The sequence below is a fragment of the Telmatherina bonti genome (assembly GCF_933228915.1).
Source record: "Telmatherina bonti genome assembly, chromosome: 5".
NCBI classification, from domain to species: Eukaryota; Metazoa; Chordata; class Actinopteri; order Atheriniformes; family Telmatherinidae; genus Telmatherina; species Telmatherina bonti.
The window spans coordinates 11,053,820-11,197,998 of record NC_136623.1 but is presented as its reverse complement, the minus strand read 5'-3'; the positions used below and the strand labels follow the sequence as shown (position 1 = coordinate 11,197,998).

Genomic DNA, 144,179 nt, shown 5'->3' with positions numbered 1-144,179 from the left:
AAAACAAGAGGAATTCTCTGGCATAAAACTAAGAATTATCTTACCTTTAAAAAAAATCAGCATATGTGTATTAAATTTAAGATTTTTAATCTTACTTAGATTTCAGTTTTAGCAGTGAAGACTTTATATAAAAGATAGAAGTGAATGTGATATGTAGTATTTAGTGCTTTGGATGGTAAAGTTGACTAGAAAAGCACTGTGCATTTACCAGCTTTCATGCAAATACCTTAGGTTCAGTGTTCTGAACTGACTCAGTACGTTTTAGGCAGTGGTGTAGTGGTCCCTCGAGAAGTGGGCATACTCCAAATTTTTTGCCCTTTATTAAAAAAAAAACCAAAAAAAAAACCCAGAATAAAAGTAGCCCAGAAAACGCGGTTTCAGAAACAGTGACATGTAGGACTAGGACTACTCTAGGACTACATGTAGGACTAAATCCATCAATATTTCTGCTCATCATCACATCATTTCTGCACTTCTGTTTCAGGGAGGAAGAGTTATGGAATAATTAAACCAGTACTGGCACACAGACTGGAGAGAGACAGGCTCATAGACATATCTGTATTATGTCTATGTTCAGGCTGTAAGTAACGCAGCTGATGGCTAACTGCACCAGCGTACTGGTAACCTTATCTGAGCTGCTGGGTGATGTAGGTACATATGTAGGGATGTTTGTAATTGTGAAAGTAGCATCACAGGGGGAATTAGAAGTGGGTATACTCAATTCTGACTGAAAAAGAAGTGTGTATAGTCCGTGTAACCGCGTATACTCTGGACTACACCACTGGTTTTAGGCATGTTGAACATTTGTCAACACCAGTTTGATCTTTGGAGCTTTCCATTTTGCCTTTTCCAATCATTTAGTGCAGGAAATTAACCGTGTCGTTTTACTGGAATGACAGATTCTAGTTTCCATGTGTTTTACATAATGAGGATGTAGCATCTATTTGAGAGTAAGAATCAGTTTCCATGAATCCCGACTGTCAAAGTCAAACACTGAAGCAAATCTTTAACTTCCTGCAGAGAAGACAGCAGCTGAAAACCAGAGATTCTGACAACAAATCCGGTTTGTGACAAAACAAGAGTCGGCAAAAATCCGGTAAGTCTCTCCAGCAGTTTAAATATGAATTTTATAAACTATTTATCCTAAATTTTGCTTCTCTTCAGAGACAAACTGCAGTGAACACAGTAGACAGAAAAACAAATATGCTCTATCTATTACTTAGCTGAAAATATGTATTTCTTCATCTTTTTTTTTAATGGAAAACTATAAATCTACAAAACAAGAATGAAAAAAATGAGTGCAATGACTTATAAATCACATAAACTATTAAAAAAGTTACATTTCAAGTGTTAAAAGGCAAAAGATTTTACCATTTCATGACTTAGCTGAGATCTATGTTTACCACTATGTTGTGAAAAGAAGAGATGGTGTTACTGGCTGTAGACATCTGGGAACAGAAGAGACCAGTTGCTGGACCACTGGGAGAGAAACGCTCTCCTGTTTTGGCTCAGTAGATGTGGGTCTTCTGCTGTTTAGTTCCAGTTGGTGAAAGATTTATTCATTGTTTCTAAAATAGGGGCACACAGACCTCTTAGGCTATTTAAAGATAGGTTACACAAGTTTATAATTAAAACAAGCAAAAGTAGTAAACATGTGAAACTTGTAATAATCCTGTAAGACTGATCACATATATGCATATCTGATATTTTGAGTTTACATGAAGGATTTCAAGCTTTCGGCTTTCAATCCAAATATTAATGTTCATGTAAACATGGTTCATGTTCAACAAGTTGTGGAAAACTTTAAGAATCAGTTTCAATTCATTTGGATGAATTTACAGATGTGAGTGAAAATCCACAACTTGTTTTTATTGGATAATATTTACAAACACGTCCCTGTTCTGCATCAAGAGAGAACTTTTTTCTTTTATGTTCTTGAGGAAAAAAGCCTGAATTTTATGTGACAAGAAAATATTTGTCATGAAAGACATTCTGGATTTAACATGTTCAAAATATGTCTTTTGAAAAACAAACAAAAAAGTGTTTCTTTAGTTACAAACTTTCATAAACCGAGCACTGATGGTCATTCGCCACAGTTTACAACCAGACAGCTTTGCATTGATGAGCTCAAAACACTCAGCATGTTATTATTTTTGGGTGCATGAAGATGAAATTTTACGTGCATTTATATTTATACTTTATATTTATTTTATATTTATATTTATACTCACGTACAGCAGCGCGGTCAAAAGGATGGTTACAACCAAAAACATTGTGCTATGCAGCTGATAAGTGGTTGTTGTTTAATTGGCTCACAGCGCACAATAAGCAAACAATACTTCTGTTATACAGCGCTAAAGCAAACATAACAAATCAAACAAAACATTTTATTATGAAAAATCACAATGTTAACAGAGTAATGCTATTTGTCTTAAGAAACACCAAGAGCCTGTTATTGTATTATTATTGTATTATAAATGACAGATAACCTAAAAGTAGACTCATTTTAAAGTTCCTCTGAGGCGAGCTCATGCTTTGCAGAGGAGCAGAGCTCCCTTTGGCTCCTCCTTTTTATGAACCATGGGTACATAATGAAAGAAAGGGAAAAATTAAAAAAATAAAAACAAAAATACACTTTTTTTTTCTCCTTTCTTTTTTCACTTCTTGGAAATCACTGTGTACTCACAGCAAGAAGGTTCCTTGTTTCAGCCTCAGCCCACCCAAAGTTACTCCTTTTTTCAATTTCTAGGAAATCCTTTACAGCCATGATAAGCATCATGAATCTCATGCTGCTTTCAGGTTAGTTTTCCTTCAAACACACATCCAATATGTGTCACGTTCATTCGTTTGAAAAGCATCACTTTGAGAATAAAGAGGATGAGATGTAGTTTTATTCATGTGCATTTCTGACTTTTCTCTAACAGGACTGTGTTTCCTGTCTGTGTGTACCTCTCAGCATCAGTACGTCTTATTCCAAACTCCAAAAACCTGGAGAGAGGCACAGGGCTTCTGCAGGGACAAATGTGACGACCTGGCTACCATGGAAGACATGAACGACATAGAGAAATCTCTTCAAGCGGTTGAAGGCAAATATAGTGAAGCTGTGTGGATCGGTTTGAACAAAGGGGAAACTCTAAGCTGGCACTGGTCTTTAGCACAGAAAGGGTTTTATAAGGAAGGAGAAAGCAATTATTTCAAATGGGGCTCAGAAAGTGGCAATAATTGTGTAGTTTTCAAAGATGGGAAACTAAACACGGGCTATTGCACAGTGGAAAGGCTTTCAGTTTGCTTTGATGGTGAGACATTTTTCATCGGCGTTTCATATAGCTATGCAAATTCTGTTTAAGCATGTAGGACTTAAACATATGTTTATGTGGTGAAGGATTTGTTTGCATAAAATGAACATTGGTCAGAAATTCGACCAGCCTTGGTAAAAACTGTCCAACTTTCCTTTTTCAGGGTCAAAACAAGGAGCAGAACAGTACATCGTCACGCCACAGGCAATGACTTGGACGGATGCTCGGGATTACTGCAGGGAGCATCACACAGACCTGACCAGCTTGAGAAATGATGCAGAGTACCAGATAGTTCAGGAAGTAACCAGTGGGAGTGGAGTGTACGTTGGCCTCTTCAGAGACCCCTGGGAGTGGTCAGACCAAACCGACTCCTCGGTGCGTCACTGGAATGCAAACCAGACAGTTTACGCTGTAAACTCTGAAAACTGTGTCGCTTTACTGAAGGAGGAATCTGGCAGATGGGGAAGCAGAGACTGCACAGAGGCACACCCATTCCTCTGTACATGTGGTGAGTCTAATCATCACATATAATCAATGTCAGTGTTGAAGGTCGCATTCACACCAGACCTTCTGATTTGAACTCTAGTGTAGCAAAGCAGTTTTAAACAAATCATTGAGTATTCAATGATGACTTTCTGACTCGGGAACCTTGATTCTTTTTTCCCACTGACTCATTCTTTGACTCATCCTGAATTGAACTGAAGAGACCAAACAATGGATCACTATTGTGCAACTGTTAGTTTAAAACTAGCAGAAATATATCAAGGTAATTATTTTAATTGTGGGAAAAGCAACAGCTCATTTTCATAACTTAGGTCTCCATTTCCCTGACGGACCATCACTATTTCCCTCCCTGCTACAAAGTGTGAACAAAGGAAAAACACTCAGTACAAAGCTTGCAGTAGCCCAGCCTCGCTAACAACACAAGAAAATTACTCAATAGCTCAAAAAGAAGGCCTACAGTTTGGTTCATGAGGCGTTAAATGTTCCAGACATGGCAGGATATTATCATATTCCTGCAGTACTGAGGTGCTCACTGAAAACTGATTTTCAGACCCATTGTCCCCCAAAACATGGCGAGATCAGTCCCAAATATGATATTTAACTAAAAATGAAAACATCTAAAGTATCAATACTCAAAACTTTTGTCTGTTCCCTTAATGAATCAAAACAAACCAACAATATGGAAACAATAACTGAAGTGCTGTGGCATCGCTCGAGGGATTGAGGAAGAACCTGGTAAAATCTGACAGAAATATGATCAAAACAAGGATTTGTTGCAGCTCCATGTTTTGCTTTTAAGTGGTGGAAACAGATGTTGTCCTGCATTCACCAGTTTTTCTTTTTCAGTGTGTGTCTCATCATCTTTATTTATTTATGGTGAGGGGCTGCTTTTGGCACAAAGTGGAATAAGTTTTGTTAAAAGGTCAGATTAGTTGATGTCAGGGGCATCCTGGTCTGGTCGATAAGATTTACCACCCTGCAACATTTAGAAGCATTCCTTCTCCAACACATCTGAATCAAACAGATGAATCCCTCATCTGCAAGTCATCCAGCCCTGCAGAGGCCTGGTGACGAGACCTTTATTTGATTCTGGTGTGTTGGGCAAGGGCTGCATCTAAAAGTAGCAGAATAGTAGATCTTGCAGACTGGATTTGACCCCCTTGCTTTAAATATTGCATTGTGAAAGTAAAGCTGACTATCCTGGTGTGAATCCTGCCTGTGATGCCAGCAGCGTTGCTTTACACAAAGAGACACAAACACACAGATCATGCATTTACTTCCTTTTATAGCTGTGAAAAAGCTGCAGTTCTTCAGAGTGGGGATCAGCCTGCAGCCCTCCACGCTGGATCTGGATGACCCTTTGGTACAGCAAAGCATTTTGGAGCAGGTAAATCTGGAGATAACTGTGCATCATGTTTAGTTAAGAGTAAATGTTGATTTTTCCAGAGTAAGTTACAGAGTATGAGATGACAGGCAGGCTGACAACATCTATTTGTACTGATAAATGGTTATATAAATGTTTTCTTTCCACCAGCTGAAGCAGAGGCTGAGCAGCAATGCAACAGGTGACTTCCATCTGCACCTGAGAGCCATCAAGGAGAATGGAAAAAAATGACAAAGAAACCTTCCTATGAGGGAAAGGTTTGAGCAAGAGTTGAAAAATATAATAGAAATCCTGATCTTTATGTAGAAGTGCAAAACTGGTAGACTTAAAATAGTTTAATTAAAATAACAAAGCCCTGCGATGGACTGGTGAGCTGTCCAGGGTGTACCCTGCCTTTCACCCAAATACTACTGGGATAGGCTCCAGCTTCCCCACAACCCTTCATCAGACTAAGCGGTTAGGATGATGAATGAATAAATAAAACAATAAATGATAGATTTAGCATGAATAGGTCATACAAATTCTCATTAACATTCAGATGAATGTTGATAACATGAGAATTTTTTTTATTCAGGGCTAAACTGCCGTTGACTTATTCAGCTGCACATGCCTGGTGTTTCTGTGCTTTCCTTGTTTTACATGTTTCCTGAGACATGTATTTTAGAGTGTCCTTAGCCTAAGAGTCGCATCTTCCATGTGATTTAAATCAGCAATAATGAACAGAAAATCCTTCCAAAATGAAACTTAAACAATGTCATTATGCTCCAGCGATCATAGTCCGTGATGATGTTTAATTTGTGATGTGCAAGAAGATAAAACTTAGATGGTAGCTTTTCTAATTTGAAAATTCCTCACGCAATTAAACAAATTCTCTCCAGGGAGCCAATTTTTGTCATTCAGTCAGGCTCAAAAACAAAAACAAAAACAAAAAGAGAATTTTATCATTATTAGAATAATTGGTATTTACTTCCTGTTTCCCTTGATTCACACAGACAATGGCAACATGGGGCATTGTTTTCTATACAGCTTTTTGCAAGCACTTTTGCTGTGAGTGCTGTCATGACCCTGCAACCCTTCTATGGTACCGCTACTAATAATCACTAAAACAGAAAACAAAACAAACAAAAAACAAAACAGGAAAAAATTGAGGATCTTTAGTTTTTATGTATGAATATAGCACTAGAACATAGTGGAAATCACAACATGGGTACAAATAATCTTCATACCTTCATCTCTAGTAGAACACTGCTAGAGCTTTGGGGCAATGAGATCTGAACACATCACACCAGTTTAAAATCTTTACACTGGCTGTCAGTCAGTCATAGATGAGATTTTAACCCTCTAAAACCTTTTTTTTTTTTTTTTTTTTTTTGTATTTTTACTATTTAATTACCATAAGATGTGTCAAATTTATTGTAGTGTGATCTTCTGCTTCTTGGCTTCCATGGCGGGGCAGAAGAAAAGAATCAAATTGTGTTTAACAGGATTTTGAGCAAAGTTTCTACCAAAAAGCGATGCAAAATGTCTCAAAAACTGTATCAGATATGATACATTTGGCTTTATAGGATTAAAACCCACGGATGGTTTACAAATCCCAGTACATTTTAGGTCCAGAATATGGCTGTGACATATTGAGGGAGAATATAAATCAAACAGAGCTCTTGGATCTAAACACTCAGACCAACTAGTCCACACCAGAATCCAGACCAGAATCCAGATTAAACATGTAGAAGCAGCATTTCACTGTTATGCTGCAAACATGTGGAACACACTGTGAGTGGAGATTAAACTTTCACCACACGTGCACACTTTTTATTCCAGATTAAAACATTTTTCTAATGCGCCTGCAGGAAATCTGCATAACGTATCTAGCTTTTAATTATTTTAATTTAATTTATATTGTGATTTTTGCTTTTTTTAAGCTACATTTTATGCTTCTTTACACTGTGAGCAATGCTTTTAATATTTTATACTAATCACTTTGAATTGTCTTGTACATTAAATGGGCTGTACGAATAAACTTGCCTTGCTTGACAGAGCTCTGCAGTCTCCAAGTGCATTTCTAGTTTTCATGCGTTTTGCATACTTAGGAAGTGACAACTATCAAAAAGAGAGAATAAATTTCCATTAGTCCCGGCTGTCAAAGTTAAACGCACGTTTAGGGAGAGGACAGCAACTGAAAACCAGAGATTTTAACAACAAACTGGTGACAAAACAAGACTCAACAATCTGGTAAGTCTCTTCTCCAATATTATTTAGATTTGTTTTTTTTCCAAACATACCACTCTGTAGAGACAGTATACTAGCATGGTAAAAAGGTTACACAGCACAGACTTTACAAAATAATTCTGCTCTAGTAATTTGTTTTCAGCAAATATATCGAGCAAAAAACATTTTAATATTTGTGACCTATCAGTAACTGCAGTCATCATACGCACACACACTGTTTGCACCTCTGTTTGAAACAGCTTGAAAATAGGCACAGTTTCTAAAAGCAAAACTGCTTTCAACTTTGATAGATTTAGAACTTTGTAAGTGCCAAGTTTTACATACTTACATTTTGTCCTCACAACACAGGCAAAATGGGGTACGAAAATTGCATGTTAATTGCAACTGCAGATGTAGATGGAAGCAAAAGCACTATTTTGCATCTATTAATGACACGACCAGAGTTTTATTTATTTTTTATTAACACATGCATGGGCTGCATGGTGGGGTATAGTTAGCACTGTGTACTCACGGCAAGAAGGTTCCTTGTTTCAGCCTCAGCCCACCCAAAGTTACTCCTTTTTTCAATTTCTAGGAAATCCTTTACAGCCATAAGCATCATGAATCTCATGCTGCTTTCAGGTTAGTTTTCCCTCAAACACACATCCAATATGTGTCACGTTCATTCGTTTGAAAAGCATCACTTTGAGAATAAAGAGGATGAGATGTAGTTTTATTCATGTGTATTTCTGACTTTTCTCTAACAGGACTGTGTTTCCTGTCTGTGTGTACCTCTCAGCATGAGTACGTCTTATTCCAAACTCCAAAAACCTGGAGAGAGGCACAGGGCTTCTGCAGGGACAAATGTGACGACCTGGCTACCATGGAAGACATGAACGATATAGAGAAATCTCTTCAAGCGGTTGAAAGCAAATATAGTGAAGCTGTGTGGATCGGTTTGAACAAAGGGGAAACTCTAAGCTGGCACTGGTCTTTAGCACAGAAAGGGTTTTATAAGGAAGGAGAAAGCAATTATTTCAAATGGGGCTCAAAAAGTGGCGATAATTGTGTAGTTTTCAAAGATGGGAAACTAAACACGGGCTATTGCACAGTGGAAAGGCTTTCAGTTTGCTTTGATGGTGAGACATTTTTCATCGGCATTTCATATAGCTATGCAAATTCTGTTTAAGCATGTAGGACTTAAACATGTTTATGTGGTGAGGAATTTGTTTGCATGTTGCGGCTGAACAGCAAAACTCTACAAACAGAGGTCTGAAGACGTCAATAAAAACACCTAAAGCTGTTATTCTGGTTAAATGCAAATCAATGCAAGTCCCTCATCTGAAACAGTCACATCTGTTTGTTCCTGTGTAGCACGTACAAAAAGGGGAAGAGGGGCTGTGTCCCCCTTAAGCTTCCCCTATAAGGACACCCCTGGTCAGAGCACCTCAGCAGGCCAAGCAAGACAGGATAAATAGATTAGAAAGGTTTATTGTCTCCTGTGTATTACAAAATGTAGTCCATAGCTGCCACCTCCAGTGGTTCTGGGCTTTAATCCCAGACTGGTAAAAACACAAAACAACGCTAATAGCAAAGAAAGTGAAACACTAAAACCACATGCTATAAAACCATTAAAATATAATCCAATCTAAAATTATACCCGACCACCAGGCAGGTGGAGCAACTCTGTACGACAGGAGACCACTAAAAAGGGAACAGATAAAAACAGTTAAAAATGCAAAAATCACTAAAAACAAATGTACAATAAAACAGACCTCCCCAAGAGCAGCCAGGGTGAGTGGCTCTTGTTTAATGGTCTTATCAAGGACCCAAAGTAAATGTCAATATTACAATGACCAATAAAACATTATACGTTACCACTCTTTGTCACTTCCACCCTGCTTGCTCTCAGGTCAGCCCTTCCAGGTAAGCAGGACTGTCTTTGATAGTGTCACTGGTCCTGATCACCAGTTGGCCACAGCTGTGACCAGGCTCCGCAGAGAGGCAGAGCAGCTCAGCCCAGGTGTATTTACATCTGTAAATACAACCTGAAATGGTGTCGAGTGACATGTTGCTCCTACAATAGACAGCTTACTGTTAAGTGCAGGACTGTTAATCTTAAACCTCTGGTTAATTTTAGATAAAAACCAGCACTCAGTCAGGTAATAAAACCACAATTACTATTAAACTTTTCCCACTTACTGATAGTTTCTTACAACATAACAATGCTCTACATGACTACATTTCTTTCTGACCACTAGAGGTTGAATGGTCTTTGCTAATGACTAGATTGTCCTGTCCTGCATACAAACATGCCACGTTGGTACGAGGTTGTATGGATCATAAATTTGAAAGCAATAGAATAATTAAATCGATTTAATGAATAATATTCCAAATTTTTGCCAATCCCATAAATTGCAAATGGAGCCTCCATGAGCCTTTGATGCCTCATGGAGCCTGAGCAGGGTTGTGGGGAAGCTGGAGCCTATCCCAGCTGGCTTTGGGCAACAGGCAGGGTACACCCTGGACAGCTTGCCAGTCCATCGCAGGGCCACACACAGAGACAAACAACCACTCATGCTCACACTCACTCCTAGGGGCAATTTAGAGTGACCAATTAACCTAACATGCATGTCTTTGGATGGTGGGAGGAAGCCGGAATACCCGGAGAGAACCCACGCATACATGGGGAGAACATGCAAACTCCACACAGAAAGGCCACTGAGCCAAGGATCGAACCAGCGACCTTCTTGCTGTGAGGCCACAGTGCTAACCACTGCGCCACCGTGCAGCCCTCCATGAGGCATATAAAAGAAAAACATTTCTATCTCTTCATAAAAAGCCAATGTGTTTGTATTTTGAGAAATGAAGTTTCCATCCATCCATCCACCTTCTTCCACTTGTCCCGGGTCAGGTCGCAGGGGCAGCAGCCTAAGCAGGGAAACCCAGACTTCCCTCTCCCCAGCCACATTTGCCAACTCTGCATGAGTGATCCCAAGGTGTTCCCAGGCCAGCCAAGAGATATAATCCCTCCAGCATGTCCTGGGTCTTCCCCGGCGTCCCCTCCCAGAGGGACGTGCCCGGAACACCTCAGCAGGGAGGCGTCCAGGAAGCATCCTGACCAGATGCCTGAACCACCTCAACTGTTTCCTTTCAATGCGGAGGAGCTCTGAGCCCTTCCCAGATGACCGAGCTCCTCACCCTATCTCTAAGGGAGAGCCCGGCCACCCTGCGGAGGAAAGTCATTTCAGCCGCCTGTAGATGAGATCTCGTTCTTTCGGTCACGACCCACAGCTCATGACCATAGGTGAGGGTAGGAACGTAGATCGACTGGTAAATTGAGAGCTTTGCCTTCTGGCTCAGCTTCTTCTTCACCACAACAGACCGGCGCAGAGTCCGTATTACTGCAGACACCGCACCAATCTGTCGATCTCACACTCCATCCTTCCCTCACTCATGAATAAGACCCCGAGATATTTAAACTCCCCCACTTGAGGCAGGACCTGACTCCCAACCCGGAGAGGACAATCCTCCCTATTCCGGCTGAGGACCATGGTCTCAGATTTGGAGGTGCTGATTCTCATCCTAGCTGCTTCACACTCGGCCGCAAATTGCTCAAGCGAGAGCTGGAGATCACGACCAGATGAAGCCAACAGGACCACGTCATCTGCAAAAAGCAGGGACCCAATCCTGAGGCTACCAAGTTGGATCCCTTCAACCCCTCGCCTGCTCCTAGAAATTCTGTCCATATAAGTTATGAACAGAATCGGTGATCAAGGGGAGCCTTGGTGGAGTCCAACCCTCACCGGAAACTAATCCGACTTATACCGGCAATGCGAACCAAGCTCTGACACTTGTCATACAGGGACCGGATTGCTCATACAGGGGGGTCCGGTACCCCATACTCCCAGAGTACCTCCCACAGGAGCCCCCAGGGGATACGGTCAAATGCCTTTTCTATGTCCACAAAGCACATGTAGACTGGTTGGGCAAACTCCCATGCCCCCTCCAGGACCTCAAAGAGGGTATAGAGCTGGTCCACTGTTCCGCAACCAGGACGAAAACCACACTGCTCCTCCTCAAGCCGAGATTCAACTACCTGATGAACCCTATGCTCCAGGACCCCCAAACACACCTTACCGGAGAGGCTGTGGTGTGTGATTCCCCTGCAATTGGAACACACCATCAGGTCCCCCTTCCTAAGATCTTACTGATCTGGTGATCAGGTGTGTGATGGAGGTCTGATGATATGACTACAAAATCGATCATCGGACTGCAGCCCAGGGAGTTCTGATGCCAGGTGTACATATGGACACTCTTATGTTCGAACATGTTGGTTGTTATGGACAATCCATGACGAGCACAGAAGTTCAATAACAAAATGCCATTTTCAGAGGAGGGGAGGGATGCCTCCCAATCACTCCCCTCCAGGCCTCACTGTCAAACTACCCTTTCATCCACCAGGGTAAACCCCAATGTGCAGGCACCAAGCTGGGGGCTTATTAGAATGCCCACACCTGCTCGGCACCTCCAACCATGAGCAACTCCAGAGTGGAAGAAGGTTCAGCCACTCTCGAGTGTACTGATTCCAGAGCCCAAGCCGTGCGTCGAGGTGAGTCCAACTATATCTAGCCGGAACCACTCAACTTCGCGCACAAGCTCAGGCTACTTCCCCACCATAGAGGTGACATTCCACGTCCCTAGAGCCCTTTTCTACACCTGGGATCAAACCGCCAGGGTCCCCGCCTTTTGCTGCCGCCCAGCTAACATTGCACCCGACCCCTGCAACTCCTCCCGCAGATGGTGAGCCCACGGGAGGTGGGGCCCATGTAGCCCTTTAGGGCTGAGCCCTACCGGGGCCCACGGGCAAAGGCCTGGCCACCAGACGCTCATTCTCATGCCCCACCTCCAGGCCTGGCTCCAGAGGGGGGCCCCAGTGATCAGCGTCTGGGCAAGGGAACATTTATGCCAATAGTTGCAGTCATCATAGAGGTCTCTGAGCCGCACTTAGTCCCTCCCCTAAAAACCTGTTTGCCATGGGTGACCTTACCAAGGGCATAAAGCCCCCGAAAATATAGCTGCTAGGTTCTTCAGGACACACAAACCCCTCCACCCCTTCACATCAATAGTTTTTATTCTACAATAAGATATGATAAAATAGAAAAGTTCTTCTTTTTGTGCCTTTGCTGTTGTTGATAAGGCCAAATTGGGGCAGGGGTCTTCCTATGCCCCCTCTTCGTGGGGAGCACTCAGGGTATGGGGGGCGGGCCTGGTGCTGGCCTGGGGGTTGGGGACGGGGCCCTCTGTTCTGGGCGATGCCTGGGCCGCATGAGGGGGCCGGCAGGGTCTCTGGTTGGCTGCATAAGTGTGTGTGTGTGGGTGTGTGAATGTGGAGAGTTCAGGTCTGGGGCTTGCAGTCCTCCGGCTCCGGCTGTCGCTGGGGGGAGGATTGGGAGGGAGAGGGAGGATTGAATGAGAGTAGGTGTGTGGGAGGGAGGGAGGGGGTGTGTGGAATGGGAGGGAGGGGTGGGGGGGTGGGTGGGGTGGGTTGGGAGGAAGGGGGGGGTGGGAGTGTTGGGGACAGTAGGGCTTGGGATGGAGAGGGATGGGGAGGGTGCTGGTGAGGGGGGGATAGGAAGCAGCGGGAGGGTTGTGGGGAGGGGTTGTTGGGGGGATGGTCTATGGACGTGTCCTTGTCCTTGGGGATCCCGCCCCTGGTGTCGTGGTGGCGCGGCCCGCTATGATTTTGCTCTGGGCGGGTGGGGCCTGCTGGGTCTTGGCCGGGGCTCTGCCGGAGGGAACGGGCGGTCCTGGGGCCTGTGGGCTGCCGGCTCTCTGTGCGGCCCGCGCTTCGGCACCCGGCGCCCGCCAGGCCGGCTTGCCGTCACCCTGTGCTACCCGGTGCCCCTGCCTTGTCGCGCCGGGTGGCACCTGCCTGGAGGCTTCCACTGTTCTGGGCTCGGTTGCACACTCACAAGTGCACGCCCACAAAGCGCTCATCTTCCCATCTGCTTCCTACTAAATGTTGCTGATGACTCTCTGTAGGTGTGTTTGATAACGGTTGGTATTGTAATTGTTATTTTATTAATTCATTTACTTTTTTTACTTTTATTTTTCATTTTTTTTGTCTGTTTTTGAATATTGTCACTATCCTACTTTTGTCATAAAAAAAATAGAAAATTTAGATTCTGCAAGTGCAAAGGTAGTAAGTTGGGATTTAAAAGATTTAAAAGTAGCACCCTGACTTGGCTTCTCCCCCTCTGATTTTGCTCCTTGCGTGATCCGAGGCTTTTTTATTCGCAGCTTTTTCCACCAACTATTTTCTCTTTCTCGACTGTTTAGCAGGAGGAGGCAAAAAACCGAGTTGAGTCGGGGAAATCCTTCCTGCATTTTCTCAGCCATGTTTGCCTTCCGAGTTTCTTCTTCACTACTTTGTGTTTTCATCCTAACACGCTATTTATATGCAGGGTGTGGCTGTCAGGTATGCGCTGCAGGAGGGGGAGGAGGGGAACCAGGAGAGGGAAGCTTATGAAATATAAGAAACTTCATTTTGACCAGAATGTTTAGATTAGTCAGTTTTTACAGATTTACAGTAAACTGAGGGGTCTAACTATATTTCTTATTGTTCATAATCACACTACAACACTACAATAATTTGACATATCACATGTTCATAAATAGTAAAAACAAAACAAACAAAAAAATAAAACCTTGTTACTTTTTTCAAATTCAGTTGAAGGGCCAAATAAAGATTTTTTTTTATTTTAAAAATGGGACTTTTCACCCCAGTTTTTCTTAGGTTTGGCTTTAGAGGGTGAAAATAGTTTAAATAAAACATTAAATGATAGATTTAACTTGAATGGGAACATCCAATGTAAGGCCATGGAAACTATTTTCTTTTACATGAAATTAAATGTTGATCATTTGTGAGGAGATGAAAATACCATTGACTTATTCAGCAACACATGCCTTGTGATTTTCTTGTTTCCCATGTTTCCTGACGCACGTTTTTTTAGCATGTCATGCAGCCTAAGAGTCTCTTCTTCCATTTGATTTATATCAACAACGGATAATGAACACAGAAAAATTCCTGCAACAGTGTCTTTGAGATGCTCCACAGTTTGCTTACATGGCAACTTTTCTAAGCTGAAAATCCTTCATGCAATTAATAACATTTTCTCCAGGGAACCATTTTCTGTTTGATTTCTGTCGTAAAAAGGCTTCAGGCTTAAAAAAAAAAAAAAAATCAAATCAGTTTTCTTTTGTTTTGTAAAAGAAAATTACTTCCTGTTTACACTGATTCCTATTCATTGTCTATATTGTGAATTAGCTTTTTATATCATGCACGTTTGTTGTGAGTGCGGTTGTCGTAAACCTGCAACTGACCTGCAACACTGCTAGCAATAACCACTAAGGCAGAAAATCTACCTGTGTAGTTCTTTGTCATTCTTAATCATTACAAAGCTGGAAATGTTTCTGCCGTCTATTAGACTTAAATTCCATCAACAAATGAGCTGATGGCTTTCTTTTCATAATTTCTTTTGTCTTTAATCTCACATTTGATCCATTCTGTTGCTGTGTCTGAAAAAAATGTATGCAAAATGGCATCTAATAAAGAGAAAATATACATGTAGCTGCATTCACATGAAAACTGGATGCAATCCAGCTGATAATTGTTGACTATCAAATATGAACGGCACTCTGGTGAGAGGTGTTGCTGGTAATGTGGTTGTATGTATAGCTGTGTTTTATGTCTTCGGTATAAGGAGTATATGTCTGTCGCTTGTTTCCATAAGCTTTACATACTCAGGAAGGATCTCCTGCTTATGCAAAGGTTTGTGACTAAATCAGCATTTATTGTTTTCACATCCACTCAAGGACAGCTGGCTTACACACCAACACAGCCAATGACAATTTTTCCATATTGTATTTTAAACTGAGAACTAATGAAGTCTTTGACACTGTAGAAACACCCCCAGAGTGAGAAAAGAAGGGAACAACTTTACAAATCTAAACAACAGCAAACTATTGTAGAAATTACAGCTCTAACTAGTGGTAAGTCTATTATATTTTTTACTTTCTCTTTTATTATGGTGATGTAGGTCAGGTCAATCCTAATCCTGGAGGGCCGGAGTTCTGAAAATTAAAATTAAATTTCCAAAAACTTTTTACAAGCCTGTTAACGACCCAATAATTAACTAGATGTGTGAAAGAAAACACTTACAACGAGCAGTACAAAGAGAACCAGGTTTAATGATCCCTGGTGTAAATTCTCAAACATCCAGGTGATGGAGCTAGAAAAAAAAAAAAAAAAAAAAAAAAAAAAAGAAGCTGTTTGGGCTTTCTCTAGGCTGAGGTAAAGCTTTCGCATCAGCAACAGTGAAGCAAGATTCTGCTTTGTACTTTGTTTGTTTTATAGGTTTTTTTGTTTGTTTTTTTTATTATTAATATTATGGATATTGTCATTTTCTTCAATAGTCTTTATATGTATATAAATGTGTGTGTGTGTGTGTGTGTGTGTGTACATATGTATGTATAGGTATGTGTATATTTTTTCTTTCTTTCCATTGTTCGTACTAATTTGGGGTATTTTTGGTGTGGTTTTTTTTTTATATCGTGTGTGTTCAGTCTGACATCATTGTGCATTGACCCTCTAGTGCTTCTTTCAGCCAGTTAGACGGTCTTGGAAGTTTATTGATCTCACCTAAAAACTAAAGGAGAATAAGCCTTTTCAGTGTGCGGTCTGCAAACAGTCTTTCCACCTGGAAATCTTTGCGTGTTGACCTTCACCTGAGACTAAGTACAGGCGCCACATTGAGGTTGTATTATGCTGTACATTTGTTTGGTATCTTTGCGTTTTCCTACTTTATTAGTTTGTGGAAAGCAATTTGGAGGCTTTGGCTAAATGTGCTACATTAATAAACTTGACATTTTTGTTTGTCAGATGAGGCCAAATCTGAAAAGAAGCATGATTGATGATGGGCAGTCACATTGGAAAACGCAGCCTTATGGGAGGTTTTTTTGTCCTGAAATGGCCAGAAGCGCTGGCTTTAGGAGAAAAAAACATGAACTTGCACTTACAAATCATACCTCATTGTAAAGTTGACTACTCAGGCTTTCCAACTATGTAAAATACAACATCAACTGCTTTTAGTAAATAGGATACTGAACATTCTTATACTTACTTTTTGTGCTAAGTTTATATATGTGTGGTGTTTCTTTAGAAAGTTATAAATATCATTTTAATACTTGGCAAAGGAAATTAAACTGGTTAAATAAGAGCAAAATGTCTAAAAATGTGTCAAATTCAGACCAACAGCTGTCAGATGTTTCAAACGAGATAAAGATCACAATTTTCTGTGTGTACATTTAGCTATGTTACAGCTTTTTACTTTTTTTTTTTTCAAATATTTTCTAATTTTTTGTTTTTCAAAGCTTTTAAGCAATTCTGCAATAAAGCCCCCATCTCACTAAACTTTACATTTTTGCCTGGTTCAAGGTAGAGCTTTACTATTTCTATATTGCAGTGAACCATTTCTATAATGGATGCATCGTTTGGTAATGTCATGGTGCTTTGACCCACATGCATATTAAGCAAGAACTGGAGAATAGAGAAAAGGTTTTATTAGAGAAATGAGGGGTGTGGTGTCCAGGAAATCTAGAGGCTTGTAACTATAGGTTCACTGCAATGAGCAGAGGTACAATTTGGAGATTTCTTTAAAAGTGTCAAATTTGTAGACTGTCTGGGTGATGTCGGGAGATCCGGGAGGGAGAGCACCAGTGATGGTGAATCGTTGGAGGGCGGACAGGACAGGCTGCACAGTGCTGTTTGTTTCCAGATCCGGAAGGCTGCCAGTAGGAGAGGATTACCAAGTGAGTTGTTATAGGGATGATTTTTGGAGATGACGACCGCTGGAAAAACACGGGGCGCTCAAGGGAATCCAGTTGGTTTGTTTCTGGAAAACACAGAGACTCTGTAAAGTTGCACAAGGGTATTCAAAGAAAACACAGGAGAGCTCGGGTTTTATCACTGGGCTCAACGCCCAAGCCAAGGATCCCCAAACCTGGTCCTCAAGGCCCAGTGTCCCGCAGGTTTTCCAAGTGTTCCTGCTGGAACACGTGACTCAGACTCAGACAAGCTCTGCACATGTCTGCTAAATACTCATTGATTTGCATCAGGTGTGTTGCAGAGGGGACATTTGGAAAACCTGCAGGACACCGGTCCCCGAGGACCAGAATTGGAGACCCCTGGCTCAAGCAACAAAGGACTGGCAGCCAGCTCCAGAACTAGCGCAGGGGAATGATCACTATACCTCCAACAGGTGTGTAGGACAGCACACCTGTGGAAATCACCCTCCAGGAAAAGATCCACTGGCACCCTCTGGTGGAACCTGAAAAACACTACTCCCACAGAGATGACCCAGATCCCTGACAGGTGACATGAACATAATGAACATTAACGGATGCATTTGGCAGTTTTCAAATAAAGTTAAATATTCATGTACATCTACTTTAGTGTTATCAGACTTTATGAGTTTCTTTTAGGTGGATTGTATTAGATTTCTTTCTTAAATGTTGTATTTTCCTTTGATACGGAAAACTTGACATAGAACTTGGAACATGTTCGTTTAAATGAAGCAAAAACCAAAACTTTTTTAACTGATTGGAAAAATTCAGGAAAAATGAGTTTTAAACATCCAGTAGAAACATAATTTCTTTTGTCCTCTCTGCAAGAACTAAATGAGTGACTGCAGAAGTTGCTCAGTCAGGGTTTGCTCTGCAGGTGTAGAAACAGAGAAGTGCAAAACATAATTCATTTGTAGATATTTATTTCTCAATGTATGAAAATACAAAGGTGAAAAAATAATTGTTCTTATCTATGTGATGCTTCATGAATCATGTCTAATAAATACTGAAACCTAAACAAAGCGATTTTGTGAACACAGTAAAATATAAACCATACTAAATTATTATGGATTTGTAAGTTTAACAATGTATGAATATATCTCAGCTCAACATATTTTCCAATGTAGCTTCTCATTCAAAGGCATTAATATTTATGTCTAAATTTCAAAATAATGAATGCATTACGTGCTGAAGTTTCGAAGAGACAGTGCTCTCCCTGCTGGACAGACAATACAGTGCTTTAATGTGATGTGGATGGGAAATTTCAGTGTACATATTTACTGGATACATGTAAATCATACAAATAAACATGTATTGTAGGAATAATGGTATGTCACTGTTACTTTCCAGCTAATTATTTGGTCCAACTAGTGTCTGACAGTGGTGTCAAACTCTAGTCCTCAACTCAACTCAACTCAACTCATCTTTATTTATGAAGCCTTTTAAAACAACCAGATTTGAAACAAAATGCTGTGCACGATCATCCAAAATAACAACAGAATAAAACAGTTAAAAGGCAAATAAATAACACAATAAAACAACAGGTCATACAATGAATGAGGAATTAAAACAATTTAAAAAAAGAATGAAAAGTAAATAAAACCAATAACCAAAAGAAAAAAAAAACCATAGCACACTGACCAGAAGCAGCCTCATGCTGGGGGGAAGGTCAAGGAATAAAAAAGGGTTTTAAGATAAGTATTAAAAGTGGACAGTGAGGAAGATTGTCTAACATGGAGGACGAGCTCATTCCACAGGTTTGGACCTGCAACTAAAAAAGCTTGAGAGACGGTATCTGCCAGGTTTTTGTTGTTTCCCTCCACCGTGTGGAGGTTTTTGTGTAGTCTTTAGTTCTGGTTTTTTGCCCTATTTTGTCGTATTTATTTACCCAACACTGAAATATGTTGTTGCAAAGCTGAGCTGTATCTAGACATAAAAAACCTGCACTTGTAACTAAAGATTCGAGCAAAGTCAGGCTGACACAAATCAGATAAACTTCAAAGAAAGCTCTTTCTGTGTCCACGCCAAGCGGCAACCTCCGGAGGTCAAAAGTGAAGCCTATGCGGAAGTGCATAAAACTGCAGTTCCCCCTTCATCTGCTAGGGGCTGCAAAACAGAGCAAATCGCCATAGACCCCATAGAGGGTGGGCGAGACTTTATCAGGGGAACCTACAAATCAGATGTTCCTCTCTAACACTTGCAGACACTGCTTGGAAAAACAAAACACCATTAGTAATCTGGACCACCCAGTGGAAATATTTGCAACAAGTGATTCCTTTTTCTCTTATTTATGCACCATGATAAAAGCTTCATCAACCCAATGGCACTAAGTGTAAAAGTTGTGCTCTGCCAATGGTGGTGTGGTGGATGGCGCGGGTACCTCACTATGAGAAGGTTCCTGGTTTGAACCTTGGGCTGTCTGGGTGGAGACTGCATGTTGAATGTGGGAGTGTACATTATTGTGTCTCTTTTTGAATGGATGAAACACAGATTTTCAACTAAAGCACGAGCCTTGTGTCATGTAAACTTACAAGTGTGAATCAGATATATTAAGTTGGACAAACTTGAGACTGCTTTTTATATATATTCACAGAATTAAGTGAGTTAAAATCTCTTCTAATTTAGTTAAATTTAAGATTTTACTCTGAGCTATCCTTTAAGTTTAGCTTTACACATTACCAGAAACTGTTAGTTGAGTTTACTCTGAAAAGTTTTGCAGCTGGTTGCCAATTTTTTTTAAGTTAATTCATTTTTCACAGTGTAGGGTGGGGACACACTACTAAAAGCTAACAATCTTCTTTTTATAACTTTAATAAGCTTCTTGTTGTGAGACTAACCTGTCCTCGGTCTGCCTCCAATATCCTCACACCCTTGTTTACTCTGTTTACTTTTTCCACCTGGTTATTGTTTTAACATGTGCTGCATTTGGGTTCTTGTTTGACTGAAACATAGCACCGTGAACTGAATTAGCATAGTTTAAACTGGTCATAGTTTCCATTTCTTTGATCTGCTGAGGAGGACGCATCAGCATGGAAAAGTAGGCCTAAATGTGGAAAAACAACAAATCTACATTGATCTTGTCAAGATATTTGCTTTGAATTCAACCTCAGTCAATCATAGTACAACTTTGTGTGAGTGTTAATTATGTCTAATGAACAAACTTCTTAGAAATTGTCATGGCAACGGTAAAATTGGCACAGAGAAAAGAAAAACTTTGCTAAAACTTGAAGATGAAGACACATACTCAATAGTTGAAAATACAAAAGAAAAAAATCAAGATTCAGCAAATATCCATGAAGTTAGCATTTATCTGCAACCTCTTTAGGACGTTTTTTTTTTTTCCCAAATAGTGTTTTATTCATCTTATACAGCTTATACAATAAAAATGTTACACTGGCTTTTAAAGAAAATTTCCAATTAAGTTTTTTTTTTCAAAAAATACATTATAGATGAAGAATTATTGTCTTTCTATTAAAAAGTCCAGAATGACTTATGTATTATTTTATTATATCAGTCAAATGTCAGTGTCCTGTGCTTTTTGATGAACTTGAGCAATCTTTAAGGGTCAATAACAGTATTTATATCTGAGTTCATTCACAACGAGAATACGTGATGAAAACAAATAATGGCTGATCATTGGGCGGTCATTGTTTATTAAATGTATGCAAACAAATTATTCTACAAGTGACATTAACAGTAGTTTAAAGAACTGATAAGCAAAGTTAACAACACAAGTTTTGAAGGCAAATAATGACATCAGACAGCCTCATAGGAGAGAAAAGATTAAACCAAACAACAACCAGCTCTACAGGCGGGTTAAATAGACCGAATCACCAGGACCTGCTGAAATTTCATCATCTAGTAAATGCAGAGTTATGACACCGATAATCCCACTGAACTTTGCTTTCAAATATTATAGATATAAATTTCCTGAAAACCTTTATAACCTGTACTTTTTTTTTAAACTAACATACACACACTCTCTTTCTCACTCACATACGAGGAAGTAAAAACCAAATACGCTTTAAATTTACTGCTTCGTGCTTCAGCTGGAGTTTCTAAACTGCTACATTTAGAAGTGTGACAAACATCAATGTTGACTGTTACAATTCTGGCAGATTGTTTAATTTTATTTAATTTTTTTTTTTTACATCTTCAAGCTCAGCACAGGCTACAAGTCAGAATCACTTTTCAGGGAGTCTCCTGAAGAAAAACTGTTCCATCTGACTGTTTTCTCCATCGTGGCTTCTTAACACTTCCACTTATGTTCAGCTTCAGCATCATCTGGTAAACAGACAAACAAGAAAGGAAAATAGGAATTAAAACAAGGTGGAAACAGTAGGTTATATACCGGAGGGTGTTGTTATTTATCTTTGTAATTTTGCATAAAATTTAAGTAGTGCAGAATCTCATAATCTACTGATAAATATATATATCTAAAATGTTCAGGATGTTGCCAAAAGTGTTGCGTGTCAATATTGCCTGTAGGTTACTCACAGCTTGTAAAGCCTGCATATTACTGCACAACCGTTGCACTGTGGCTCATCATGTTTATATTTATTATACCTTTTACTTTCTGCCTGTGTTGTTTTTTTAAATTGGTGTTAAATGATTGCGCACAGCCTCAGCATGTGTGACTGCATTTCACCTTTCATGCGCACATGACAAATAAACAGCTTAAAACTTGAAACAAAGGTGAAAAACCAGCAGTTGTGATCATTCATTTTCTACTCCTGACTCTTTAAGTTGATTTTGTGATTAAAAACGACACAAGATTTTTTTCATTGAGGAAAAAGTCATGAAAGTTACATTTAAGCGTGTCACAAATGTCATTAATGGTTACTCTGGCATATGCAATACCTACTGTCACCTATAGGGGTGCTAGTTTAGAGGAGTTGACAACCTTAAGACAACCTATAGATTTTATCCTTTGTTCTGAAGTGCTAATGAAACAGACTAAAGTTCAGGCAGGAATGAGTTGAAATGTGTTATTTTAAAAAGCGGGTCATGTGTACTGCTAAATAATTTGCTTTTTTAATAAATATTTTCATGTTTTTATGTTCAATCACACCTAAACCCCCCCCCAAAAAAACTACATCTAAAACTTAAAACTGAACATTTACTTGCTCCAAGATGCTGTCTTGCATCGCAGGACTGTTTAGATCCAGTGTGGAGTCCTGTGGACTGATCCTCACTTTTATCAGCATTTGTTTGGTTTCTGTTATGAAAAGAAGCACACACACATATTTTTCCTGATATTATAACAACTGTTTACAAAATAGATCATTTGATCTGAATGAAGAACCTGGGGCCTTGCAGGAACAGACAAATGGGTGTTTTTCAGAACAGTTACGGCCTCCCCATCTACCAGACTCAGCACTTAGAAAAGCCCCACAGTTGTTGTCGTCTTCACTCCAAACATTCTGGTCTGGTGGCCAGAACCTCAGGGAGGAGTCGGTCTGGTCTGACCACTCCCAGGGATCTCTGAAGTAACCAACCCACACCTGCAGATTAGCAGCAAGTGTCTGGATGATGCTGAGCTCTGCAGCGTTCCTCACACTGGTCAGGTCTGTGTGGTTGGTTCTGCAGTTGTTCAGAGCCTCGGTCCAGCCCATTGGTGTTTGAATGAGAATGTGTTCATCTTCACCTTCTTTTGTGTCTAAGAACAAGAGAAAGTCATTTTACAGTAAATTATAGAATATGATATAATCTGCTTTATAGTTTAACGCTGACAATCCTGCTTTTTTGTTTTTCATTTTGCTTGTTAGTTTCTATTACTGTCAAACTTTTATTTAACATGAAAACATTGATGGTTTTTCAATAGTTTGTTGTTGTCACATTCTGTTTCAATAAACATTTTATTCCAACATTTCATATTTGCAACATTAAAAAACAGTTTTTTAAATAATCTTTCACAAAAGCAATGCAGAAAAAAACTTGTATTGATTTAGTGAATTCAAACAAAGTTGTTTTTTATTTGTTTGCTTCTTTTTCTTTCTCTGAAATTATGATGTATGAATGTATGAATAACTGGCACAAACATTTTTAAGGGACAATGTGTCTTTTAGTGAAGCTCTTTATATTTTGTTAAGCTATATATGTATATATATATATATATATGTGTATATATATATATATATATATATATATATATATATATATATATATATATGTTTGTGCATGAATAAGAAGGTATTATATTATATTATATTATATTATATTATATTATATTATATTATATTATATTATATTATATTATATTATATTATATTATAATTATATTATATTATATTCCATTAATTTAACATATTTTAGTGCACACCAATTCTACGCTTTATTTTAATATACATAAATGTAGCTTTTCCATGCTGTTAGATAAAAATATTTATTAAAAAAAAAAACAAAAAAAAAAAACAAACAAAAACCTAAAGCTCCAAACCAAACATCCAACTAATCTGCCATGCTTTCATTCCCACAATTTCCACTTCCATGACACAATTTACTGGACTGTCAAAAGTTTGTGTAAAGATAAAGTACCACTGTAACCCCACAAGGTTATTTTTTATAGAGTTGAACTGATGAAATTATGAATAAGCACATCTACAGCTCTCATTCAGATCAACAAGCAAAAGTTGGGTCCAGAATCCAACTACATGCAGTGAAAACATGGCTTGCATGTGACTGAAGTGAAACATGAAGTCATAAAAACATCCTTGGCAGATTATGCTTTCCATGTGTGCAGGTGCAGTTGCATGTGTACAGAATAGTATTAGGGCCATTGAAGGGGGAAAAAAATTATATTCAGATTCTGAAAAATTAAAAAGTCAGAATTCTGAGATTAAAGACAGAATTCTGACTTTTTTCTCAGAATTAAATTTTTTTTTTCATTGGCCCTAATACTGTTTCGTACATGTGCACCGCTTACAGGTGTAAAGGTTGTAAATTGATGCTGTGGAATTGCTGTAAAAATCTGCATCACATTTAGCTTTAAAGCACTTGTGTGTCAGTATTCCATTTAAACATTCAACACTTACCGCCAAAGCAGATTGAAGGTAGGGTGTGATGACAAGGAAGTGCATACAAGTGTCCTTTTTTGTAAGTCCCACAGTGATAAGTTGGACTGACACCCCAGTCCAAATAATCTTTTTCTCCATCCTTGTAGAATTGTTTGCCAGTCAAGGACCAGTGCCATCTCCTGGTCTCGCCTTTCATAAGCCCAAACCACACCGCATCATCATATTTGCCCTCAACTAATTGTAGAATATCCTTCAACTCATCCATGTCGTGGGTGGTGGCCAGGTCAATGCACTCCTCTCTGCAGTAGGTCTGAGCCTCGGTCCAGGTTTTTGGAGTTTGGAAAGAAGAAAATTGGTATTGGGAAGTGCTCAAAGAGAGAAAGCACAGTCCTGAAAAAGACAAGATGTAAATATAAGGTGTGATGAATTCCCATTTCTGTTGTTTATTTAGACACTGAGACAACAGAAGACAAGAAAATAGAGTGGTAGCAAGTCCTGTAACATGAAGATATGACCTGCTTTTATTGATCTGTCAGTGGAAACGGTCAAGTTAAAGAGCTCGAAGATATATTTGCAACAACACTGACCTGCAAGTGTTAATAAATTCACCACCCTTCCCATAACAGCAGTATGGTTCATCAAGAAGATGAAAGAAAAAAAGTAGAGATTTATTTATCCTGAAAGAGAAAAAAAATGAAATGTGAATTTAAACATATATATATATAAATTCTTTGCTCTTTCTGTTCTGTTGTAAATATGAATATTTACATAATTTTGCTTAGGTTTACATTACAACTTTTTACTCCTTTTAATTTTCATTCAAACTCACAAGTTTTCACAAAAATATTAGATAAAGTTAGCAAATCTTAATTTCCAATGTGTAGTACAATACAAGATACATTAAAGTTTGTTTGCAGAAGAAAAGAAAACCTTTGACTTACCCAGTGTTTGATCGGTCCTTTTATTTCAGCTTTGTAAATGTTATCTCTCTGCACACTCTGCAGGTCACTACAAACCTGGGTGTACATGGCTGATTCAAGGAAGGTTCATCTAGGTTTAATTAACATTATTTGTCACATTTACATGCATTATGCACAATCACCTTCCTCAATATGGAAAACACAGGTAATACCTGTATTGAGTTCAATGCAAATGACTCCAAACCACGAGAAGAGTGACCTAAAATCAAAGTCTTTGGGTAAGTGAAAGGGACTGATGCAGAGTTGGTGTAGTATCATCATCAACATAAAGTAACAGAGGCTTCTTTAAAATTTTGGTTTTGAGGTATGAAAATAAAAGTTATAAAACATTTAAATTTGCATGCATGTTCATTTTTGACTTAAACATGACTTACATTTTTTTAACCGAAAAATAAATGAAGACCGGTGTGGCAAAAATACTGATAATGATAGAAGGAGGATCTGTCTGTGGTCATTTTTGTCCCTCTTATTTATTTTATTTACATATACAGGAATTACTGGCATGTAATAAAACAATTTGTTATGTTTACATAACCCTAACTAATTACATGAAATCAGGAGCAGTATAAACAAACTATGCAGAGCAGTTGATAGTAGCAGAAGATATATATTCATCTGCATTGCTCTCATGTGTCACTGGCCTCCCTTAAAACATGTAGTATGTAGTATGCTCCTCCAAGTGTAATTATGTTTAAAGATGTATATATATATATATATATATATATATATATATATATATATATATATATATATATATATATATATATGTATACATACAACAATATTCAAGGAATATGGAGTCTTTGGTGGTCATTGGTTAGAAGCCATCAAGCAGGTATTCAGAAGTTGGGATCTGCTGACATTGCAGCTGAAGCAGAGAACAAATGATGAGATGTCACAGTGTGCCCTGTGAAGGTGGGTTGTTAGTTTTATGCTAGTTTTATCAGTTTTATGCTAGTTTTATCACAATGCTGCTGAAGGAGATGGGATTTACAATGCAAACCCAACATAACGCCATCAACAAGCTCGCCAGTGTCGCCGAGAGGAGCAGTCGCTGGCTGTGGCTGAAACTGAAGGAGACAGTACGGGCAGCCAAATGATCACATGGAGCCAACATGCAACACCCAGGTCTGATCATAATGTGGTGGGCCAGCCTCTCCAAGTGCGTCTTGTGATGAAGGCCGAAACATGAGATGACTGGACGCACAACTGATGATGTGTTGTACTGTTAGCGCCATGTAATCCCAATCCAACCCCACCCAAACTGACATCTGTAACCTCACTCAAGACAACTTCTTCAACCAAGGCAAGGTTCTGATATGTTGGGGAATATAAAAACCAGTTTTATTATTGCTACCAAACATATAACAAAGTTTAAAGAACATAGCCTTGTCTCCAGCACGCTTCACCTCTCCATCCATCCACGTAACCTCTCTCTGTTTTAATTCCATTCTGGAGATAAAACCATTTTAACAGCTGCCATGTTTGCTGTTTATTTGGTTTAATTTTTCCTTTTTTTCTGTGGTTTGGTCATACACTTTATTATTTTGTCTGCAGTGGATATAAACCTGGTTCATCTGAAGCAGTGGTTGGTGTTAATTTGGGTTGTTTGAAGAACTGTTTGGTGAAGGACTGCATTCCTCCTGCCAGCCGTTAGACTGAAGACTTTTATTTCGCTGGGACTCCTTTTTATTGCTTTTAATAAACTGTACATGTTTTATTTTCCAAAACTCGGGTTGTTGACTGTCAGCTGCTCCTCATTGAAATTAGGTTATCACTACAATCCATGTTGCACTCTGTTAGATATGGGGTCTCTGTTGGTCATACTGTGTGCTAATGTTAAAAATACCATTCATGAATTTGGTGGTCATGTTGGAAAAATAACGTATTTCACTTCTAACCATAACCATGTCTTAACTTGAACTAGTGACTGCCAAAAGGCAACAACAAGTCTTGTTCTCATCAAAATTGCTGGGTATTTCTACTTATTAATTAAAAGGATCTTCTCTGGCTCTAAAACGGCAAATAATTTTACACCTTTGCCACCTTTTCATCACATAAAGAAAGGTCGACATGCAAATCGGCCCCACCTCACTCACTCTTTCTGCATATGCAAAGAAGCCCTGCAGTTCAACTATCCTTCACAGTGGAAGCGTTCAGTCATGGTACAAAAAAAAAAAGTACAAAAGACATCATATGGTCATGACAAGGTCTAAGTTGTACAGAGACAAGATTGAAGAAAGGCTACCATGCTTTCAATTAAACTTTTTTTATTCTATTCTACGGTCATTTAGCAGACGCTTTTATCCAAAGCGACTTACATATGAGTGAGAACAACACAAGCACGAAATCAAACATTCATTCATTCATTCATTTTCCGAACCGCTTATTCCAATTCAGGGTCGCGGGGAAGCTGGAGCCTATCCCAGCCGGCTTTGGGCGACAGGCAGGGTACACCCTGGACAGCTCGCCAGTCCATCGCAGGGCACGAAATCAAACAGTAGAGGACATTGTAGGAAGATGCTAGTGGACTGTCCACTTGGATGCAGACCCTTCAATGAAGTGCTACAGGCTTTTTTTTTTTATTGTTTGTTTGTTTTTTTTGTTTTTTGTTTATTCTCTTCCCACCCCATAATATCACCCATGTTATAATACAAAGAATTAATATCATAAAGTTGTTGCAAAGAACTGGGCTAAGTTCTCCAACTTTCCAATAAATACAGCTGTACTAAGTGTTGAAGTGCTCCTTGAAGAGCTGAGTCTTCAGCTTGCTCTTAAAAGTAGACAGGGACTCTGCAGAGCGGATAGAGTTTGGGAGATCATTCCACCATCATGGCACAACAGAGGAAAAGAGTCTAGCTAGTGATTTAGTCCCACATTGTGGTGGTAACACGAGGCGTCTTTCACTGGTGGAACGTAGCTGTCAAGAGGGAGTGTAGGTCTGGGTTAGGGAGTGAAGGTAGACGGGAGCCGTTTGAGTTATTGTTTTGTAAGCCAGAAGCAAGGCTTTGAATTTGATGCGTGCTGCGACCGGAAGCCAGTGAAGAGCGTTTAGCAGCGGAGTGACATAAGCTCATCTGGGTTGGTATTTATATTGCGTCAAATCATGGCAATGCCATCTCAAGATGCCTTACAGACAGGAAAAAAACATAATGAAAGCCAATTCACATTAGCCTATATAAGGAAACCAACAGATTGAGTTGGAAGCTCCATCTCAATCTGTTGGTGAATAAGAGAGAGAGATAAAGAGAGAGAAAGAAGCTCAGTGTACCAGGAAATGTCCCTCAGCAGTCTAAACCTATAGCAGCATAACTAAGGGATGCTACCGATCCCCTATAGGACTTATCATAAAAGATAAGTCTTCAGTCTACTCTAGTCTTTGGTAAGAGAAAGTCCATCATTTCAATGCAGGAAGGACAGACAAACCAGGTCTGCCTCCATTAATCTCCACAGTCTCACTTTGAATGTGCAACTCTCTTGTTTCATCAAGTTACTGATACATACTCAACTTGCATTTCAGAAATATATCCATATGTTTTTATCTTACATCAAGTGATGTTTGTGTCTTCAAACATTTAATCGGTTTCTCTTAAAATATTGTTAACTGTATATTTACATCACTTGTGAATATTTTTATGCCGTTGTTGTATAAAGTTAGTGCTACCTTGAGTTTCCACATTGTTGGTGTCTCTTTTACTCCAGGTGGGACGGTAACATCCTTCTGTTGATTATCCTGAAAGTGGTGTCTTTTTGTAATTCCTGCTTTCTATTTGTGATTGTGTTCTGTAAGTTCAGTATCTTTGTCATTTTTGTCAGTCTTTTTCCAATCATCAGCTTGCCACTAACTTGTCCTTTTACACCTAATATACTCAGTTAACCTAGTTTTCTCAGTTTAAGGCTCATAAATTAGATATCACCGTAACTTAACCACTAAAATGCTGTTTACAAACTCATGCAAATTTCACCTGCCTGCCTCTCAGCTGCCTAGAGCCCTAATTCAAATGAGTAAAATCACATGGAAGCAAAATGCAGGTCACTGAGATACTTTGCAAGGTCTGAGCCCTGAAATTTGGCACAAATGCTGCTGTATTTTATGCAGCTATTTCCCTCTGAGTATACATGATCTCGTTTTCATATTATCGCTTGCCAACATGCAATGATCTGCCTGAAGGGCATTTATGCACGGCCTATAATCTCTTATCTTGTGGTACAACCCTGCTTCTCATTTGATACCCAAAGATCTTATATTGTCAATTTTTTCAACAATTTCATGCCTACAAACTACCATGAAATGCTGGTATATAGTTTGATAGTTCTTTAATCCCCCATTCGGTCAGTGAAAATGTCATAAATAATGAGATATCCATGATAAAAGGAAAGTATGTGTTTGGTGTTTTTATGTATTGTGATCATTTTAAAGATACTTGTTCACTTTGCATAGTTGTTGCATTTGAATGTTATATTTATTTAGTAAGTCAAAATTAATGTTAAATAAACTCTGTTGATGCTTTTATTTACTCCCCAGTTCCTTATAAAAGCAGACATATCCAAGGTTCCCTGTGTATTGCATATTATAAAGAATAACTCAATTTAAAATAGGTATTTACAGGCAAAGTGCTTAAACAATGCAAAAAGTGCTATATATTTATAAATCTGATTGTGTAATTACATCTCCAGTATTCAAATAGAAAACCTTGTGGATCTCATACAGATATTGATTTACTTATCTATTTGTCTATTTTAATTGATCTATTGATTGATTAATTGAATTTCCCTTTTGGGATTAATAAAGTATTTTTCATTTCATTTCATTTTATTCATTTAATTTAATTTCATTCATTTTCTATTCTGACTGAACCATTTTCTAGTTTTGATTTAACTTATTTACTTCTTGTTTTATCTACTATTTTAGATTAAATTTCGTATCTTCTCACGTGCACCTCCAAAGCGTTTATGAATGAACTTTCTAGATTTCCTTGGATCTGATCATTTTCACAAAAGAATAGTTGGTCGATTGTTTCGATTAATTTAATATTTTGACCGTTTTTTACATAAACCATGACATGTCTTCGCAATTTTAATTTGTAACAGACAATCTTTTTTGAAAGACCAATTTTATTTACTCGAGTACAGGTTTATTCTTTAAATTTAATTTTTTGCTGTGACCGATCTTCCCCCTCTTGGGAAATGCTAGTGGTACATTCCAAATGACGCCGCCTCCTTAGCTACCATTCATGCCTGATTAACACACTGTCAGAATCACGGAAACATCTTTTTTATATTTAAAAACGTAGCGTAATATTTCCATCATTGCATCTTTGATTGACATTTTGAGCCACCAACATGTCTGGGCCTAAGAAGGGAGACTTGTCTTCAAGCGAAAAGGAGTTATTTGGAGTTATAAGTGCAGGTAAGCCTCTGCGGCTAACGCTAATCCCTGGTTAGCTTGCAGGATAAGATGCATGTTAAACTAAAGGATTAATGTTAGAGTTGATTTTTTTTTTTTTTTTTTACTGCTTCCCAACAATATGACTTAAATCGTTACAATATGTTCAGTTTGCCCCGCGACCCTGAATTGGAATAAGCGGTTCGGAAAATGAATGAATGAATGTTCAGTTTGCTTGTGTGTTTTGTTAGCAGTCATCTTCATATAAAAACTAGAACCTGGGTTTACTTTGGGCAGCATGTTGTCTTAAATGTTGTCATTATGATCTTAAACTTGATGCTATAAAGGAAAGGCTGGAAAAGCTGCTTGGAAAGCTTTTATTTATGGTTTTTGTTGTTGTTGTTGTTGCATTTTAGGCCAGGCAAGCTTGTTTGTATAGCATCTTTCATGTACAAGACCATTCAAAGTGCTTTACATGAAACATTAAAAGCATTACAGAAAAAAAAAGAAAAGAAAATACGAATAGCAAAATCACAATAAAATCATAAATTATATTTAAGTAATTACAAGCAGAATTAATTAAAAGTCACTGTGCAGATGTCACGCATAGGCGCATGAGAAAAGAAATGTTTTTAACCTGGATTTAAAAGTTTCTGCATTTGGTGAAAGTTTAATCTCCACTTGCAGATTATTCCACTTGTTTGCAGCTAAATGCTGCTTCTCCATGTTTTAGTCTTTGTTGTTTATTGTTTATTTCGAACAGTAATTAGTACTCAAACATGAATATAAAACAGCAAAGCAAACAAAATTAAGAGGTCACACGTGACGCAAAGAAAAAAAAAACCCATATATATATATATATATATATATTATACAAGGGAACAATCTATATGTTCAAATCATAGCCCTTTTTCTAATTGTCAAGGTTGCTCATCATATAATCACACACAGCATAAATCCACATGTAAATACAGAATTACAGCTTCAGACATCAGACCATGCATTTTAGCTGAGCCCCCATTATAGGACATACAAGATCTTAACTCACACATAATCACCCCAGACTACATTATCCATGATCATGCAATCCAAAACACAGCAACGAACAGTACATTATATTTGTTACGATTAACAATCATCTGTGCCTAAATGCTACAACATAAGAGTCTGGACTCTGGTCTGGACTAGTTGACCCGAGTCTTTGGATCGAAGAGCTCTGCTTAGTTTATATTCTCTGAACATATCACAGATGTATTCTGGTCCTAAACCATTCTGGGATTTGTAAACAATCAGCAGGGTTTTGATATCTATCCTGTGATTGACTGGAAGCCTGTGTAGAGATGTTAAAACTGGTGTGATGTGTTCAGACCTCTTAGTTCTAGTTAAAGCAGCAGCAGCATCTGGATGAGCTGCAGATGTTTAATGCTCTTTTTAGGAAGTCCTGTTAAAAGACCGTTACAGTAATCCAGTCTGCTGGAGATGAATGCATGGATGAGTTTCTCCTGATCTTTCTGGGAGACTAAACTTTTAATTCTGTTGATGTTTCTCAGTTGGTAGAAAGCTGTCTTAGTGACAGTTTATATGTTTTATTAAGATCTTTTTGTTTTTAGGAAATGTCCAAGAAGCTTCCAGGCTGCTGGGCTGTAAGGATGTTCGAGTCAACTGTTTGGATGAGGTAACAAGGCATTTCTGACAACTTTTCTACTAACCTCTATTGAATTGAAAACGATGGTTTTTCTTCTTTAATTACCTAAAATATATTTCTAGTGTCAGCTGTCAGCCCTACTTCTACTAGCTGATTTTTTCCCCCTCTGGATTTATTCACATATAAATCTGATTTAGTATGTGGGCATTTATAAAGATAGATCTCTCTACAGTTTGTACTTATTGATCAGCTAAATAATGTACGTTTTTGCCAAATCCACAGTATGGGATGACTCCTCTCATGCATGCGGCTTACAAGGGAAAAGCAGACATGTGCAGATTGCTTCTACAACACGGCGCAGATGTGAATTGTAATGAACATGAGCACGGATACACAGCACTCATGTTTGCTGGTCTTTCAGGTGAGTTTGAATTTAACATGTTTGTGTTGCTAATCAAAATAATTCAAATAAAATGATTGCTTTTAACCTATATGGGAATTTTGTGCCTGCAGGGAAGACTGATATCACTCGGATGATGTTGGATGCAGGAGCAGAAACAGATGTGACCAACTCTGTTGGACGGACTGCTGCGCAGATGGCAGCCTTTGTCGGTGTGTTAAGATGAAATGTGTCCTTACTCTTATTGTATTTTTCATTGATGCTGGGTTGTGAATGCAAGGACTGGTTCTTGTATCAGATAGAATATAATTTATAGGCAGATCATTTGAGAGATGCTTTCACTTGCCTTAATCCATTGACAAAGACTGACATTCGGACAAAAGCTGGTCATCAAATTTATATTAAAGTTCATTTTAGATTTTAGTTTTTTCTTAATAAGCTTAAATAACAAAACAAAAGTCAATTTTTGTATTTTTATATTGTATTTTATATTAGATATTATATATTAATTATATTATATATTTAATATAATATATATTATATATTTTTATTATATTATATATTTATATTTTATATTGTATTTTTGTACATTTTTGTACCTTATATACTCTACTGTGGTGCTTAACTATCTTGAGCCAGCCTTCATTTCTTCATTCTCTGAACTTCCACTTTCAAGCCTTTCTGAAGTTCTTTAAAACTTTTCCTTTGGTTTCTGGCTGATTTTTAACTCACTTTACTTCCAGTCCTAGTACCTGGCAATTCTCAGACTAATGTGTTGTCAGATGTAAATATTCCCAAAGATCAATTTGAATAAAATGTTTCACATGAAAGGTTAGTTTTAATGTAAAATGTGGCCCTTTGGGGAATAATAGAAGAAATGTTATATGTTTGTAGTGCTTCTGCATGAAAGTAAAGCTCCTCCTTTATCCCTCTTTAGGGCAACACGACTGTGTGACGGTGATCAACAACTTCTTTTCCCGTGCCAGACTGGACTACTACACCAGGCCTCAGGGTTTGGAGAAAGAACCCAAGCTGCCACCCAAGCTGGCTGGACCTCTGCACAAGGTCATCATGAGCACCAACCTGAACCCCGTTAAGGTAGCTTGCAGATTTCATACTGGATTCAGTGTATTTGTTGCTTTTTTATAGTTTGTCTTTAAATTCAGATGACATATTCTCCATACTTCAGAGCTGCAGCAGCCTTTTGCATGCATCAGTTTGCACATTGAAGCTTATCTTATAAATAAAATTTACAGAACAAGCTGTAGGTGCAGACATTAATTTTTGCTGTTGAGTAGGGATGCACCGATCGACTTTTTGGGAATTCCGATACAGATATCTGAAATTTGAATATCTGCCGATACCAAATCTGTTTATGTGAACATTATTGTGACTATGATTATTATTGCTGTTATAACTGTGTAAGATGTTATTAGGTTGGGATAAATGACCCATCCTTTCTGAAGTTACCTCACCAAAACAAATATAATAACATTACGGATCTAACAATTTCAACAAGTTTTATTTTGATTTGGCACATTTTACCCAAATACAACTATAAATGTGTGGTTTTGAAACAAAGATATCACTTTAGTGGAACAAAAAATGTCGCATTTTAAAATTCAAGACTTTTATTTCCCTTAAAACACGTCCGAGGCATGTCATCAAACACATCTGCGCTGGCTTGACGAGTGTGGTATTGGGTATCGGTCCACTTTTAATAACAAGCACGTACAAGTATACACGCTTGGTATTGAACCAGTGTCCTACATGAAATGCAGCATTACTCAACAGTAAGGATGCACAGATACCGATATCAGCATTGGTATCTGTGCATCCTTACTGTTAAACAGTTTTTTTTTTCTTGTTCTTTTTTTTAATCACAATCTTGCATAGAAAACTTGGAGCTTTCAGTTTTTATAAAACACATCATAAATACAGCTTTGTTTTCAGAAATGCAGACTACAGTCACAATAACAAAGCAGTAAATGATAGAAAGTATTGTTGAAGGATCTACAAAGTTTGACTTATGTTCTTAAATATAAATGCCTTCACACTTGCAAATGTTCCAAACAGTACCGACCGAGGGAGCTGCATCTTTTCTGCAAAGTACTCTGAGTATTCAGTGATAAGAATTGACTAAGAGGGATTATTTTAGGATGAATATTATTTTTGTTTGTTTTTTTTAAAATCAATGTTCTGTCATTGTATTCCCTTCAGGTGACTAACAGATAAAAAAAACAATGGGAAGACCTGATGCTTTATGGGTATTATATCTTGTGTTTTCCAGTTAGTGATGCTTGTGAAGGAAAACCCGCTGCTTGCAGAGGTGGAAGCTCTGGATAAATGCCGGCGAGTGATGGAGCTCATCTGTGAGAAGTGCATCAAGCAGCAGGACATGAACGAAGTTCTGGCCATGAAGATGCATTATATCAGCTGTGTGCTGGGAAAGTGTGCATCGTTCCTCAAGGATCGAGAAGACAAGCTGGACGGCCTGATTAAAAGGTGGGACCATCTATTACAGCTGCACAATCTATCATTTGGCAATAATCATTAGTAAGTGTGTACAAAAATCACATCGTGCCTCCTGCAATGTAGGAGGCGAATGAATTTGATGTTCTCACACACAGGTTTGTTTATTTCCAATGGCAGTAAGCAAACCTTCATAGGAAAACACAATTCACGTTTGCAGGTTATAGAACGAAACATGTATTCAGGACCTAGCAGAACAAAAGCAAGTGTTAAAACATAACCAGAAAAACTCAAATGCAGAGAAAAACCATGCTTGTAACATTCACAAAAAGAGGTCAGATCAGTGCAGGTTAACTGTCAACAAGACGGCAGGACTGATGCATAATTTAAAGTTCTATTCAAGTAGAATAGAACTACTAAAGACAAATTTTCATTTGTCTTTCTTTTCTCTCTCGCTTCCTCCGAGCGAGTGCCGCATTTGTTTTAAGACAATATTAACTAAACAGGGCAATACAATAAGCTTCCATCTTCACTTAAAACCCAATCATCAGCTGTGTTTTTCCCAGCTGGGAATAAAAAAAAGACATTAACAATCTGCTTGGATGAGCAGACATGTTACAAACGGCAAATCCACAACTTTACAATGACATGAAAAATGACATACTCAAAGACCTTCAGTTTTACCTTTCTAACATTGAAGTCCAAACATGTCCCCGAATATGAGCTTGACCACCTGTTACATGGTGTTCAGAGACCCTATGTTCCAGATAACCACGTTGCCAAAACCCCCAGGAGAAATCCTGATCTGTTTTAGCAGACTGGGGACTGCATGAGCATAAACTAGTCTGCACATCAAGCTAAATATTTATAAGCATGCTGATCTTTGAAAGGGTGTACTTGCATTATGAAATGAAATGAAACATACTTTATTAATCCCCAAAGGGAAATTCAATAAAATTAATGCCATATTAATGTAATGCCTTATTATTTTGGCATTATTGTTATTTTAGTTAGAAATGGTCTTAAAATGACAAGAATAATCACTTAGTGCAATATTATCGTTTATCGCAATAATTTCTGAGACAATTAATCGCGGGGCAAAATTTGTTATCGTGACGGGCAAATATTCAAGTCATCTGTTGAAAATTCCCGTAAATTTCTTTTATCGCGGGGTTTAAAAAAAAAAAATCACAATATCGCTACTATTGCAATTTAGGTTAGATGGTGTTAAGAAAAGACGAACAAACGTTAAATGATTGAATCTGAAATTTGTTTTAACTTTCTTTGTAGTTGAGTTTTAATTAGATGTTAAACCATGTTTTTTTATCAGTTAGTTGGTAAGTAATGCGCTTCTGTTCTGCAGTTTGCTGAAGGGTCAGGACAACGACGGCTTCCCTGTGTACCAGGAGAAGTTCATTAGAGAGTGCATCCGAAAGTTCCCGTACTGTGACGCCACGCTGCTGCAGCAGCTGGTGCGGAGTATTGCTCCTGTGGAGATTGTGAGTATTTGTTCATTTTGTCACCAAAACGATCCCTAAAATGTGTTTCCTTCCTGTGATGAAGGTTGTTTTTGCGGCTTCTTGAATCTGATTGAGTTACTGTTGCTTGTCATAAAGTGACTGAGTTTTCTTTTCCTCTTCACTTCGCTGCAGAGTCACGACCCCACGGCTCTGTCTGTGCTGACTCAGGCCATCACGGGTCAGGTTGGCTTCATGGATGTGGAGTTCTGCACCACCTGCGGGGAGAAAGGAGCTGAGAAGAGATGCTCCATCTGTAAAATGGTGAGCAGTAAAAAGTTGAGATAAGCCCTGTTCAGCTGGACCAGCTCCGTCTTTGAAAGACAATCGTTTTGAGTTGAAATCATTGCTTTTGTCTTAATCAGGTGATCTACTGTGATCAAGCTTGCCAGAAAATGCACTGGTTTACCCACAAGAAGGTTTGTAAGAAGCTTCAAGAGCAGCGAGAGAAGCATGAGGCAGAAGCAGCCAAATTGAGGATGCAGCAGAATAGAGGTATCCCTCACGGTGCAGGAAAGCAGCTCAAAGCTCCCATCACAGTTAAAACCACAAGAAAACGGCAACAACTTGAAGAAAGCTTCATATAAATGTGTACTTGCAAACAAATAAGCATAAGGGTGATGGGAACAAACGCGGAAGAAGGGCACAAGCCAGCCATGCAGTGGCAGCTCGTGTTCAGGTTTCTCCTTTAACCTCAAAACCTATAAATGCTGGAGACGGCACCAATAAAAACTCCCAACTCAACTATAAATAACCACAAAGCAAAGACTAATGAAACAACACGGTCTTGCTGGAACTGGTGGTGGAAACCAGGACCACCTTCTCTGGCTTTTTAGAGACCCATAAGACTGTGAGCCGCCAGTAACTGAAGGCGGGAAGACGAGGTAGTTGACACAGATGCATATAAGATGCCCCGTGAAAAGGAATTGTTTTAAAAAAGCAGATCAGGTTAAAGATGCTGAAACTCTGGTTACAGTGTTGTCATGTGGGCATCAGGTTATGTACCATCACCACCACCTTGGTTTTACATCACATTATGTGCCCATCCCTTCTGTTGCCGTGGTAATGCCAATTCTTCTTCCTTGTTACCAAGATTTTGTAGATAGATATTTTTACCATAATTCTAATGACAACTGGCGTGCATTATTTTCCTATATACGCACACGTAGTTCGGCGAGTTAAATCACTGAAGTATTGCTCCGCTACGGGCATCACCATGGCAATGAGTTAATGAACTGATTCAGATCAGCTGCTTTTTGACAGGCGAATGATTGTAACGCGCTGTGGAATAAATTTTGAGGTGAATTTCAATAATTTTGGCCAAAATAAAACATTTGATGGATGGGAAGAGGAGTGGTGAGCGCCCCTCCGTTACAGGGTGTCACCATAGCAACGCGTTAACCAGCTGGTTCAGATCAGTTGTCTTTTAACAGATGACTGAGAAAATTGCGCTGTAGGTTGACAGCAGTAGTTTGGCATAAAAAGTACATCCAGGCCAACGTGTGTGTGTGTATATATATATATATATATATATATATATATATATATATATATATATATATATACACTACTCACAAAAAGTTAGGGATATTTGGCTTTCAGGTGAAATTTATGGAAAATGCAATATGTTCATGCTACAGTGATATATTATAAAAGTAAGACATTTAAGTAGAAGGATGCACTACTGATTTCCTCATCTCAAAAAATTCATTCAACACAAAAGGTAACAACAATGGTAGTTACACCACAACAAAAAATTTGAACGTCCCAATATCTCGTCATGTGCCCTTGAGCATCAATTACAGCTTGACAACGACGTCTCATGCTGTTCACAAGGCAACTTATTGCCTGCTGAGGCATGGCATCCCACTCTTCTTGAAGGGCAGCCCTCAGGTCATTGAGGTTCTGGGGTGCAGGGTTTCGAGCCTCTACACGACGGCTCAGCTGATCCCACAGGTTTTCAATGGGATTCAGGTCTGGAGAGAGTGCAGGCCATTCCATTTGAGGTACACCAGTCTCCAACAGCCGTTCCCTGATGATGCGGCCTCGATGAGCAGGAGCATTGTCGTCCATGAAGATGAAATTAGGCCTGTGCTGTTCATGTAGGGGCACAATCACTGGATTAATGATGTTATTCAGGTAGTATGGGCTTGTCACTGTACCATTCAAAAAGTGTAGGGCAGTTCTGTACCAAGTGGACACCCCTGCCCACACTGTAACACCGCCACCACCAAAAGCTGGCCTGGTGACAACAGTGGCTGATGCATAGCGCTCTCCCTGACGTCTCCAACATCGTTGCCGGCCATCATTTCTGCTCAGTGTGAATCGACTTTCATCAGAGAACAGCACTGAGGCCCACTGGTTCCTCGTCCAGCGTAAATGCTCCCTGGCCCATGCAAGACGATGATGCCTGTGCCTGGTGGTGTGGTCAGGTACCCGTGCAGGTCGTCTAGCACGCAGACCACGCTGATGGAAATGGTTTGGAATGGTCTGACGTGACACTTGGGTGCCTCTCACCTCTCTTAAACGTGCCTGGAGTTGAGTGGCATTCATCATCCGGTTTCTCAGGGCAGTGTTCACAATGTAGCGGTCATCAGCACGGGATGTGGCCAAAGGACGTCCACTTCTAGGCCTTTCTGTGACTCTTCCAGTCTCTCCATATCTCTGTTGCAACCTGCTGATGACACTCTGTGACACTCCAAGCTCAGTGGCCACTTCTGTCTGAGAACGTCCTGTTTGAAGCATCGCAACGGCAAGGGACTGTTGTTCCATTGTTAGGTGTCGTCTTGGTCTCATGATGTCAAAATGTGAACAGCATGATGAGGACAACTGTTTAAACACCAGCTCTAATTGAACCAGGACATTTATTGGTCAATTCAAGGATCACACACCTGCCGTGATTTTTGCCGTTAAGCTCCTTGTTAGAGAAAAGCAACTTGTGCAAAATTTATTGAAACATTTAACAGTTGGACACGTGCATTTAAAAGCTTAGAGAAGATCACATTAAGTTCACCTGTACAGGTTTGAATGCATTTTAGGCTTGTTGTGAAATTTCACCCAAAAGCTGAATATCCCTAACTTTTTGTGAATAGTGTGTGTGTGTGTGTGTGTGTGTGTGTGTGTGTGTGTGTGTGTGTGTGTGTGTGTGTGTGTGTGTGTGTGTGTGTGTGTGTGTGTGTGTATGTATGTATATATGTATATATATATATATATGTACATATATATATATATATATATATATATATATATATATATGAGAGAGAGAGAGAGAGAGAGAGAGATGTGGATAAACAGACTTTCACTCAGAAAATTTAACTAAATTTTATCTTCCTACGACGAGTGATTATATATACATATAGATATATAGATAGACAAACAGATATATATATATATATATATATATATTACTCAGTATTGTTGAATAAGAGGAATCAGCATGAACTATGGATATTGCTGCCATCACTGTTGATCAACACTTAATCAAAACTTCTGATCAACTTCTTCATCAGACTCAAGTGAAATAAAAAATTAGTTTGCTGCTTGTAACCTAAACTGTTGTCTTGTGTTCCAGAGGAGAGCGCAGCAGTGGAGGACGCCACAGACTCCATGCAGGAGCTCTCAGTGGAAACCAGTGGTGAAGTTGCACCGTTAAACCCGACTTCCATCCCCGTTGCTGACAACTAGGAATCAGTGTACGGCAGCAAGCGCATTCTCCACGGTACATCCATCCACCACAGACAGAGGGAAGCTGGCACAGAGACCAGGCAGAGAATTCATATTTATTATCCGCCTGAGACTTTGTCAGCAGAGCAGAAGAGTTGCTGGTCGCGCCACAGCTGCCATCTTTCTGTCCTCTGTTTTTCAAATGATTTGTCATTTGTGAATGTGAAAACTACATAAGCCGATCTCTAGGAGGAACTGTTGGAGATCCGCGAAAAGCTAACTGTTCACATCCACAAAAGAACGTAAAACTGCCTTAAACTGTAGCAAACTGTGGGAAACAAGTGACTGTGTGGCCAATCGGAACAGTTCGCTTGCAATACAGCTGATCGTTGGGGATGTATGTTGTACCGACAGCCTGAGTGTGTGGATGGCACGGCTGCTCAACACTGACCAAAATGTACATGAATATTTTTAACTGGGAATGATGTAAACATGACTATTTTAGTGTGTTGTGAAATATGAGGTTGCTTCTCAGGATTTTTCCAGCTAGAAGGAAATGAAAAGTTTTTTTTCCCTCCAGATTCATCATGCTTGTTCAGTATTGTCAAGAAAAAAGTGTAAATGCCTTGAGAAGTATGACTTTGGGTTTGGTGTGTATTTATTGTGCAGCCTGAATGGAAAGGAAAAGGTGACGTCAGAAATAATGTCCCGTTTTTGTTTGTCCTGAGGGGACTTTAGTTTTGTCATCTGATGTGATCTTTGTCATTGATTAAAGACCAACTTCACAGATTTTTTTTTTTTTGTGTGTGTGTTTCTCTCAATTTGTGAGCAGCGAAGTGATCGGAAAGAACCAAAGTGGAAAAGTTTCCTGAGAAGACACATCGACAATGTTTTTATCCATATCAGCCATGGATGGGTTTTGCAACAAGGCATGTTTGGTTAAGCACAAATTTTGTTTGGTTCATATTCTCAGCTCTGGTATGTGGTAAATAGTTAACTGGCGGATGGAGTGTGTCAGGGGGCAGTCGGGAGCACGAGTGTGTTCAGGAAGCACTGAATAATTTCCTGTAAGTGTGCACCTGTGAGTCTTTTGTCTGTCTGCCTGAGTCTGATCTGAGTCAGAGAGCACAGAGACGCTATTGGTATGTATAGCTTTATTTTGTTATTTAGACTTTATTTGTTTTATTTTGACTCTTTAAAGTACACTAAACATGACTGAATGACATGGTGAATTAACATCTGTTACTCTTTCTCTTCGAGGCTATCAACCTGCTCTTTAACCAGAAGACATGAAAGTTAAAAGGATTGAATCGAGTTCATTCCTGCGTCCTCTGTGCCAAGCCTGGTCGAGTTCAGGCCCTTATAACTCGACAAGGCAGTTCTATTCTATTCTATTCTACAGTCATTTAGCAGACGCTTTTATCCAAAGCGACTTACATATGGGTGAGAACAACACAAGCACAAACTCAAACAGTAGAGGACATCGTAGGAAGATGCTAGTGAACTGTCCACTTGGATGCAGATCCTTGCATGAAGTGCTACAGACTTTTTTTTTTTTTTTTTTGTTTACTCCCTTCCTACCATATAATGTCACCTATGTTACAATACAGAATTAATATCAAGTTTGTTGCAAAGAACTGGGCTAAGCTCTCCAACTTTCCAATAAATATAGCGATACTAAGTATTGAAGTACAGTTATATGTATTCATGTTATCACTCAGCCATGATACTCATGGTTCCTGTTGTGCACAAGTTTCTTCCATCTTTACATCTGTAATCAGTTTACATCTCTGGATGTTTGACGCTGACAACTTTGAGTCTACAAAGGTCATTTATGACAAATTTGGTCATTTTAAAATCATTTTTAGTTACTTTGTTTTGTTATTGGCTGCACAGTGGTGCAGTGTTTAGCACTGCAGCCTCCCAGCTGTAAGGTTGGAGGTTCAAAGCTTGAAATGGTGTGTATGCGTGGGTTCTCTCTGGCTTCCTCCCATTGTCCAAAGACGTGCATGTTGGGTTAATTGGTTAATCTAAATGTCCCTAGGAGTGAGTGGGAATGTTACCTTGTCTCTCTGTGTTGGCCCTGCGATGGACTGGAAACCTGTCCAGAGTATACCACTGATTGCTGGGATAGGCTCCAGTTTCCCACAACCCTGATTAAACAAAGCAGTGAAGAAAATGAATAAATTTCTACAATGTCTTTGTGTGGTCGCTTTATGTTCTCTATGCTGCGTATTTTCATAATTTTATCATCTTATTTTTATCTTTCAGCAAATTATAACAACTTTTTTGCAAATTTGAGAAGATTTCTTGTCACTGTAAAGCAACACTTCATACGTTTCTGACCATAAAACCTTGAGCTTCTGATCAGCTTTGAGGGCATGCTGATATTTATTATTCACATTGCTGGAGTTGCTGTTTCTCTGCAGCGTCTTGAAGCTGAGACAATGGATGGTTCAGCAGAGGAATACAAGACAATATCAGAGGAGAAGAAAGGACAAGAAAAAAGTGGCAGATTAAGAAATAATCCAAAAGCCATGATTGGATTGATTTTTATTGGTTGAAGAGAGCTTAGAAAAGAGAGATGATGCTAAATTGGCTGTTTTTTTTTCTTTTTTTGCACCAAAGTTCAATAGCAGGACATAAAATCATATTTCCTAAAGCTTTTTATATCATGTTCTGGTATATTTAACAGTCTCTTTGTATATTTGTGGCTCATTTGACATTGCACCTCTTGTAACAAATGCATTTAAAATTTGTTAAATATCTTCTGTTCAGTAACCATGCTACAGTCAGTGTTACGTTGTTTTATGTGAATAATTGTTCTAGAATAAGTTTTAATCATTTTTTAGCCTTCTGGCTCGCCTTGCAGCCAGTCTTTTTTTTGGTCTGGACCAGGTCATTTAACATTCACAATCATTTGTGGCTGTTTTTACAACATGTTTGGGCCGTTAATTGTTTGAATCTGATGGTTAGCATGTCTTTGAGGCCATTTTGCTCATTTAGTCTCTAGTCTAAAGAGACACCCATGCAGTGGAAGAGATCTTTGGACTTTTTAATGACTACTGCATCCATCTGCAAACAAAAAACATGAAATGCATCTCTTTTCTCTCATCTCTCTATGCTTTCTGTCTGCCAAAGGCCACAGACTGGAGGACTCGGTGACCATCCTGGTTGTAAATATGAAGAGCCCTCCTCCTCTCTGCTGGCATCACTTCTGGCAACACAACAGACAGATTATGTTGTGAACGCAGAAAAAAAGTTATATAATTTTTATGGTAGCACTTTACATTACAGATTGGTAATTATATGGTAACTGTGTGGTAATTTCATAGAAACAGTGAAGAAATAACTTGGTAACACTTGTTTGTTTCCTGCTTATTATGTAACATTACTATGTAATAACATGGAAACAAGTCATGCTTTACTTTACAGCACTGATTTGTAGTTATTATGTAGACACTACTGATGTTGTTTCCAGGTTATTGTCGCTGCTGTAATGTAATGTTACTATGAAATAAAATGGAAACATTAAATGCATTATTTTACTGCCTTGGTTTGTGGTTATTACATAGAAACCAACCTCTTATAATTAGGTAATAATGATGTTATCGCAACATAATTATTGTTTTCTTTAATCATGTATAGATATTTGATGACATTTCCAGGCAGCTACTAAGTAATTACACAATATTAATACAATACCACATTGTTTCACATTCTTGTGAAATATGTTGCCCTCCTATTGCTCTGGGTAACTGGCACCTTATCTATTTAACATCAGCTCAAGTCTCTTGTCGCCATGATGTTTCCAGTGTTACTACTAGGATATTACCTGGATATTTCCACTAGTTATTATGGTGTTTAATTACTGAGTAATTTCTTCTCTGTATCCATGAAATGGATATTACATTTAGTCTATCCTGTGTTGTTACTGGGATATAACCTGGTTGGTTCTAGTAGTAATTACTGCGTATTATCTGTAATTACCAAGTAATTTCTTCTTTGTTTCTATGAAATTACCACACAATTACCATATAATTACCGATCTGTAATGTAAAGTGCTACCAAATTTACAAATCTTACCTTTTCTGTCCAAGACCTCAACGGAAGGCAAAGAGTGGATGACATAGTGGCGATAATCAGGCTCGTGAGACACAGGATTCAGGAAAAAAGCTGTTTTGAAAGAGAAAATCCAGCCACATTTTTGCTGACCAACCTTTTAGTGTGAACACTGGTGGGTTGAAGAAGATTTGTTCTGGCTCTTGTGCTTTGTCACCCACTGATGTTTTGAAGTTGCTGCATCCTTCTGAGCTCATGAACTGTCTCTTCCAGCCTTCTGATCTGGTTGTTGTGGAGGAACAGGAGGCGAAGGCAAGTCAGATGATTGAGGGCACCTGTGGGGAAAAATGGAAATGACATAAACTACCAGTGAAAAGTTTGGGTGCATTTTCACCATTGCATTGCATTGCATTTAATGGAAAAGTGTGTCCAAACTTTTGACTGGTAGTGTATGTCAACATAAATCTTTTACATGTATGTATACAATGCATAAACTGATAAAGGATAATCTTTTTCATGACTAAAGTGGAAGTAAACAAACTTTGATTCACATTAAAATCTCTCATAATTTTGGATACCAACATCAACCATATCGACATTTTTGGAGCGAGTTGTGCCAGATAAACAAAAATATCTGGAAATCTATACATGACATCTCTTTTATGTTATCATTTTGAGTTAGAGGAGACATAGCTGAAGAGTTTGATGTATATTGTGAGCATGTGGCGTAAACGGTGAGTCACTAAAAAAAAGTAAAAATCAATCCTGATCATTTCTGATACAACATTTTAATGTTGATATCGGCTGATAATATCCGTATGCTGATAATATCGGACATCTCTACTTCATAAATCTCAGTTTATGACATTTAAAAGAAGTAAACTTCCTAAATCATTCTAAAATATGACCTTTAAGAAGCAATATTAGCATTAATCGGTCCAAAGTATGAATTATTCTACAAATGGAGTGTTTATGAGTTTGCATTAATAGAATGAAGACTGGGATGTGTCTTCCACCATCTCTACTGAGCAGCATTATTTGTTTGTAGTTAAATCAGCTTTCTTTTTAATATTGTTGCTTTTGGTTTTTTTCTTTGTGATTTTTCAGCTGGGAGGATTCTGTCCTGCTGAAACTTCATCTAAAGCTAATAGAAGAGTACTTTGAGGCCTGACCCATGAGAAAGTGGTAAGAAAAATAAAAATGTTTGATTTTAACGTCTTTATTTGGCCCTTAAACAAAATATACTTTATATTTGCCACTTTCTACAGTGTGAAATGTTAAGATTACTACAGTATTATCTTCTGCAAGTATCCAATTGTGTTTAAAAGGATTATGAGTAAAGATTTTACTCTAAAATGATGCAGAATGCCTCAGAAACTGCATGTATCTAATATGTCACGATGGGCTCTATGGGGTTAAGTGTAAAGAATATTTTAAGGTCATCAGTCAGTAAATTTGAACCTGTCACAGACTTGATCTTGTTATTCTGAAGGTAAAGTTCAGTCAAGCAGCAGTTGAGGGAACGGCAGCTGAGCTCTCTGATCTAAAAGAATTAGAGGAAAAAGAAAATCATTCAGTAATTAGACATCATGAATACAAGTAAATAAAATGATGAATATATGTTGGAGTATTGAGACAAATGACAAAAGATTGATACGTTTACTTTTATAGCAGATTTAAAGAAATTTGTGTTCATTCAATCTTTCTTGCCAATAAATCTTATAGTACTGAAAAGCCTGTGTATTTTTCTTGTTGGTTTCCATGGAAACCTTCCACATCATTTCTGCTAATTCCAAGAAGTCTTTTCTGATACTGTCTTTTGTTTGTTTGTTTCATCAGCGACCACCTCCAGCAGGGAAGCTGGAGTCTGCAGTCCTGAACCTCAACCCCATTAAACCTGGGAATGCTGTTTGTGCTGGAGTGATCAATACAACCAAACTGGTTGACTTGAAACAAACGCTGGTTAAAGGATAAGATGGAATCATGTAGCTGTGTGTTTCAATCAGCCATTTTCTTTTTTTTTTTTTACTTTATTTTTCTACCTTTTTCAACAGTTCTTTATCTATTCATGTTCCTCACATTCACTCTGACGAATCACCTTGTTGTTGCTGAGCCACAGTTTCCTCAGAAAGTGAAATCTCTGTAGGTCGGGAACACAGCAGATATTCCTGTTCAACAAATCATCAGAAATCTGTCCAAACAGATCCTTCCTGGTGAGATTGCGCACATCACAAATATCTCGGTGGAACAGTTTTGTCTTACTTTTTAGCGAAGCTGAGTTGGCTAACATCCATGTCCCTCCTTATTCCACACCTCTGGAGAGAGTCCTTGATGTGCTGTGTTTAGTGAGAGCAACAAAAAACACCAGAAACTTTTACATTCATATGAAAATGTAGACAGTGTTTGAAATGAAAAGCTCACCTCTGCCACATCCATTGTTTGTTATCGCTCTACATCAGTCTTGCTTGTTGCTAGGAAACAGAAAATCACTCAGATTGTTTTTATTATTATTATTATTTAAAACATTACATTACTTAAATGTTTCGTTTTGTTCATTTTGGGCTTTTTCTGCAACATTATCTGCAGTTGAGGAATGTGTCCAGCAGGGGGCAGTGTTCTTCCACAAATTCTAAGCAAACCAGCAGCGTTTTACAGGTTTGTCCCATAGTTCCCAACTGTCCACAGTGTAGTGGTTTACCACTACACTGTGGACAGTTACCACTTTACTTTTTTTTTTTTTTTAGCACAAATTCAACCACCTTTTTAAAATATGACATCTTATTTATATCAAAAAAGCCTTTTCTTATTAACTGCAATGGGAAAGACACACTTTGCCACACCTTGAAGCCTGGACAAAGTTACTTATTCAACAGGAACAAATAGATGTGTGCAAATTCTTTCCCTGTGCATATGTCTAAAACAAATGTATGGCTAAAACAGCTAGCTTCTCTCCCTCATTTAAGTGATTCAAACATCATTTGCAAAAATAGGCACTAAATAATAATAATTTTTTAAGAGCCAAGAGTAAAAGACTGTTGATCACATTTGCCTGTAGTAGTATTGGTGACTACCCTGAATGCATATGGCCGTCTGCTCTGAATGGTAGGGGCTTTAGAGGCAGAGCTGAAGCACAGCAGAGAGGAAGGGTAAGGGGCCACCAGCTTACATTTATTCCTTTTTTTTTTTTTCTGAAGTCCACCATTACCTCAAGGTTATCAAGTTCTGCTTTGCAAAACCAGTTGTAAATGATCTTTCTTCACTTTATCCTTAAAATTTTAGGTCAAAAGTCATAATGCCTTCCTCAGCAGCTTGAAGTGACTTAAATATTTACTTTTCATCAGAGATGTATGAAGTAGAAGCAGAAGTAAAATAAAGCAGAAGTTCTGCCATGTTTCTGGATCTGCTGATGCATTTAGAAAATGTGTTTTCACTAACAGGCTCGTCTACCTGCAGCGGCGTTGATCTGATTACTTTCAACTGGCTTAGTGACTGGTTGGAAAGAGCTGCCGGACAGGATGTATACTTTCTACTTTCTACACCTCTGCTTTTCATACAGAAGATTTATAACTCAAAGTGCTTTCTATCGTGTTTTTTTTTTTCTTTTTTTTTTTTAAATTAATGACACACTTCCGAACTTCTGAAGCATTTTTCCTGCCATGCGCCCCCTATCGACGACTGATTCAGCATCCATCTGGCATCCTACCTGACCTGTTAGCTCTCTACAGCCAGCAGAAGATGATCTTACAACGACTCTTGTTTTGTCTATCTTTTAATCTTCTTGCGTTCCTTTGTTGAATCAGCAACGTTTGCATGTTCAAAACAGCCGGTGCGTTTTCTAGTGTGAAGCGAAACTCTGAGTCTGCTGCAATGTCAAACAGCGACCCAGATGTAAAAGTTGCACAGTGCCGTTTCTCAGCCACTGGAGCAGCAGCTCCAGAAGCGCACATGATGGAGGTCACTGTGTAATGGAACAAGTCCGGGACTCAGAGTTTTATGGTCAGGAAGTTAAGTAATGTTAATGACTCTACCTGAGCATCATACCTGAGATCATCCTACCTGTTCAAGTATAAAATACTGGAAAATGGAAACTATCTGTGTCTGTCAAATTATCACTAATGAACAGAGGTGGCAATTCCTGGTCCAGAGGGTAAAAGTCCTGCCATGTTTTTGGATCTACCTGTACATTTAGAACAGGTGTTTTCACTAACAGGCTCCTTTACCTGGTAAATAAACTCTGCTCATTAAATTCAGCTGGTTTGGTGACTGGTTGGAACAGCTGCTGGACAGGACTTTTATTTTTTTTTACTCTGCTGATGAACAATGAAAATCAGTGAGTGAAGAAGCCATTTGTCATGTCTCAGACATCATATGTAACAAAATCTCCCGCATGCCATGAAAACTTGTTGGAACTGGGAAACTGTTGTTCCAAGCATCTTGGAGATCTCACCACAGTCCAATTCAGCTCTGTGGTTTCTTCTGTCTCTTTATGAGACAGCATGATGTCAAAGTCCTGGCTCTGTGGGGTCATTATGATCTGTTGCAGGACTTTATATCCAATTTGTGGCTAAAAAAAAATCCTTTTTTTCTGCTGTTGATGTGCAGTTAAAAGATCGGACCTCTTTATTCAAAAATCAATATATCCAACTATTCCATATCCAGCTTTTTAAGAAGGTTAAATAAAGTATTTAAGAGCACAGTTTGTTATGAGGATAAACTGCATAAAAGCAGACCTGAGAAGTTGGACGATCTCAGACATAGAGACACAATCTGTCATCTATTCCTGTTTCCTGCTGAGAAGTTTTCCAACGGCGTTCAGCTTTGTTCCAGGTGTCTTACAAACCTCCGGTTCCCTTTGCCACACCTCTCTTTCCAACATACAGGCGCTTCCTGATCATACACTGATGCTCGTCAATGAGCAGTCACCTTAAACTTCCTATGAGGGTCAGAAAGAAGCTGCGGCGTTTCGAGTGCACAGAGAGGGAGGCGCCTCAGTTTTTTTCTTTCATTACATCATGAAACACAAAAGCTATCATATTTATTTTTAGCAGTCAGTTAACCAGGTCCCATGAGAAACTCAGAGGGGTGTCAAAGGGTAAGTAATCGTCTTAGAAGTCGCAGAGGTGGACTGAATGAAGCTCTGGTGTCTGTTTGAGGAAGAAAAAAAGACAAAAGAAACCATAACAGAGTGTGAAGTTTAATGACAAGCTGCTCCCCTGCTGTGTGGATTCAACATGAAACAGTTTGTCAAGCACAGTTTTAAGAGTCAGGTTCACTGGACTGTAGGCTGAGCCTCCATTTCTGAGAAAAAAAAGAAAAAAGAATGAGGAATTGATGTCCAAAGAACGACGTATCAGGACTAGAAAAATCCAAAAAAATACAGAAGAACATGATCTGAAGCAATATCCTTAAGAAAAGAAGGAAAAACTCAATGGCAATTACAGAAAAGTCTTGTTTCAGGATGGGGGATGGGAAGAAAGTGCTGAGGTAGTCAAAATGACGCCACAACTGGACTGAAAGTCAGTAGCAACAGGTCTGATGGAGTGATGAATCCGCCTCAGAGTCCAGACCTCAGCATTGTAACGCAACAACGGATCATCTGGAAAGAAAGCAGAACAAAAGGTTAAAAAACAACCAAAGAGCATGAAAATAGCCTTTATGAACAAATCCTGCACAATGATGAAAGAAATGACAAGAAAGTCAAAAGGAAATCAGAACAAAGCTGCTCTTTTCAGGTGTCTTTGCATTATATTCCGTATTCATGCTGGAATAAATAGCTAAAACTGTATCTTGTTTTTTTGGCAATTCATGAGAAAATGATGGGAGTGGCCGTGACTCAGGTGGTACAGCCGCTTGTCCAGTGACCTGACGGTCTGCAGTTTGATCCCCCCTAACGATTGCCCCCTAAAGGCTGGTCCTGGAAGAGTATCCAGCATAAAACACATGCCAATTTAACTGTGCAATGATTTGCTATAGCGACCCCTTCAGATGGACAAGCTGAAAGGAAACAACATAAGAAATCGATGGATAGCTTGATTCTTTTGCCGAGTGTTCAAACATTAAGCTGGTATTGGGAAGATGTTTTGTTACATACATGACACAAATGTCATTAAAAGATAAGAACTTTCTAACTTTTCTTTTGTCTTTGTTCTTTTTCATCTTGCTTTTAATTTCTTGTTTCTCTTATCCTTTTCTTTTGCTCTCTCTCTCCTTTCATTTTTTCTGCTTTTTATATTTGTCTTTTTTCAATTTTTATCTCCATTTCTATCCTTGCTCTTTAAACCTTCCCAACCCATGGTCTTCACTTAGACCTGTGTCAGGGTTTGGTGGAGGTGAAGACCTGAATGCAGGAACAGACCCAGGAATGCTGAATGAAGAATTTTTCTCAGGACTGAACTGAACTGAACTGAACTGAACTGAACTGAAGCGAACTGAACTGAACTGAACTGAACTGAAGCGAACTGAACTGAACTGAACTGAAGCGAACTGAACTGAACTGAACTGAACTGAAGCGAACTGAACTGAACTGAACTGAGGCGAACTGAACTGAAGCGAACTGAACTGAACTGAACTGAGGCGAACTGAACTGAAGCGAACTGAACTGAACTGAACTGAGGCGAACTGAACTGAACTGAACTGAACTGAACTTAACTGAACTGAAGCGAACTGAAGCTAACTGAACTGAACTGAACTGAAGCGAACTGAACTGAACTGAACTGAAGCGAACTGAACTGAACTGAAATGAACTGAACTGAACTGAAGCGAACTGAACTGAACTGAACTGAACTGAGGCGAACTGAACTGAAGCGAACTGAACTGAACTGAACTGAACTGAAGCGAACACAACGAACCAGCAAACAGAACTGAAACAACGGGCTACAAATACTGTGAAACCAAACAAGAAACAGGTGTAGTGAATGAAACTAACAGGACCAGGTGAAAACTATGGACAGGAACAAAGGCTACGCAGGAAACAAGGAGACTGAACAGAAAAAAACTACAAAATAAAACAGGAAACCAAATCTGAGAAAAACACCTGAAACTTCATATCATGACAACCTGTTTCTTTCCATTGTGGCTCATACCATAAAAAAAACCTTCTTGTTTTTTACCGGGAAAGAAAAGATTAACCTGCTCACATATTTTGTGTGTAAATTCAGCTTGAGCATTTCTCCCACCACTGATTCGTGATAATCCTTTCAGTCAGAACAACAATGATGTCCTCGGGCTCTCCATCTTGAAAAGCGGTGACAAGCATTTGTGTGATGACAAATGCCAACGTGCAACCGATCTCACATATCAGCTTGCACTCACGTAAGCAACAATTAGTGTCTCTGCTCTTCTCGTATCAGTAAGACAAGCCAGGATTGAGTGCTCCCCACAAGAGTAATTATATCTCCCCTTGTTTTTATTCAGCACACACACAAAGACTCCAGTTAGTCTGGGCACTCGCATCATTAGCCGTGTAACTGACAGGGACTGAGAGGTCGGAAGAGGGAGGACAGCAAAGGCAGACAAAGAAATTACACTGAAGCAGTGTCAGTTTTCATTCTTGAATTAAACACGCGCCCAAAAGAGACAAGTCACAACATGGAGAATATGAGAAAGTCAGCAGAAAGTAAAACATGTGTTTCACTCTTCAACTGCCAGCTGTGGAAAAAGAGCGTGGTTAATTCTGTGCCACAAATGAAGATGGGCGCTCGTGGACTCGATCAGAGTTTGGAACGCTTTGTGTGGTTTTTTTTCTGGCTCAAAGGAAAACATAATGGATGTCAGAGAGCTCAGACATGCAACACTTCTGAAAATGATGATCCTCATGTGTTTTATGTTCGTGTCACTTTCTTAGTCTACGCAGAAAATAGACTTTGTCTTAAGTTTTCCTTTTCAATCAGCACTTCACATCTACATTAGAAATATGGGATATTTTGCCGTTTTTCTCTCTGGGGTTGGCAGAAACATTTGATGGATGGATGGTTGGATGGATGGATGGATGGATGGATGGATGGTGAATGGATGGATAGATGGATGGATGCATGGTAAATGGATGGGTGGATGGATGGATGGATGGATGGATGGATAGATGGATGGTAAATGGATGGATGGATGGATGGATGGATGGATAGATGGATGGATGGATGGACAGATGGATGGACGGATGGATGGATGGATGGATAGATGGATGGATGGTGATTGGATGGGTGGATGGATGGGTGGATGGATGGATGGATGGATAGATGGATGGTAAACAGATGGATGGATGGATGGATGGATAGATGGATGGATGGATGGATGGATGGATAGATGGATAGGATGGATGTTGAATGGATGGGTGAATGGATGGATGGATGGATGGATGGATAGATGGATGGATGTGATTGGATGGGTGGATGGATGGGTGGATGGATGGATGGATGGATGTATGGATAGATGGATGGTAAATGGATGGATGGATGGATGGATGGATGGATGGATAGATGGATAGATGGATAGGATGGATGGTGAATGGATGGGTGAATGGATGGATGGATCTATATTCATTGCATTGATTTTTAACTGAACTATTTTGGCTGCATTAGTTGTACAACAACCTAAAAAAAACACAAAAGACATTCACCCAAAGTTTCAGTGTTTTGCATTCAGTCGGATTTGTTGGCACAGATTCAATAAATTACTCAAAGTGATCGCTTCACTCAAATAAGATCACACAAAAATAAGAATCACTGAGTTGTTTTTATTGTAAAACCAGTAGTTTGCAGCTGCAGATGGTTGTTGTCCTCATTAGAGTCGACCACGTTGCAGCACTATGTTTCTACAGAAGCCCTGCAAGGTCAAACAACCACTGGATGTAAATTATACAACCAGATACAACAACCTCTCCCTGAGCCGTCACCTTATCGTGGTGGAGGGGTTTGTGCGTCCCGAAGATCCTAGCAGCTATGTTGTCGGGGGCTTTATGCCCCTGGTAGGGTCACCCATGGCAAACAGGTGTCTAGGGGAGGGACCAGACCAAGCACGGCTCATAGACCCCTATGATGACCACTAACCTGGGCATGAATGTTCCCTTACCGGGACCCCCCTCTGGAGCCAGGCCTGGAGGCAGGGTACGAGAGCGAGCGTCTGGTGGCCGGGCCTTCGCCCATGGGGCCTGGTCGGGCTCAGCCCGAAAGGGTTACATGGGCCCCACCTCCCGTGGGCTCATCATCTGCGGGAGGAGCCGTAGGGGTCGGGTGCAATGTGAGCTGGGCGGCAGCAAGGGGCGGGGACCCTGGCGGTCCGATCCCCGGCTGCAGAAGCTGGCTCTAGGGACGTGGAACGTCACCTCTCTGGTGGGGAAGGAGCCTGAGCTTGTGCGCGAGGTTGAGCGGTTCCGACTAGATATAGTTGGACTCACCTCGACGCATGGCTTGGGCTCTGGAACCAGTACCCTCGAGAGGGGCTGGACCTTCTTCCACTCTGGAGTTGCTCATGGTGAGAGGCGCCAAGCAGGTGTGGGCATTCTCATCAGCCCCCAGCTTGGTGCCTGCACGTTGGGGTTTACCCCGGTGGATGAAAGGGTAGTTTCCCTTCGCCTCCGGGTGGGGGGACGGGTCCTGACTGTTGTCTGTGCTTATGCACCGAACAGCAGTTCAGAGTACCCACCCTTTCTGGAGTCCTTGGAGGGAGTGCTGGAGGGTGCTCCTTCTGGGGACTCCATTGTTCTGCTGGGGGACTTCAATGCTCACGTGGGCAATGACAGTGAGACCTGGAGGGGAGTGATTGGGAGGCATGGTCCCCCCCCTCTGAACCCAAATGGTGTTTTGTTATTGGACTTCTGTGCTCATCATGGATTGTCTATAACGAACACCATGTTCCAGCATAAGAGTGTCCATATGTACACCTGGCATCAGGATTCCCTGGGCCGCAGTTCAATGATCGACTTTGTAGTCGTATCGTTGGACCTGCGGCCACATGCCTTGGACACTCGGGTGAAGAGGGGGCCGGAGCTGTCAACTGATCACCACCTGGTGGTGAGTTGGCTCAGATGGTGGGGGAGGAAGCCGGTCAGAGCTGGCAGGCCCAAACGTGTTGTGAGGGTCTGCTGGGAACATCTGGCTGAGTCCCCTGTCAGAGCGAGCTTCAACTCCCACCTTCAGCAGAGCTTCGAACATGTCCCGAGTGAGGCGGGGGACATTGAGTCCGAATGGGCTGTGTTCCGTGCCTCTATTGCTGAGGCGGCCAGCCGGAGCTGTGGCCGTAAGGTCGTTGGTGCCTGTCGTGGCGGTAATCCCAGGACTCGTTGGTGGACACCAGCAGTGAGGGATGCCGTCAAGCTGAAGAAGGAGTCCTATCGAGCATTCTTGGCCTGTGGGACTCTGGAGGCAGCTGATGGGTACCGGCGGGCTAAGCGGCATGCAGCTTCAGCTGTTGCCGAGGCAAAAATTCGGGCATGGGAGGAGTTCGGCGAGGCCATGGAGAAAGACTTCCGGACGGCTTCGAGGAGATTCTGGTCCACCATCCGGCGGCTCAGGAGGAGGAAGCAGTGCTCCATCAATACTGTGTACAGTGGAGGTGGGGAGCTGCTGACCTCAACTCGGGACGTTGTGGGTCGGTGGAGGGAATACTTCGAAGACCTCCTCAATCCTACCAACACGTCTTCCCATGAGGGAGCAGAGCTGGTGGACTCAGGGGTGGACTCTCCTATCTCTGGGGCTGAAGTCGCTGAGGTGGTCAAAAAGCTCCTTGGCGGCAAGGCCCCGGGGGTGGATGAGATCCGCCCGGAGTTCCTTAAGGCTCTGGATGCTGTGGGGTTGTCCTGGCTGACACGCCTCTGCAGCATCGCGTGGACATCGGGGGCAGTACCGCTGGATTGGCAGACTGGGGTGGTGGTCCCCCTTTTTAAGAAGGGGGACCGGAGGGTGTGTTCCAATTACAGCTGAATCACACTCCTCAGCCTCCCTGGTAAGGTCTATTCAGGGGTCCTGGAGAGGAGGGTCCGCCGGATAGTCGAATCCCAGATTGAGGAGGAGCAGTGTGGTTTTTGTCCTGGTCGCGGAACAGTGGACCAGCTCTATACCCTCTTTGGGGTCCTGGAGGGGGCAAGGGAGTTTGCCCAACCAGTCTACATGTGCTTTGTGGACCTGGAGAAGGCATTCGACCGTGTCCCCCGGGGGCTCCTGTGGGGGGTACTCCGGGAGTATGGGGTACCGGACCCCCTTGTACGAGCTGTCCGGTCCCTGTACGACAGGTGTCAGAGCTTGGTCCGCATTGCCGGTAGTAAGTCGGATCCGTTTCCGGTGAGGGTTGGACTCCGCCAAGGCTGCCCTTTATCACCGATTCTGTTCATAACTTATATGGACAGAATTTCTAGGCGCAGCCGAGGTGTTGAGGGGATCCGACTTGGTGGCCTCAGGATTGGGTCCCTGCTTTTTGCGGATGACGTGGTCCTGTTGGCTTCATCTGGTCTTGATCTCCAGCTCTCGCTTGAGCGATTCGCGGCCGAGTGTGAAGCGGCTGGGATGAGAATCAGCACCTCAAAATCTGAGACCATGGTCCTCAGCCGGAATAGGGTGGATTGCCCTCTCCGGGTCGGGGGTCAGGTCCTGCCTCAAGTGGAGGAGTTTAAATATCTCGGGGTCTTGTTCACGAGTGAGGGAAGGATGGAGCGCGAGATCGACAGACGGATCGGTGCGGCGTCTGCAGTAATGCGGACTCTGCGCCGGTCTGTCGTGGTGAAGAAGGAGCTGAGCCAGAAGGTGAAGCTCTCGATTTACCAGTCGATCTACGTTCCTACCCTCACCTATGGTCATGAGCTGTGGGTCGTGACCGAAAGAACGAGATCTCGTGTACAGGCGGCTGAAATGAGTTTCCTCCACAGGGTGGCCGGGTTCTCCCTTAGAGATAGGGTGAGGAGCTCGGTCATCCGGGAGGGGCTCAGAGTAGAGCCGCTGCTCCTTCGCATCGAGAGGAACCAGTTGAGGTGGCTCGGGCATCTGGTCAGGATGCCTCCTGGACGCCTCCCTGGTGAGGTGTTCCAGGCACATCCCTCTGGGAGGAGACCCCGGGGAAGACCCAGGACACGCTGGAGGGATTACATCTCTCGGCTGGCCTGGGAACGCCTCGGGATCCCCCCCGCAGAGTTGGCAAATGTGGCTGGGGAGAGGGAAGTCTGGGCTTCCCTGCTTAGGCTGCTGCCCCTGCAACCCGACCCCGGATAAGCGGCAGAAGATGGATGGATGGATGGACAGATACAACAACAATTTACTCAAATAATTCCTACCTAGATGGGTTTAGGGGATAACACAACTTGCTTAGGGTTAAAAACAAAAAGAAAACATCATGGTATGGACTATAATGCAGTCTTTGTGCTACACCACCATGACAGTTTTGGTGTCACTTCCCATGTAGTTGTTCTCAAGGCCACTTTGGTTTGTGTGTTGCCTGGATGGGATCACAGATCTTTTTTGTCTGCATAATAATAAACAATTCACAGGGCCATATTTTTCATTTTTGGGAGGACAGTTTCTGCTTATGCAGAGGAATGGGGTCTGATCAGAAGCATTAATCTGTAATCTATCCCACATTTTCCACAAGTCGAACTTTTCTACCCCACAAAGGTTAGGAATTAACAATACATGGTTAGGATTGGATTTAATATTCCTGCTTAAATTTGGATGTTATAAGATTGTAAGATTGCAAATTATACAGATTGCACATTTTACAATTTGTGAGTCATTTTTCCCATCTGTTGGGGGGACTTTGCTGCACAGAGACCAAAAATAAGGGATGTATTGCCATCCTATAACTGTAACATTACTATGCCCCTTCTACACATGGAAAAAACATACCTGATACATATTTCTGGGATAAGGCGCTATAGGACAGGGAGCAGGATCCAATATTCTTAACAGAATCTCATCAACCCCTTATTTGTAGACAGACAGACAGACTATCATATAGTGGCAGACTGAGATGTCTTCTGCCTTTTACCCCACTTAATCTGTTTCCTGCAGTCAGGTAAAGAAGCAGCTGGAGGGACTAAATTCAATTCAATTTAATTCAGCTTTATTTGTATAGCGCCACTTCACAACACTGTTGTCACAGGGCACTTTACATACACATCAATTCAAGCCCTTTCATACATATCCTATAATAGAAACCAACTGATTGCATCAAAACATTACTTCGATCCAGTCCCCCATCCTGACCACGCACAAGGCGACAGTGGGAAGGAAAAAACTCCCTTTTAACAGGAAGAAGACCTCTATTTTTCTTTTTCTATTTTTAAGAAAAAGGCTGCAGGTTGGACGAGTGTCTGAAGAAGACCTGTGCAGAATGACTATGCTGGAATAGGCAGCATCTTCACAAAATTAGTCTGTATCAGGAGGAAGTTTCTGTGCTGTGGAAGTCATCCCATCCAAAATATCCATCTGCCTTAAATGACTACACACCAGTACCTGTTACGTCTCACATTATCAAAGTCCTTGAGATACTCTTATTGGATTATCTAAAAAACCGAGTAAACACCCATCAGGACCAACAACAGTTTACTTGTTGCTGTGAACTTGAGGTTGTAGATGCTGAAATCTACCTGCTTCAGCCAGTCCACTCTCATCTGAACCAATCAGGCAGCCCTTTGAGGATCATGTTCTTGAAATTCTTGTGTGCTTTTAACACAGTTTACCATGAAGAGTTATGTGAGAAGCACAAGAATACACAAATGGATACCTCCCTGACTGCCTGGAGTTGTGAGTACCTCACATACAGACCACAGTTTGTATGTCTGAGATGGTGGAAACAATCAATGCTGCTTGAACACAAACAAGAGATGATTATGCATTTTAGGAGGGACAGAAGTAAGCAAAGCATTGTTTACATCCTGGAAGAAGAGGCAGAGGTGCTGGTTGAATACAGATACAGTCAATACAAGAAAGGATTGAGCAGCTTGTGAGATCCTTTTATGTTTGCACCAAGATGTTGCATATCTTTTCTACAGGGCTGTTGTAGAAGGTGCAGGTTACTTTACAGCCATCTGCTGACGCAGCAGAACCAGGAGCAGAAAGTTTAGACTGAACAAACTGATGAAGAAGTCTGGCTCTGTTGATCTGGAGCTCCTGGAAATGACTAGATGTCTGTCTAGAGACAAATGCAGCACATGTTGCTGAACTTGACTTATCTTCTCACCTTTGACACAACGCAGTGAAGGAACAACGGAGCATGTTCAGTGAGAGGCTTCTTCAGGTCCACTGCAACACAAACATGTACAGGAGGTCATTCCTCGCTGCAGACATAACCATCTGGAGCAACAGCCTCAATCATTTCCGACTGACAATTATTTATTTATATATTAAAAAGTCGACGGTCGGTGTGTATGAGACGATGTGTGTGCATGATTTTAGTTAATTTATGACCAGGTGTGTGTTCTGAAACAAATGTTTTTAATCTAAATGTGTGATGGTTTCTTTTACACATTTATAATTGGTGTTTATTATGTAAAGCACTTTGAGCTGCTTTTGTATGAAAAGTGCTGTATAAGTACATCTCATTAAATACACATTTTTACTTTAACTTTTTAAAATCAAATCAAATTCTCTTTATTTATACGTTAGGACTTTATTTGCAAAAGAAGACAGTCCTACAGACACAATAAACATATTAAAACACGTAGCCTTAATTAAAATCAAATTGAGTCCCTACAGGATGTGTGTTTTTGTCAAATAAGGTAAACATGAGAAAAGTTCTAGAGATTCTGGGACTCATGCAGGAGGTTATAGCCACAGTGTAACTGAGTTCACCTTATATCATGCTGCTGAAACTATAGCACATTCTGCAAAATGATCTTTTCACAACTGTTTCATGACCACTGGGGATTATGATGTGTGTTACAGCTTGATCCTTTCATTACATCAGTTTTCAAAGACATTTATAGAATATGTCATAATTTAAAAGCTTAATTTCATGGCATGCGATAGTAAAAACAATAAACTAAAGAGTAAAGGCTGTTCTTTGCTTCTCAGGATCCTGTCCAACAGGATATCTGAAAATAAGAAACGTTAGTGCTGCATTGATCTGAAGTGGACCAAAAGGAGTTTTCTGCGTGGGATCGTCGTGTAACATCAGTTTCCCCAGAAACTTCTACAACTTTACAGCATCATTTTTTACCCATGATCATCATTTAACCTGGAATGTTTTACTTCAAACACAAAAGACGTGAAGAAATCAAAAGCACATGTAAAAATGTTATTATTATTATTATTATCATCATAACACAGAGGGAAAAGTCGTTCTCCTCAGCATCCAGGATGAATCTAAACGCTCCAAAAAAAAAAAAAAAACAGGGCTGGGAGGGGTTATTTCATGCTCTTATGTCGACCAATCAGAACCTGCCAAAGGAGACGCACCTGAGCAGCTACCACAACAAGAGGCGGGTCGGTTCGTACCATAAAACCACAAGTCCCGCCGTGATTCGGCTCATCCGGCTCCGGGACGCTGGTCTTTCCTTTCAGTCCTGGTCCTCTTTCTTTTCCAAGAACCAAGCATGCTTGTCAGCTTCCACGAGTCGTGCCATTCCCTCCTCTTGTTCTGCATCCTCCTGCGGAGTTGCCAAAGCTTCAAGAACGACGCCACGGAGCTGCTGTTCTCGCACGTGAGCGCGCCGGTGCCGGAGATCCAGAGCAATGTGTCCCTGAACCGCGCGCGCACCGGCGGGAGAGGAGCGGGGAACGCAGCGCAGGACCGAGGGGGTGAGTGGATGGAGGGAGGGGGGGAGGAGGGGGATGGAGGATGCTCTGCTGCGTGGGTTTCTCTTCAGTGGATGCAGGGACTGGTCATCTTTTTCGAAAAATATTTAGTCTTTGTGCAAAATGCACTTTTTAGATTAATTTTCTGGCATTTTTTTGTCATTAAAATTGGCATGAATTGAATATTTTAAAATAACCTGCAACCTGAAAACTGCTTTTCTGTTCAAGCAACTGTTTTCCAAAACTCTCAACAACGAAAATTTAGTTTTAAACACAGAAATAATCTAAATTCGGCCCTCTATATCCTTTCAGACAAACAACTGGGATCTTTCCAGGCAGGACTTTATATCATCAATTCAATTCAATTTCAACTTTATTAAGGACACAGAATCCTGGTCCATAGACAGAGAAAATAAAATAAAGTAAAATCAAGTGAAAAAAAAATTAAAATGGTATCATCATGTTGTCATTGTTATTGACAAACATCCACATTCCTGTAAGGCAGCTGTTTTCAAAACCAAAGGCAGAAACAACCACATGAGTGGGGAAAGACTCACTGAGTGGAGTGAAGTCTGAATGTGAGGCTGAAAAGGAAATTGCCAAACTCATGTTGACAGGCAATCTTTTCAGTGTAGTCTGCATTTATCAAACAGCAACATGTGGTGACTTTGACTGACTGGCTGGGTGTACATGGGATTGAAATAATCAAACCCTAAAGGGTTTTATTTGAGGCTTCCTGTGTCAGAGATCATCTTAAAATATCAGCTGTAGACTGGGACAACCACACTGAAAGTTAAAACTTGCATAGACTTTGAGTTACTTTAGGTGTACTGGTTGCAAATGTCCCAGTTTGAATCACTCTGATCGAACAGTAGCCTATCGTCAGAGCGAGCTGTGGCAGCATTTATCACACACTTCTTGATGCTCTCCCATCTAACTGTGCCTGAGCTTCTGACTGTGATGAATGGGATGGGATGGCAGTGGGGGGTAGGGTAGCAGGAGACAGGAAAATGGAGCCTCTCCCCTCTTCATTCATCCACCGCTGTCACTGAGGTGTATGAAGCTGTGTGAATGGAGCTGGTCTTGGGTTACAGTCACAGTGGGGAGAGCAGGGGGGGACAGTGTTTGTCGCCCGCGGCAGAATGGGCAGAAATAATTCTCCCTCTAATCCCTGCTGCTTTGACTTTTTAAAAAAAAACAAAAACAAAACAAAACAAAAAAAACCCAAAAAACGAGACACTTCTTCTGAGCAACAATGGTGTCATTACTTTTATAAAAGAAAGGTCAAGGTGCTTTGTCCTTGTGTTCCTGTGGCTTTGCAGGGGCTGCGAAGGGATGATCATCATGATGGGAGAAATATTCAGTCGTCAAATTTGATCTTTGAATGTCACAATGAAAAAATAACTTCATAATGATTTTTTTTTTTTTTTTTAGCTGTTCCAGTCAATACAGAAAAGGAAAATTTATTAGATCAAAATATTTGATACATGTTGCAACTTTTTTTTAAAATTGAAAACCAAACTTTATAATTTATTTCCTTTCATTTTTCGTAATTAATGGTGAACTCGGTACTTTCTAGTGTCAGATTTTAGACTCAATAGATGCCATGTTTTACACCTCTTTCTTGTTGCACACAGAGAGGAGTCAAATCGGATGCAGAGAGCTGAGGTCCACTAAATACATCTCTGATGGCCACTGCACCAGCATCAATCCCATCAAGGAGCTGGTGTGTGCTGGCGAGTGTCTCCCGGCTCAGCTGCTGGAAAACTGGATCGGTGGGGCAAATGGCAGGAAATTCTGGGCTCGTCGGAGTGGTAACCATGACTGGCGGTGCGTCAATGACAAGACCCGCACCCAGCGCATCCAGCTGCAGTGCCAGGACGGCAGCACGAGAACGTACAAAATCACCGTGGTCACTTCCTGCAAGTGCAAGCGATACTCGAGGCAGCACAATGAGTCAGGTCACAAGTTCGAGGAGCCCGTTGTGTTGCCGCCGCAGCTCCTGCACAAACACAAATCCAAAAGCAAGAGGAGGCTGGGCAAGAACCGCATGAGTGAGAACTGGCACGAGACTCAGCCTTGAGAGCTGGGAAACAGGCAGACTGACTCGTAACCCTCAGGAGTTAAGTCTCGGTGACACCCAGAGGTTGCAGTTGTGGATTATCTCTCGATGACTGGGACTTGATTTATGTGAAGCTGGTTCCTCACTATGATGGAGACTCCAAAAAGAAAGCTAAAGACTTATTTTTGACTCTTTAATCCATGTTGTTAAATGGAATATGAACGATACTGAGGTGTGCGGTCTGAAGTCCTCTCTGGTGCAGAAATGCATTGTCCCAGCTGTAGGGACATGCATGTGTTTTATAATTATTCTATAGACCTGTGCTGGTGGAGATCTACAACCAACACCCATAAAAATACCAAAAAAAAAAAAGCTAGTGTAAATACTTGTACATATAAAAAAAATGTGTGTTTTGAAGTATGGCAAATGTGTATAAGATTTTACTTTGTAAGTTTATGATGTAATATATTTTTTGTGGCAACATATCTGATCTGTTTTGCTTAACAGTGACTTTTAACGTTTGGAGGAAGTCCTGAAAAGCTTTGTCATTAATCACTCTTGCTATATCTTTGTATGAAATAAATATAACTTTTTTTTATGTGTGTTGCATTGACTAAATGTATTACACTAAAACTTGAACAAAGCCAGAACAGTGTAGCTCTGCTACTCAACACAACCACAGACTAAATGAGCTTTCACTCAAATAGGTAATTGCAAGCATTAGTTTAGATCTATTATCATCAGATGCTGATTAAAAAAAACGGATTAGAACGTGGATACACTCTGTTCTTGAAATTGTCATTGTTTTTCTGCAAATAGCAGTTTTGAATAGCAAAAACAGAAACACACAACCTGGGGCAGATTGGTTTCTGAAACTGTCAAGTTACTGAAATTTGCTCAAATTATTTCTTCTTTTTCAAAGTACATTAAAAATGTCAAACTGAAGTTAAATCAAAATGTATAAGGCAAAAACACCAACCTTAATATTAAAGATTTGATATTCCATCTTACTGGCCGGTAAAGTTGTGACATTTCAATCGACTGACAGCTTCCAAATACTACATATTTCAAGTGAATTTTTTTCTTTTTTCTTTTTCGGACACTCTTACATTTGACTATTTTTCTTCAAGTAGGCAACATTTCAGAAGCTTTGTCAAAGAATAGATTTTCTAGTTGTTTCAAGGACATGACTGTCTAACTAATTTGCTAACCAAATCAAATGATACATAAAAAAAAATAAATAAATAAGTAAATAGAAATAAGGAAACCAATAAGAAGTTTAAGTCCTTCTGATCATACAGAATTGAATGATAGTTTATAGGGGTGGGAAAATCGAATCGAAAAAATCAAATATTGGGATTTTTGCTTCACAATTTTAAAATCGATTGTTTTTGTTAAAAAAATATTATTTTCAAATAAATAAAAATAATCCATTATAATTTTTTTGTCATTTCTTTTGTTTTTATTGATCTTTTTACTTGTCTTCTTGGGCATTATAAGAGCAGAATGATGGTCTGCCTTATTGTGTTGTTTTTTCCTTGTTGAAATCATGAAGCATACTGAGCAAAAAGAAATCTTGTACATTATTTTTGTTTTTAATTGACAAAAATCACCAAAACCAAAGAATTGTGGGAATCGCAATTTAAATTGAATCGGCACCCAAAAAAATCGGAATTGAATCGAATCGGGACAAAAGCATATTGTCACAGCCCTAATAGTTAACATGAATTTTAATGATTAAAAATTAAATTAAAAAATATATTGCTTTCACAGTTTAACAGCTTGTGTATTTGTATATTTGCCCTCTTGATAGAATGCATGTTCAGCTTACTTAATAACATTTAAAAATATAATTAGACTACATAAAAAGCGCTCCACTGTACATAAACGTGTTTACCTGGAGTCAAACTCAGCGCTGGAGTGTTTTATTGTGAAAGCACAAACCGGAAGTGCAATAGTTACCGCATTAGCTTCACAGCGTGTTGCGGTTCTGCTCCCACGTTGCTCACCTCCCCGCGCACCCCGCCCATAAAGCGAGGAATGAACAGCTGTAGGGAAGACTCACTTTGACACACCCACCACCCCCCCACTCATGAAGGGATGGAAGTTTGTCAGACAAACATGAAGAATGATGACAGTGAACCGCAGAGGCCCGCTCATCCTGGGGTTTTCCCAACCTGCAAAGCCGGAAAGAGCGACCACCATCCGGTGTTACACACCGTTGACTTCCCGGTGTCCGTGGTGCTTCCTGCCGGCGGCACCGGAGAGAGAACTGGACTACAAACACCAAAACAGTTCTGCTCGTTTCTGGGTAGACCGCTTATAAGCTACACTATCCAGGCTTTTGAGAGGTAGGATAAGATAAAGCAGAATAACACCGTGTTAGTGAAAACATGCAGGTAGAAACAAAACTGCAATGATAAGAAAGTAATTCATGCATCTCCTTCCACGGCGGTAAAACCCGGATTTAAGGGCCTTGGGCAAAGAAAATGTCGCTGGGCCCCTTCATCAGTTCATCCAGAACTGATAAGTGAACAATTAGTAATGAATTGGTATGGAAAGAGACTAAATGTTCTCCAATATTATCTTCAAGGATGTCAAGATGATGTTTTCCTGTCATTAGAAACTCTAAATTTCTATTTAATTATTTATTTGTCCATTTCTGTGTGGAAGCAATCTGAGTAAATTAACTTGAACATCAATGGACAAATATGACTATTTTGTCTAGGGCCCAACCAATTGTGTGTGTGTTTTTTTTTTAATTTTTTTTTTTAGACCTATTATGCCTATTGTGATATGTAGTAGAAAAAGATTTAATTAATCAGCCATGTAATTAAGAAATATAAATAAAATGATTCAAATAACAATTTAGTTTCCTTAATGCTAACAACAAAAATATCATGACAGTTAAAACAATTTACTGTTTCACAATATAATGTCCTTTAGTGCTTTTATTCAGAAAAGATGCTTTAAGTATAAAAACAGACAACAAAGCATTCAACCTCTGGCCAAAGCTGTACTGATGAATTTATCTTTAGATTTAGGCCACAGGTATATGCTGTAGATAAGCAACATAATGAATGAATTTACAGAAAAAAAGATGCGTCTCTCTGATGCACTTTAACGTTAAATGACATTTTCTTTACTCTGTTTTATTCTTTTCATTGAATTGAGGATTCGTATGAACCAAAATCCAACCGAGAGATCGTTCCATCAGATGTCGGGTTGCTGTTACAGTTTTTGTTGCATTATAGTATTTTCTGACAAATTAAAACTAAGAATGACATGAAATCATGACAGTTGCTGAAGACGGTCTGTCATGTTAATCATTTTTACTTTTTGGTCTTGCACTGAGTAAACCCTCCTCTCCTTTGCATTCACATTGCTCCTCTGAAAATTTGATCTTTTCATGCTGATCCATTACTTGACCTGGATCCAAAATTTTATTCTTCAGCCCCTGAGGTGTCTAATTGATTTGTTAGCACATGCTAATATCTGCCGCTGTTTACTTCCTCTAAATTGTGAATGCCTGGTTTTGTTCATACTGTAGCGATGCTGAAGTATTTGTGTATTTCTCTCTGGCAGACAGACAGCCATATTTTCACCAGATTTCAGGCTTCATAACTTAGAGATGAGGAGGAGGATGTTTATATTAAGTTGCAGTCTCTTCCTGAGCTTCATCACGACAGTTATTTCAACAACATCTGATGTTTCTGATCAGATGCATCTCATTAGCTTGTTGGTTGTTTGCTTGTCAGGAAATGAGCAGAGAAGCAGCCTGTGTGGTCCACTGGTTATATGGAGGTTGTCTGTAAAGTAAGGTCAAAGGTCATAAGCGTGGCAGTGAAACAACAGTAGTGATCCAAAGAATCCCTGTCAGGAGTCCTTCAATAATGCAGGATTGGTGACTATGGGACGCAGCTTTTCTTCCACCTCTGGCTTTTTCAGTATCATGAAGGTGGTATACTTTCTGTCATTGGGAATCACCAAGGGCCAGGTTTCAAGAATAGAACTCAAAAGGTGTAAAAACTAGTTAGTATATTTCAAGGTTATATGAATAAAACCTAACTTCGATTGGCTTGAGTAGTTTTAATGTGTAAAAGAGCATTTCAAGCACCTGGTGTTGTATGAAGGATTAAGACAGAAAATTTCTCATAAGTATACCTGCAAAACCTCATTTAACTTTCATCCCACTGCATAAAAAAATGACCTTTTTTCCTTACAAAACTGCGTTCTTTTTCACAAACAGAAAAAAAGAATCATGCCTACCTGTTTTAAAAGCAACATGACTTGATCGTCCCGCTCTGTCCCCCTTTGCATCTTTTACTTGGTTCGCATACCAATTAGTCGGGCGGAGGAACAGAGCGATAATCTCTCCGTTGAAGAATAACTCAACCATTTCCCCTTCAGACACATTATTGTCTTCTAAATGCCGCTCTGCAAGTTCACGAACAGAGAACTGTGTTACTGTATTTTGGTGGATTCATGCGCCGGCAGCTGTCGAGCGCTTGCTAAAATTTTGGCACATGAATGCGCTGGCAGTCATGTGAAGGTTAATAACATACAGCCGTTGAGTCATGTGTGTCTGTAGGAACTGCATCCCTGCAACACAAACTATAACAGTTATAAATAATCAGTTTGGTTTTCATAAGAAGGTGGCAATATTAATGAGCCTATGCATTGATGGCAGTGTCACATCTATTACATCTAGCAGGCTTTAGCAAGCTTTTTCCCAGGTGGGCAGATTCAGGTTGGTTCTAACCCTGTATATTTATTCTTTATGCAGAACTAATTGTCTCCAATTTAGCATTTTTAAACAACTCATTGATTTAAATGAGCTTTGTTATGATAAAGTATAAACACTCCTCACATAAAATTAGGGATATTAAACTTTTAGGTGGAATATACAGAAGGTATAAAAAGTTCACGCTACACTGATATGTCATAGATGTTGGACACTAAGTGGAATTATGCAATTCCTTCATTATCTTGTAAATATCATTAACAGTTTAATTGTAGCCCATGTTGTCTGATTTGCTTTGTAAACAAATGTTGCTAAGTGGTTGGTGTCTTCTTGCAGGGTGCCATGGATCCAAATCATTGTGGTTGTTATTGCCAAAGAAAACATGGACTTAATGATGGACATAATCCAGCGGTTCCAGCACATCAAAGTTCGAGTGGTGTTAGGCGGCTCGACCCGCCACAGATCCATATGTAACGGGGTCTTGGCTCTGGGTGAGGAGGAGACGCCTGCAGCTGACAGACCCAAGGTGCTCATCATACATGATGCAGTGCGGCCTTTTGTGGACGAGGACTTTCTGTACCAGATAGCAATGGCTGCCAAAGAACAAGGGGTCAGTACGATAAGTTCTTTTGGAGAACCCTTTATTCTGAAACTGATTTATGTTGCTGTCAAAGCTTAATTTTGCTTGTAAAAATGGTCCTGTTAGAATAACTAAGTCATTTTTAAAAGATGAAGCCAGCTAATGGCCATGCAGTAGAAAAAACGAGAAAGGCCATGTTTTACAACACTGAGTGTCAGAGATCGGATTTTTATTATTCTTTATAATATTATTACCTTTAACTTTGTGAGCACAAAACAGGCTCTGGTCAGAGAAGAAAAACTTGCATACTAAACCAAAATGCTTGCAAGAGACACAAGTCTGTATGTGCAGAAGCAGCATCCGAACAGCAGATTTGTTCTCAGTCAAATACTGGTTGCCTGCATTGGCTCTATGTACATTCATTCATTCATTATCCTAACCGCTTAATCTGATGAAGGGTCGCCGGGGAGCTGGAGCCTGTCCCAGCAGTCTTTGGGCAAAAGGCAGGGTATACTCTGGACAGCTCGCCAAACCACCGCAGGCTCTATGTACATGCATGCCTAAAAGACACCAAACCAAAGGATTTACTTTATTTTTCTCATTCACAACTACACCCCATCGTTGTTATTATCTATTAATCTGCCTGATAACTGATGAGTCTGTTGTTAATCAAGAGGGGAATTCTTGGAAGTGCTTTAATTTTTTTGTCAAAACAATCTCAGTAGATCTTTGGTTAAATTATTCCCATCAATACTGATTCTAATTCTTTTTTCCTTGATGTGTGTGTACCTCTGTCCAGTGGGCTCATCACCATAAGATTACCATTAGACACTGTTCTGGTTCTGGGTCTGGGTCTGGCTCTGATTCAGCACTATCAGAACCTTTTCTAGTATGATGTCCTGAACCAAACTGCGAGGATTTTAATCGCTCTACGTAATTGTAGAAGCAAATGGATCATATTGATCATATTCAAACTTTCAAACTGCATTTAGTCCTCCTGCTGTCTTCATCTGTGGTGGACTGAGGCTTGGGAGGCAATATTCACTGGACTTCTTTGGTTGTGGCTGAATTCTGCAGCTGTGACCTGGTTTTCTACTCAATCACCCATCATGTTGTCCACCAGCTTGACAGATAGACACGTATCATTGCATCCAGCTGCTGTAGTATTCCTTCTTCACTTTCTTCTTGCTTATTTGCTCTGGCATTCAGGTGAACCCAGCCTTCGCCCGCTGTTTATGTTACGGTTTGTGAAGAAAATCACTGTTTATTTAAGAACCAACTTTTCAGGGCCTGAAATGACATATTTCCTTCTGAACGTGTCGGCCAGTTCGGTCAAACTTTGGCACTGAGGTCTGCTGCTTTGAAAGGGCTACACGATTTCTTTGCAAAGTAACCATACATTTAGGCAAACGTGGACCAAAACACGTTGATATTCTGAGCAAATAGTCACACAACTGCAGACAAGGGATACATTTGGTTTGCTGCATCTGCTGTGAAAATGATTGTTGTTCCCCGTTTGGGACTTTTCACACTTTGAACTGAAAGTGTAACAAGCATTGTGTGAATGAATCATCTTGTGCTCGTTTTGGAAATTAGAAAGGGCTGTTTTTCTTTAGTTTTAATTAAATCCATCAATTAAAAAATTGGAAGCTTGAAAGTCTGCAAAACAAAACCCAGCGTTGCACCAGAGCTCACATCCAAATGAAATTTGCAGAAGATTTTACCATTTTAAAACTCAAGGTTTCAAAACTTTTTTTTATAAACGTGCACACTGCAATTTTCTGATCTTATATTACAAGGTGTCAAAAGATTTTTTAAAACTAATGTGGTGGGACAACAACGCCGTATTTGAAACTCTGAAAATGTCGACTTGAAAACAGTAAGTGTGCAGCAAGAGGTTTGAATCTGAAAATTTGAGGCTGAAACTCAAAATATGCACTTAGAAACAATAAAAAAAAAAAAAAAATCTAGTACAAAATGCTACAGAGATTCAAACATCTTTTTCAGACTTTCAAAATACTTTTCAAGCTTTCAAAATGTTTTATTTCAGTTTCAGATCATGGCAGGAATAGAGTCCCGTACTCCTGCAGAGGGGTTATAATGTCCATCGTAGTTGTTCTCATTCCAGAGACACTTTGAAGCAGGAGATAAAAACTTATATAAACAACCATTCTGTCCATCTCGCCTCTACAGGGGTTCACAATATCATCATTACAAGACTTTCCCATTAATCATCCATTCAGATGCTTGACACTCCTGTAAAATGCTTGTATTTTGTTCATGTGCAAACAAAACTTTAATATCTGTGTGCTGAATGCCTCACATACCTCCTGTGAACTATGACTCCCACAAGATCAGGAGCCACTGGTGTACTCTACTCTCTCAGCACATTGATAGTTAATTCTCATTTAGCAGGAAGATGCATCCTTTACATCCTGTCTTTGGATGAAGGATTTCAGCTCAAGCATGAAATTAGTGCTTTTCCTGCTTCCCCACATTCCAGTTTGTCTCATTTGTCAGTCGTCCTTACAGCTGGAATTTTAGTGTTTTAATTTTTGCTCTAAAGCTAAATATTACCTGATTATCATTTTGTATATGAAGTTTAAAATTGATTTATTTTCCAATAAATATAAAATCCTGCCGACTTACATTTAGAAATACACGACGGATGGCTTACTGCTGCTGGATTTAGCAAAAATAATCATTAGTTGCAGCTTTATATAAGAAAAAAATGCACATCTGTCTCAAGACATTTTAAGATAAGGCAATAAATCAATTGCTGTGATTCTTAAAAAAAAAAAAAAAAAAAAAAAGAATTTATTTTACCCTAAAACATGGATGTCTTTGTTGTGAAGTTGTGATTGTGATTTATGATGGCGTCTAACTGAAACAAATGGAAATGTATCCTATGCGATTATTCTGTTTAAAGTTCACTTGAGGTCAAAACGTGGAAAAATGTGGTCGCTTATGAAAGCAGGAAATTCTATTTCCAGGAGAAAAGCAGCAGAGAGAACGACGTAATCCCCGTACAAATAGAGAAATAACCCTAAAAGCAACCGGTTCCTCATGCTTGGAAGGCAAAGCGTAGCTAAATTGTTTCTTGAATGGAGCTCATACTTCATCTTCTCATGAGCTTTAGCCGAAAACCAGAGAAGGTCCAATTACAGAGCCGAGTGTAAATAAATGTAGCAACTGCAGCTGGACTCAAATATTTCACCTTGTAGGACGACAGGCCACTGAGAGTCAAAGTTATTCATGCAACCTGAAGTTCACACGTATACAAACATGCAAAATGAACTCTGAAGTCCAGCAGTCTCCTTTTCCCGGCAGTTTCACCCTCATACCTGAACAAACGCCTTAAATTTGCCTCCTTGTAACCAGTTTAATCCATCTTTTTTACTTATTATTCGACTGACAGCTTCATCGCTCCTGATGGTGATCAGTGATTTACAGAAAAACATCTGGAGCAATGCCACAGCCACTGGTGAATAAACAAACTCACAGGCGATTCGTGGTTAAGGCTCTCAAGCTGAGAGAAGACCTGGTTGAATGCATCTTTATTTAAAAAAAAAAAAAAAAAAAAGAAAATCTGTTTTAGTGAAGACCTCTCACATCAAGCAGTTTGGTCTTGATTCATCTTGCCAGTATACACGATTTAGATCGTAACCGCATGTGTAACACACAGAACACATGTTTGCTTTCCTTTCGCCCTCGTAGACTGCGTGCTGCTGGAAGCCGTATGCAGTCGTGCCGCAGTCACATGAAAATATTATCTCAGAAATGCTGATTTTTCCAGGAGAGGAAGTACATGCAGTGCGTGCTCCAGCTGCGCTTGTTAAGATGGATTTATTGTTGTTGTGTAGTCGTGCTTGCCAACTCCAAATGTGATCAAGGAAATGTTAGCAAAGTTTTGGCTGGACAGAGAAAAATTATTTGGGAAAATAAAGGAAAGAAAAAAAAAAAAACCTTGAGGTGAAGTTATTATCTTTGCAGTTCTTATTGATGGTAAAAAGAGAAAAATGCATTTCTTTTGTTTACTTTTATTTAATTAGGAAGATCCCTTTGGGATAGAAAATCTCTTTTTCCAGAGAATCCTGTTCAAGGTGGAGAATAAAACATTATTTTTTTATTTAGTTCAACATATTGTTGGAAATTTAGGGAAGTAAAAAAAAGAAAAAATTAGAAATCTTTTCTAGATTATTATACTTTTTCTTCTCTATTTTTCTTCTCGGTGTAGAAATAGGTGAGTGAGGTTAGGTTTGTGCAAATATCCTTCAGCTGACGACAGTTTTTCTTTTCCTCAGAAAACCAGAACAGAAGGAACAGAAACTTGAGTTTGCTTTGTTTTGTTTTTTTTTTACTCTGCAAAAGTTTATTTTATTTTCTGTGTCTGTACTTTTCCTCATAGTGTCATACAAATGTTCAGTCAAACTGGGGAATTTTTAGGGCAGCTTGACCCCCCTCACCAACACACACACACATAAAACATCAGTACATTTGTCTCTTATTACCAGAAATGTGCTTTCTTGCTCAACCATTAAATCACTTTTCTTTTTTAGGATTTTCTTTCACCACATTTTTCTGTTTTGCATTTATACACTGATCTCCAGGTCATTTCGGTTCCTGGCACCAATGTTCTTAATAATACAATAAGAAAAAAAAAAAAAAAAGATTTTTTCAGTATTTCTGCAGGCAAATCTCTTAAATAGATTGATCTGAGTTTGTGGTTGGACATTAATTAAGCTCTGAGATAACCATAAATACTTTTCTACTTGAATAAATAAAATTAAATGATGATGTTTTGTTTATATTTTTTCAAGGTAAGTTTCTTTATTGTCGATTTGCCATATGTCTGTTCATACAGAAAATGGAAAATAGCTGCTTTCTAAGGCCAAAGTGCTGCAAAGCAAACTTACACAGACTGACAGTAAAATAAAAACGGCATAGAAACACAGAAAAATTTAAGTAACATCATCAAATCAAGTAATAAGACGTTACTGGTAGTGGTTATGTAAGTAAATCAATATATAAGACAAGAACAAAAACCAGGTATTGGTGATAAAGTGATGGTTTTAGTGCAGATCTGGTGTGGTTGTCCTCTGTGTGATGTCCACTGCCACCCAACTATGAATTACAGTACAATGTAGGATTACAGTGTAATCCAACGTGACAGCATCATCATGTCTTCATTGATGTGTCTCAAAGGTGAAATTCTAACTAGTTGGTGCTACAACAGCATTACATTCATATCCTAAAGTCTGGAGTAGAGCTTCATGATTTCCCATGAAGGTGATAGAAGATCTCCAACGTTCTGTACAAGTAAGCCTGACTTGTTCTGGAAGATTCAGATGAGCTTGGAAAGAACTTATATTAACATGTTCTCACCTTTGCATTCACATTAACTATGTTGCAAACCTGCATGACAGTAAAGGCAGTTTAAATTGCAACGTGTTCAATGTAGACGTTGCGACTGAAACCTTGATCTTCTCTCAGATGGAATCAGTTTTGTTTCACAATCTCCAAGCAAAACTTTAAAAACTCAAGCAAAAAACAACAATTTAAACCAAAACTTTCTAAAATTTAAGTAAAATATATTGTTTTAAAATCAAAAACTCACCGGCAAATCAGAATGCGCCCCTGAAAGAGCCTCCCCATGAAAGGTTTGTGTCAGAAATGAAACCAAACAATTAAGAATCAAAACCAAAGACTGTGAAACGCAACCAAAATGGAAAGACGAGAGAAAGAAGAAACTGCAAACAAATCTCCTCAATTTAACCAAATAAAAGCCTAATAGTTTTCATGATGATTGAAAATTTTTGATTTTGAGATAATTTATTTTACTTAAGTTTTAGAAAGTTTTGGTTTTAATTGTTGTTTTTGTGCTTGAGTTTTAAAAAGTTTTGCTTGGAGATTCTGAAACAAATCTGATTCCACACTCTCAGAGCAGACGCTGAGTGCATGTCAACTCTTTATTTATGCGTGCCCATATACACATTACAAATCTTTGTTTTTATGCGGATGTGTTATGCACATGTTCGCTAGACGACGTGATGCCTGCAGGGGCCAAAGCCTCCTCGTTATCTTTGACAAAATGACAAAAAAATGTTGAAACAAAAATAGGTCCAAGGAACGCAGTCTTAGATCATGATGCGGTGCACAAATAAGCAATTTGTTTAATTTTTTCTGTCTTTCGTGCAGACACTGTCCATGTGATCTCAAGTTTGACCTTTCAGACTCTTGACAAGTTGCACAGATCATTACGCTTCTCTCATGCAGATCATAAAAGATACAAACCTTCCAAATTTAACCTTCATTGAACTTTGGTGGTAAAAGTCTCATCTTCTTTCATGCAGGCTGCAGGAGCTATCCGACCTCTCGTTTCCACGGTGATAGCCACCACATCAGAGGGCTTCCTGGATCATTCTCTGGAGCGAGCAAAGTACAGGGCCAGCGAGATGCCTCAGGGATTTACATATGATGTCATCTATCAGGCCTATCAGAGGGTAGGTTTGTTCTGTAATATACCTTTACCAAACAGCATGCTCCTTGTTGTGGATGACAGAATGATGATATGATAGACCACAGACCACAGGCATGTTTAGGGTTTAAAGCCTGCTAGAAGCGAGAAAAGCCCCGAGAAGAAAGCGACACCATTTTATTCTCGCAATCACGGTTGAAGACAATTCTCGACGCAGGTTGGCAGAACCTTTTTCTTTTGGGGCTCCGAGAAGTATCGTGTGATTGGTCGGACAGTTGAGGTGGGCGTCGTTAACGCGGTAAAAACATAAAGTGGACAGTTTGCATTTTGATTGTTTTGATAAAACAGCTAATCGAGGAAGTGAGATTTACGAAGACTTACAACATGTAGCATTCAAACACACGTACCCAGCTGTGCAAAACCCATCCTGTCGTGGACGAAATGTCTTGTTAAATATGAAGTAACAGAGTTCATTGCACATAAAAGCAGACATTACCGCCCGCAGTGATCTCCACCCGTTGCAGATGAAGCTTCTCGTGGAGTATGAATGCACCAGATGAAAAATAACTTATTTTCTTGTGCTTGCAGCCTCGAGAGCAAGAACGAAGTTCTCGCTTCTTGTGGAAGATGCGCAAGTCTGATGTTCACAGCCATTTGTAACTTATATATACTTTGGACCCAAATTGAATCACACTACATAACTTTTGCCATTTTCCCTGCCCCTTATCGACAGATTATGCGGCCTCCATCTTGCATCCTTCCTGACCTGTTAGCTCTCTCCAGCCAGCAGAAGACGATCTTATGATGACTCATGACGACTATTTTGTCCTTTTCTCTCTTTTAATCTTCTTGCATTTATCTGCTGAATCAGCAACATTGCTTGTTGAGGGGCACATTCACATTAGCCTTTTAGATTCAAATCCTAGTCCTCCTAGTTTTAGTTAGCTCGGAAAGTCTGCTTGGTTTGGTGAGTTGTAAACGCACCAAATGAATTCGGATTCGGACGAAAGAAGTGGGTCTCAACCCGTTTCAAGCGGACCAAATATAGGATAGTGGACTACAAAAAAAGTCACTTCTTGCGTTTGACGTAGCATTGCATTGTGGGTAAATACATAGCCATCACGTTAAGGGTCCTCTGCCTCGTCTGTTGTTCAGACTGCGTCCATTGTTGCAGTGTATTTCTGCAGTATACTTGCATAAGACAAAATAAAAACTCAAAGCAGCAATAGTTTCCTGCTCCATGTTTAACTCTCAAGTGAAGGCAACAGAATTTTCTTCTTCTTCATGCGGGTCTTGTTCTTTCTTTTGCTAAAAACTACTGCAGCGCCACCTTTGGTGGGAATGGGAATGTATTATTCTTATGGTTTGATGCGTTTGGTCAAAGTGAATCTTGATCCACATGGATACCCCCTACAACTGAGTCCCAAATCGGACCGAGTTTAGCGGACTATCATTGTATGAATGCAACCTCAGAGAAACTGCAGCAAACCTGGGTCCTCAGACACTACAGGGCTCTATTACCATGTGGTGACAGTACAGTTAGAAAAAGCATGGTTTCTTTGGAAGTCTTGCAGGAGAAAACCTCTCTACCACGAAGCAAAACTCTGCTGCAACGTCACGTCCCTTACTGGATTTAAAAGTTGTATTAAAAAAAAAAAAAAAAAAGTTGTATAGTGTCGGTTTCTCAGCACCGGGAGGTTGCAGCGGCTCCAGAAATGCAGATGATAGATGTCACTGTGTCATTAAACAAGTCTGGGATGTAGAGTTTGAAGGTTAGAAAGTTACGTCATGCATTTTTAAAAGGCTAAAAAAAATTTGCCTCAATGTTTTTGCATGCAGTTTTCTTTTTCCTATTTATTCACATACACAAATGGAGTGTTGTGCAAGTTGTCTTCTTAATTTGATATGTTTTCCCTACAATATTTTAATTGAAATATAGCATTTGTATTATTTTTAAACCGTTTCACTGCTTCCATTTTTCAAAAGCAAGGTTTTATATAACAATATAACAATTGTAACAATCCCAACTCTGAGCTTTCAGCCCAAATTTCTGCTACAGGAACATTTAGAGGTGCTGTTTATCATCTCCATGCAAGTTGCGGTTCGTTTAACTAACACTTTAACGTGGGACAGATGAAACCACGCAACAGTTCTCCAAACCACGTACGTTGAAAATGATGATTTCAGATACATTTGTTAAGAAAAGACAATACATAATATAATTGATTGGACAAATCGAGTCCTGCAAGCATGTGCTTCTTACTTCTCAAAAAGTTACTTTACAAATGATAAGATTCATATTTTGAAAATAAAAAAAGCTTTTCTGATTCTCATTCATCATATTTAGCCTTTACGGTCCTTCAGTGTTCAGATGATGTGCCAGAACCTGCAGGGTTTCAGTGCGAGCTGCTTGTGGCGTGGTTGCCATCATTTTCCCGTTACCTCTGCTGCATCTGGGAAAGAAATGACAAGTTGATATATTCTGCCACTCTGCTGCAGATTAGTCTGTGGAACATAAAGTTAACAAAAGCTCAGTTGGAAAAATGATGAAGGAACTCTGAAATTGCACTTCTCATTTAGGTGGACTCAGATGAATTGTCTCTGCAGTTAAGTGAGATTTAATATGTGTACCTGCAAAATGGAAAGAATTTATTCGCTGACATGAGTCACAAGTGTGCTGATTCTTCTCTGAAAGCAAGAGCTTATTTTTAAAGTGCGGCCGGCCAGCTGAATGCGAAACTGGAGATGAAGAAGTTGACCTTGTTTATTTTTCAGACACTTTGCATTTGCTGTTCTAACCTTGATTTGATTTAGTGGGTTCTTTGATAGCCACGTTTCAGAACGATGCAGCAAACTTGGAGCTGGAGTACTTTCTAGTTGTCTGAAGTTATTTTCCTTCTTGGCTCACATGGAGCTACAGATTGCTCTGAGAGCCCTGTTGGCTTTGGCCTGTTCGAAAATGAGCTCATTCTGCAGTGTCAAGGTTAGTCAAGTTGCAACAAAAAAAAAAAAAAAGAGAAAAGACAAACCGGGGAGGTTGATTGAGAATACGTCTCCCTCTCCTTCCTTTCAGGCTTTATAAAGAGGGGAAAGTGTTAGGTGTCTGTCAGGTTAGGACTTTGGGACATGCTCATGAAAAATCTCTTAGAGCTTCACATTTGTAGCTTGACATCTATTGAGTGGAGAAGAACTAAGAGCTAAAAAGACAAAAGAAGAGACACTTTATCCAGTCCCCAGTGGGAGCTTTTGTATTAGAAGAAAATGCTAAAGGTTATGTTACCTGAAGACCAAGAGCATATCTTCTGCCTCAATTTCTCCCTGTAGTTTAATAGTTTCTGGTATAAAATACCCCCCTCTGTATTTATAAAATATTACTTTATTATAATCACTGATAGCCTGAATGTGTCTTTGAAGTTCAGACAAAAGTTCATCGCCTGAATCCAAGTTTCACTAACTGAGCTTTGGTTGAGTTATCTGTAGACTATTTATCACTACGATGGGTTCAGGCAGCTGTAACGCACTGCCACGAACCTTTTACTGTTTAGGACCAGGCTTATTACTTTCGTGGTTATAGTTACCAGAAGCAAACAGTAAAACAGACGCCATTAGCAACCAGCTGGTGAACATGTGGAGCATTTAGCTGCTAAAGTGGGAGATATGGTTTAGGTGTAAATGAAAAACGGAGCTAACTGGAAAGAGAAGATCTAATGGAGTAAACTTGAAATGGTAAGTGCTTTCATTTGAGTGTTTTTGCAGCGTTAGAGGTGTTTTTCTTTACAATATACCTTGGTATGGGTAGTAGGTCATTTTCTTTTCTGCTACATGCAGCACCACCTTAAAGCTGGGGTAGGTAATGTTGGGGAGGTAGCAAGATTTGAAAGTAGCACCCTGTCTTGACTCCTCCCCTTCTTGTTTTGCTCCTTGCATGATCCAACGCTTTTTTATTTGCAGCTTTTTCCACCAACAATTTTCTTTCTCGGTGGGAGGAGGCAAATAAACCGAGCCGGGTTGGGAAATCCTGACTGCATTTTCTCAGCCATGTTTGCCTTCCAAGTTTCTTCTTCACAACTTTGTATTTTCATCCTAACACACTGTTTATATGCAGGGTGTGGCTATCAGGTATGCGCTGCTGGAGGGGGAGGAGGGGAGCTGGGAGAAGAAGCTTACAAAATATAAGAAATAAACAACTTCAGTTCAGTCCGAACATTTGGATTGGTCAGAGTTTTTACAGATTTACAGTAAACTGAGGGGTCTGACTATATTTCTTATTGTTTGTGATTACAAAATGTATAGAATACTATCAGGATGAGGAACCACTTCATCCAGAGTAAAAATAAAATGTTTCTGAGCAAAATGACCAGCCATGGCTTTAATTTGGGGAGGATTTATGATGCTAACAACGGTCATATTGTGTCAACAATAAAACTGAGAATTTGGCTGATGATGATGTGAGTTTCTGAGCTTCCATTACCAACCCTATAATAAAGCAAAATGAATTAGTGCTGGTTTCTTTGCTTATGACTTTTTTTATCAGTTATGTAAAAAAACAAAAAAAACAAAAAAAAAAAACAAAGCAAAAAGAAAATGGCCTTCCTTTCCATTCTGCAAGGGAATGGGTAATCATGTGATGGAGAACCATCCGGAGCCAACTGCATTGCCTTGTCAGACATTTTCCTCTGATGAAACAGAAGTGATGAACCATTCAGTCTCATAAGAAAACATCTTTTTTTTTTTTTTTTTCTTTTTACAGCAATGTTGGAAGATGTCTCATGGACCTGATAATACCACTCATGGAGATTTTAAATCTTAATTCAGATAGATAAGAGAGTTTCAGGGCCAACAGTCCATCAGCTAAAGAAAATACCATCCTGTGATACATCTGGTGAAAAATGTGGTGACGGCAGCGTCGTGTTATGAGCCTTTTCTGTCTAAATACCGCCATTGATCACAGTAAAGACAGCAAAATAAAATCACCCAGGAAGGATACTTTAAGTCCATATTATAAATGTTATCTAAAAAATGCAGGACTAAAAGAAATGCCTCATTGAGCGAATAATAAATCAAGTGTGTAGCAGGCCAGAGTTCTCGCCATGTAAGGGCCAAATTAGCTTAAATGTTCTTTTTCTAACTGGTTGCATATGAAGACTATGAGGACACTCATCACCAAATACCTCGCTAAATTCTACCAGTGTTTTAACATTTGAGTCATGACATTGAAAAATAAAACTGAAACAATGCCCAACAAATAATTTTAGTTATGTTTAAAAGTTATTACCATGATTGGCTGAAAAGTTTTTTTTAAAATGAGGACCAGTTTGCAACCAGCTAATTTTCACTTTTTAACTTTAGTGCCCCCTAGTGGTGAAATAGCTTTAAATTTTACAATAGAAAATTACAAGTTGGTGTCATTTTTTTTGGTGAAAATGAATCAGATTTAATGTCACTTGGCTAAAACATCAGTAACGTTCAGTAATCTGCTTTGATTCATCCACATTTACGCATTTATTAGCCAATCAGAGCCAAGGATACCTCAGCAGATCATGGAGAAAACTTTTACTAATGGAAATTTAATGTGACTTAGATAAAAGAAAATGTCATCTACTGATTTTGAGGTTCTAAAACTCACAGTTGTCAGAATGTGAACCTAAACCTTTTGCAATGTTAATTAACCAATTGCTCATTTATTAATATTTCTGAATACGTTGGATTATAGCCAAGAAAACCACATTTTGGTGAGAGCAGGCGGCATAACAGTATCACTGACAATGGAACACCCTACATGTGCACAACAAAGTTGGCATGAAATTTGTAAGTTGATGTGACATGTAGAGAGTTCAGTCCTCAGATGGGGAGTCAACAATTTTTACTGTCTCTACACCAGAAATATGTCTTCTTTTTCCTGCTTGTATGTTCTGGTCTGTCATTAGGGATATATTTTATGCATATAGGAGTTCCACCCAGTCAGTCAGTCAACATAGTGGACTAAAATCCCATTAAGACTGATAAAAATACAGTGATGTGAACACTCATCTACAGCTGCTGTGCTCTCGTGTTCCCTCTGCAGTGCACTGAATCCGACTTTGACTTTGGCACCGAGTGTCTCCATCTGGCTCTGCAGTACTGTGGCACCAATGCCAAGCTCATCGAGGGCCCGCCAACACTGTGGAAGGTGAGCTTGCCAGGGGCCTACTTTGATTTTTGGATTGTGCATTTAGTGACATTTTGACTTGTACAGCTGCAAGCCCACCACAGAAAGACAGCTCCTGATTCAAAAGTGATGGATGCTGGCAAATGTGAAAGTACTTCTGGTTATAATGTCTTGTTCTTAATTCTCTGCAGTTATGCATCTTAGGCCTTAAATGATCGAGTCTATTTGGGGAAAAAAAAACAAAAAACAAAACACATATTCTTTTATGCTGGTAGTATTGACTGGATGAAAAGAGTGGAGCAGCCAATGCTCCCATAAGCCGCCATACTTCCTGGTGTGATCTGGTTCACCTCAAACAAAAAGAGACCTCTACATATCTTCTCTGTGAAAATAAAAATTCTCAGTCATAGCAATTGAAACGCTGACTCTGTATTTTACCTGAATATAGAATTTCATTAATTTTGCACAGTTATTGTTCATGGTTAGTGTGTATTGATCCATGGAGCCACAAGATGTTAAACACCAGGACTGTATTTGAGTCAAAACTATGAAAAAAAATGTATTTAAAAAAAAAAAAGTGTGGCATTTTGTATCCCGTTTTCATACACAAGGAATGCATTTTCAATTCAGTTCAGCTTTATTTGTATAGCACTACTTCACAACACCATTTCAAGCCAATTCATACATAGCCTATAATAGAAACCAACTGATTGCATCGAGTCATGACTTCGATCCAATCCCCCATCCTGAGCATGCACGCGGCGACAGTGGGAAGGAAAAAAACTCCTCTTTAACAGGAAGAAAACCTCCGGCAGAACCCGGCTCAGGGAGGGCAGCCATCTGCCTCGACTGGTTGGGGTGGAGAGGACAGGAAAGACAGAACAACCTGTACAACTGCACTTATTCAGGAAGACCTGCGGAAAAAGGAGAAATAAGTTAGAGACGACAATATTGGCATATACACTATTCACAAAAAGTTAGGGATATTCAGCTTTTGGGTGAAATTTCACAACAAACCTAAAATGCATTCAAACCTGTACAGGTGAACTTAATGTGATCTTCTCTAAGCTTTTAAATGCACATGTCCAACTGTTAAATGTTTCAATAAATTTTGCACAAGTTGCTGTTCTCTAACAAGGAGCTTAACGGCAAAAATCACGGCAGGTGTGTGATCCTTGAATTGACCAATAAATGTCCTGGTTCAATTAGAGCTGGTGTTTAAACAGTTGTCCTCATCATGCTGTTCACATTTTGACATCATGAGACCAAGACGACACCTAACAATGGAACAACAGTCCCTTGCCATTGCGATGCTTCAAACAGGACGTTCTCAGACAGAAGTGGCCACTGAGCTTGGAGTGTCACAGAGTGTCATCAGCAGGTTGCAACAGAGATATGGAGAGACTGGAAGAGTCACAGAAAGGCCTAGAAGTGGACGTCCTTTGGCCACATCCCGTGCTGATGACCGCTACATTGTGAACACTGCCCTGAGAAACCGGATGATGAATGCCACTCAACTCCAGGCACGTTTAAGAGAGGTGAGAGGCACCCAAGTGTCACGTCAGACCATTCGAAACCATTTCCATCAGCGTGGTCTGCGTGCTAGACGACCTGCACGGGTACCTGACCACACCACCAGGCACAGGCATCATCGTCTTGCATGGGCCAGGGAGCATTTACGCTGGACGAGGAACCAGTGGGCCTCAGTGCTGTTCTCTGATGAAAGTCGATTCACACTGAGCAGAAATGATGGCCAGCAACGATGTTGGAGACGTCAGGGAGAGCGCTATGCATCAGCCACTGTTGTCACCAGGCCAGCTTTTGGTGGTGGCGGTGTTACAGTGTGGGCAGGGGTGTCCACTTGGTACAGAACTGCCCTACACTTTTTGAATGGTACAGTGACAAGCCCATACTACCTGAATAACATCATTAATCCAGTGATTGTGCCCCTACATGAACAGCACAGGCCTAATTTCATCTTCATGGACGACAATGCTCCTGCTCATCGAGGCCGCATCATCAGGGAACGGCTGTTGGAGACTGGTGTACCTCAAATGGAATGGCCTGCACTCTCTCCAGACCTGAATCCCATTGAAAACCTGTGGGATCAGCTGAGCCGTCGTGTAGAGGCTCGAAACCCTGCACCCCAGAACCTCAATGACCTGAGGGCTGCCCTTCAAGAAGAGTGGGATGCCATGCCTCAGCAGGCAATAAGTTGCCTTGTGAACAGCATGAGACGTCGTTGTCAAGCTGCCATTGATGCTCAAGGGCACATGACGAGATATTGAGACGTTCAAATTTTTGTTGTGGTGTAACTACCATTGTTGTTACCTTTTGTGTTGAATGAATTTTTTGAGATGAGGAAATCAGTAGTGCATCCTTCTACTTAAATGTCTTACTTTTATGATATTATATCACTGTAGCATGAACATATTGCATTTTCCATAAATTTCACCTGAAAGCCAAATATCCCTAACTTTTTGTGAGTAGTGTATTTATACATTAATACATTAGAGAAATGGAGCGAAGTACTTCCCCATTGCTACATAAGTAGTGGATGGCTAGACTATCCATAACTATAAAAGCAAAGAGCATAACCTGGACAGTTGGGTCCTGTACATGCAGACTCCAACTCAGGAGATGCTCATATCCTAACTATAAGAATCATGGAAAAGGAAGGTTTTCAGCTCGATCTTAAAGGTGTGGAGGGAGTCTGCCTCCCGAACCCACAGTGGAACCTGGTTCCATAAGAGAGGAGCCGGAAAGCTAAAGGCAGCTATTTAGCTATCAGCTAAATTTGTGCAGAAACTTTTTTTGGCTCCAGAAACAATGTAATTAATTAAATATAAACCCAGAATTCCTCCTGAAAACATAAAACTAAATTATTGAATTTTTAAGGTCCAATGCGTGTGGAATCATTAGTAGAGGTAGAGGCTAACTGGGATGCTGGTAACTTGGACGATACCTTCACAACGACCATCATTAGCTCAAATGCCAACATGAACAGCTCACAGGCAAAATACCATGAAGTGGCATCTGATGCACATTTCTAAACCATCTTGGCTGCTTTTCTGCTTTGAATGAAGAGTTATTTGACCCCTAGGTGACCTACAAACGGGATTTGGCCGCTGCAGAGTCCATCATCAAAGGTGAGTTACCATCCTCATACAGGGTTACCTTTCACATAGTCTGCGGCATGTTCTATACATAGATCTTTTTCATCTTTTACATTTTAAAGTATGTCTGCAGACGTGTACATGAATGACTGTTTCTCTGAGGTCTTCTTAGGCAGGTTAAATGGTCACAAATGAGCAGTGTGAGTGTGTTTTGTCTCTTTTTGTGTAGTCTGGAGGTGGAAGTGAATAGGTGACGTTGAACTTAAATATCCTGTCACTGTTCTCGGGGGGGATTCTTTGTAGCATTGTTTAGCCTGATATGAAGAGGGCGGGTGTAACCAGTGAGTGAATACTATGGAGAGCAAGTCAGGACAAGGGAGACTATCACAATCAGAGCAATGGAAACAAACACAGCCCTATATTTCACGCTGCCAGCACCTGTACCAACAACTACCTGTTTGATGATGACATAAGGTGCGCAGCGATAATTCCCAGAGCCTCCCAAGTGAATGAATTCTTTGTGTGATTTTTAGAAAAGATGTGGAAGGAAGTTCTCACATCTGTCAGTTTGAGTAACTGCTGAGTGCTTCAGTTTATGTGTGTTTGCATTTCTGCGTGCTCACATGCACAGGCACCGCTGTGTGTGCGTGGTGTGTGTCTATGCTGGCCAGAGGCGTGGGTTTCTGCAGACATTTACAATTTGATTTCTCAGTAGTCGTCTCTCAAGCGAGACAGCTTCATAGGAGGTCTTACGTTTTTTTTGAAGGAATTTATGATTAGCTGATTCTCATCATAATGTTTTTGTCTGCAAACTTTAAATGCTTCTACTGGTATGTCTCGTTTGTCTGATTGTGCACCAGTTGGTGAGTCAGAGTTTTGTATCAGCCAGCTGTCAGTGTAATGGCTTAATTGTATATTAATCAACTACTGTTAATCCTGGCTGCTACTCTGCTCTGACCAACTTTCAGGCTGTTTAGTTTTGTAAATGCGTCCTTTATTTTCAGGATAATGTGAACTCTTATGCAACAAGGTAGTCGAACTTTGTTGTAATTTTTTTAAAATTTGTTTTTTAAGTGTCTTTGAGCGACAGTTCTCTTTTTTTGAGGAAGTATTTTCTTCTTAAAAGAAGCAAACTCTTTGGGCATTAGCTGTTTTTCACTAACTTTCAGTCCGCTCCTTGACACTGACCATTTTTCTAGGAATGTGTTTTCCTGTTTAAGCTACTGAATGCTCACCAATAAATCATTCAAGCACCAAAAAGACACCCAACTTCAAGGATAAAACACAACAGACAACTTAGCAAACAAAGTATGTTGTATTTTTCACACAGACACATAAAAAAGCCAAATATTACCAAGTTTACCAGACATAAAATAATAATTTTTCCAGGAACATGGTGACTCCAAAAGAACTATTACCTGAAATGATTTGGCATATCTGCATTTTGTGATCTGTAGTTAAAGAATCTGAAAAAACTGGAGGACAATAAAGGAAGTTGCAGGCCTAAAAAACTAAATCTACAGTGGATCAAAAGCTTTTGAAAGTGTCCTGAAGAGGAAATGGGGAGAAAAAAATGTCCAGCAAAAAAACCTGACACAGGACCTGAGAGATGCATCTGGACCATCCATCACTACGCCTCATCAGAAATGGTCTCCATGGAAGGAGAGCTGTCAAGACGCCATTCTTAAAGATGGGAAATGGGGAGAAAAAGGCTGGCGCATGCCAAATGACACAAGAACAGAACTATTCCTGAAGAATACTTACAGGAAAGAAAGAAAGAGCTTTTCCATGAAGGTTCAGCCTGTATTGAAGAATAAAGATCTTCATTCCAAATACTGATACTCTTATATATCAAAGGAACAGCTGGAGGGCTGAAAAATACCTTCTAGAGTTTATCCTATATATAATTTCCCCTGACCTTGGTAAAGAATTGCACGAAGTCGAGGAAGTTCTGGATGGATAATCCTGAGAGGAAAAGTGAAAATGCGAAAACAGCAACATTCGACTCTTCCGTTATTAAAAGAAACATTTACTCTTGTCTCATCCAGGCCATTACTTCACTGCTAATATTAAAATTTAAAAGGGTAAAAAAAAATTTAATGAAACAACAGTACTTATTCTTAGTTACATAAATATCAGTAAGCAAACTGCAAAAATAAAGATGTTGCTTTAAATATGGAAGTAAAAGTAATAGTATGACCTTTCCTTTTGCAAAGAACAACCCACTGCATCTAATGCTGAATAATATAGAGAAACCACTGATGTGCCGTTTTTGGTATTAAATATTTAATAAACTCTAAAAGCTACTACACATTAGGGGTGGGGAATCGAAAAAATTGAAAATTGAGATTTTTTGCTTCACAATTTTAAAATCAATATTTTTTTATTTATTTATTTTTTTTTTTTAAATCGATAAAAATAATCCATTATAAAATATTTTGTCATCTTTATTGTTTTTTATTGATCTTTTTACTTGTCTTCTTCAGCATTATAGCAGCAAAATGATGGTCTGGCTGCTGTGTTGTTTTTTTCCTAATTGAAATTAAGAAAAATGACAAGCAAAAAATTTTTGTTCATGTCTCAATTTAAGTCGAATCGGCTATAACAATTTTTCATTTCTTTCTAGCTTATAGAAGGAGGAAGTTACTTGGGAAATTAGCACTTAAATTGATTGATTATGAGTCAAAAATCTGTTTAATGGAGAATTGATTCTGAATCAAATTGTTAGCCCAAAAATCAGAATGGAATTGAATTGTGAGTTATTGTTAGATTCACATCCCACATATTTAGACACCACCAGGCACGTCTCTAGCAGGTTTATTCTCAAAGAATAACAGCATCTTACCAACCAGATTTCCTGTCTTTCACTAAATCTATAAGGGAAATTGTTTTGTCGAGTCACATTTGTGATTTTAGATTTCCCCCCCCCCCCCCACATAATGGGCATATTTCATGTTTGTTAAATTTATTAACTACACGATTAATCACAGCTCGCATATATTACCCAACACCGCCACGTGTTGTGCATTTCCACAACTTTAATGCACCATCGCCATGTTTTTTCCATCATCACACTTTATAGTTTTAAATTTATTCATAGAGAGATAGATTTTAATAACCTTTACCAAACGTTATTTAGTTAACTCGTACTGCTTAATCTTGCTAGTTGGACAGAAGACTGGAACTAATCACGTCTCTTTTCTTTCAGAGACTCTGTCGCAGTCGGCCTGTTTCATCACTGGAGGATTGACACCTGCTGTCAGGCTAGCTGATGCCCTCCAAAAGGCCGTTGGAGCTCTAAATATGGTGTGTAACGTTACCAAAGAAGCTCACCAGTGTGTGTTCCCCCTGTCTCTCCCCCCCGTTTCCTTTTCTATACTTTATATTCTCTTGAAAAAGTCAGTGTGAGCTCCACATGGGTGGGCCAGTGGTGAGTCTTACTATCTGTGGTCAGACTTCTAATGAAACCTGTCTGGGATGTCCACACTCAAGCTTCTCCTCCTCCTCATTTTCTCCTTCCACCCTCGACCTCCCCCTCTTTCCTCCCCTGCACACAGGAGAGCAGATGGCAGTCAAATTTCCGGAGCAGTGGGAGTTTGCTTGATTAATGAACTGTTTAGTGATGAATTCTTACCTCCTCCTCCTCATCATCTTCCTCCTGTCTCAGCTCGGTTTGTCTTGACATATTCCCACTTTCCACTGTCGTTCACACCCCTCCCTTTCACATGTAATCCTGGTTTTTCGGCACGTCAGATTGCTAGTTGACTTCGGCCCATGTTGCAAACATTCGTTGTTTAATCTGTAGAATTTTTCCTCGGAGATGGAGGGAAATGGCGTCCATGTGCAAAACGGGAAAGTTTAGAAATGAAGTCTGCCTGCACATCGAGCTTCCACATGTGAAAAGCTGCACTGGCCGACATCTGCTGGGTTTCTGCTCAGTAATGTGCTCGACACAGGAGGGGCGACGTCCCTTCTTCTCCATTCATTTCCAATGGAAGCTGCGCTATGAGGTCAAAATCGCTGCCCTACTACACTTAAGCAACTGGTGACGTTTGTTCATGTGAAATTTCACCCTTTTTTACCAAGATGTGCACACGTGGGCTTGCAATGTGACAGGAAAGTTAAAAAATGTTCAACATTTGTCACCGTCACATGGCAACACAACCAATCAGGGAGGCTTTCATTGACTGAATCATCTTGGTCTGAATTTATCTGGATCAGCCTTGATGTCCACCATCAAATAGAGATATTTCCAGGCTTTTTAGTTTAGTTTTTTTTTTTTTTTTAAATAGGACAAACCAGGGTTGTCATTTGCTTTTGTACAGTAGAATCAACAGCAAGGTTTCTGTTAATTCGAGCAAAAACTCCCAAATTTCCATCCATCTGTCACGTACTGCTTTGAAAATGCCAAAATTCCCTCCAATGTCATCACCAATCAAGTTTCTTGATTAGAGATCTGAGAGTGTGATTCGCAACACCGCCGCTGTCGCTGTTGTTTGTTGCGTCCCGTATGTTGGGTTTCACCTGGATGACCTCATCCTGTCACTGTTGTTTGTGTGTGTCGAGCTCTTTAGTCAGAATAAATTGAATGTAATGAAAAGATGAGACAGTCTTTATTGTAGCATTGAGGAAACTCATGTTGCAGCAGCATCAGTTATAAGTTTTATTACACACACACTACATACAGACCAGATACAATGAGTGCATACTCAATATTGTAGAAAAATGCAAGATATACAAACTACTTGTTTGAAAATACACAAACAGCTTAAATGCTGGACACGACCAAAAAAAAAAAAACACAAATACGCTTGATGTTGGAAAATAAGAATCTACACTAGAGGCAGGAAAATTGAATCGAAAAATTGAAAATCAAGATTGTTTGCTTCACAATTTTAAAATAGATTTTTTTGTTTAAATATCTTTTTTTTTCAATTAAATAAAATTAATCCATTATAAAATTTGTCATTTTTATTGTTTTTTTTTTGTTTTTTTAAAAAATCTTTTTACTTGTCGTCTTGGGCATTATAACAGCAGACTGATGGTGTGGCTACTGTGTTCTTTTTCTAATTGAAATCAAGAAAAATGACGAGCAAAAAAAAAAAAAAAATTTATAAATATTCTTTTGTTTTTTAATCTACAAAATTTAGCAATATCAAATAATTGTGAGAATTGCAAATTAATCCGAATTGGCACCCAAAAAAATTTAAATGGAATTGAATTGGAACAAAAGCATATCGTCACAGCCCAAATCTACACGGAGACATGGTTATCTGATCCAATATCAGTAGTGAACACACATAAACTTAGATGGTTTCTAAGTTAATCACTGCACATGCAGACATTTATGTATGACATCACAACAAGGTTGTGGATCCTGGTTCTTGTTGGTTTAAAACAAAGGAAGTTAGTAAAGTTTATTTATTAGGCACATTTCACAGAGAAACTGTCACAAAGGTTTGGTCTCTGCATCTTAAACTTCAATGTAAAAAAGTTGGAGAAATTTGACCATAAATTTTATCGTAATCAACATAAAACAAACCTGGAGCAAGTTGTAGGATCAGCCTAAGTTACCACGGTGACCTAGCCTGGTTGAAATGAATGGAAAACTCTTGATCATTAGTCTCAACAAACCTTTTTTTTTTTCTTTCCTCTCCCTGTATCTCTTTCACTTTTCCTATGAGGTGTTTTCTCTTCTTTCTCTTTCTGTCTTTCATCTGTCCTCTCCGGTCCAGCAGCACAAACTCTATAATTCAAACAATAATACAAAATAAATATAGAAATAAAATAAACATTCAGAAAGTCAAGGGGATCATTATATCTATAAAGCTTCCTTGACAAAGAAAATTTGCTCAGCAGAACACAGCATCCAGACCATCATTCTGCTGCCTAAATGCTGGACAAAAAGAAAAAAAAACAAAAAACAAACCTGAGGATCTAAAAGTTGACCCAACATGGCAACACAAGCAAGAGAGGCAATCTGACGTCTTCATGAAGTTTATTTCTTCAGAAATGAGCTTTAGTTAAGGGGTTACAGACTGAATAAACCATCTCTTACACACAGTTTTTGCTTCACAAAAAATATAAAGGTTCTTGTATTGGATGACATAAAATTTCAGGGGTTTTGTATTAGGTTTTACACCCAACACTGTTGCTCCTCCTCAGAACAGAAATTCTTCTTACGATGTCTCCATGAGCAGAGAATTGTCTCCTGAATCATCCGGATCCTGATGTATGTGTGTATATATTCTCTGGGTGTAACTGTGCACAGTGGAGGGTGGCAGCAGAACATGCTGAATTTCATGTCCTGCGGTGATCCAAACACTTCACCGTCTTTTAAAGTTGCTCCAAGTCCTTCATCAGCCGGTGTCAGAGCGAGCGGATCTCGCTGTCTGGTGCTGGCCGAGGCACCGGAGACGGATTGGGGTCCGTGTCGGCCTCTTTGGATCGGCTGATTGGAGCCTTTCCCGCCTGTGCTCAGGTGCCCAGAGGGGCCGTGTTTTTCCGGCGCACCCGTTCAGAACCAGATACATCCTTCACACAGAGTTTGTGAAGAAGGAAGAATAATTAGAGGAGATGAAAGGCAGACGCAGGAGGCGGAAGATGAAAAATTACCTTTGTCCCTGTGCCATTTCATGAATCTAATACAGGGATAAGCAGTGAGTGTATGTGCAGGTGGAGGATTTGGCAGCATGTGTGCAGCAAGATGAAGACACTCTGAGCAAAAATATGATCAGGGATTCTTTCAGCAGGACGTTATTGGAGACATGCATTTAATCCACTTTAAAGCCAAGCTTAAAGAGGAAGAGGAGAGGCTGATGTAAAATGTATACAAGGAGGAATCTGTCATGTTAACTCCTGAGACTGTCACACAGCAGCATGATGCCAGTTTTAGCCTCTGGCAGCATTTCAATAACCGAGTTGCCATTAAATTTCTTCGCAAAGCGATATGTCTAAGTTTTGACAAACAGCAAATGCGATTTGTGGGTGTTTTCACTGAACAGTGTTTAGCGCGTAAGCTGCAATTCTTGTAAAATCTCGATTAGGTGATGAGATTTTTTGAGAATTGCGGCTGAATGCAAGGTAGCCGGGTGGCTTTTTTTTAAGGTTTTCTAGTTGCTACAGAGAATTTGTTAAAGCTTTTTCTAAGCTTTTCTCCCTCATTTTCTAAAATGCTAAAAATTTGTTGCTGTTTGTTCCACACTGCGCCATTTTTACCAGAAATGAACTGGTCAAGACCCTCCGTCGGTCTCCGTGTGTCTCCGTCGTGACATCATGTCCAGAGACACGCAAATGCGAAGAAAGTGTTTCCATTATACTTTTGTGATATATTTCAATATCGCAGCAACCGAAAAACCACCTCACTAAAAACTTATTAGTGATACGAGACTTTTTTCAAAATGTTGGCGTTTCCATTAGTGGTTTTTTATTGCGATATTTAGTTTTTGCATAATTCTAGATGTCATGGAAACCCACCTAATGTTTCTAAGTTACCATCTTGTTAACTGGTTTTTCCCAATGCATCATGTAGCGTGTCTATGTATCTAAAAATAGAAATAAACACGTATAAATGCATCAATCATCTAATGGTATGAAATATTTGCAGTGGGTGACCGTCTGCAGGATTTAAAGTAAAATACTTTCAGATCAAATTCCATACAGTATAAAAAAAATGTAAACAATTAAAACAAATCTAAACTGTATGAAAATGGTGAAAAGTCCTTCCTGTTGAGCAGACTCGAGTTCTCTTCTTTTTTTTTTTGCTACATAATTAAAAAACATTAGTTATTCCACTTGACTTCAGAACACAGATTAACTCAGATAAATGGATGTTTTATTGGAACAAAAAGATATGGATGAAGGTTTTTTTTTAGTTTTTTTTTTATGTCGTGTCAAATTATCTCCTCTGTGTGCTAACCCTCATCAATAACACTTTATCTTGATATATGTTCCTGTGAGTTGTCCAAAACAAAAAGTTATCAGACTCATGCATCAACTTAATGAAGTCTGTTTGTAAATGATCACCCTCAACCTGTTCATGGATTTGTCATGTGCAGCAGGCAGACAGCAGATAAAACTGAGGAGATTTAGCGCTGCATGCTTTTTTTTAAGCCTTCAGGCAGTAAATGCAACCTTTTGTTGTAGTTATTAAATAAAGTCTGTGTCCTGTTTGCTGGACAGCAATCACTGTGGACAGTTTATTATGGTACTTGTCTTATTTGATGAAATTCATAAGGAATTAGTAGAAAATAAAATAAATCACTGTGCTTGTTATGGATTACCACCTGATGCTAACTAAAATAAGCAGAACTGGTGCTTCTGTAACTGAACATAGCACTAATTAAAAGAAGTTTGTGACCATAAAAGTGCAAAATGTTAATGTCAGAAAAAAGTAAACTGTCATTTAAAACCTTCTATCTCTTGGTATTTAATCATTTTACTCAAAGTGTCATGTTTTTATCCTCTTAGAATGAGCTATTTCTGTCTGTTAACCGATCAACAGCTCTTATTTTTCCAGGCCGGACCATCACATCAATGTTGTTTTGTTTTACTGCACCATGTCAAACACTGACAACTGGATTGGCTGTTTTGGATACACACAGTGGTCTTTTAGATCAAGTCTGTGATCAACATTTACACATAAACATTTAGACATGATGCCACTGTTTTCCAAACAATGCTAAATGTGGAACAACACAATATTATAATATACCTTAAAGCATGGTCAGTGGGAATTTTAATGCATTTTATTTTCATATATACACACATTTTTTTGGCACAGTTATATCACTCCGTTACGGCTGTTACTATACCAACGTGTTAATCAACTCGATCATCTGGCTTTTTACAGGTGAATGAGAGAAACTTGCTGTATGACAGTGGTTATTTAGTATAAAAAGTGCATCAACTTATATTTTAGCATTTTAGCAAGTTTTGTAAAGATAAACATTTTTAATGCACTTTGCATTACTGTCTGGGACCATAGTATAAGCGGATTAAACTACACTGAGCTGTTCATTATATGGTTTTAATGCACTTTGCATTACTGTCTGGGACCATAGTATAAGCAGATTAAACTACACTGAGCTGTTCATTATATGGTTTTAATGCACTTTGCATTACGGTGATCTAGACTCCGTGTTGTGCATTAAAACCATGTAATGCACAGCTCCTCGTTGTGTCCAAGTATCCAAATATACTTTCTGGGTTATAGAGCGCACCTGAATATAAGTCTTCACGTAACCTTCACTCAGCATGCAGCAGCTCTATTTCCTTTTTCAACAACCAAATCTATTGCTTTTAACATCATACGCATTTCTTCATTTCTTTTCCATGACGTTGTGTGCATGAAGCGCAAAAGGATTCGTTATCCAGTAAAATCCATAGACTAGCTGCATCTTTGTTAAAAGTAATGCTAGGAGAGTATTTAGACAAATATCAAAGCTTAGCCTAAATATTACTTTGGCAAATTATGTTAAATGAATGAATATCCCCCATAAATGCAGTGAATTGCAAATGTCCTTTACAATGTTGTGGATGTACAGATTTTTTCTCATTTCAGTCTCCTCTGCACACAAATGAATTCTTCCTTTAAAAAGCTGCCAAGAGACCCATTGCAGTTCATGAGTGCATCATTTCTTGTGTAATATGCATCATGCTGTTGTTCCTCATGAGTGTTTCATGTCAGAAGGTTGCAGTCGAGCCGCTGAAGAGCTCTTGTGTGAAAGCTGTACATGCACAGCACTGGAAATGTTGCTGTTTTTCATGCTGGTTTGTAAATATTTGCCTCTTTAACACCATCGCATTAAGGCTGATGTCACAGGAAGGACTGAATGCTTGTTCCTTTGAAAAATTTTCCCTTATTTTAGTGTTTTGTCAGATAAATTATGACAGCTTTGTGTAAGGTTCTAGGGAGTTGGACCCTTTCAGCGGCCACTATGCTAGAAGCAGCGTACATCCTGGACAGATTGCCAGTCACAACTTGGGAATAACATTTCAAATTGCACTGAAGTACTTGTAATATTTTATTTTTCTATCTTCAAAATGCAACTGAATGGTTGCATTGTTACTTGTCTACCAGCAAAGCATCTCACTTTAAACATAATGTGCAGGATTTACTTATTAAATATTATTATTTGAAAAAGAAAAATGAACTCTTTCAACAAATACTGTAAGAAGTATTTTTTTTTCCTTTCCAAGCATGACTGATTACCTGCTCTGCACCTACATGTTGCAAGGCAAACAACGATTTTTCTCAGAGTTATTGAAAAGCAAAGTGACATTTAAGCTTTCATTTGTGAAGAAACCTGGAGTACAAACCCAAATACTGCTTTAACCACATTTTACCAAAAAGCTTTCCTAAAACAGTTAATGTAATAACTATCTCTTCCACTGTTGTGCAGCTACAAAGGAAATCTCCTCCTGTTGTTTTTCATCCAGATTTTAGTTTTAAAACTTGACTGGCTTAACACATTTATAATTCCCATGAGCAGGACTGCTGCGCTGAAGCTCTGGGACGTTTCTCCGGTGTCCTCGGCCTCTGCGGTTTCTTGGAGCTCCAGATCTAAACTTAAATAAACACATCTACTCTGGGGTTTCATTGCCAGCCTGGTTTAGATCATGTCAAGTTTCTTAAAGCCTTTAAATCTACATGTCAAAATGAAATGATTTTCCTCCCAAAGCCAGGAGCAGTTATATTTCAGAATCAATTAAACCCCTTAAACATATGTTTCTCATAAGCATTTCACATTTTCAATTACCTTCTGGATTTCTAATGATGCAGAACAAGCTGCACGGCCTCTGGATGTTTATTTCAGTGTTTATTTCCTGACTTTGTGATATTGCAGTACCGGGCTTGGAACTGGAGGCAAAACAGCAAAGACGTTTGAATTAACGCGGCTGACATGGGGTGCTATCTGGTTGCCTTGTGTCATGCACACGCCAAAGCCAAAAGTCAGGAGAAGAAATCAGGAGCTAAAATGTGCTTTTTCTTTTAATGAAAAAAAGCTTATACAGTTCTTGGCTGTATCTCGTCATTTGATTCAATTTTGCAGCGTAATGAAATTTAACTTGGCTTATGTCTGATTGATCTTCTCATCAGTTTTCCTGCCAGTTCAGAATTATAATATAGAATAAATTGCTCTTTTTTTTTTTTTTCTCAAATTCTCCTCATCTGTTGAAATACATTTCTCATGATGGTTAGTTGAAATAAGCTACTTGCTTTTCTACCTTTTTTTTTTTTTTTTTACCCTCTTCTCTCTAATCATGGAGTGAATAATGGCAGGAAAGCAGGTGGGTGTACTTTCACGTGAAATGATTGAAGAAGTGGCTGAAACAAAAACCAGAAGGCCCCTGATCTTTGCGCCCTGGAGTCGATCTGTCCTGTCAACTCGACCTGAAATGCATCAGGACTCTGGCACGGCAGCACCTGCCTCATATGCTATCCCAACATATATTAGATGAATATTTCAAACATCTCTGCATTACAGGAGCTGGACGTCATCCCAGACCTAACTGGAGACAACGCAAGGTATCTGTTCAAGGAGTGGAACTTCATCCAGGTTTCTGTAAGTTCCCCCTTCAAACAAGGCTTCACCGTGAAGTGAAAACATGTCCATGTAAAAAGTTAGAACCAGTTCTGGCCAGCATTTATCGGATTTGATCATGGTTTTCCTTTTGTCTGCAGATCAATCAGTTTTGCCCCTCTGAGGTGGAGGCTGTGCTTGGGGCTTTGCAGGCAACAAATCGAGGTCTTCTCCATCCCCTTGTGGTCATTTGGGTGAGTCCAGTGATGGTCCATATGACAACTTTCAGAGCCAACAATCCCACCGACACCATTGTATTTAAGTACATGAATACTGGTTAAAGTATTCAACAGTCAGGCATCTGGTAATAACCAGATGCCTGACTGTTTCCACCTCTTCCTGTAATCTGGTGTGTTTTCTTTCGTTGTCACGTGAAAGACGGATTTATAAACCGGTGAAAACGTGTTGTAAGATGTTTGAAGTTACTGTTGCAGCTCAGCAGCGGCGGACAGCAGTGATGAAAAAGAAAAAAACCCAAACATCTTGAATTTTTTAAAGTAACTTTAACTTTGTACCTTCCCTAACTTCCAAGTTTGCACCCAGAGAACCAAAACCAAAATGTTCCTATCTGATGAGGTCCGCAGAACCTGAAACACCTGCTTTTCATTCAACCACGCATTTGCCAGTTTTATTTACCCACAATATTAAGTCAGCTCTAATTTATTAAGTGCAAATGTTACAGAGACAAAGTTCATTGATTTATGTCTGATTTTCTGGCATTTCAGAAAAAGTTGTAAATCCACACACAGCAGGGTTTGTTAAAGCTAGATCCACTCGTCTCTGTCACACCAACTCTCTTCACTTTAAAAGCACATAATGGAGAAATGAAGTCAAGATTTATTGGGGTGCTTTATGTGTCTTTCACCTCAGTCCTTTACTTCAGTTTACACACAGGTTTTAACAGCTCAAATTAAATTAAATTGATCTTTTTAACCTTACCATCAAAGGTAAGTAGTAATAATGCAAATTTAAAGTGTTATGTGCATTTCAGGCTAATTTATTTTTATTTCTGAGACCAGAAGGGCTTGGATTGATGGAGTCATTGTCACAAATCTTTTTATTTACTTCAGACCGACCCTCTCCGTAGGCTGTCAGATCAGCCTGCGGGCAAAACGAGTGGGTTGTGGCTCTTCCGCATTAAGCCCCGCCTCCCGCCACTGCACTACATCAGGAGCGCGCACCGCATCTGCTTTCGCCGTCATTGTAACATCTCATAAACAGAAGGATTAGGCTAATATGAACTCAATAAAAAAAAAAACTACAATGTCAACACATAGCATACAGCCCTACATGTTGGAACCTGAATCAGACCCTGAAAACGAAGTGGAAAACAGCAACCCACAGCAACGAATGCAGCAGGATGTCTCTCTTTGGTAAACTCACCAGCCATCGTTGGAAATAACTTTATCCCACGTTTTCCACCCGCCTGATGTATTTGTACATGTCCTTGTTAACCAGTAGAAGGTAACCAATCACCGAACCTTATCAGAAGGGCTTGGACTCCTTTATTTGGTCCACTTGAAACAGGCCATGACCTGCGTTTGTAGGCGGGCCGAGTCTGATTCTTTGATCTGAATAAGAATTTGTTTGCCGCATTCACAGCTCCCCAAATGAAGCAGGCTTTCCGAACAAATGGAGTAGAATTTGGTCAAAAAGGTTGATGTGAATGTGCCCAGCATCTCCACCTCAAATCCGGGACGTCACGAGGATTTCCAAGTAGAAAAAACTCTCTAAAACTACGTGTTTTTCGTCGCCATGGAAACCGAACGGAGAGAGTGCTGGAACTCAAACTCAAACATGCGTTTAGGTGATAAAAAAACGGTGCCGTTCACATGTCTGATGAGGATTCAACACTGTAACACTGTAGAAAGCTCAGAAAACTCCAAATACCATCATAGCACCCCTTTAAACTAGACTGAGCCCGCAAGACCAGATGTAATGTAGAAATGCATCTTTAATCGTCTGTGATTTTTAAAACCTAAAAACTGTTTTTTTTTCCAACTGGACATTGTAGACCCATCATTGCCTTGCAACAACCTGAAAACCACACTTCACTTTCTTTTTTTTTTTTTCTATGCCAGGGCATCACATTACAACGTTACAGCTGTGTTTTCCTGTATGGCACATCCCACACCAGCAGCTGGATATCAACACAGTTACTATTTTAAATGTGCATCATAATTGTGCTGTTATGTTTCAAAGAAACACCAGAAGACATTATTGGAGAATGTAAAGAAAAGAATGACAGAAAGTGACAAAAAGAGTGAAGAGTCAACATCAAATTGACTTTTACCAGGAACAAAGAGCTCAGCAAAGAGGCAGAATGCTAGTTGGATGCTTTTGTTCGGATGTTCCTCTGTGTGAAAATCTGCACAGTAGTGGGGCTTAAAGCTAATTTAGTCATTTTTGAGTCATTTAGTCATTTTTGAATAGACAAAAATAATTATCTAAAGTAATCTAAAGTAACTACCTAATTAATAGTATCTCAACTTTCCTTCGTTGAGTACGCTATTAAAATTGACAATTTGTGTTTCATTCCAATTTCATTGACAATTACTTTTATTTTTCTTTAATTATTTTGCATACTTTTTTAAAATTATTTTTTATTATTTGCGTAATTTTACACTTGTTTTATCAGCTTGTTTGTCAGTATGAATATTGTATAGTTTATTAAGACATTACAAAAATACAGTTTTTATGATCATGAATGCATTAACTAATAAAACGACGAAGTAAATGTAATGTGAAGTTTCTGATTTGGTTGGATTGAATTCAATGGAATTTAAGTGAGAGTTATCAATGAGTAAGTTTAACATTGGTATGAATTAAAAAAAAAAAGGGGGGGGGAAGTTACTAACATTGATAAAATAAAACCTAGGAATAATTAAATTAAAATAATCACTCATTTTACATTTCAAACATTCCATTTCCATATGAAATAAACTTGGATAATAATTAAAAGAAAACAAAAGAATAAAATAAAGAAATAAAAACATAATTATTCCCTGGGAGAATTATTTTATTTACCCTAATGAATAATTATCAAAAATGTAATTGTCTTTGAAAATTATCTTATTAATACAAAGATTAATTTTTAATATCAATTTCACTCTTAGTCGTACAGCAGTTGCACATTACCTGTTATTTTTCAAATTTGCTTATTAATAAGACTGACTTGACCGTTTATATATATATATATAAAAAAAAAAATTATCTAAGAATCATTCATATAAAAAAATATTTCTGTAGTAACTTTTCAAACAAGCTGGTTTCTGCAGCTGAACAGCCAGCACAGTAGGACACACAGACTGTCCGTCTGTCTGTCCCTTGTGTAGCGACATATTATTCCAGGATGCCTTGAAGGTATTTCTTCAGATTCAACACTAACAGTTAGTCCACTTATGAACTGATTTAACCTTTTGCGGTCTGAGTTCATGTAAAGGTGCTTTACCAGGGAAGTCCTTGAGGAAATTCTTTTATATTTGATGCAAACACCCACTTAGATTTGAGGATGAACTGATTAAAGTTTTGGTTTCCAAGGATAAAAGGAGGTGTGATCTCATCAAGCAATATTTTTTTGGCTTTAAGTGAAGAATTCACAAGTTATTCATGACAAATTTTAAACAAATGTCTGCTATGATAAAGTGGTGACATTTAATATCCAAAAAGTCAACAGTGTTTGAATTTATTTTTTATTTTTGGCAGCAACTTCCACATTTCAAATATTGCCACAACCACAACTTCTTGTTCCGTCAGAATCCATTTATTTGACCAGATGTAAACACTTAAGCCTTTGTCTTTAAAGTCTCCACTGTGTACTTTGTGACTCAGTAAATTAAACTGCAACTTTGCTTTCTAGTAGGCAAACAGTCACAAGGGTGTGACTGGCTTCTTTTTTCTGCTTATAAAAACATCACCTTCTCTCAGGCTCCTTGATGAGCCTTTTAGCTGTATGGAAACTGCGAGTGCTTTCACATCAGGATAGTCCACTAGACTCTGTCTGGCTGGGGTCTCGGCTCAGTTGTAGGGGGTGTATTCATGCGGACAGCGATCACGTTCATGTTGCACTTTGGTCAAACCTTTTTAAACCATCAGAATAATATATCCCAATTCTCACCAAACGGCCCGCTGCACTAGTATCTAGCAAAAGAGCGGACAAGAGCCTCGTAAAGAAGAAAACTCCTTTTCTTCTACTTGCGAGTTAAACATGGAGACGAAACTATCACTGTGTCTGGGTTTTTATTTTGTCTTATGCAAGTATAATGCAGAAATACACTGCAACAATGAACGCAGTATGAGCAACAGACGAGGCAGAGGACTCTGAACGCAACTGATATGTATTTACCCACAATGCAATGCTATGCCAAACGCAGGAAGTGACTTTTTTTTTTTCCTGTAGTCCGCTTCCTGTATTTGGTCCACTTGAAACGGGCTATGACCTGCGTTTGTAGGCGGGCCGAGTCTGATTCTTTGATCTGAATAAGAATTTGTTTGCCGCATTCACAGCTCCCCAAATGAAGCAGACTTTCTGAGCAAATGGAGTAGAATTTGGTCAAAAAGGTTGATGTGAATGTGCCCAGCGTCTCCACCTCGAATCCTTCTTCAAAAAAAGACACCTTCTTCTAATCTTGATGACACTGCACTGGTATGTGAACCAATACAAACGGTGGCATTCAAAACGCTGCCTTAAATTTACTTCTAAATGTTCTGTGTTTCTGATATTCAGAACATAACTTACAAATGTCTGTGACACAACTTTTTTTTTTTTCCATTCAGAGTTAAATGACAAGAATAATCTAAGGCCTTGTTTATGCAATATTCCCAAGCAAAACTCTTAATTTTCCTCTGGGCATTGCAAAAAAAACAACAAAAAAAAACCCAACAAAAAACTGCATTTACACAACAGCGGAATGAAAACTATACCTAAAGAAGGAAAATACAAATTGGACTGGAAACAATGTAGGGTGCATGCAAGGCTTGTAATGGGTGGTAAAACTTTGCAAGAACAAGTTGCAGGAGTCCACTTCATCCTCATCAGACCTAAAGATAACTAGGTCTGATGATAGAACTTTATTAATTCCCAAAAGGAAAATCATGATGTCTGACAATTACAACAAAAACACTCTCATCCCCTTCTCGTAAATACTTACTTAAAGCTGAACAAGTAAAAAAAAAAAAAAACGAATTAATGTAATCTACATGTCTTTGCTGATGACATAAATGCACAAAAAAGAAGGTTTAGCTTCAAGATTCAGCAGCACAAACCGAACAGAGGCCCGCTGTCATTGTGCTGTTAGGAGGAAACAGGGCCTAAGTGCAACAGTTGTAAGATGACATGACAGAAGTTATTGTTGCCAAAAGATTGCAAGTTCATTGTTTTACAGATGGGATTCATTTTGTGTTTTAGGAAATTTCACTCTTGTAGGTGAACTGGTTGAGAAGCCACCCCATGTTTAGAGGCAACAGCTCCTCTCCGCAGGTTTGATTCCCAGCCTGGGGCCCTTTGCCTCATGCCATTCTCTGCACTCTCTGATCCCTCTTCCCCGATAAGCTACTGACAAATAAAGGTCACTCCAGCCCAAAAACCACTGGAAAAAAAAAACAACGTTTTACTGTCTGAACATCAGTGTGTAAACAGAACCTGACATGCATCTTTCTACTTAAATCCACAAATAGTTTTGGAGATGTGCTTTTTCATGGTGTTTCTAGACTTTTCATTTTTGACTAATCAGTTTTTCATAGAAAATTTTGTTTTTTAAAATTTTATATTGGAAACAAACTTTTTTGCAAAATAAAGGCTTTTTAGAATTTTTTTTTTAAGTGATTGTCATAGTTTTTTTCTTTTTTTAAAGTTAACCTCCTTGTATTAACAGGACATTACTTATTTTACACTTCTAATCTGACTTTGTGGTCACGTTTTATTGCACCTGAACTGAGTCTGAAAAGTTGTGGTTTACACAAACGTGACACAGCTCCTTAATTTTCTGGTTTAGTTCAACACCAAACCTTTTTTCCTCTTTTTTTGTACTGAGCCTTACTTCCTTATTTATCCCAGGCTTGATCACATGGTAGAAGGGCTTCTGAGGATTATGAGCAAATAAGTAAATAAATGAATGAAATCACTATCAGGTACCAGACTAGTGGTCCAAATACCACAAACACACGATATATCAGGATTTGAAAAGAGTCTCAGAATCTGTGACGAATCTTTTAGCAAATAAACATTACAAAAAAACCCCACTTGTTTTTAGATTGTGTTACCATTTCAGTCTTTGGTTAAACTGGGCAAAAGCAAAATAAGCAGCAGGTCTGAGGTTAAATCCATAGCCCCTCCCTAGACCAAAGTGTGATTGAGAAAGAAAGCAAATGCTGATGTCTGCCAAGCACATGGTACGAAGCTCTGATTGATTTTGGAGTTTGTGTGTGAAATTGCTAAATGAGAAACCCCCTTTAAAGGTCTGCAGATACAAATCAAGTGAAATGTAGCAATAAAAGGATAGACAGTTAACCATTTACAGAATGGAAACATGGTTAACACTATTTACACACTAAACATATGAGACAAATTAACAAATAATTACTAGCTGTTTTTAGAAGAACTCCTATTTGATTCTATAATAATCTGTAGTACAGAAGAGTTCATGCTCCTTCAAATAACTACATAATGTATAACGGCCTGTGGCTGCACAGCAGGCCCAAATCATCATCCTTCCACCACAGTGCTTAACAGTTAAGTTTGTTGTCAGATGCGCTTTCTCGACATGAACAGCTGTGCATTCAAACCAGATGTCTTCACTTTGGTCTCATCTGTCCAGACGATTGTTCCTGAAGTCTTGTGATTCATTCAGCAAAAGGCAGCTTTGCTTCTTTGTTTCTGCCATGTTGTTTTTAGGGAGGGGCTTTTTCCTGCAAGACTTCCAAAGAAGCCATACTTTTTCTAACTGTACTGTCACAATATGCTGATGGAGACCTGGAGTGTCCAAGGACCCAGATTTGCTGCAGATTCTCTGAGAGAATTGTCTGCATTCGCATTAACATAGTCCGCCAGACTTGGTCCCATTGTGGACTCGGCTCAGTTGTAGGGGCTGTATCCTTGCAGCCCAAGATTGCGTTCAAGTTGTGCTTTGGTCAAACGAGCCAAACCTTTGCATTAATATATCCCTATTCCCACCAAAGATGGTGCTGCACTAGTATTTAGCAAAAGGATGACAAGATCCTCATGAAGAAGAAAACTCTGTTTCCTTCACTTCCAATGAAGATGGAACTGTCATTGTTTTGGGTTTTTTATTTTGTGTTATGCTAGTATACCGCAGAAATAAACTGCAACAATGGACGTAGTGTGAAGAACAGACGAGGAAGAGGACTCTTAACGCGATCACTATGTATTGACCCATAATGCAATACTACACCAAATACAGGAAGTGACTGTTTTGTAGTCCATCCATCCACCGCTTATCCGGGGTCGGGTCATGTGGGCAGCAGCCTAAGCAGTGAAGCCCAGACTTCCCTATCCCCAGCAACAAGGAATATATTACTTCAAAGAATATTGGTAACTATCATAAATGTTTAACAACTTGTAAATTATCTTCCTTATGCTCCCAATTCAACAAAATTCATGACCCAAACATCCATTTATCAGGAGACTGGACTGCCTCCTTTTAAAGGCAGTCCAGACACTAAATTACTACATTATCACAACAGCACTCTTTAAAACACTTACTACACTTACTACTTGCTGATAGTCAATGTTTATGATTATTGTAATCCCATTTCAGACAAACACCACAAACTCATGTGAATGTCACAGACTTGTCAAGTTGCTGAGATGATTTTAAATCCAAAGGCCTCAAGTTGAACTTCCAGGGATAACACCAAACATTTGACTAATATTCCTCTAAAATGTAGTAATTGTCCATCCAGAGAAGACTTGTTGACACTTTTGAATTAATTCTCCGGATAAGTGCGCCTCACTGCCCCAGTTTTAATGGGATATGACAGAATAATTGGAATGAATAAATCTCACTTTAAGCGTCTGTCAGTGGTGTAGTTAACTAAAAGTAAAGATTTAAAGGAGATGACATAATAACCTGAACCAGTGTGACACAAATATGCTCACTTAATTGGAGAAAGCAAGCCGCAAAAGGCCCAAAGGACAGTCATTAAATCCTCAGATGCATCAACGTTTAAACTAAACTTGTTTACTTTCAACACAGCAGAGCTTCCCTTATCCTCCCCAAACACTGCGATAAACAGGCCTTCAGTGAGAACAGCTGCTTGAAAATGGCACCTAATAGTTTTAGTAAAAGATACTCAGTAATGGGAGTGTTTCCTTATTGTGTGTGGTGGCCTCTGTTTTGATAGGTGCTTCTGAGAAATGGAGATGAGCTGTCTATCAGCAGCAGTGCTGCAGAGCCGCCCGCCATCATGGATCTGGCCTCAACGGTGAAGCTCCAGAACGTTCTCCTCTACGGCATCCAGCTTCATCAGTCCAAAGTAAGAGCTTTGTCCTTTCTCCATCTTCTCTCATGTTTTGTTTTTTATTATTGGAGAGCACTGAGCTCCTGAGGAATGCCCCTTTAAAAAGAGGCCAAACCAAACATATTGGGAAATGTCTTGTAAGTGTCTTGTTCCAGTCTCTCCTCGGGCTTTTTTTTCACTTCAGGCCAGACTGTTGTCTTTTACTCTTTTATCACCTATCTTTTTTTATACAAGTGGGAAAGATGTGTGCCTGCTTGTGTGATTAAAAGAACAGGATGTTGACTTTTTTTTCCCTCTTCCACATGTGTGAGCTTTGTTGTTTGAGCTGAATGCCAGAGGGATGAAAAGGAGGCAGCGGTGCTGAAGGTAGAAAACTTTGTGCAGCTCGACCAACACCCCTTTGCTAAAGTTGAACTGGGTGTCATGGGAATCCTCTACGAGGCCAGCCAAGCCATGGAGTCATGAGGGTGAATGTGGTTTACCTGAAATCCATAACTTATTGCTTAGTAATTAGTGGAATTCATTTTGTTGAATTATTCGTCTCTCACTGTGAGAAATGTCAAGAATCCGGCTACCAAAGCTATCAAATCAAATCATGGTGTTTTGGCTGGATGTGTGCAGCAAACCCAAGACAAATGTTGAATATTCATGGCATTGTTGGCTTTAAATATGACATCCATCATGAGTTATGTTCACGGCTAACTGCAGCACTGTGACAGATGAGGTTTCTTGGCAGCCAAATCACTTCACAAATCAGTGGTAAAAGCCTCTATGCCTCAGGCGAGGGGGATGTTTGAGCAGGTTGGGTTTTAACACTCCTGCACAGAGGAAACAAAAAGAAAGAGATGAGTTAAAGGAGGCCGGTTTTTGTTGGGTCAGCGAGAGCATGAGGTGCATCACACTGTGACCTAAATAAAATGAGATGCTTTGTTTTATCAGCAGTGAGACGTGCAACGCGCCGCAGTCCTGCATCTGAGTTTGATTCCGCTATCAGATGTTGGACATCGTGGTTTTCCTCTGAATTATGGAGGCTAATGCTGTTAATTTGTCATCTCGTTCCACTCCTCTGAGGGAACAGAGAGAAGGGGAAGGGAGTAGATGGAGATAATGCATGTTTCACCACGATAAAATGCTTAGCCTTGTGAGATAGTGGAACAACAGAATACAACTCTATATAAATCACTCTTTTTGTTATAATGAGGATAATTCTCCCCAGATGGTCTTATTCATCACATCTGAAATTCCTGCTTCAACTTCTTCTTTCAGTGTTTCACTGTTTTTGAATAAAGCTTATCATCTTAGTTTTAATTCTTTGGCTTTCATAAATATATGACAGCAGCTGGTATTGTGCAAATAGTTAATATTTTATTTCCTGATTGGTGGAAGATGCATTTTTCTTTAATCCATTAAATCATGATAATGATCCATGGAAACCGTAAGAGTCTGTGACTGGATTTTATTTATAGTTATGTATCTGAGCGTCTGGCACACGACATGAAGCTTTTTAGGTTCCCAGAAAATGAAATTTTCAGTTTGGTGTCATCAGGGCTAACGTTGTGTTTTCCCCATGACAACAGTCTGGATTATATTTTCTGTTCTTTGTAATGAAAGGTCAGGCTTTCCTGTTGGGAGACTACATAGGTTTGTAAGGCAAGCCAGTGCAGACTGAAAATAATTAGCTGTGCTGTTGTCCGGAGCTTTGTGCATGTGCCTTTCCTGTTCGATTCACCAGTTCAGTTTTCTCTTTACATTGTGCGCTCTGTGTCCCAGTTTCAGCTGCACTGTTTGGAATCTAATAAACAATCTACTCTCTGTACCATGCATTAAAAAAATTCACCTTAATATGGGTGAGTTCTCAGAGTTTAGTGTTCTGGTTTTAGTTGTTTGCGCTCATGTCAAACGTGAGCCAAAGTCATGGAGGTCATCACTTTAGCATAAAAGAAACCTTTAACTAACCTTCTAATTTCACCTAAAACGAAAGTTATTTTTCTCCGGTGAGGTTTTGTTAGTAATATATATCTTCTTAGGTCATGAAGTAAAAGACATTTAAAATTAGACTTCATTTATTGTGTTTAACACCCATCATGGGAGATGTACAGTCATTTTACCACCACTGAGCTGTTCTTAGAGAAGTTGCCCATTTCAACTTTTCCTGCAATGGATGTCTGAAAAATGTGTTTTTAGAAATCTTTTTGAGGAATGGGGAAAAGAAAACAGTTCAATGATTAATATGCAGCTACAATATGCTTGAATAAACAGTTCAAAAACCACTTTTGTGTTTGTGGGTTAAGCGTAAAGCCAAAAAATTAATATCTTGGCTTTGCAAATCTCACAAATAAAAACCGTGTGTCTAATTTCTTTCACCCAAATGCAGCTGTAATTAAACTTGGCTCATTTATATTTCCCATCAATATCCTATAACTACTGCGTTTGTTTGAGTGAACATTCACATAGCTGAAGTAAAGCGACATACTTTAAAAGCACAAGTAACAGTAATAAAAGTTTTTAAGTTCTAAATATTTGTTTTAAACAAACGTTTAAAACTAAATTTTCAATGGAGAAATCATGTTCAATGTGACTATTTTTGCATTATTAGATAATTATTACTTGAATAACAGTGTTGTATAAAGTATGATTTAACTGTTAAAAGCTGCTTGAGGTGGAGCTCACCTTTAACTTGACTTATTGAGAGTTCATTTCTTTTTATGGCTTAATCAGCTTATTTTCTACTTAATCAAGCTGTTGATTACTCTAACATGCAATTCAGAGCTATTTAAATGCTGGTTAGCATGTAATGATGTGGGGGATATTTTTGGTGCATTTTGAGCCACTTAGTGCCAACCATGTCCATCCTTTTATGAACACAGTGTAGCATCTTCTGATCGCTACCTCCAGCAGGCTGATGCACCATGTCACAAAGCTCAAATTATCTCCAACATGACAGTGAGTTCACTATACTCCAACGGCCTCAACAGTCTCCAGATCTCAATCCAGTACAGTATTTTACAACAATATTCAATTTACTCTAACAAAATCCACTTCATGTCACTGAAATGGTTTAAAACCATTACGCTTACTAAATGAAAATGTTTTTTTTACAGAAAGAAAAAGCTGTAGATTAATTCTTACATCTTAAAAGGTTATAGATGGCTGTTGTGTTTTATGCATCGCTGGAGGTTTATTGGAGAAACCCAACAGTTGGGGGAAAAAAGCCATTTAGTTAATCGAATTATATCTTTTGTCAGTTAATAAAAAAAATAAATTAAAAAAAAGCAAGAAACACACATGGAATTATGTCTATCCCAGGGAGTTTGGGAAAATGATCCACCTCAATGACTCCTACTGATGTCTGACTGCATAAAAATGGTATTTTTCTTTTTTCTCAAATGAAGCCCGACTGTGGTTTCACATTTTTTAGAGTGGAAAAGAAACCCATTCGTTCATGCACATTGCGCCCAGCGGTGAGTTGCCATGCATGCCTCTTGGTTTTGTCAGCGGGACGAAAGTGAAATGGATTCACGGGCAATGAACAGCAGTCGCACTGAAAAGACGTGATCAAAGCGCCTTTCGAGAGTCCCTTTCCATTTGTTGTTACCTACCAAAGATACCCACAAGCCAAACATCAGGTGCAGCGTGTGAAAATCTAAAGATGTTGGCTGAGACTACTGAGACACTGGATCCTCATAAACTGACACGATGTTGTGAAAACGCTGGTGTACACTATCTGTGTCTCCTTCTGCGATAGGAAGTGTCATAGGATCCCTTCATACACAGGGTCCGAGTGACTTGTCATCCTCTGAAAAGGGAGTTGTCACCCTGATATATGGGTGTTGTAATCCCTGCAGTGAGAGCCCTGATGTTTACCCAACCCCATATTTCCTCCTCCTCAAAGAGCCCGGACCTGGAACTCTAAACCTGAAAGGAGATTAGCCGGCCACGAAGAAAAGGGAGGAGGAAAAGAAGAGGACTCTACAGGCCTATTCTCCTCGACCTGTTCAGATCTGAGTCTGAAAGGCAGACAGGTGAAACTATACACGACCCAGTGAAGACGCTGCTGTGACACTCGTAGAGTTGTACCCTCATTAGGGTCAACAAAGACCAGTGAAGACTATCACTTCTCCTGACTCTTACAGCAATGATCCTTTGGTTGAATATCGGAGCAATCTCTTGGCTCCCATTTGGCCGAAGTTTTTTTTGTTGTGCGGGTTTTAGAGCTATCTATAGGTTGGTTTTTAATTATTTTAATATAATTTATGATTTTATTGTGAAAATAAAAACAGGAGTGGAAGCTAATTGATGACTCAGTAAAACTGATGTGCTCAAGTACTGAACTCCCATGAAATTTAGATGGTCAGTATTGCTCTAATGTTACATCTGTCCATGAATGCTTTGTGGCTTCAACTTTTTCGTAAAGCTAAGCTTAACAATTGATGTTGTATGCTGTAACAAAATAGCAATTCACAAATTAGCATCTGTATGGATTAGAGACTAATGCATGACTAATTAATTAGTCGAAATGGCACATAAATTGATGACTTTGTTTAAAAGTTGACTGCTTTTGTTTGGATGAGACTTCTCGTTGCACAGAGACGTGGTGCTGTTTACAACGCTGAAAAGCGTGGCCCCTTTAAGAATAATTAAGCTGGAGAGAGAAAAAGAGGTACATAGCATAGGTCTAAATCAAAACCGGGGGACGTTATAGCAGAGAAAGTTAGCTGTGAAAAACTGCCTGTTTAGCTGTGAATTTTTTTGCTCCAAGATTTAGCAATAAACACCGCACAGCTCTTCTAGTTCCAGCAGAGTCCCATGTCTGCTTACCCTTCTGGGTAAAATCAACGGAGTTAGCTGCTGCTTCAGCCCACCTTTGCCTCCCAATGTCTTTTTGGAGGTGGAAAGTTTAACAGCTGTTTGTTGGAGTTTTTACTGATAGTAGAGGCAGCAGACTGGACCAGAACTGTTTCTGTAGGAGCAAAAAGACTGGATAAAAAGACGAGGATCATAACTGGTTTTGATGTTGCTAAAATGCTACCACTCATGTTTAGCTCACCTGGCATACCAAAATTTTAAGCGTGCTTTTTACTTGTTCACTTTATAATCTAAAAAGTACTTAAAGGTGGAGTATGTAAGATTTTCAATATTTTTCAAAATAAATTAACTAATAAAATAACTACAATCATAATTAGATAGTTTTTTGAACATGTAGCTTCCAGTCTGTCCATATTTGATGCGTTATTAAATTACAAGTTTGATTAATGACAAATGACAAAAAGCACTTTTTTTTTTTACTGGTAGGCAAACATTTAAGAAGGGTCTTTGTCATTAATTAAACTTGTATTTTAATAACACATCAAATATGGACAGACTGGAACCTACATGTTTAAAAAAAACTAATTATGATTTTTTTAGTTAATTTATTTTGAAAATATTGAAAATCTTACATACTCCACCTTTAAAGCTTAAATGTAATGGAGGATCATTACAATGATTCATAACAATAGGAGCAAATGTATTCATACTGCCCGTTTTACTGTAAAGTACAACATCCATGGATCGCTGTAGGAACATGATTTAGGTAATATGTAATTACCCCATGCTGGTAACTAAGGAAAGAGGGTCTCTAGACTTTGTGGAACCTCATATATCTGCATGAAACTGTGTAGCGATCCGTGCAAAAGTTGTTTTAGTCAGCTCAACTGGCATTGCCATGCCTGTGGTTAGCGTGCTAAAAGAAACACTCTATAAAGTTATTAACAATCAGAGTTCACCACAAAGTTCCATAAGTAGAGTGTGATCCTCATTTTAGTGCTCTCGAGAGGAATCAAACACTTCTGAAGTGTTTTCTAATGGAGGAATTGAGAGAAAATTATTTCTCCAGAGGTCCTAGTCCGCACTTTTTCCTCACGCTGCATCTGTCAGGCTAATCCTGTTTAAGCCCAACAAGGCAGACAGGTGAAACCCTACACAGTTTAACTCAACCTCCTGCTGTGACGTTTCTGGATTTCCATGCTGCTGAGGTCATTCGAGATTAAGGATGTCTGCTGTCTCAGCACACTCCCAGACTTTCACTTAGAGTCGCAGTAATTAACCTCAGAAGAAGAGCTAACTTGCATGTACTTGCTGTGATGAATGAGTGTTGGAAACTTTAACACACTGATAGTTTGTCAATGTTTTAGTTTCTAAAAAAAGTGACGTTACGTTATTCTGAAACTCATGTTGTCTTTAAATTACACCGATTAGTCTTTTATCAAATGAAGGTAAATTGATTGTTTGGAAGAATTTTTAGGGGGAAAAGATTTAACAGAACAAACATGAGAGAATTCAATCAAAACATTGCAGAAATTAGAAAAGGTTTTTAACAAAGCTTCTTTACTTTTCTTCGCATCTCTGTGATGGATTTTACATCTCTGTGTGTGAGGCCGCTACATTTCTCATTCGAGTAACAGTTCGGTATCTACTTTGGCCTTTCGCACAGCTTTTCTCAAGTACTTTTCTTTGTTCGGATGATTATGTCTTAAAACTTTATCAGAGTTCTCCTGGAAAAGTGGATGATTGCGCTCATTGGAAAACTTACATCTCCGCTCAGACAGAAGCCCCTGGATCTCTCCCTTCCTTACTAAAAGTCTTTGTAGAGTTATTGCCGGAGTCTTGGGAGAGAGTTGCACTGCCTTGACATGTGCAGGATATCAAGCTTGATCTACCATGCTTGAGAAAGCTCCAGATGTGTGTTGGTATGTGTGAAACTCGACCGCTGGAGTTTTGCTCAAGGAATTAGACATACCAGAGCCGTGTTTACTCAGCTTTGATTTCGTAGATTAAAAAGACCAGAAAGTGTTCTGTTTGGACTGATGTGACATGACTCTGACTCCAGCAGACAATCAGGAGAAGACGTGCCAACAGAGAATTTGTGTTTAAACAGACTGTATGTGCTTGTTGGAGATTCATGTGGGCCAACGCTTCACAATTAGTTTGTAAACATTCAATCTCAGAGATTATGGGCAAAAATACATGTATATTTGTTTTGCCACTTGATTTTGAGCCGTTTCTGACCACCCACAGTAGATCTGGTTTGAGTTTTCTCCCAGTTCTGTTGTACAGAAGCGCATCTTTGCAGGGATTATACTTTAATTTTACAGGCATCATCAGTGGTTGTTTTTGTTCTTTTCACCTTCCTGCGATGCTTGTTCTTGTGTTTGTAGATACATTTTGGTACACATGTTTATCTGGTAAAAGAAAAATGAGCACAGAGGTAAAACTATCCCTGACCTCACCTATAGGCTTTAAACAGGATGCAAATGCTTGCATGTCACCGCTCAGCTGCTCGTGTGTTCAGATGACTTTATAGTTTGCATTTGTATCCATATCTGCTTTAAACACAGAGTACAGTTTTATTAGTATATGTAATGTCTCTCTACATAGTTCAGTGTAAAATTGTCAGTTCTTTTATTTAAAGTTGTTCAAACAAAATATTTTCTCCAATTTTAGTTCAAGTACTGGAAACATGCATCCAACGTTTTATTGAAATCATTTTTGTCACAAATTTGTGTACCAAGTTAGCTTGAAGATGCAAAAGACGCTGCACAGAGATTACAAACTGAAGCACAAGTTTACCTCATCTAGGCGCTAATTGATCCAAAAGTAATGATTTTCATGATTTTTTTGGAGCCAAAAGGATAAAAGGTTGCTGCAACATTTACCAACACTTGTATGTTCACCTCAGATTTTACATCAGCACAAACTGCAGTTGTTGTTTATTTCAATCACAGTAACATTTAAAGTCGCATTTTAATATCAAATTTAGGCAAGCGATGCACGTTTTGACATAAATGCAGCCGTATCTTATATTGAAATGTTTCTTTAAAATAATAAAAACAAAAAAAAGAAAAAAACATGAATATGGGATTTTTATTTTTTTATTTTTGGGGATTATTAAAATTTGGGTATTAATAAAGTATTTTTAATTTAATTTTTCATTTCATTTATTAAATCAGGCCATCCCATAATAAAGCCGTGGTTCTGTTTTTAGGGAGTAACTAAAATGGTTTCCATTTTATTTTAATGTTAATCAGTTTACTTGGCCCCTATGTAATTCTTTTTTTCATGACCGAAAAGGTAACAAGCATGTGCAGAATGAACGTTAACATGATAGAGGAATTTATCAGTACGAATTTAAAATGAGAATAAACCAGGCATTTACTTTGGAAATAGGTTTAATTCATTCAGAATTAGGTGTTTAGATAATCATTTTTTATCTGTTTAAAGCAGAATTGATTTTTAATCAGAATTAAAGAGAAATTAAAACTCTGATGTAAACATGGCTATTGTTGCAAATACAAGCAGTTGCTGACAGATCGGTCTCGGTTTGGTATTTTTGTAGCAGAATATGTGGCTTGTTGCAGTAATGCTGGAGCTTCAGAATTTTTTGGACACCTTGTAAAGCTCATTATCTCTTAATTTAACTTTTTATTTTTGTGATGACTAGAAAAATTATTAGATGTGTATCCCAAAACAGATGAATTGTGAATTTAACAAGTTAACAAAAAATTAGCTTTTGAATATTTATATTTTAATCTTTTTCCCTTCTTTAATGAACAGAAATCCAAATTATACATGTAGATGAAGTGAACTGAAGTGACACCACATTTGTCAAGCCTTACGGTCAGTTTCGTCTCCTTCCTGTTTAGTCTGTTGCGTACTGATATTTTGACAACAGCACAAAAACACAGTGTTGCACCCATGTTTGTGTGTTTGGCTTACAGCCTGCTGTGATAACAATTTCATGCTTGTATTATGGATGGAAGTGAGAGCACTAATCCTTGGCCAGGATGTGTGCTGCTGAAAGCCCAGGTAGGAATAAATGTCTTGTTTTGTAAAATATTCCTGCACCTGCGGCTGACCTCAGATGCCCCGCGATATGGAGTGTTTTTGGCTTCCCTGGGATTCTGTAAGTGATACAGTGTGATAAGTAAATGAGGCATCTGCTGCAAGTGTGTGTTCTCGTGGTGCTCTCTCACCACAAGTAGGATTTGGTATGTCCTCGCTCGTAAATCCTGCCCGTGTCTTCATGCTTTCATACCTCCTTAACTAAGGTTCCATTGTTCAGCACGCTGTTTTGAGGTATGTCTTTCAGTGATCTGAACTCAAACAAAGACATCTCTCAGCAGTGCTTGTTTAAAAAGTTCCAACTGAAGGGATCGAGCGGAGATACAGACTTGCTCAGCGTCCCATTCTTAGCAAGGTTTGCCTTCTCTGAAGAGGGTACACAGAAAGAGAAGTTGCATTAGACGTGACTAACAAACTGTTTTGTTTGCCCCCAGACAGGATATTTTGGAAACCCATGTTGAAAAGGCTTTACCGGTGTACCATGAAAAGGATGTGTGGCAGAAATTGTTCCCTCAGTGGGGTTTAAAAAAGCAAGATGTCAATACAAAAGTTTTTTTTTCTTTTTTAAAGCCTTGAGCCCTGTGTGGCTCCTTCAGACGTTCGGAAATTGTGAGAAAGCCGTACAAAAGTAGGGGTGGAATACAGACATTTTCCTACATTACGATCCTTTTCAAATGAAGTGAGGCAGAGTGGGAACGACGTAGTTATCTAAAGCGCAGACATTCGGGCAACAACTCTGAATACCTTGGCGAAATTCAATAAAACACATTCCCTGGAGACGCTTCATCTCTAAATAGCATGAAATAATGGCTATGTCGCTGTCATTTCATATGAACTTAAGCACTTCAACTCTCAGCTTGGATCCAACTAGTTTCTGTGTTTAATGGCTCTGAACTTTCTGTAGGAGTCACATGTTTACTCTGATGGTTGTTTAGAGCAGAGCCTCAGCAGTAAATGGTAAAGCAATTTGGATTCAAGTGTTTGGAGGTTTTCTCTCTTCTCTTTGAACTTTAATGTACCTGGAGTGCCTGACTGGAGTTTGGCACAGTCAATTTTGATTTATTCTCTCTCAGCAGAGCATTGATAAAGCCTCTGCTTGTCTCATTACGCTCCCCAGCCCATATCCCTCTCATTAGCATTGATTGGGAGTGAATAAAGATATTTAATATGTTTTACTCATGGACTGTTTTTAAAATACTCTCATTTCTGCTCTTTCTTTTCATCTGATCTAAGGTGACGACAATTTGTCACACATTTACCTTCTCTTTCATCCTCCCCTGATGGTCATGTTTACATATAAGCCGGTCATTTTACCTCTGAGTCGGTCCCACTGCAGGTTTCTTTGTGTTAGCTAAGAACTTTTTACTGTAAGAAAAGTAGATCCAAGTTTTTCAACTTTGCCATCTAAAAAAAAAAGTCTTTGTTTAATTTTATTACATATCCATACCAAACTTAACAAAACGTTTTACGTGGAAATATTTTTTGGGAATAAAAATATAATATTATGAGAATTAATATAAAAACAAATAACTGTTTACAAGGGTGAGACTGTGTCTTTGCCAGAGAAAGAATAAACCCATCCCTCTATTTACGTTCTTTGCCTGATGTTATGGCAGCCTGATCAACCACATAAACATCACTGCACAAGTCCCTCCCATGCAGTTCCGAGCAGGCAAGTTTCCTGATTTCTCCTCACAAAATAAACCACTTTCTCCAGCAGAAAAGCCTCCCACAAAGAGAAGGATAAGACCAGAGTAAACATTGCTCTGCCTTGCCTGAGGTGAAAAGCACCAACTGGCCCCGTAAAGCGTCAAGTAAAACCTAAAGCTCTTCTGTTTGTTCAAGGACGACATTGCTTTTTATAAACACGTAAATAGCAGCTTTAGGTGACAGGAAATTAGATATATAAAACAATTTCTCAAGAAAGAGCATCCATAAATTATGGGTTGTAAATTATGTTCTGCCAAAACAGCTTGTACCTGTGCAGGCATGGAGTCTTAAAGACCCCTGAAGGTGGATCAGATTGTTTTATCAGCACATCTATACCAAAAGAAACTGAGATCTGAGGAATCTGGAGGCCAACACAGCAGTTTGGAATCTTTGTGATGTTTCTTAAGCAATTTCTAAATCATTTTAGCATAAATAAAGGTGGATTTGTGTGCTGAAGTTGCTACTAGCATTAGAAAACATTTTTACCATGAAGTGATGTTCATGCACTCATTGTAGCTGCAATGCAGGGGTAACTTCTTGCATCTTTTAAAGGTATAATTAAGGTTTTGAACTCATGTTTTTTAGTTGAATGGTAAAACCAGTACATGTGAATGCACATTATTAGATGTCATTCGGTAGATTCTAGCCAGTAGCAAGACTATTGAAGTCTCACGAAATGCATTTAATTTTAAAACGGTGAAAAGAAAATATCTCTGGCCAAAACTGAACAAACCTAAAGTTAAAGTTTTGTTTTAACTTTCACTACCTGCTCCAGTACTTTTGACTTTTTACACTTTTTCTTCACACTCGTCAATATTAGGCATTAATCTTCCTGTAAGTCGGGATGGGATCAACTAGTGACAACTTCAGTCTGTACATGGAGCAGAGGTCTCCTGCTCTGACTGCAGCTTGAAGCTGGATGATGCATGAGGATCAAGCTTCTTGCGTGCTTGTTTAAACCGGGGAGGGGCTTACACTACTGCTCACAGGGAGAAACTACTCATGCTTTCACACTCGTCACCAAAAGTCTCCAGTATCACCTGAAAAAGTCATCAGAATTGTTGATAGTAATTCTTCAAATAGAGTTGCTAAAGGGGTCTAAAAAATTGCTGAGTACAGCAGCAAAGCCGCTTATTTATTTTCGGAGGTCTACTGTACCAGGTAATGGTGCACTGAATAATGTTCCGCGTTCTCCAATTAAATGCATAATTTTTTTAAGAAATAGGTTATTCTCTCTAATTATTCATTCATTCATTCATTGATTCATTATCCTAACCGCTTAATCCAATGAAGGGTCGCATGGAAGTCTTTGGGCGAAAGGCAGGGTTCACCCTGGACAGCTCGCCAGTCCATCGCAGGGCTCTTTCTGTAATTATTTAATCATAATGAACACGTTAAAGTCCCACCACTAGTCAAAAGCAAAGACTACTTTAACAAAGTTGAGTGAAAGTTGAGTTAAAAATGGAAATGTTTCCGTTATAGACATGCAATTCACAGAAATTTAGAAGGAAAAAAGGATTATTCTCCATCTTAATGGTGAAAAGGCTCGAAACGAGTTTTTATTGCAGTTATTTGATAAGCTGAAGATGGAGTCATGTTGGATCTTTCGAACATGTAAACAAAACTAATCAGGCCACTTTATTCAACATTCATGTAAACATGTTGCTTGGAATCTCTCATCAGATGTATGTCAATCAGAGAGAAGATATATTTGTCATGTAAATGTTGCCAATGCGAGTTGAAGCTGACTAAAACACACAGGACTGAATGCTGATTAAGCACTTTCCCATCTGACTCACAAGCCAGAATAAGCCCTCACTGTGGCAGTGAAGCTCTCTGTTGGGATAATATACTACAAGTTTTGATTGAGCTTGGTCTTTCTGGATTTTACAGAGAGGAAGTAGGAGAAATGCAATCTCTGTAGTTGGTTCCCATCAGAACTCTCTCTGCAGCTTTTTGTGACAGCTTGATGATGAATTACAAAAGTCCAGCCAAAATGCAACAAATGCATGAACTTGAATTTCAGCACCTCTTTGAGATGCGATGTTCCCAATTTTGACATAATTGCAGGTGGAGAAAGAAGGTTGTCCTTGAGACCAGCTCTCAGTGGGAGATGAAGAATATATCCTGCTACAAAAGCAACTTACAGTGATAGCTGAGCCCAAGGTAATACCATTTATACTAACTACAGCGGCAGGTTTGTTTGAATCCAGAAGTACAAAAGTACAGGCCACCCGCATCTTTATGTATTCAAGTTCTGATTGAAGTTTAGAAAAGTATTTGGTCCACATCCACCTTTTTTTTAAAAATCCTGCTGGCTCATGTTGGGCTGTCAAACGCTGAACAAAATCAAAGCAGAGTTCCCAACATTTCCAAAGCTATCAAAAACATAACATGAAATATTCTGTGAGCCCCCGCGGTGCAAAAATCAGGGCTTTAATCAGACTTTTGGACTGACCAGTAATTGAACCTATGATCCCCTTCTCTTCTGAGTTTAGCCCCTAGCTACTGCCAGTGATACACAGAGTGAAGGGGAGGGTACGGCAACCACAATACCCACTCAGGGCTGAGCTGTCAGGGGCTCTGAAACTCTATCTTCTCTCAGACCAATGCAATGGATGTTTTTAACGGTATTGTATCACCAGGTTTCAGCACGCAGGTCATTTGGGGAGAGTTCTCGCTGAGAAATTGATTCATCTGTTAAAGAGTAAAAGTCAAGAGTAATGCTCTGTGAAGTTCACGCTAGGTGGTGGCTTTCACTTTTAAGACTCCCAGACTCCAGAAAATGCCGTCTGGCTTCACTGCTAGTAATGATACTGCCCTCAAGTGGATGCTACAACTATTAGTACTGTGACAGTAAAATATGAGAATGATGAAATGAGGCGGTAAAAGTCCAAAATGTTCTTGGCCACTTCGGTTATGGTAGCTGCTGTGGCTCTAACAGCTCTTTCCAGTATTCTTGGCTCAGGGTTTGTGCCAAGCTGCTCCATGAGCTGTTTTTCTGCTCGGACCCGGTTGGCATTGCATGAGGGGAACAAAAGAAGAAGTGCTCAGCAGCAGTCCTGAGGGGCAAATTGTCGCTGCTAAAAGTCCTAATTGTCAGCTTCAAAGGCGACTTTCCTTGTGAAGCACGGGTGCCGCTGCATGCTCCTCTTAGATGGAAAGGTTGATTGCATCAGTGGCATTTAAGAGTAGAAAGTCAGGCTTGCTTTTTGTGTGGTCCCCTGTTGATCTCCTCCCCTATTCTCCCGTCCCCCCCCCTCCCCCTTCTGTTCTGCGTTTCAAAGACCTGTCGCTGCACAATTTGTCAAAATCCTGCCTTTAAACAGTTAGCAAAAATAGAAACTAATGATTGAAGTTCAATCCCATAAGTTTGTGGTCGCCGCGTGGAATAGCAAGGCCTTTGCATGTGTTTGTGCATTCCTACACATGGGAGTGATTGAGAGCATTTTTTCTTTCAGTCACTGCCCAGTCGGAGGATTACACACTGTAATGTTTATGTATTAAAACAATGCTGTCAATTAATTTGCAATGTGATTTCTCTCCTGTCATGAGAGACAATACAAACTCCATCAGGCCACCAAAGAGGTTGGATGCCTCGGTAATGGAAGTAGCAGACGCTCTGCTGTCAGTGGAAAAAAGTGTTTAGTTTCAACATGTAAATGTGTCGCTTTCCAATTTAATATAGCCTTTACTACTAGTGATAGTCCTTCCACTAATGTGAATAAATTATGATACGTCTGGCGGGGAAATCCTCCGAGTGCAGATTTGTGGCAGTTAATCATTATGAAGTGGAAAGTGTGGCTCCCTCACGTCTAATAATAGTAAAGCAAATCTTGTAAAAACACTCTCTTTAACATAAAGCTAAACACTCTCCTGCTGACTGCACTTACACTTTGGCAGGCATGAAATTTTCGGAACATGTGAAGATTAATTCCTATTATCTTAACTGGGAATATCAATCAGCCTAATTTGATTGTGGGTTTTCGTATTAGGGGGCTCAGGGTTTTTCTAATGTCGGTCCAAAATTCCTACTCCAGGTCCCTTTGTCTCATTGCTGCCACGGTGAGAAATATTCAGCCTGGAGCTGACTGGTTTCTCCATCTTCGTACTCTGGTTCAGAGACAGTGGAAAACAGTCTCAGTTGACGCTGGAGGACACAGGCCCTGATGATGATGAAGCTCCAGAGACACGCAAATCCTCTCGGATCACATTCCACCTCTTTGTGTGTGCCGATTCTTGCATGTGCTTGCGCACAATGAGGTATGACTGCCGTTGGTGCATGTGTTCGCGCGTCTCCCAACACATGTAAAGCCCTCTCGTGGATTCTTGCGTGACCATAACAAACACCGAATTCCTCAGCAGGAAGACGGCTGGCGTGTCCCCACCTTCAGCTGCTAACATCAGCAGGTCGTGATTGGTGCCAGCTTCAACCTGTCAAGTCGACTCTGTCCTGCCTGAGCCGCTATCAATCTGTTTGTAGAATCTTCTCACTCAGATACACTTCATCCTGAAAGCAGTTCAATATGAAAATGTCTCGGAGGACTCCGAGTTTGTTGTTAAGTAATTCAACCCTTCTCTTCTGCTTTGTTTCGCGACCACATCTGAAAGCTGAGTGGCAGTTGTGACTACTTTAAGCTGCTCCACGAGTCAACGAAGAGCTAAAGTTTTGTTTGTGTTCCACTGTGCAAGCAATTACTTGATTTTTATATGCTGTTTTATGAAGGATGATTCATATTTCAAAAAGCTGCGTTTCTGGAGTGGAAACGATTCAGTGCTGGAGCTTAGTCAAGCTTAAAACTTTGATCCTCCTTGGTGATCTTGATTTGCTTCATATTGTTTTGTGTGCAAAGTTTAGTGTTTTGTTTCTACCTATCAGAAAGCAGGATTCTTTAACAGAGTCATTAGCTGTGGTTTGAAGGCTGTAGCTGTCCTCAATATGTCTGAGACGGCCTGTGTTCTCCCAAGTCTCCCACGGCCGTTGTCAGTGCATCTGGGTGGTAACCGACTGATGACCGGGCTCATCGCATTTCTCATCACCACAGCCTTTTAACTCCTCCAAACACATGTAAAATTTCCAAAACCTTCCATGTGAAGATGTAGTAGCTTTTAGATAACAACTGAGGGAATGCTTTGATCTGATAAACAGTGAAAAGATGCAATCAGATTCACTAGAAAGCCGGTTCCGAGCTCCTATCTGGGCACGCTGAACCAGCATGCGGACAATGTTGTGCTATCAGCTGCTGTGTCAACTGCTCACAGATGTACTGGCCCGTCTCCTCGCGGCCTTGTACCAGTGATTAAACCACAGAACAATGACTTGGGCACAGGATGAAGTGAAAACAAGACACCATTAGTCATTTTTCTTTAAACCAGAATGCTTTGAATGACTGTACAAATTAACTCATTGGCGACCAAAGACGTCTTTTGACATCTTTATGAATCCGTACAGTCGCTACCAACGATGCCAAAAGATGTCTTATGCAGTTTCTGTATGTGAAAAGCCGATTTGGGCAGATACATGCATGAAAACCTCCTCAGAATGTGCGCTCCAAGCAAACACGTGAACACGCTCCAAGTGCCACCTGAAGACGCCCCAATACCCCAACCTGACAAAATTGGTCCTCCATATGTGTAGTCATAGAACTCCATATTCAGTGTATCCTGCAAGATGAGCCCAAATTCTCCAAAATGTGAGTAAAGAATGGCTCTGAAGCTCAATCAAAACTATTAATTACTTATTTTGTTTTAGTATATTGATGTTGCTTTAATTAATGAAGCAACAGTTTGCTGGTCTGTGCTCCAGTTGCCTCGGTTCCCCTTCAGTCTGTTGTTGTGGAAAACCAGTGTCATCTGACCCCCCCGCTGGTACTGATTAAGGAAAAGTACTCTGGATCGCAGATCCCTTGCTCCCATTAAGCACAGTCAGGCCCGATTCCGTGCTCATCGTTCTCGCACCTCCTCACACTCCTCTTCAGTCCCCCATTCACAAACTGGGTCAGCCATTTGAGTTGGACAACAAGTTAAAAAAGGAACAGTAAGATAAAAGTTTGTTCTCCACAGTTAGAGAGTTTTGATGTTTTTGTCTGTAATACTGTCAAATCTTGACATTACTACATTACATATTGAAACAGCGCTTGATTGTTGTATTTTATTGATTAAATTGAAATAAGTTAATTCAGTTTTGGCTTAAATGTCAGACTAATTACAATTTCAGCCTTTGACAAACTTGATAGAAGTAAAGTTGGATGTATTGTTCAGTGACGGATGCCTTGCAATGCCGATGTGATTGTACTGGAACATCCCAGTACAGAACAGCTCTGTACTGGGATGCCCCTTTAACCTACCTTTAATGGTGGTGAAAGGGAAGAGGATAATTTTGTTTATGTGTTGTTGTTTTTTTGTTTTTTTTTTAAAAATATATTTGAATATGAATAATTTTTAGTATTACTTATTAACATAAAATGTCTAGTATCTAAGTCACAGGCAGCAGCCAGAACTGGGAGATTACAGCAGTGATGTTCAATTCCAGTCCTTAAACGCCACTATGTTGCAAGTTATGTTTTTTTGTTTTTCTGCTCCAACACACCTGAATTAAACATATAACAGTTTTTAAAGTTGTGTTCAAACCTTAATGATCCTTTATTGCTAATCAGGTGTGTTGGAGCAGGGAAGCACCTAAAACCTGCAGGTATGTGGACCTCAAAGACCAGAACTGGACTTCCCTAAAGAACAGGCAGTCCTCTGGTTACTCTCGACTTTCATCATTTCAACTTTACAACGCTCATTTATTAAATGTAAATTAAAAAAACATAGAGCAAGTTTCAAAGTTACAAGTATTCGTATCAGCTCTTATGACGCGTGACACGGAGGCTGAGATAACACCTCAGTGCGTGTGCATTTATTTTATTTATAAGGAAATATCTAATTTAATTACCAGTGCTGTTTTTCCATGAATATGATTTATAATATGTGTATTTAGAGTTATTTAGTGATCAAGGGAGCATTTAGGGGATATTTGAGGATAAAACCTTGTCTTACGTGGAATTTGGAGTTACGCCATGGCGTAGGAACAAAATTCGTTCATTACCGAGGACCGCCTGTAACTATCAGACCTTTTGTGGTTTTTGTACATTAGTACTACATACTGTATGTGGTCATCAGTTGCATCTGTCTGGGATCCATCTAAAACAGGACAAAGTTTGAGACATCCTTTTCTGTCTCTTAGCTGCTAGCTAACTAGCAAGCCATATAATTGGCTGGCTAGCTGGCTTGCTAGTCAGCAACCAACATAAGCCAGCAAAACCAGCAACTTAGGACCAGAAAAAGTTACTGAATTAAAACTAAGCTGGAACTTTTTGTGCTGAAAAAGTTTAGTTAAAAGTAACAAAGACTTGTGAATACCCTGAAACAGTGAGTCTCAAATTAGCTTTCTTTGGCACGTGGGCCACAATTTATTTTATTTTTGGCCCCCTTACCTGACAGCAATGTTCAGTGTTGGTGTACCATTTTTGTCTTTGTCAAAAGCACTTTTCTGCTAAATCATTGCACATGCCACGCTTTAAGCAATGAAAAGTAGCCATGCAGTCACATGAGGTGCACACGAGCCATGGCAGCATAGCAGCACAGACTCGTCACATCTAGCAAACAGAGAATGAAATGCATGAAAAATAACAGACTGCTGTGTATAATGCTAAAGCGAAGGAAGGATGAAGCCCTTACGTCTCAGTAATGAAGCATGTTTGGAGGATAGAGTGGTTTTTAATGGATTGTGTTCAAGAGAAGGCACCTACACGTTCAAAATCTCTCTCCAAGATCAGACTAAATTTATATTTGAAATAACCTTAATAATAACTTCTTCTGGACATCCAATTTAAAAAAATTCTAACTAAAAACTATCAGAATTATAATAAACAAGCTCCAGTGTATGAATGAGGTGAGTAGAAAAGCAGATAAGCGTTCTTCCCTGAGTTTTTCAGGACGTTCAAACTGACCATGTACCTTTTGGCCATCACATACTGTATCTGTGTGAAAAGCTTTTCTCCACCAAAACCTTTCATAAGTCAAAGTTCAGGTCCAAACTTACTAATGAGCAACTTAAAGCTATACTGAGGGTCTCAACTGCTTCCTCTTTAAGTCCAAATGTGGCTCATCTGTGTGAGATGAAGCTGTGGGGTCTCTGGCAGCAAGGAGGAGGAAGAGGAGCCTATGATCAGAAGAACTGTTCATGTTGGGAAGAAACATTCACGAGTTACTGATTTAATTTTTTTTTTTTTACATTGACACATGAATGTTGCTTATTTAATATATTTAATTACTTCCATAAGTAACCAAATTAGTAAACAATATATAAGAAGTATCCAACTTTTTACACATAGTTTTTGCCCTCACATTAGGTAATGGCAAGTGAGTCACCACAGTTATTACTATACATGTTCCTGTGCACATTGGCACACGCACGAGAAAGATGAAGGTTTGAGACACCAACTGTTTGTAAAAAAAAAAAAACAGAAATTTTACCCAGTTATTAGTAAGTTTAAGTTGCATTAATGGAAAATAACTATATCCAGTAAAACTGAATGAGGTTTCCAGTCAAGGGAAAACCTGTTGATGCTGTTTAATGAATATGTTTTAAGCAGTTTGTGGACTTTTCTCTGAGTACAGGCGGTCCCCGGGTGACGCAGTTCTCAAATTAGGTTGTTTTAACTTTACAACGCTCATTAAATGTTGTATATGTACATTAAAAAATAGAGCAAGTTCCCTCTTCCTGAGTCAGCCATTTTTTTCTCGAGCTCCGCCATAGTTTGAATTGTCTGTTTGTCCCTTCAATGTCAGCGTCTACAGAAGATAATACGTGTATTTAGTCGGGCTATGATGAAATGCTTTTGTCCTGATTTGATTCAATTTCAATTTTTTGGGTGCCAATTCGATTTAAATTGCAATTTCCATGATTCTTTGATATTGCTGATTTTTGTAGACTAAACACAAAAAGATGTTAAAAAATGACTAAAAAAAATTTTTTCCAGTCATTTTTCTCAATTTCAATTCGGAAAGACCATCATTCTGCTGCTATAATGGCCAAGAAGACTGGTAAAAAGATCAATAAAAACAAAAAAATGACAAATGTTTATAATGGATTTTAATGGATTATTTGAAAATTATACAATTATTTGAAAAAAAAAATTTAACAAAAAAACTTTGTGCTTTGTGATTTAGGGGGTATTCAGGGCGAAAATCTGATTTACACGTAATTTCGGGTTACGCCTCTGTGTAGGAACAGAACTCGTTTGTAAACCAAAGACCGCCTGTATTTCTAATTGTCATGGTTTTGTCAGTCACGCAGTTAGCAAAGCAGTACATAATTATGTTTGTTGAATGAGCTTTTTACCAAATATTTGTGTATATTCCTATGAAAACCGCATAATGTAAGAGTATTCTGTCTGATAATACTAAACCAGGGTGCGCCATGATGCTATTAAATTATAACCTAACATTTATTCTGGCTTCTGATGTTTTTTCAAAAGAAACGCATTGATTTACAGATGTGGTACTCTGTGTTTCTGTGATTAAATAAAATTAAAATGGATAATGTCATGGCATTTGAATTCACAATTAAAGCACATAAAATGTACGTTATGCAAACCAAAATAAATCTGAGACCTTTCATGTTTCTCTTCGCTGTACTACTTAATGTTCTTTGTATTTCATCTTTACAAGTTTATGAAATAAAAATATTTTATACATATTTATTTTCTCTTTTATGCTTTTAGCTACATCAAAAGACCTGTCAAAGACCACACTACTTTTATGAAAAAGTGCAGGTAGAGCATGAAGCATAAATCTGTGTGCAGCCAGGCCGTGGTTAAGGCAGAGTAAAGCTCCTTGAACTGCCGTCACTTTGAGGGGAAAAAAAAGGAAAACGGCACACTGTTGGGCCTCATCAAGAAACTAAATCAAAGCAAGGAGCTGCTGCAGACTCTGGGATGAAGTCAAGGGAGTGAAAACTATTAAAAAAGCATTGTGCAGGCGGTCCGCAGAGGACAAGGGGGGAAAAAAAGGAGTTGTAGAAAAAAATCACGAAAAGCAAAACAACCACAACAGTTAGAGCCCGTCTAAGAAAATCAACGAACAGTCTTGTTTTGTTTTAATGTGTGGTTAAAGTCTGTCTAATATCATGCACTATGAATTTCAAAGAAAGAGTTGAATCACAAGCTTCAGAAGGGTTGAAATTAACTTAAATTTGGAGAAAGCTAAAGCGCTTCAGTTATATGCCTTTTTTTTCTTTTCCTCCTTTGGAAAATTGCTTCCTTATGTTGAGTGAATACGCCATAAAATACCTAAAAGGGCCCAGAGAGTTCAGATCTCCACCAAACCAATGTAACTTTAGGGTTTTTTAACAATAATTGTGGACATTACTTTTTGAGTCTGAAGTATTAATGGCAAAATGATCTCTTTCTCCCCATAGGCAGGTGCAAGCATCCAGAACAACCAAGCTTTTCTCCCCTCATCCACTAGGACGTCCAAACTGGACTCAATCCCAGTAAAGTCCCATGTTAAAAAGGCAAACTTCACAGCAGGAATAAACATGTTTACAGCCTGCTACAAAAATCTAAATCCATGCATTATGTTTTGAGTTATGTTGCTACCAGACAGAGCTACGCTGCTACAATAATCTGGTGGTGAAACATAAAACTCTCAGGTCAGGAAAATCCTCCAACAGAAGTAGGAACTTTTTTTATTAAATTTACTTATTAAATTATTTTTGATTTCAGAATGTCGCTGACCAGTACACTGCAAAAACTCAGCCTTAGAAAACAAGAAAAAAGTATACAAAAATTATGGAAATGTTTCTTAAAATAAGATAACAAGTCAAATACTCTTAAAACAAGAGGAATTCTCTGGCATAAAACTTGCATATGTGTACTCAATTTAAGATTTTTAATCTTACTTAGATTTCAGTTTTTGCGGTGTAGTGTTTGAGCACGGGCTACTCTCCATGGACGTCTTCTCCTGGTGTGAACTGCTGCTGTAGAAGCAGATTTCTAACTCAAATGGAGTCATGACTTTTTTTTTTTTTTTTTAAAAGACCTTTCTTGGGAATAATGTTGTATTTTTCCATTTTTTTTTGCTTGAAATTGCAGGATGTTATTTAAGTCTTTTTGTGCAATCATATGTCCTGTGAAAAGTGACCTCACTGTTTCTCATTTTTTCTCTCAGGACAGTGAGGGCTGGGAGAGGTCAGTGTCCAGGGTGGCGGAGATTGCGTCAGCATTGATCCGAGAGAGGAGCCCTGCCCTGGTGGGACAACTTCTGCAGGCATGAAAGGAGGCGACGCCAGCAGAAAATCCCTGACTCATGCAGGATCATGAAAGCTGCTGGGATGAGACAGTTTGTGGAAGTTATACTCCTCTTCTTCCTTAAATCTCTTTAACTTTCCAGCTTTTCTACAGCTAAGTAGAAGATGGAGATAAAAAGAGAGCTGTGAAAACAAAAGCAGCAGAGGTTGAGACCTAAAAGTAAATAAGAGTGTTAGATTTATTTTTATGCAGCTCAGTGGCTTCTTTAGTTGTTGATCTTTACATGGCAACACACACATCTTTGTTCATCACTTATATCAGTCCGTTACCACAGAAACTAGGCTGAAACGTTCAATTCATCCAGCAGATCTGATGTGTTGGAAGCTCCATGTGTGATAAGAAAGGAGATGGACTGTTGCAGTAAATGCTGCTTCAGCCGCACGTTGCTTGATGCAGGCAGGACGGCATGATAGGAAATCTAAACTGCAATCTTTTGTATTAATGAGGACTTATGGAAATATTGAAAAGTGGAAAAAAAAAACCAAAATCACTAGACTTAAAATTCACTGCAGTATCATTATGACAGAAATCAATGTTTGAACTTTTATTTTGGGGAGGAAAAAACAGCTCTGTCTTCATCACCAAAGCTTAACATGAAGGAGATGACAGCGTGTTATGTAACTGCTTTATCCATCACACACACACGATTTTATACACACGTCTATCTGAAGACAGACTGAACATCCAAAGCATGTTGCAGTCGTGGCTCTGGTGACAGAAAAACATGCGATGCTCTACGTGTTTACAAAAACCATTTTCATCAGCTGTTTAAAACACATTTTGTACATTTGTACTTCCAGCTGCACCTCAGTGTGTGTGTGTATACTTAGAATTAACTGCAGCGTATGGGTTCGTTGTAGAGGAGGAAGAATTTCTAACATGTTCTGGATGACAGCAGAGGAGTGAGGTTCTGATACGTCCAGATTTGGCAGCTCATTAATCTTCACATTTTTATCTGTAAATTAAATAATGCAGTTTTGGTATTAAATACCATATATGGCAAAAACAGCTGATTTTCCTACTGGAAAAACTGCTCCTGAATGCAACATATGTCTGCAACATGGACATTTTTATAACTGATTAAAACTGTTCCAATGATAAATGTGAAATATTTTATTGATGTTGCGCTTTAGGGGGTGTTTTTTTTTTTATTAGTTTTAAGAAACTTCAACTCTGAATATTTGCAGACATTTAGGTGTTCCAGAATAAGCATTTTAATTTCAACAAACATCATTTTAACTTCAACAAACTTTTCATGTCTCCAGAGAACACTTTCACTCAGTGATTGCCAGATTTCTTTAAAATGTTCCCAGGTTGCACTCAGATCGCAGCAAAACTGCTTTACCCTTATTTTTCTCCTGATACATGGAAAGCCAGTTGTGTCAAACAAAAATATTTGGCAAACCATACATGACATCTCTTATTTTTTCATTTATGAGTTGGAGTCGACGCTGCTGAAGAGTTTGATATATAATATGTGCACTTTGTGGAGCTGTTGAGTTGTTAAAAAAGTACAAACCAATAATTATCATTTCTTAAATGGCATTTTAATATCAATAATATCAGTCGGTCGATAATATCGGACATCTCGAGACTTTTTTTGTTTTTGTTTTTGTTTGTTTTTTCCAGTGGACCTAGAGTCTGAATAAAGATAAAGTTCAACAAAAATAACAACAGTTTGTTCTGTTTGCATCTATAGCAGCAGCTTCAAAACTTAAAAGACTGAAAAATCTGATCAAAAGAGCAGGATTTGTGTTTGTGTTCAGAAATCTGGCAGATTCCTCACATCCTCCACACATCACGGTGACAAAACGACAGTGTTGATGCTTCTTCAGCTACAATGCAAGACAGGAAGATACCGGAGGTCATTTCTGCCGACAGTCATCACCCTTCAGATCAAGCCACCATCTTTTTCTTCATCCTTTGATTGATTATTGTCATTATAGAAAACATCTATAACAATATTGAAGTTTCTTGCTGGAATATATAAAGCATTTATTTCATTTTCTTTTGCTTGTAGCATTTATGTAAGCTACCTTGTTCGTATTTAGTCTCACTGTTAGCAGACAGATCTCCAACTTTTTATAATCATTAGAATACATATTTTAATCAATCTGATTAAATTTTACTGTTTAATGGGCTTAATTAGTCTTCTATACTTCTTTTTAAAGTAACTTTGAGAAACTTTTGGTATAATTTGGCCTTCTGTAAAGAATTTTAATTCATAATTGTTTTGCTAATCAGAGTTTAGTCTGTTTTAATATCACTGAGCAGGAAAGTTTGGGATCTGTTCTGCAGTTCAGCTGCACAAGCTGCCAATGCATGAATATAACGTGTGTTGAGAAAGACTGACTGAAAGGAGCTGAAGAGCAAACAATGAGTGGCACGATCAGCTGCAGACTGCTTCTTCAAACCATGCTAATGAGAAAAAAACAAAACCATACTGCTGTTTGCGTCTACATGGTTGAATCAGAGATAAGTGGGAGCTCATCATGGAGACCAGAATCGAGAGTTGGGCTTTAAGACCGATCATTTTATCTGCTGCAGTGCTGATCGTTATCAACACTAATGGCATGTAAAGGCTGTTTTTATATCTATTTTTAAATAATAAAAGAAGCTTGGGTGCTTTTTGAAAATGGCTTTTCTGATGAAAGCTGCTGTTCAGATGTTTTATGTTTTCTTTTTTCCCAGTAAGGGTTTCAACATGGATCTCTTTGTCTTCACAACAGTCAGGTTTTACCCTATAAGGCTCACTTTATCCATACTATGGGCTACTAGTCATTTCCAGTCAGCTGCTGCTAGGTTAACACATGTAGGCAGTCGTGTGAAACGCATGAAAATCCTGGTTTTTGCTCCATTTTCTGCCTGTCTTTGTTTTTGTTCATGTTTAAATCCAATCTAAGTTGCATTTAAGATGAACCAACAACTCTGTTATTTACAGTAATCTTCCAAAATATTTAAACCAGCTGCCTGCTCCTGTGTAGGTAACCCTGTTGTTGCTGATCCACCTCTGATCCATGGACTCCACAGGACCTCTGTCAGGTAGCGAGGCTTCTGCAGAAGATCCTGTAAGTTGTGAAATGGGGCCTCTGTGGTTTTGACTTGTTTTTCCAGCACATACCGCGGATGCTCGATCGGACTGAGATCTGGAGACTTTGGAGGCCGAGTCAACACTTTCAGGATTGGGAGTTCCACGCTGTCCGGTCCTGCTTTTATAGTTTAGCAGAGCACATTACCATCATGAAAGAGGCTGCTGCCATTAACGAGTGCTGTTCTCATAAAGGTGTGTGTGCTCTGCAACACAGCTCTATTTCAACCATTACACCAGGAAAAAACAAAATTCCAACTTTCATCTGCCTATCAGTTGCATAAAAGACATTTTAATCATTTTCCTGTTGACACACTACAGCACAAAGTCTGATTAGTGACTCAACCTTTTACTACTTTTATCCATATCATCATAGATTATCAGATTAAACACATATAAAAGTCTGTTTCCAGGTTTGGTAGTCAACTTAAAGGAATAACATCAAGAACAGAGTCTGACTTTGTGTGTCTTCATATTTCCTACAAGTTAGAAACTTTATATTTAGTGGTAATCACTCTTCAGGTGGTCAATGTTGCAGTTTGGTGAAGTTTAGATATGATCAGTGTTTGGCTCCGACGCCTCTTCAGAAGACTCAAAAACACAAGACAGACACAAAGAAGCCTTTACATGAAATTTCTGGCTTTGTGTGTGTGTGTGTTTATATGAATATATCTGCTTTTGTACAACTGAACTTTTACGGCTTTTCTCTGTGACAGCCCAAATATTTCATCCTACATTTACTCTGAGCTCTCTCCAATCAGTAAAAGTCAGCTCAATGTCAACTCTTGCCTTATATCTTTTGCTCCTTATTTCTTACTCACAGTGAAACTTAGCTGTACTGTGATCTTCCAGGTTGGGGAAATAAATAGTGTGAAGTGTGCAGGAGCAACAGCGGCTCTGGGGAATTGTTACCAACTTGGCTCGCAGTGGTAACAAAAGAGGGAGTCAAATATAGGAAGAGTTATTCCCATTCACTTTATTGACAGAACTTAATAAAAAACAAACTCATAATGGGGTCTGAGTGTGTATCAGTTATGTCTGTGTCTGGTCTCTGTCAGCAGCGTGGGGTTAGCCTGTTATTTGTGACAAATTGTGTGGAAGTTTATTTAAACCCAGTAAAGGAACTCTTGGTTCATAATGAATGTCAGAATGACATGAAAATGGCTCAGAAACTCATCATTTTAATATCAGCAAGTTACATTGTGCTACTCCAACCATTTAAGACCCCGCCCATGAAATTGTATAATCAAATGTTTTGATTTACAGGTCTTTATGTACCCTTTTAAAGACACGCTACAGAACTTTTGCCTTTTTCCCGTCATGCGCCCCCCCCATCGGCGGCTAACTCAGCATCCATCTTGCATCCTACCTGACCTGTTATGTCTCTTGTTTTGGCTCATTCTCTCTTGTACTCTTGTTGCGTGTTTTTGCTGAATTAGCGACGATGCGAGAATACTCCAGAAATATACGATAGACGTCACTGTGTCATCGAGCACGTCCAGGATGCAGACTTTTAAGGTCAGAAAGTTACGTAATGCATCTTTACCAGAAAGTGAAAGGAAAAAGTACCAGTTAATTATCATGTGATATGTCCATGTAAATTTCTGCTTTCTGGTGTCCATCAAAGGGCAGAAGACAAGAATCACATTAAGTTCAAGAAGATTTTAAGCAAAATTTTTAACCATAAAATGATGCTAAATGTCTCAGAAACTATATGTATCACATATGTCATGCTGGTCTCTTACGGGATAAAGATATCACCAGTTAAGCCAGATGGATAATGCTGGACACGTACAGTTTCTGAGACGTTTTGGTAAAAGCTTTGATGAAAATCCTCTTGAACACAATCTGATTCTTGTCTTCTGCCCTTTAATGGAACCAGAAAGCAGAAGGTTATGCTATAAGAATCTTAATGGGCCAAATAAAGACATTATCTAAGAAAATGCACTTTTCTTACCATTTTTTTTTTCATGGGTCAGGCTTCAAAGGGTTAATTCAAGGCCAGATAAGTTTATTTTTATTCCACAATTCAACAAGAGGTTGATTAAAAGATCTTTAAATAGACAATAAAACATTAGAAAATAAGAAGCATAATTTAAAAGTAAAAAGAAAGCAAGGAAAAAGAAATAACATTCAGTAAAGAAACATGCAGATTTGGAATTGAAATAAAATCAAAATAACTGAATAAAAATACTGAAAACAGGAGGCTCTTTAACCTAGAGTTAAATGAAGTGTTTCAGCTGATCTGAGGCTTTTGGGGAGTTTGTTCTAGAGATGAGCGTAGAAGCTGAATGCTGCTTCTCCTTGTCTCGTTTTGACTCTTGGATCTGATATAATAATAAAAAAAAATTAAAAAAAAGTTTTAATTTAACAGCAGGTTTGCTGTTGGATCAGTCTACCTGAATTAACATTTGGTCTTTGTGCTCATCTACCGGCCTTTTGCACCTTTTATTTTTCTATGGACCATTTCCAAGCCATGGCAACTTTATTTGTATCGCACAGCTGATACAAAGTGCTTTACAGACTTTGAAATAACAGAATATAATGATAATAAGCACAAGCATAATATAAAATCAGAAACAAAAGAGCACAGTAAAGGAAACATTAGATGAAGAACTTTATTAAAAACATGATCAAGTTTAAAAGTTCAAGCTTAAAGGAAACTGTAGATCTGGAATATAAAGGCAGCTGAGAGCAGGAGGGTCTTTAACCTGGATTTAAATAAAGATTTTCAGCTTTTATAGGCGTTTGTTCCAGATATGTGGAGCATAGAACCTGCATCCAGCTTCTCCATGTCTGGTTCTAACTGGGAACTGATAAAAGACCAAATCCAGATTACCTGGTAGCTTCATACTGGGTCAAATGGTCACTGATTATTTCTGGTCCGACAGCATTCTGAGCTTTATAAACCAGCTACAGACCCTCCAGTCTCTCACTCCACTACTGAAAACCAGCCTGTAAGACCCGCCTCGGTGTCGATCCCATAACCCAGTCCAGTGTGGACCAGTCGAAGTTATTTACATCCTGATGATCACCCCCCCATAACTTCTAGAAGAAACATTTTGCATTTAATGAAATAATCTGAACAAAGACGAAGTGAAGCAGATAAATTACCTTCAAAGTAAAAGATAATATTGAGGCATTCCATACATTTGTTTTTATAAGTTAAGATTTAAAACTGTATGTTTTATTGTATGTAAATGCAGCTGTGAACGCACACGGGCACTTTTCACAGCAGAGTTGAGAGGAAAAACAAATACCGGCGACATCAAACAGTCTTGAGGAGTGTTGATGTCGGAAGATTCCTAAGATCGTTGCTCTGCAGGAACACCTCTCACACTTGCAGGGCTTCTCCAGTTTCCTGCATTTCACCATTCTCTGCATTGTACTGGAATTCCAGCTGCTGATGGAGACGTGCCCGAGGCCAGAGATGCTTGTCCTCCTTTTCAGATTCCTGTCATGAACTCTGAACATGCTTCAGACCTGTAAGATGCTCATGTCTGGGTCTGACCTTCGCATAATTAAACATCTCTGTAGTTTGGACAATAAGATGTTATTGATATTTTTTTATATTCATGGGAAATTTGTGCCTTAAATCTACCTGTGAATATCAGTCTATGATGTGAGTTATTGAAACTATAACTCAAGCTTTTAATTGACTTATTTGTTTTTGTAATATCTGACATGATTGTGCCATCAAATGGAAATATTCCACATGTTTGTCAGCAGGGCAGCGGTATCAGACATATAAAATATATAAAGCATTTATAGAACAGGGGGATAAACTTCTTATATCTTCCTTTAACTTGACGGATCTCGCTTTAGTTGGTATTATGAGGAGAGTTCAGGTGGTCATGGTTGCGACGCAGATGTAGAAATTTACACGCATGTGCATTTAAAATGACGCCCAGCTCTTAAAAAGTCATTCAGCCTGATTAAGTGATTAAATATTTAATTATTTTCTAGATTTATTTTGATCTGTAAGTTGTCAGTCATTTCAGGTTGGGATCAATGTTAATTATCATCTTTATCTTTCCAGTTTTTCAGGAACATCTGACGACAGCAGGATGAAACAGGGGTTTAGGGGAGGGGGAGTCAAGTTATGATTCAGTGAAAGAAAAGTGGTCGATTGACTGGAACCGAAGAGAAACAGAAGGCTGCTGGGGAATGAAAAGGCTGCTGAAGAGAACAGCGGATTTCCTTGGTTATGGTGACATCTAGAGGACAGAGTGCTTCATGTTGCAGACTGTGAGTTGGACACTTCATTTACAGCAGTTTTACCAGTCCCAGTCCTCAGGTACCACACAGGTACCACACAGGTACCACTGCCCTACATGACTTCCACATGTTCCTGCTCCAAAACACTTCATTCTTATACAGTACAATACAACTTTATTTATAAGACACTTTGGTCAACATTGTTGTTTTTTAAAGTGCCACATTGTGGGGGGTTAAAAAGAAACAGAGTAAATAACATACATTAGGAGAACTTTTAAAAAAAAAGTCAGACATCTAAAAACAATCAAATAAAAAAAAAAATAAAAGCAATCATATTAAAACAACCAGAATAAAATCAGATCTAAAAAGTCAACTTATTGTGCGGAAAGCCAGCTTAAACAAACGGGTCTTCAGTGCAGATTTAAAAGCAGATATAGTGGAGGCCTGTCTAATGTGTAAAGGAAGGTCATTCTACAGTTTAGGTGTTGCCACTGCAAAGGCTCGGTCCCCTCTGAGCTTCCGTTTCGTCCTCGGTACTGACCGAAGTAGCTGGTCAGCTGACCTAAGAGACCGAGAGGGTGTGTAAGGACGGAGGATTCTTATGAATGAACTTTCTCATCAAGTTCTTTGCAAATCTGTAAGTGAGTGGTTCATTTAATTCATGTGTGCTGAAGTTGGTTTATCTCTAAACCATGCAGGACTTGAGCAGCAGGAATGGGAAGTACTGGGACAAGGACTTTAAGTGTGCCTGCAAAGTGTGCAACTCATTGTTACCAACTTGGCTCAGAGTGGAAACAAAAGAGGAAGTCAAACATTGGAAAAGAGTTTCAACCATTTACTTTATTGACAGAACTTAACCAAAATAAACTCATAATGGTGTTTAAATGTCTCTAATATCAGTAGTGAAAATGCGGTGAATGTTTGTGTGGCAGTGTGTGCAAAAATGCAACCCAAAAACCGAACAAATCATAATTACTGTGATGTGGAGAGAGATGAAGTTTGGCAAAGTCTGGCAGGTTCTATATGTTAAGCCTCTCCCACCTCTGTAGCTGCAGTTTATTCTCTCCTAATCACCAAACAAAACTAAAGATGGCAGGCCATCACACTCATGCTGAGGTGTGAAAAGAGCTTTTTAAACCGCGTTTAACTGCAGGTTCCTGCTGTTTAATCCAGCTGCTGATTTTACAAATAAAAACTTCTAAAATATGGATTCCTAATGCTTTTAATTATGTTGCAAAATTACCCAGTTGGTGGATGTTACATGCATCAATATGTGCATCATGAACTGTGCAAGACAAGTCACATAAACTAGAATTTACTTTGTTTTTTTTTTTTTGCATATGACAAGATAAATATGAAGATTTTGGACCAAATCGAACTGGTTTCCATCCTTTCTGTGTTGATCAATATGATCAACACGTGATATAAATTGATTAATAAGGAATAATTGAACTCTGTGAATAGTTTTCTATGAAATGGAGCTGGATAAAAAAAAACAAAAAAAAACAGGTTTTTAAATGTACATGTGTGTAAAATTCTACATCTGCGTTGCAACCATGACCACCAGGAAAGAAACAAAGCAGGTTAGAAATAAAAGTAAAGAAACAAACTTAGTTACTGGTGATGCAAAATCAAATGCATTTTTCTTTAAATAAGAAAGTCTCAGTTGTGCTTTGGCTCGCTGTCTTGTTTCATGTTATCTGATTACATTTTCTTTAGTAGAACCTTGTGTTGATGTGTTTCCATGCAGGTAGAAAAGGTTTGATTTAAGGGGAAAATTTGGTTTTGATCTAGCTTTTCCGTTAAATTTCTAAACAATTCCTAAAAACTCTTCTTCACCTTTAAAATACTTCAAATAAAAATCCGTAATATTTCCTCAGTCTGTAACTGAGGAGATGATGATGTGTTTGTAGGAGCTGCAGCAAACGTCTGTCCTCATTGTCATAGCTGGTTTAATGTGTTCTGTCTGAGCCCCGCTAACTTAATACTAACCAGAGTCGCAGAACTTGGCTGGTTCTGTTTAGACGGCACTTTCTCTAATGTTAGAGAGGGCGAGACCAAAGCCAGATCTTACAATGTGACTGTCTGCAGGTCTGCCAGGCTACGCCGTCACCCCAGCCAGCCGCAGCTCTGATTACACCCTTACTGTTGCCATCCTTTGCTTTTCCATCCAAGCACATCATGAGACACCTGGAAGCTAAATCTAGGTCCATCCCAGCTGAAAAATCCTCAAATATGAATCAAAAGTGCCAACTCTGTGTTGGCTCTGTCCAATGCAGGGCACACAAAGAGAAACCACAAAGAGGTTCTTCCTGGAGACCAGAAAACAAACAGAAGGAGGGGGTCAGAAGAGCAGGACAAGAATACAGAGAGCTGAGACTGGTCAGGAAACCCACTGAGGTGGGCTGTCAGGTGCAATAACGCAGGAAGGAATTCAGCCTTGTTCAGTCACTGCAAAACCACAATGTCTTCCAGCCTGGACAATGAAACACTCTAATTTTGTTGGACCTCAGTTGTAGTCAGCCGGTGTTTGTGCTGCCAGAGGTAAAATTACACTGAAACTGCCGCTGGCCTTTTGATTTAACGCTTTCTAATGCGAGTTTGAAACCAGCATTTTGTCGATTGGAGTGCATGAACTCAGAAAGGAGCAGCGCCATCTAGTGGAAATTTAAGCTCCTCTATGGATTTACAAGATAGAATGAGATGTATATATATATGTATATGAAAATGTAGTAAAAAAGTATATTCCTGTTTCCTTACAAGGATCATAAACCTGTTGGAAACGGTGACTGATGAAGCAATTTAGCTCATATGTAAACATGTTAAAGTGGTCTCAACTTCTTTGCTTAATATCATGGCCAGTCTTTAGCTGAAATCAAGCCTTAATATGCGTTTTTATTATGTATTTTATATGCTGCACATCATGCATGATGTGATTACGCTTTGCAATCAAAGTACAGCAGTAATAGTCTTTATATTACAAACTCAAACTGTTAGATTTTTGTGTCATAAACCCAATAAACAAACCGTGACAGCTTGCTGGGACAGGCTAACTTGCCAGTAGGTGGAAAAAGGCAGATTAAAGTTAACATTTAATGCTGCATCATTAGCTTCATGCTAATCAAATACAATTAAAACAAATATATATAACAATGTGTATGCACACAAAATTTTATTTATCTGGGTTTTATCAATTCCAGAAAAAAATCCTTTTTAAATAATACTGGAAAACCCACAGTACACAAAATCTATTAAAGCTGCATTATTTGTAAAAAGTTCCATGTGGCTCAGATCACATAGTAACTCTTTGACTCCATACGATGAAAACGTCGGTAAATCTTGCTCCAGACCTTGTGATGATTCCTTCTGCCAGGTTGCTGAACTTGGTGATGACCACCATATCAAACTGAGAAAGCACTTTCCTGCTGTTCCCTCATATTTCTGTAATATCAGACATGATTATCCAGCACATCACTTCCAGGCGAAACGCAGTATGACTCTTTATTGTGTTGCGCTTGGAAAGCAAACGGGTATTCATTGCAGCATTAAAAAACTGATGACAGGAATCAACACTGCAGCGGAACGACGTTCAGTCAGTCTTTCCCCTTGGTGTTGAATTCCTGTATAACAGCACAAATTGGCAGGTTTCAGTCCATTGTGCTTCTTTTATTGTGCTGTCTCCTCCGGCCCCCGTACCCACTCCTACATATTTTCCCCATCCCTCTGAGCTGCTGCTCATGGGGGCCAAATGAATTCCACATTTCTCCCCCTCCGAGCTGTCAGTGCTCCACACACAGCTGAGGCTCGCCTTAAAAATGAGCCTCAGCAGGACATAGGATCTCTCGCTGACAGCTACGCCTGAAACAACCTGCTGGATATGGAGATCCAGTCAGTCCTAAAGCCGATGCTCTGTTCTGCAGCCTCGGCTTCATACGCAGAGCTGGACAGGCCCTGGGGCCCACGCTGGTGCTGTGGGGAACCACAGCTGTGTAGTTACCAACCAGGTGTTGAGAAGCAATCCTCCGCAGCTTGAAGGGTTTCATTGGGTAACCTGAAATGGAGGTTTTCCTTTGCGTGCTGTTCATCAACAATGTTCAGTTCAGATCCAGCAAATGAAGGATTTCGGAGTATTAAAAGGAGTCCCATCCTGTTGTTTTACTAGCGAGCCAATCGTCCAAAAGCCACATTTAAATATCAGAACGCCAAAGTGGAACCTACTCTGATAGACGGCATGCCCAAGTTCTGCTTCTTTATCAAACTTTACACCGTTACACCGACTTAGGAACATCTGCAAACACACTGGCTCCATCAGGTTAACAGGGGGGGGACGGGACTACAACACACCGAGAGGAATACTGTCCAGAGAAAACAAATTTACTGGTTCTAATCATCTTCTTAGCTCCTGAACCCAAACTACAAGTTTGTCAAAAATAGAGGTTAAAAATATTATTAAAACAAATAGTTTCGATTCATTGGTCTGCTGTGTGATAGGCAGCCACCTAATCCCATCCTCCACCCTCTGAATATAATCCTGTCTGTAAAGAGTCTTGAGATGGCATTGCTGTTGACGCTGTATAAATAAAGTTGAATTGAATTGAATCCTCCACCCATGCTCTGCTTGTAAAATAACAAATCCACAGTGTGGTTATGTAACAAGCTATGCGTGTAAACATGATCATGCAGCAACATGCTACAGCTGAACATACTCACGTAGTTTAAAAGTGGGTGGATGTCCAACATTTATCTCAGCAAGCAAGTCAGTCTGAGATTTGATGAACCGATTCTTTTCCAGCTCTTAATTCCGATATCAACAGATACCAATATTGTTGGAGTGTGTTGTGCCAGACAAACAAAAATATCTGGAAAACTCTACAGAACATCTTTTCTTTTGTCATTTTGAGTTAGAGAAGACATAGCTGAAGAGTTTGATATATTATATGTGCATGTTGTGTAAATGTTATGTCTTTAAAAGAGGTAAAAACCAACACTGATTATTTCTGATATTACATTCTAATGTCAATGTTGGCCGACAATATCGGTTTTCCAATAATATCTGACATTTCTAAGCTTTTTAGGCTTAACTGTGAACCATTCTTTATGTGTTGCTTGAGCCAAAATAATTCAGATACTGTTGAAGCACGACACAGCACTGCTCGTGTCTAAAGTTAGGAGTCTTATTTTTGTTTGAAATTTTCCTACGTGGATATTAAAAAGCCTAATAAACAGAGAAAAAAAGAAATTTCTTCTGAAAATGGTCGAATACGTGGAGGGGATGGACATGAATGAAAAAAAATAACCCTTTACCAAAGAAAGACTTGAACCTGGTAAAATATTTGTTGAAGTCTTTAGCAGGGACATCCTGCTTCTTGGGAATCAAGAGTTTTTCAGTCCAAAAACTGATTTTGTAGTAATATAGAATATTATGACGACTTGGACAAGTTTGATTTGAGCTAAAATAAGCTCATGTTCATGTTTGTTTAATCTTTCAAGACTGAACTCCAAACAATGTCCGCATTACAAAGCCAACAGGCAAGATTAGATGTAAGAGAGAGTTTGGTAAAAGAGAGAATTGGTCCAAATTACATCCAACAATTATCTTCAATTATAGTGGTAGGAGGACCAGATTGCACATCAGCACTGGTTATTTATGTTTGGGGGTGGATGGTGGGATGGAGCCTCCATCTGAGGTGGAGAACAAGAGGGAATGACTCATCATATGTGGAAATGTGGGTGTGTGTGTGTGGGTGTGTTTTTGCTACTACAAGAGAGGATGTACAAAATGAGAAGTTCGTGTCACCAGAGACAGGAAAATAATTCATTTACAGGATTTTTCCAGAGAAAGTCAGAAAAATTAGATGAAAACAGAAATGATTGGAATAAAAACAAAAAAAGAAGAATGTAACAAAGAAAGGAGGGGAGTGACGAAACTAAAAAGGAAAGTACTGTAACTGGACAAAGAAGACACGAAGCGTGAAAGTAATCAAACAGAGGAGTAACGAGCTCAAAGCTGAGTGACGGAGGGATAAAAGAAGATGTAAGATGAAGAAAAAGATGACAGGAAGAGAGTGAGAGGAAGGGGGAAAGAAGCAGACAGATGTAGAGAATGAAAAGGAATAATATGAAAAGAATCAGAAAAGCGTTCAAAGTAGAAGAGAAAGATGGAAAGGAAGGAAGACACAGACAACAACAAAAAGGCAAAAGAAAAGAATAAAGGAACAACGGAAAGAAAGAAAGAACCTAGAAGCAGCAAATAAATTAACTAAAAATATATAATATAAAATTATAAAGTTAACCCTTTCATGCATGAATTATTGAAAAACAATGCAACATTTTTTTAAATACAGTATTTGACCTCTACAGACATATGAACTGATACTTCTTTGTTTAGTAGTGATATTTAGAATTTATCATGATTAATGATTAATCTTTATGTATTCTATAAAATATTTATAAAAAATAATATATAATCATAGTTATATTATGTAAATATTCTATAAAATATAGCTGCATCATTTTATTTTCCTACTTAAACTTCCAAAATGGGGCTGCACAGTGACGCAGTGGTTAGCACTGTGGCCTCACAGCAAGAAGGTCACTGGTTCAATCCTTGGCTGGTTTGGTCAGTGGCCTTTCTGTGTGGAGTTTGCATGTTCTCCCCGTGTATGCATGGGTTCTCTCCAGGTACTCCGGCTTCCTTCCACCATCCAAAGACATGCATGATAGGTTAATTGGTCACTCTAAATTGCCCCTAGGAGTGAGTGTGAGCGTGAGTGGTTGTTCGTCTCTCTGTGTGTGGCCCTGCGATGGACTGGCGAGCTGTCCAGGGTGTACCCTGCCTGTCGCCCAAAGCCAGCTGGGATAGGCTCCAGCTTCCCCGTGACCCTGAATTGGAATAAGCGGTTCAGAAAATGAATGAATGAACTTCCAAAATGACATTATGTTCAATTACATTATATATTTATTTATTCTCCAGTAAGTGGAAACGTATTGGATGACTCACTAACATCCACTGAAGTGGTTTATTTACAAAAATACCATCTTCATTCATGAATATGCAAGAAAAAAGCTTGTAAATAGGTGTCCTCTTTATGGCCACTATGCATGAAAGGGTTAAGAAATGAAAAAGACAAAAATTGTGGAAGGAATTAATAAACTAGCTTTTTTTAAAGATAGAAACAAAAAAAAGATGAGAAATATGAGGAAGGAAAATAAGGAAGAAAAAACTGAATAAAACACTGAAAAAGGAAAAAGTTTGAAATATGAATGATAAAAACAAGGAACTAGAAAAGAAGGATAGAAGAAAATGAAGACAGAATGAAGGCATGACAGATGGTAGGAACAAAGAATAAGGAAAGAATGCATTAAAGGAAATAAGGGGGTGAAAAAATCAAGGTAGAAGAAGGGATGGTGGGAAGGATAGAAAGAGAGAAATAAGAAAAAAATTGCTCAAATGGAGCAAACAAGCAAAAAAAGGAAGCTGGGAGGAAAAAAATAAGCGTTGGATGAAAGCCGGAAATGTGAAACAAGGAAAAAAAAAGAGAAGGAAGGAGGAGGACATGAAAGATTTAAGTGAGGTAAGGAGGCAAGGAAAGAATCCAGGAACAAATGAAAGAGAGATAACAGAAGGAAAAACACCGAGTAGGAAATAACAGGAGAAAAGAAAAATGGAAAAGGGGAAGAGGAAAAGAGAGAAAGCAGATGCTGAATCGCTCTGCTACTGAACCGCTCGCTGATCGAAGACTGAAATGAGATTTGGTACAACAAGATGTCCAACCTTAAATTACTAAATATTTCTTTTCACTTTGGTGCCAATAAAGCTCAGTGAATGGAGCTAAAAGTCAGGGAGAGCAGACTTAGTTAGAAGCAGCTGTGTGCTTTTGACCCGCCGGCGCTGCGAGCTCGCCGTGATCTCCATCATGCTGACAGCCATGTTGCAGCTCTGTTCATGATTCAGACGATGAAAAGCCAGCAGGGTCCGACATCTCCTCACCGCATCCATCTCCTGCTCCTCAACTCCTCTGATGCCATTCGATCAAGCCTCCATCCAGTAGGCGAGACAGAACATCCATCCATAAGGGATCACTCCCACAGAAACAGACATGGGAACACATGCTGCTTTAAGGATGTCGCGTACTGACCAGACTAACCCTCGTTCATACGCTTGAGTAATAATCTGCAGTGTTTCCACATTAGTTACTGTCAGCTTTCCCTTTTGTAGCACTGTAGCGATAAAGGCATTATTTACAGCATTTACTGTAGAAATGAAGGAAGCAGAGATGTTTGTCAGTCATTTTTGTCCAAGTCCAAGTCAGTTTAAACACTACGGTGATGTTAAATTTGCCATCTAGTCTGCTTAGAACACTCCTATGTGATATCCAAAGAACTGGATGAGATCAAATACACTATTATTCTTATTGGAACACCATTTACAGTCACTTAAACTGACAAATGTTGCATCCCTCTCCACCACGTCTTCGCTTTACTGAATTCAGAAAACAAAACTTAAACTGCACCAAAACCTTGACAGGTGAACTGAAGTTAATCTACTGGGGCACCCGTAGGCGTTGAAATCATAGACTGTATATAAAGAGATGGGCGGAGCCTCCGTGATGTCACCCATAGGTGTCTGAAGAGCTGAATTGAAGTCAGGTAGGCGGTTCCTACCGTCGCCATCTTGGCAGGGGCATGTGTGTCATCTCACCTGGAAAATACATATATGAGCGAAGAGGTGGAGCTGAGAGGGGGGCTGTGAGGGTCATGGTGGATGATTGACATCGAGCGAACTCCGAGCTTTCTGTAGCTAAAAGCTAACCTGGAGATAACAGGAGCTAACCAGCTAACGGAGGTAAGCGGGTTAAAGCTAAGTCACGTTGTTAACCGACTTAAAGCGGGAGATCGGTACCTGTCAATCAAAAGGACACGTCCCTAAATATGCCGAACTTCAAGATTAACTTTTAAACGGGTGAGTTAGAAAAAAATTCACTCCCCCCGCAGTTGTCATGAAGGTAAACCTGACCTATTGAACTGAAAATGGATTTTTATACCAGGCTGTAAACATGTTTATTTCTGACGTGAAGTTGGTCTTTTTAACTTGGGAGTCTATGGGGATTTGCTCTGTTTTAGAGCCCCTAGTGGATGAAGGGGAAACTGCAGTTTTATGCACTTTCGCATCGGCTTCACTTTTTACCGCCAGAGGTTGCTGCTTGGTTGAAATAGAAACACCAAAGAATCTAGATGATTTTGTCAAACAAACTGGCCCTATAAAAAAAAAAACAAAAAAAAAAACATCCTCCTCACTGTCTGCTACTTGAATCAGGAGCGTCCAAAGTCGGTCCTTGAAGGCTGCAGTCCTCTTGTGGGTTTTTGCTCTAACCTTGTTCCAACACACCTAGCAGACATTAATGGATTAAACAGTCAATGAAGTTCTGCCCAGTTGTTAATTATTTTAGTCAGGTGTGTTGGAGCAGGGATACATGGGAAAGCTGCAAGATTGTGGTCCTTGAGGACCGGAGTTGGGGTTAAATAAATATTGTGAACCTTCCTAATGCCAATTATAGTCGTCCTCAAACGTGTTTATACCCTCCCAGTAAAGAAGTAAAAAAAACAGCTGCCTGTGAAATAAACTGAATTTTGACTGAAGTAATAATAAATAAAAATTTTATAAAAATCATTACATTATTTTCTAATTCTGGTTCAGTTGAAATATTTTTTTTTAAAAGCAAACAAATATAAAATAATGTGTTACATTAATTATAAACTAGGTGTTTTCTGTTTCTCCCAGTCAGACTTCTGCCATGTTGACAGGTATTTTGTCCCACTGTTCATCTGAAAAGTGCTCTAATTTCTCTATAAAAATAATTTGTTTTTTTGTTGTTTTTTTTTTTTTTTTTTTAAATTCAACTCTGTTAAAAGAAAAAAAAAAAAACCAATGTGTTATTTCACTAAATTATAATTTAGCAAACATGCTGTTGTTCATTGTTTTTAGTCTCCAGGTGTGACTGCTGTAAATTCAGCCTTTTCTTTAATGAAAGCGTATGAAAAAAATTTTTTTCTGATAAACAGACTCCGTAAACTGCATTGTTTACCAGGTGTCTGATGGTTTATTGGACTTCAGTTTAACATCATCCGGGTTGGGTCTTGGCAGAGCCAGTAGTTTATGCAAACAACTTGCAGTTTTAGGCGACTGTATGATTGCTCTTTTGAACTATTCTGTGAGTACCTGTTTGATGTAGTTAACATTATTTCTGTATAAAGATTATAACAAGGTAACTCAACACTGTGAATATATGCTCGCTGCTAACACTGATGCTAACTTTAAGCTGTGGCAGATGAAGTTGGATGTGTTGGATCCATGATCCGGTATTTTTATGCCACAGTCTTCTTGCTTATATTAATTATGTCTTATATGAAGTTTTTAATACCCAAAAGTTGTAAAAGAACATGGGGCTTCAAGAGCAGATTATGCTCAGAGATTCTATTATGGTTTTTATTGTTTGCATGTATATCCAAATCTGTTTATGTGGCATTATGTCCGTGTTAAATCAGGAGAAATAATCACATCCAGCAGACAGGAGATTAAAAAGGGAAGTTCATGAAGAAAACATTGAAAACAGAATATTTGTCTTTATTGTTCAGTAATCTTTAGTCATGGAAGTGATTTGATAAAAGGCTCCGACAGCAACCTTTAGAAACAGAACTCCTCTCTAGGAAAAAGCAGGAAGTAAAGTGATAGTTAATGAGCCAGAAAATAGACCAGAGGTAGAAGATTGAGTGGATAAATGAGTCAAAATTGCAGCAAACTGGTGTTCATTCATTAAACCTAACTCATATAACCATGACACAGATGGTTCTTTCACGAAAACTTTTACTGGATCCCAACAACTACCTCGATAATTGTCGCCATCATGCCATGAAAAGGTAATTCATTTATTTACCAGAAAGCACTTTAACCATCTTATTTAATTTGATAGGTGGAGGATAAATGTTCACAAAACATGCTAAAAGTAAAATAATAAAAGCAGAAGAAAACTGACAAGGTTCTGGAAAACCATATTCACATTTTATTTGCTCTTTACAGTCCAGTCAAATCATAGACTAATAAGCATCAGAAGAATTTAATTAGTTTCCAAGGAATCAGTTTTTACAGTGATGCTGTAACTTTGTAACTAACTCTGTTAATTTGGGGAGAAAAGTAACTCAGTTTATTTACTTAAAGGTGCTCTATGATGCTATTTCTAGTTTTCTGAGCTTTCTACGCTTTTATAGTGTTGAATACTCATCAGACATAGGAGCGGTGCAATTTTTTATCACCTAAATGCATGTTTGAGTTTTCCAGCACTCTGTACGTTGGGTTTCCATGGTGATGGAAACGATTGGTTTCTGAGTTTTTTCTACTTCGGAGTTTTAGTGACGTCCAGTGGGAGGGGCTCAGTGATTGGTCTGCTTCTCGAGGTCGTGCACGATCACGAGGAGAAAGCCACGCCCACCTTCACTGCTTAGCATAACTACTCCTAGCAGTTGACCAATCAGACGCAGCCCGCTGGACAGAGGGCGGAGCTTTCTCTGATCACTTGTTTCTGGCAG

The 144,179-nt window shown here is 39.2% G+C and overlaps 3 protein-coding genes across 3 annotated transcripts; all 3 read left to right on the top strand.

Annotated features, from left to right (window-relative positions):
* The first annotated feature begins 30,531 nt into the window (after positions 1-30,531).
* On the top strand, positions 30,532-41,333 carry ankmy2a (ankyrin repeat and MYND domain containing 2a). Its single transcript, XM_079241344.1, has 10 exons — positions 30,532-30,704; positions 32,291-32,355; positions 32,608-32,746; positions 32,839-32,937; positions 33,663-33,823; positions 35,016-35,230; positions 36,561-36,696; positions 36,850-36,978; positions 37,080-37,209; positions 40,286-41,333. The coding sequence occupies exons 1-10, from the start codon at positions 30,638-30,640 to the stop codon at positions 40,396-40,398; spliced, it is 1,254 nt and encodes a 417-aa protein (XP_079097470.1). The 5' UTR covers positions 30,532-30,637; the 3' UTR covers positions 40,399-41,333.
* An 18,617-nt stretch (positions 41,334-59,950) lies between these two features.
* On the top strand, positions 59,951-62,640 carry sostdc1a (sclerostin domain containing 1a; the record flags this gene model as incomplete). The annotated part of the gene is made up of 2 exons (XM_079240275.1): positions 59,951-60,155; positions 61,790-62,640. The coding sequence occupies 2 exons, from the start codon at positions 59,951-59,953 to the stop codon at positions 62,233-62,235; spliced, it is 651 nt and encodes a 216-aa protein (XP_079096401.1). The 3' UTR covers positions 62,236-62,640.
* Positions 62,641-64,257: 1,617 nt separating this feature from the next.
* Positions 64,258-126,922, top strand: crppa (CDP-L-ribitol pyrophosphorylase A). The gene is made up of 10 exons (XM_079240375.1): positions 64,258-64,565; positions 67,295-67,568; positions 73,892-74,041; positions 80,081-80,185; positions 83,268-83,313; positions 86,489-86,586; positions 94,770-94,847; positions 94,967-95,059; positions 103,227-103,358; positions 125,151-126,922. Exons 1-10 carry the CDS (start codon positions 64,315-64,317, stop codon positions 125,253-125,255), a joined length of 1,332 nt encoding a protein of 443 aa, XP_079096501.1. The 5' UTR covers positions 64,258-64,314; the 3' UTR covers positions 125,256-126,922.
* The last annotated feature ends 17,257 nt before the right edge of the window (positions 126,923-144,179 follow it).

Coding starts and splice junctions, on each gene's coding strand:
- ankmy2a (XM_079241344.1), top strand. CDS start 30,638: ATGTCTGGGCCTAAGAAGGGAGACTTGTCTTCAAGCGAAAAGGAGTTA. Junction 36,697..36,849: donor GTATTGCTCCTGTGGAGATT/GTGAGTATTTGT, acceptor ACTTCGCTGCAG/AGTCACGACCCCACGGCTCT. Junction 37,210..40,285: donor GAGGATGCAGCAGAATAGAG/GTATCCCTCACG, acceptor CTTGTGTTCCAG/AGGAGAGCGCAGCAGTGGAG.
- crppa (XM_079240375.1), top strand. CDS start 64,315: ATGGAAGTTTGTCAGACAAACATGAAGAATGATGACAGTGAACCGCAG. Junction 64,566..67,294: donor ACTATCCAGGCTTTTGAGAG/GTAGGATAAGAT, acceptor GTCTTCTTGCAG/GGTGCCATGGATCCAAATCA. Junction 103,359..125,150: donor TCCAGCTTCATCAGTCCAAA/GTAAGAGCTTTG, acceptor TTTTTCTCTCAG/GACAGTGAGGGCTGGGAGAG.